This window comes from Pseudophryne corroboree, chromosome 8 (assembly GCF_028390025.1).
Source record: "Pseudophryne corroboree isolate aPseCor3 chromosome 8, aPseCor3.hap2, whole genome shotgun sequence".
NCBI classification, from domain to species: Eukaryota; Metazoa; Chordata; class Amphibia; order Anura; family Myobatrachidae; genus Pseudophryne; species Pseudophryne corroboree.
Window position 1 is genome coordinate 466,684,880 of NC_086451.1, and position 144,179 is coordinate 466,829,058.

The following is a 144,179-nucleotide window of genomic DNA, read 5'->3' on the forward strand; positions in this document are numbered from 1 at the left end:
TTTATGTTACCGGGTAACTCCTTTTTCCATCCATATTCTGGGAAAAAGTTCTCCATTAGGTACCATTTAACTTGTGAGAGTACATATATAATTTACCAACTAATTTGCCCATGTGGTCTCTCATACGTGGGGAAAACTATTAGGAAGTTCAAGGAGCGAATGACTTTACATCCCTCAGTGATCAGGGCAGCATTGGCTGGGGGAAGTAGAGAACTACCGGTGGCAAGGCATTTTGCAGAAGCAAAGCATAGCCTTGCCAGTCTGAAGTACCGGATGATTGACCATGTCCCACCCCTACGCAGAGGTGGTGATCGTGGCAAATTGCTCCTTAGTAAAGAATCTTTTTGGATTAATAAATTGGATGCTTTGGCACCCAGGGGGCTGAATGAAATACTTCGGCTTTCGTGTTTCAACTAGAGATAATTAATAGATCTCTATATTTATGTATATCAGGGACTAAAAATGATGGATATATATCTTATTGGTAGGGGGATGTATTGCTCATTCTCCATGATTGCATTTAGATATTTGGTATTAGACCACGGAATTTCTGCTGTGCTAGATATTACTGCGCTGTATACATTTATATAGAGTTCCATAGGTTTACTTTGATCATAAGCTTTGAAACCGCTATTGATTGGCTTTTTGTGTATCTTATTCCCAGCTTGTGTTGTCACTGTCGTGTTGCTGTTGCCCTGGTAACGTCCACACGTTAGTGCGATGACGTCATCTTTGGGCGCCGAGCTCCGGAAGCTGCATGCGGCGCCGGTGAGCGGGTTTTCTCCTCGTGTGTGGTGGTGGGTATATAGGTGAGTCACTCTGGCTTATTTTTATCTCTGTATCCTGATGACAAACCAATAAAGGTTTGAAACGTTGATCTACACCTCGTTGTCACCATGCCTGTGTTACACAGCTGTGAGGGCACCGGATCAAATTACGCGTTTCTATGGGAGTGCCGAGTTCTGTGGACTTTATATATATATATATATATATCTTCAGGGGCACCTAATTATACATACAAATTTTGTTGGTAACCAATTGACTTCAATTCAAATGGTATCTTCATACAACTACTGACCTTGCAAACAATTTATTTAATACATAATTATAAAAACGTTAAAACATTCAAAATGTTTTTTCAGTCCATACAGTACCTTAGCAGAATGTTTTCCTTAGTGGACAGTCTAACTTGTTGATCCAAATTTTCTTGTTAACACCGGATATAGCAACCCGCATACCAGCCAACGCGTTTCGTCAATGCTGACTTCATCAGGGATGTCTGCTCTCTGAATCCAACTGTTCTTACTGTGTATTCACGTGCGTACTAATTTCTCTAGGCCCATGGACCGATTAAGTTGTTCTTAAACAATCTAAGGAAAAATTATTTTGTGCCTTTCCAAATTGTCCTCTTGATATATTAAAGAATAAAATAAACTGTGCTCTTGTGCCAGTCTGTATTAACTGTAGCTCCGAATCTTATAACAAGCTCTTCTCTCCCGTTCTTTCCCTCCAGCAGTCCAAATGGCAATCTATATAGGGGCAATATATATATATATATATATATATATATATATATATATATAGCGGTTGGTCGGCGGCACTCTTAGGACTTTAAATCATAGATTCTCTGGAGACCAGATAGAGCAACGTTTCGATTTAATAAAAATCGTCGTCAGGCATAAAGAACAAACAAATGAAACATACCTTTATAGAGTAAGAACACCCCGTGCATAAGTGTTGGCCATCAGGCCGCTGAGTACTTCCGCCACGTCATCAGACCAGATCCCTACAGTTGATTGACGTGAGGCGTGTAAAGAGTGAGACAGGACAGAGCCCGTTACCAAGGAAACCCTACCGGCAGGAAAAAGAAACATAACAATAATAGAGTAAATGAACACAGTGTCCATATTCAGAAATTAGTAACAGTATCTCCGAATAAAGTTACTTTGTTATCAATACATTAAATAGCTAGAAAGGAACAAAAGGTACCTATTGTTATAAAGGACACTGTGCAAAGATAACATTCCAATAAGTAGTTATAAAGAGCTGAAACGTAAACTGGCATTAGACTAATATCCGCAATAATCTATAATACACTGAAATTGTATTAAATATAGAATGTAGTAATTATGATTGTTACGTAAAACAATTAAGAGTCAGGAGTTCATTAAGGCCGTACGGGGCTACGGTATTCAGTCGATGTATCCAACGTGCTTCTATTTAGGGGGGCAATAATGGGGTGGTATTCATGTGACCGGCGGTCGGGAGACCGACGGTCACATGACCTCCTCCAGCATCGCAATCCCTCACTATCCCGATGGTCGGCATGCCGACCAACAGGGACTATTTCCACTTGTGGGTGTCCATGACACCCATAGAGTGGGAATAGAACCCGTGGCGACCGCAGGTGGCCACCGAGCCCGCAAGGGGCTTGCCGCGCTCGCCCCTCCCCCCCGGGATCCCGGCGTCTGTATGTTGCCGGGATCCCAGCGTCGGTATGCTGACCGGCGGTCAGGAGACCGCCGGTCAGCCATACTACACCCCAATAATGTTGTGCCTAGAGGCGGTCTGATGCCTAAATCTGCCTCTGTGTCTCAGGATCAGTAAATATGCTTTAATGCTTCCTTTGTAAATGATTCCCAATGCTTTCTGCATTCCCCAAAGTACTATCGCTCAAATTTGGGGGGGGGGGGGGGGGGGGGGGGAACTGAAGGGAAAAAAAATCTAAGTATCAAAGCAATAAGACCTAAAACACAGATTTTATGTTGTTAATAATAATAATAATAATAATAATAATATTATTTGATATATTCTTTTCCTTTGCAGACTCACATTATTCACTGTGGCCCCTGAGGGGTTACGGATTGGCACGGTAACGTGTGACATATTAAGGCTGAATATCCTGCTGCTTCTTACCCGGCGATGTATCTGACACGTGAAATGAATGCCGTGCTTCCTGTACCTGTGGCTTTCTCTGTCGTCGTTGGCAGAGCCGCGGGGAATGCTGAATTGTTACATACTGAACGCACGGGCCATTAGTTTTGCCAGGCACTTTTTTGCACCCCCCTCTCCTTGGTAATAATGGCAGTAGTCAATTTACTGAAATCCTTCAAACAATTATTAATACTATAGCAAGAGGATGTTTAACCCGTGGCTGCCCGCGTCTCGTCTCTGAAGCACAAAGAGTGATGACGCAAACGGTGATTTCAGGAGAATACTTGAAAATGACAATTGCAGCGTGTTCAGAATGGAGAAAGCAATGCATATAATAGAGGACAATTTACATTTCAGTGCACTATTCCTCACATCTGTGCCGACGCTTGTGGGATCTCAGTGGCTGAAGACTTTACTGTGCTAACGCTGCAAGCACTAGCTCCAGAGACACTCGCAGATCTGAATTTACAAATATTATTTCCAGGCGTGCTGCGACATCTAGGCAGGTCATAAGCGCAGGCTTAGTTCAACATTGATGGAAGACAATACCCATTTTCTTATACTGTATCTATAAACCGAATATAGGCCCTCATTCCGAGTTGTTCACTCGCTAGCTGCTTTTAGCAGCTTTGCACACGCTAAGCCGCCGCCTACTGGGAGTGAATCTTAGCTTATCAAAATTGCGAACGAAAGATTCTCAAAATTGCGAATAGAAATTTCTTTGCAGTTTCTGAGTAGCTCGAGACTTACTCTTCCAGTGCGATCAGTTCAGTGCTTGTCGTTCCTGGTTTGACGTCACAAACACACCCAGCGTTCGCCCAGACACTCCCCCGTTTCTCCAGCCACTCCCGCGTTTTTCCCAGAAACGGCAGCGTTTTTTCACACACACCCATAAAACGGCCAGTTTCCGCCCAGAAACACCCACTTCCTGTCAATCACATTACGATCACCAGAACGATGAAAAAACCTCGTAATGCCGTGAGTAAAATACTAAACTTCTTAGCAAATTTACTTGGCGCAGTCGCAGTGCGAACATTGCGCATGCGCAATTAGCGGAAAATCGCCGCGATGCGAAGAAAATTACAGAGCGAACAACTCAGAATGAGGGACATAGGGCCTAATTCAGACCTGATCGATCTCGGGCAATTATCGAACGACTTCGCTTGCGTACGGATCGTAATGCGCAGGAGCGAGTCCAAACTGTGTAAAAATCCTGCGTCTTTTTGGATCGCTAGGCGAACGCAGGTTGAGTGACAGGAAGAGGACATTTGGGGGAGGTAACTGGCCATTTTCTGGGAGTGTTAGGGAAAATGCAGGCGTTCCCAAGCGTTTTCAGGGAGGGAAGTGACGTCAGTTCCGGCCCCGATCAGCCTGTATGTATCGCACTATAGGAGTAAGTCCTGGGCTGCGCACAGACTGCACAGACTGGAAACATCATTAGATGGTGAGTGAGTTGCAAACAGATTTCCAAATGACCGGCGTTTGCAAAGCTTTTAGCATGTTGTACGCAGACCTGCACGGAGCGGTGACTATCCGATCGCAAACCTCTGCAAATTTGCAGAGGAGCGATCAGGTTTGAATTAGGCCCAGAGATATAAAGTAGGGGCCTGTGTAATAGTCTGCGAGATGCAGGGACTGGAGCCTTTACATATTTTTAAAACGGCAACAATTTAAAAGTCAAAACCAGGTTGATTTTCCGTTTAATTATTGCCACTTTAAAATGATGGTCTAACTTCCCAGAATCGCCCCCCGTGACTGCGTCTCTCAGGTTATTACATAAGGCCTGTAATGTTCTATTTCTGTATTGTATACTTGATACTCATACTTACTTATTATGAATTTATTTATGAATTATATACACGGTATCAGTAGCAATGTACTATACAGGTATTTTGGGGTCTATTCATTATGCAGTGTTGGCAGGTAGGTTATATGGGCCATTGGCTGGATATTCAGGATCATGCTGTGATTACTTCCGCTGGTGCTGTAAGGTGCACCTTTAGGGGGTCATTCCAAGTTGATCGCTCGCTAGCTAGTTTTAGCAGCCGTGCAAACGCTATGCCGCCGCCCACTGGGGAGTGTATTTTAGCTTAGAAGAAGTGCGAACGCATGTGCAGCCGAGCTCTGCAAAAACAGTTTGTGCAGTTTCAGAGTAGCTCTGAACCTACTCAGCGCTTGCAATCACTTCAGCCTATTCGTGTCCGGATTTGACGTCATACACCCGCCCAGCGAACGCCTGCGTTTTTGCAAACACTCCCTGAAAACGGTCAGTTGACACCCAGAAACGCCCCCTTCCTGTCAATCTTCTTGCAGCCGTCAGTGCGACTGAAAACTTCGCTAGACCCTGTGCAAAACAACAACGGGCTTTGTACCCGTACGACACGCGTGCGCATTGCGGTGCATACGCATGCCCAGAAAAGCAATTTTTTAGCCTGATCGCTGCGCTGCGAACAATGGCAGGTAGCGATCAACTCAGAATGACCCCCTTAGTGCACAATCAACCACGGGTATACAATACATAAGGTAAAGATTTAATGAATAAATAAACCAGCACAACTCAAGCAGGTAACAAAAGGGAACACGTGACGAGAAAGTAACAGACAAAGACAGAGAAAGAAGACAGGATTACGGTTGACGGGAGAGCAGTCTACATCTTACTATATGGGACGCTGTAAAAGGCAGGCGTAGTGACACAATATACAGTCACAGAATCCAGGTATTACTTACGGGTCAGAAGAGGCAATACAGCGAGAGCTGGAGTCAGCAATCCAGACACAGAAGTTTCCAGCAGCGTAGACTTCTGCTCAGACAGGAGAAGCTCAGGAGTGATAGGAATTTACACCAGGACGCAGTCTCCAGGGCGTACCATAGCCTGACAATTACTGATTGTGCGTGAGCCTCTATTCTCTGCCAGAGCGCCAGGGTCTTTGTACGGGTTCAGTATGATTCACCGACGGACACAATACCGACTCATAATCCCGACAGCCATTGACTGACAGTCAAAATACCGACACATCAAAATACCAACATTCATTATTCCGACATAATCAATTGCCAACATAATCGGAATACCAACAATTTAAATGCCGACATTTCAAAATACTGACATGAGTTTTTCTGGGGGGTTTTTGGTGTCAATGTGGACATAGGTCGACACAGACACCGTGTAAGTGTAGCGTGTCCCCGGGCACGGTGCCTCACTGCGCTCGGGGCACTATTATATTCCCCCTCCACATCCTCTGGCATGGTAAAGTATGAACAAGTCTGTTTTGGGGCAAAAATTCCTTAAACACGCATGTTGGCATTTTGACATGTTGGCATTTTGAATGTCTGTTTTCTGACTATGTCGGCATTTTGAACGTGTCTGTATAGTGGATGTCGGTATTGTGACTGTCAGAAAATCAACTGCGACCCCTATGTACCTCTTTGTAACTGTTTCTAACTGCTGCTATATACACTGCTCAAAAAAATAAATGGAACACTAAAATAATACATCCTAGATCTGAATGAATGAAATATTCTTATTAAATACTTTGTTCTTTACATAGTTGAATGTGCTGACAACAAAATCACACAAAAATTATCAATGGAATTATTAACCCATGGAGGTCTGGATTTGGAGTCACACTCAAAATTAAAGTGGAAAAACACACTACAGGCTGATCCAACTTTGATGTAATGTCCTTAAAACAAGTAAAAATGAGGCTCAGTAGTGTGTGTGGCCTCCACGTGCCTGTATGACCTCCCTACAACGCCTGGGCATGCTCCTGATGAGGTGGCGGATGGTCTCCTGAGGGATCTCCTCCCAGACCTGGACTAAAGCATCCGCCAACTCCTGGACAGTCTGTGGTGCAACGTGGCGTTGGTGGATGGAGCGAGACATGATGTCCCAGATGTGCTCAACTGGATTCAGGTCTGGGGAACGGGCGGGACAGTCCATAGCATCAATGCCTTCGTCTTGCAGAAACTGCTGACACACTCCAGCCACATGAGGTCTAGCATTGTCTTGCATTAGGAGGAACCCATGGTCTCACAAGGGGTCTGAGGATCTCATCTCGGTACCTAATGGCAGTCAGGCTACCTCTGGCGAGCACATGGAGGGCTGTGCGGCCCCCAAAGAAATGCCACCCCACACCATTACTGACCCACTGCCAAACCGGTCATGCTGGAGGATGTTGCAGGCAGCAGAACGTTCTCCTTGGCGTCTCCAGACTCTGTCACGTCTGTCACATATGCTCAGTGAGAACCTGCTTTCATCTGTGAAGAGCACAGGGCACCAGTGGCGAATTTGCCAATCTTGGTGTTCTCTGGCAAATGCCAAACGTCCTGCACGGTGTTGGGCTCTAAGCACAACCCCCACCTCATGGAGTCTGTTTCTGATCGTTTGAGTAGACACATGCACATTTGTGGCTTGCTGGAGGTCATTTTGCAGGGCTCTGGCAGTGCTCCTCCTGTTCCTTCTTGCACAAAGGCGGAGGTAGCGGTCCTGCTGCTGGGTTGTTGCCCTGCTACGGCCTCCTCCATGTCTCCTGATGTACTGGCCTGTCTCCTGGTAGCACCTCCATGCTCTGGACACTACGCTGACAGACACAGCAAACCTTCTTGCCACAGCTCGCATTGATGTGCCATCCTGGATGAGCTGCACTACCTGAGCCACTTGTGTGGGTTGTAGACTCCGTCTCATGCTACCACTAGAGTGAAAGCACCGCCAGCTTTCAAAAGTGACCAAAACATCAGCCAGAAAGCATAGGAGCTGAGAAGTGGTCTGTGGTCACCACCTGCAGAACAACTCCTTTATTGGGGGTGTCTTGCTAATTGCCTATAATTTCCACCTGTTGTCTATTCCATTTGCACAACAGCATGTGAAATTGATTGTTAATCAGTGTTGCTTCCTAAGTGGACAGTTTGATTTCACAGAAGTGTGACTGACTTGGAGTTACATTGTGTTGTTAAGTGTTCCCTTTGTTTTTTTGAGCAGTGTATATAACATACTTGCCTACCCTTCCGGAATGCCCGGGAGGCTCCCGAAAATCGGATGACCCTCCCGGCCCCCCCCCCCCGGAAAGGTGGGCAAGCCTCCCGCTTTCCCCCTCATCCGCCCGCAGCAGAAAACAAGTGGGCGGCCCGAGGGGGTCCGATGACGCGATTCGCGCTGAATCGCGTCATCGTAGCTCCGCCCCCGCTATGCAGTGCCTCGTTTCTCGGCACAGCACAGCGGGGGGTGGAGTCACGATGACGCGACCCTGATGCAACGCCCCCGGACCGCCCATCCTGCTGCTGGCCACGCCCCTGAACCGCCCGTCCTGCTGCCGGCCATGCCCCTATGCACCTACAACGCTGCCTCCTCCCGGAGGAGGAGGCAGCAAAGTAGGCAAGTATGGTATATAGCATATCATCTAACAACTTAAACATAGGGGGAGATTCAATTGTTTGTAAAGTCAGTTGGGTGTCTGTTTTTTCCTATCTAACAGACAGGAAAAAACAGACACCCAACCGACTTTTCAAACATTTGAATTCCCCCCATAGAGTCACCAGTAGATGACTGTGACACCTCCCTTGCGGAAAATACAGTAAGATAAGTCTCCGGTCATATCTTTTCTACACAATTTTCCATAATATGTATTTCATGTTTTTGAACCTACCACAAACACATGAAAATGCAAGTAATACACAATGGGGGTCATTCCGAGTTGATCACTCGCTAGCAACTTTTTGCAGCGCTGCGATCACGTCAAAACTCGGCAAAACTGTGCATGCGTATGCACCGCAATGCACAGGCGCATCGTACGGGTACAAAGAGGATTGGTGCTGGGCGATGGATTTAACGAAGAATCCATTTGCACAGCCGAACGCAAGGTGATTGACAGAAAGAGGGCGTTTGTGGGTGTCAACTGACCGTTTTCTGGGAGTGTTTGGAAAAACGCAGGCGTGTCCAAGCGTTTGCAGGACGGGTGTCTGACGTCAATTCCGGGCCCGGACAGGCTGAAGTGCTCGCAGCGGCTAAGTAAGTCCAGAGCTACTCAGAAACGACAAAAAACTTTTTTGTGGCACTCGGCTGCACATGCGTTCGCACACTTGCAAAGCGAAAATACACTCCCCCATAGGCGGCGACTATGTGATCGCATCGCTGCAAAAAGTTGCTAGCGAGCGATCAACTCGGAATGAACCCCAATGTACTGTATTACAACTACAGACTGTGCAGAATGTAGAAAGTGTCTATCCTATGAAGCTGGATGAAATGTAAGGTGACTTGGTCCATTAACCCCAGATTATTATGCCGCAAAATTCTGATTTCCTCAAATCTCACTTCACCTCCCCCCCCGCCCAACGTTATATGACTTGAAGCAGTTCCGACTTCATCTCCTGCAAGAGACTGAAGGCAAGTCTTGGGTAGAATGGTTGGTATAGTGGTTAGCATTGCTGATTCAAAGCACATAGATCATCTGCTCAATTCCTACCAATGCCCTATTTGTGTGGAGTTTGTATGTTCTTCTCATGCTTGCGTGTGCCTCCTCTATGTGCTTCAGGAGTTCCTCCCACACTTCACAAACAAATTGAAAGGTTAATTGAATTCTGAGAAGAAAATTATCCCTATTGGTTGGTTACGTGTCCCTATGATAGGGGATATAGGGGGTAATTCCAAGTTGATCGCAGCAGGAAATTTGTTAGCAGTTGGGCAAAACCATGTGCAGTGCAGGTGGGGCAGATATAACATGTGCAGAGAGAGTTAGATTTGGGTGGGTTATTTTGTTTCTGTGCAGGGTAAATGCTGGCTGCTTTATTTTTACACTGCATTTTAGTTTTCAGATTTAACTCACCACACCCAAATCTAACTCTCTCTGCACATGTTATATCTGCCTCCCCTGCAGTGCACATGGTTTTGCCCAACTGCTAAAAAATTTCCTGCTGCGATCAACTTGGAATTACCCCCATAGAGGGATGATTCAGACCTGATTGCTGGGCTGCTAACTTTGCTGTCCTGCGTTCAGATAGTCGCCTCCCCAGGGAGAGTGTAAATTTGCCGTGCAAGTGTGCGATCGCATGTGTACGCCGAGCTAAAATTGCCCCTCAGTCAGCGGACAGCTGCAAAACCGTTCGCACCTCACTCACCATCGAATGATTTTACCAGTCTGTGCAGTCTGTGCCTAGCCCAGGACTGACTCCTACAGTGCGATGAGAACAGGCTGATCGGGTCTGGAGCTGACGTCATACACCCTCCCTGAAAACGCTTGGGAACGTCTGCGTTTTCCCTGACACGCCCAGAAAATAGTCAGTTACCACCCACAAACGGCCTCTTCCTGTCAATCAACTTGAGAATGGCTGAGCGATTTAAATTGTAATTTGCTCTTATACATTACCAGATTTTTGTTCCAACCAGAAAGATTGGACAGATAATCTTATAGTGTGTATCCAGCTTTAGGGATCTTGGTCACAGCTGCTTCTCGGAACGGCTGTCCCCACGCCGGAGCGATCTTCAGTTGCTCTGGTCATACGGTATCTAACGCCACAATTCACCACAAGTCGGATACCAAGGTACTGGGGCGCGTTACGGGCATATCGATGAATATGCCCCTCAGACTTTATAGCGGAAAGGGGTCAACATTGATCATGACTGCTGCATTGCAGCTCTCTCAGCCCTTTAATGTTTACTATCAGCCGCCCTCCAAACACTTCCAAAATAGCGCTCCCCCCCCCCCCCCCTCCCGAACTCTCTAACTTGGACAGATTTATGGCTGACTCCTATGGCGACTCTCTTGCTTTAGAGATGTATTATTTATTTAATATGATGGGGGTGGAGGGGGGTAAAATATGTTTTACAGTATCTACTGCTCTATTAAGCGAAATGAAAAAAACAGTCATCAAATAAAAATATATTTTAGTCAATGGAGTGTGATAAAGGCTGCCCTGTAGTGGCCGTAATTTAGTTACAGCGCCAATCCCACTACACAACACCACCGGCCATGAGAAATGCAGAAATGCTCTGATGCCCAGTGCACGCCATAAAATGATGACTTTTATTTGTCTAGCTTGCGCAGGAGAATAAAGCTAATATTCCATTGGTGGATATGAGTCATTGCACATCTGTTTCTGTCATGCTATCTCTCTCCCTTAAAGTGTTTGCATTTGAAGCCTTTTGCAGTGATATTATTCTTGCTGAGTGGACACTGAAATGTAATGTTGTGTTGTGCGGGTGCCAAGCAGATTGCATTCCTGTAATTTCTCACAAATCACTATTTCATTTGTTTAGATATAATCTAAACATTTTCTTGGAATGAAATCAGCTGTAGCAGGGGTGAGGAGCGGGTCACGGCGCAGAGTCTACCCGCACCCGGCCCAGCGCAGGACAGAATTGATGCTTGTACTGTATGTATCTTACCTCCAGCATTAATACAAGAGGCAGGGGGATAGCACCCGGCTGGGATAATATAACACTGCGGTGTAGCTGTAGCAGGGATGAGGAGCAGGTCACGGCGCAGAGTCTACCCGCAGCCAGCCCAGCGCAGGACAGAATTGATGCTTGTACTGTATGTATCTTACCTCAGCATTAATACAAGAGGCAGGGGGGGAGCACCCGGCCGGGATAATATAACACTGTGGTGTAGCTGTAGCAGGGGTGAGGAGTGGGTCACAACGCAGAGTCTACCCGCAGCCAGCCCAGCGCAGGAAAGAATTGATGTTTGTACTGTATGTATCTTACCTCCAGCATTAATACAAGAGGCAGGGGGAGAGCACCCAGCTGGGATAATATAACACTGCGGTGTAGCTGTAGCAGTGGTGAGGAGCAGGTCACAGTGCAGAGTCTATCCACAGCTAGCCCAGCGCAGGAAAGAATTGATGTTTGTACTGTATGTATCTTACCTCCAGCATTAATACAAGAGAAAGGGGGAGAGCACCTGGCTGAGATAATATAACACTGCTGTGTAGCTGTAGCAGGGGTGAGGAGCGGGTCACAATGCAGAGTCTACCCGCAGCCGGACCAGCGCAGGAAAGAATTGATGCCTGTACTGTATGTATCTTACTGCCAGCATTAATACAAGAGGCAGGGGGAGAGCACCCGGCTGGGATAATATGACACTGCGGTGTAGCTGTAGCAGGGGTGAAGAGCGGGTCACAATGCAAAGTCTACCTGCAGCCGGACCAGCGCAGGAAAGAATTGATGCCTGTACTGTATGTATCTTACTGCCAGCATTAATACAAGAGGAAGGGGCAGAGCACCCGGCTGGGATAATATGACACTGCGGTGTAGCTGTAGCAGGGGTGAAGAGCGAGTCACAATGCAGAGTCTACCCGCAGCCGGACCAGCGCAGGACAGAATTGATGCTTGTACTGTATGTATCTTACCTCCAGCATCAATACAAGAGGCAGGGGGAGAGCACCCGGCTGGGATAATATGACACTGCGGTGTAGCTGTAGCAGGGGTGAAGAGCGGGTCACAATGCAAAGTCTACCTGCAGCCGGCCCAGCACAGGACAGAATTGATGCTTGTACTGTATGTATCTTACCTCCAGCATCAATACAAGAGGCAGGGGCAGAGCACCCGGCTGAGATAATATAGCACTGCGGTGTAGCTGTAGCAGGGGTGAAGAGCGAGTCACAATGCAGAGTCTACCCGCAGCCGGACCAGCGCAGGACAGAATTGATGCTTGTACTGTATGTATCTTACTGCCAGCATTAATACAAGAGGAAGGGGCAGAGCACCCGGCCGGGATAATATAGCACTGCGGTGCAGCTGTAGCAGTTACTATGGTGCTGCTATAACACAGAATTACAGTTTGTCACATTGTGGATCATTTGCAAAAGTTAAATCGGATTGCAGATGAATGAGCAGATGCAATAATACCCTTTGCATTTGCAGAGCTTCTTTGTTTCTGTGCGATATTCTGTGCAATTATTAGGCTCTGTGGGCTTAATTCAGATAGATACTCAAACCTAATGATTTGTGGACATTTCTGATGGCGGTACGTCTGCGCACATGAGCATAATGGGTCTTGCGTCGTTGCTTGCAGTGCCCCTTGAGCCACTGGCTGGTTGACAGGCTGCGGCAGTTAGCAGTGGTGCAAGTAGAAAACATTTCTTAGTTGTACTGTGTGCACCATCCAAGGCGCACATGTGCCCCAAAAAATGGGTGTGGCCTCATGCCACATGGGGCGTGGAGAATGAAAATGGGGGCGTGATACACATATGGGGGGCCGTGATACACGTATGACACCAATTGTGCAGTGCCAGATACACATATGCCCCCAATAGCACCAGATATGCCCCCAATAGTGCAGTGCCAGATACACATGTGCCCCCAATAGTGCCAGATACACATATGCCTCTAGGAGTGCAGTGCCAGATACACATATGCCCCCACAGTGCCAGATACACATACTGTATGCCCCCAGTAGTGTAGTGCCAGATACACATATGCCCCCAATAGTGCCAGATACACATATGCCCCCAGTGGTGTAGTGCCAGATACACATATGCCCCCAATAGTGCCAGATACACATATACCCCCAGAAGTGCAACTCTCCGTTGCTGCTGCTGTCTGGGGCTGGCTCTGCAGTGTCATTATGTCAGGGAGAGGACAGCACAGCAGATGCCTCTCCTGCCCTCAGTCCTGTCTCCTGCGGCGGCGGCGGTGTGTATCTCAAATCAGGCGCCGGTCTGTGAGCCAATCAGAGCTTGCCATCCGGCAGTGGCAGCTCCTAATTAGCTGCTGGTCCACGGGCTCTGATTGGCTCATGAACCGGCATTTGATTGTGATACGCGCCGCCGACGCTGCCGCCAGAGGAAGAGAGACCGGACTGACTGGGCAGGAGTGGGGCAGAAGAGGAAAGGCACATGCTGCGCTCTCCTCTCCCTGACACAGTGGATGCAAGGTGGCGGCCTGGCAATACTGCGTACCGGCTGACAATTTCTTACCGGTACCCAGTACCACCCTGTACCGCCATATTTGCAGCACTGGCCATTAGAGGGCAGGGAGGGGGGAGGGGGGGTTATTGCCTCCATTCCAGTGCTGGGTCTTTACTTACCTACAATCCTGGAAGTTGCGGGAGACTCTAGATTTTTCAGGTAGTCACCCACACTGCCAGGACAGTGGGTACACCTCCCGCATCCCATCCGTTTCCTAGCCTGCAAGATAGGTAAATAAATCCGGGAATCGTGGGTAAAAATGAAGTGGGAGGGGCTAAAATGGCTCAAATTAACATTTTGTCCCCGCCCATTCCTCAAGGAATCGCGATTTGCGGGATTTACCATCATGGGGGAATGGCCCCGCCTCCCAAAGATCCCAGCTGCTTCTCTCGAAGAGGAGTATTAATTTGTAGGCAAGTATGGCCGGGTCTGCGTCTTCCCGTCCTCAGCTATGGAGCTGTGAGGGCCAGTCTGAGTTTCCATGGTTGCTCAGATGGCTGCTGGTCTCGCAGGTGATCTAATGCTGTGTCTTAGAACGCAGCGCTCGCATATACGCAATGCAGGGAGGAGGTGTCTCTTTCCTTCAGACTTCTCCTGCGCCAGTAGCATATTTTCCCATTGCTGCTGCGCCAAAAGATGCGGCAGTGATGTGATCTGCGCCCATATCTGAATCAGGCCCTGTACTGGATGGGGCATTGTGTTGTGACTTCCCCGGCTTTGTGCTTCGGTAGGGGTAGGACTGATGACACTTAAGAACAGGTTCTGCAAAACGTGAAATTTCGCAGCAAAATAAGAAATATTTCACGGGACAATTTAGCATATTTTTGTCACCTTCACTGAAACCCTGTCCTTCATTTGTATTGTAAACCAGAAAGCAAACTAGCAGCACGACCGCAATGATGTCATACGTCCATATTCATTAACTATTCTTATCAATGCATATCGCAACGATAATAAGAATTTACTTACCGATAATTCTATTTCTCGTAGTCCGTAGTGGATGCTGGGGACTCCGTAAGGACCATGGGGAATAGCGGCTCTGCAGGAGACTGGGCACAAAAGTAAAGCTTTAGAACTACCTGGTGTGCACTGGCTCCTCCCCCTATGACCCTCCTCCAAGCCTCAGTTAGGATACTGTGCCCGGACGAGCGTACACAATAAGGAAGGATTTTGAATCCCGGGTAAGACTCATACCAGCCACACCAATCACACCATATAACTTGTGATCTAAACCCAGTTAACAGCATGATAACAGAGGAGCCTCTGGAAAAGATGGCTCACTACAGCAATAACCCGATTTTTTGGTAACAATAACTATGTACCAGTATTGCAGACAATCCGCACTTGGGATGGGCGCCCAGCATCCACTACGGACTACGAGAAATAGAATTATCGGTAAGTAAATTCTTATTTTCTCTAACGTCCTAAGTGGATGCTGGGGACTCCGTAAGGACCATGGGGATTATACCAAAGCTCCCAAACGGGCGGGAGAGTGCGGATGACTCTGAAGCACCAAATGAGAGAACTCCCGGTCCTCCTCAGCCAGGGTATCAAATTTGTAGAATTTTACAAACGTATTTTCTCCTGACCAAGTAGCTGCTCGGCAAAGTTGTAAAGCCGAGACCCCTCGGGCAGCCGCCCAAGATGAGCCCACCTTCCTTGTGGAATGGGCTTTTACAGATTTTGGCTGTGGCAGGCCTGCCACAGAATGTGCAAGCTGAATTGTACTACAAATCCAACGAGCAATAGTCTGCTTAGCAGCAGGAGCACCCAGCTTGTTGGGTGCATACAGAATAAACAACGAGTCAGATTTTCTGACTCCAGCCGTCCTGGAAACCTATATTTCCAGGGCTCTGACAACGTCTAGCAACTTGGAGTCCTCCAAGTCCCTAGTAGCCGCAGGCACCACAATAGGTTGATTCAGGTGAAACGCTGAAAACCACCTTAGGGAGAAACTGAGGACAAGTCCTCAATTCCGCCCTGTCCGAATGGAAAATCAGATGAGGGCTTTTACAGGATAAAGCCGCCAATTCTGACACGCACCTGGCCCAGGCCAGGGCCAACAGCATGACCACTTTCCATGTGAGATATTTTAACTCCACATATTTAAGTGGTTCAAACCAATGTGACTTTTGGAACCCAAAAACTGCATTTAGATCCCAAGGTGCCACTGGAGGCACAAAAGGAGGCTGTATATACAGTACCCCTTTCACAAACGTCTGAACTTCAGGGACTGAAGCTAGTTCTTTTTGGAAGAAAATTGACAGGGCCGAAATTTGAACCTTAATGGACCCCCATTTCAGGCCCATAGACACTCCTGTTTGCAGGAAATGTAGGAATCGACCTAGTTGAAAATTCCTCCGTCGGGGCCTTACTGGCCTCGCACCACGCAACATATTTTCGCCAAATGCGGTGATAATGTTTTGCGGTTATATCTTTCCTGGCTTTGATCAGGATAGGGATGACTTCATCCGGAATGCCTTTTTCCTTCAGGATCCGGCGTTCAACCGCCCTGCCGTTAAACGCAGCCGCGGTAAGTCTTGGAACAGACAGGGTCCTTGCTGGAGCAGGTCCCTTCTTAGAGGTAGAGGCCACGGATCCTCCGTGAGCATCTCTTGAAGTTCCGGTTACCAAGTCCTTCTTGGCCAATCCGGAGCCACGAATATAGTGCTTACTCCTCTCCATCTCATAATTCTCAGTACCTTGGTTATGAGAGGCAGAGGAGGGAACACATACACTGACTGGTACACCCACTGTGTTACCAGAGCGTCTACAGCTATTGCCTGAGGGTCCCTTGACCTGGCGCAATACTTGTCGAGTTTTATAAACATGTGGAAGACTTCTGGGTGAAGTCCCCACTCTCCCGGGTGGAGGTCGTGTCTGCTGAGGAAGTCTGCTTCCCAGTTGTCCACTCCCGGAATGAATACTGCTGACAGTGCTATCACATGATTTTCCGCCCAGCGAAGAATCCTTGCAGCTTCTGCCATTGCCCTTCTGCTTCTTGTGTCACCCTGTCTGTTTACGTGGGTGACTGCCGTGATGTTGTCCGAATGGATCAACTCCGGGTGACCTTGAAGCAGAGGTCTTGCTGAGCTTAGAGCATTGTAAATGGCCCTTAGCTTCAGGATATTTATGTGAAGTGATGTCTCCAGGCTTGACCATAAGCTCTGGAAATTCCTTCCCTGTGTGACTGCTCCCCAGCCTCGCAGGCTGGCATCCGTAGTCACCAGGACCCAGTCCTGAATGTGCGGCCCTCTAGAAGATGAGCACTCTGCAACCACCACAGGAGAGACACCCTTGTGCTTGGTGACAGGGTTATCCGCTGATGCATCTGAAGATGCGACCCAGACCATTTGTCCAGCAGGTCCCACTGGAAAGTTCTTGCGTGGAATCTGCCGCATGGGATTGCTTCATAGGAAGCCACCATTTTTTTCAGAACCATCTCATTGATGTACTGAGACTTGGCTCGGTTATAGGAGGTTCCCGACTAGCTCGGATAACTCCCTGACTTTCTCCTCCGGGAGAAACACCTTTTTCTGAACTGTGTCCAGGATCATCCCTAAGAACAGAAGACGAGTCGTCGGAATCAGCTGCGATTTTGGAATATTGAGAATCCAATCGTGCTGCCGCAACACTACCTGAGATAGTGCTACACCGACCTCCAACTGTTCCCTGGATCTTACCCTTATCAGGGAATCGTCCAAGTAAGGGATAACTAAAATCCCCTTCCTTCGAAGGAGTATCATCATTTCGGCCATTACCTTGGTAAAGACCCGGGGTGCCGTGGACCATCCCTACGGCAGCGTCTGAAACTGATAGTGACAGTTCTGTACCATAAACCTGAGGTACCCTTGGTGAGAAGGGTAAATTGGGACATGAAGGTAAGCATCCTTGATGTACCGAGACATCATGTAGTCCTCTTCTTCCAGGTTCGCAATCACTGCTCTGAGTGACTCAATCTTGAATTTGAACCTCTGTATGTAAGTGTTCAAAGATTTTAGATTTAGAATCGGTCTCACCGAGCCGTCCGGCTTCGGTACCACAACAGTGTGGAATAATACCCCGTTCCCTGTTGCAGGAGGGGTACCTTGATTATCACCTGCTGGGAATACAGCTTGTGAATGGCTTCCAAAACTGTCTCCCTGTCAGAAGGAGACATCAGTAAAGCCGACTTTAGGAAACGGCGAGGGGGAGACGTCTCGAATTCCAATTTGTACCCCTGAGATATCACCTTAAGGATCCAGGGGTCTACTTGCGAGTGATCCCACTGCGCGCTGAAATTCATTGAGACGGGCCCCCACCGTGCCTGATTCTGCTTGTAAAGCCCCAGCGTCATACTGAGGGCTTGGCAGAGGCGGGAGAGGGTTTCTGTTCCTGGGAACTGGCTGATTTCTGCAGCCTTTTTCCTCTCCCTCTGTCACGGGGCAGAAATGAGGAACCTTTTGCCCGCTTGCCCACGAAAAGACTGCGCCTGATAGTACGGCGTCTTCTCATGTTGAGAGGCGACCTGGGGTACAAACGTGGATTTCCCAGCTGTTGCCGTGGCCACCAGGTCTGAAAGACCGACCCCAAATAACTCCTCCCCTTAATAAGGCAATACTTCCAAATGCCGTTTGGAATCCGCATCACCTGACCACTGTCATGTCCATAACCCTCTACTGGTAGAAATGGACAATGCACTTTGACTTGATGCCAGTCGGCAAATATTCCGCTGTGCATCACGCATATATAGAAATGCATCTTTTAAATGCTCTATAGGCAATAATATACTGTCCCTATCTAGGGTATCAATATTTTCAGTCAGGGAATCCGACCACGCCAACCCAGCACTGCACATCCAGGCTGAGGCGATTGCTGGTCGCAGTATAACACCAGTATGTGTGTAAATACCTTTTAGGATGCCCTCCTGCTTTCTATCAGCAGGATCCTTAAGGGCGTCCATCTCAGGAGAGGGTAGAGCCCTTGTTCTTACAAGCGTGTGAGCGCTTTATCCACCCTAGGGGGTGTTTCCCAACGCACCCTAACCTCTGGCGGGAAAGGATATAATGCCAATAACATTTTAGAAATTATCAGTTGTTATCGGGGGAAAACCACGCATCATCACACACCTCATTTAATTTCTCAGATTCAGGAAAACTACAGGTAGTTTTTCCTCACCGAACATAATACCCCTTTTTGGTGGTACTCGTATTATCAGAAATGTGTAAAACATTTTTCATTGCCTCAATCATGTAACGTGTGGCCCCACTGGAAGTCACATTTGTCTCTTCACCGTCGACACTGGAGTCAGTATCCGTGTCGGCGTCTATATCTGCCATCTGAGGTAACGGGCGCTTTAGAGCCCCTGACGGCCTATGAGACGTCTGGACAGGCACAAGCTGAGTAGCCGGCTGTCTCATGTCAACCACTGTCTTTTATACAGAGCTGACACTGTTACGTAATTCTTCCAACAGTTCATCCACTCAGGTGTCGACCCCCTAGGGGGTGACATCACTATTACAGGCAATCTGCTCCGTCTCCACATCATTTTTCTCCTCATACATGTCGACACAAACGTACCGACATACAGCACACACACAGGGAATGCTCTGATAGAGGACAGGACCCCACTAGCCCTTTGGGGAGACAGAGGGAGAGTTTGCCAGCACACACCAGAGCGCTATATATATACAGGGATAACCTTATATAAGTGTTTTTCCCCTTATAGCTGCTGTATCTTTAATACTGCGCGTAATTAGTGCCCCCCTTCTCTTTTTTAACCCTTTCTGTAGTGTAGTGACTGCAGGGGAGAGCCAGGGAGCTTCCCTCCAACGGAGCTGTGAGGGAAAATGGCGCCAGTGTGCTGAGGAGATAGGCTCCGCCCCCTTCTCGGCGGCCTTATCTCCCGTTTTTCTATGTATTCTGGCAGGGGTTAAATTCATCCATATAGCCCAGGAGCTATATGTGATGCATTTTTTTTCATCCAAGGTGTTTTTATTGCGTCTCAGGGCGCTCCCCCCCAGCGCCCTGCACCCTCAGTGACCGGAGTGTGAAGTGTGCTGAGAGCAATGGCGCACAGCTGCAGTGCTGTGCGCTACCTTGTTGAAGACAGGACGTCTTCTGCCGCCGATTTTCCGGACCTCTTCTGTCTTCTGGCTCTGTAAGGGGGCCGGCGGCGCGGCTCTGGGACCCATCCATGGCTGGGCCTGTGATCGTCCCTCTGGAGCTAATGTCCAGTAGCCTAAGAAGCCCAATCCACTCTGCACGCAGGTGAGTTCGCTTCTTCTCCCCTTAGTCCCTCGATGCAGTGAGCCTGTTGCCAGCAGGTCTCACTGAAAATAAAAAACCTAAAACTAAACTTTTCACTAAGCAGCTCAGGAGAGCCACCTAGTGTGCACCCTTCTCGTTCGGGCACAAAAATCTAACTGAGGCTTGGAGGAGGGTCATAGGGGGAGGAGCCAGTGCACACCAGGTAGTTCTAAAGCTTTACTTTTGTGCCCAGTCTCCTGCGGAGCCGCTATTCCCCATGGTCCTTACGGAGTCCCCAGCATCCACTTAGGACGTTAGAGAAAAGGAATTGTTTTTTGTAGCTATTTATCAAGCCGCTGCAGCTCCAGGGCAGCGTGTCATTTATATTTATACAACATGTGTGTGCCTAATTCAGACCTGATCCCTCGCTAGGGTTTTTTTTGCAGCACTGCGATCAGATAGTCGCCGCCTACAGGGGAGTGTATTTTCACTTTGCAAGTGTGCGATCGCATGTGTAGCAGAGCTGTACAAACAGATCTTGTGCCGTCTCTACACAGCCCAGAATTTACTCAGCCGCTGCGATCACATCAGCCTGTCCGGGACCAGAATTGACGTCAGGAACCCTCCCTGCAAACGCTTGGACACGCCTGCGTTTTTCCAGACACTCCCAGAAAACGGTCAGTTGCCACCCACAAACGCCTTCTTCCTGTCACTCTCCTTGCGATCGCCCGTGCGAACGGATCCGTCGCACAAACCCATCGCTGAGTGGCGATCCGCTTTGTACCCATCCGACGCGCCTACGCATTGCGGTGCATATGCATGCGCAGTTCTGACCTAATCGCAGCGCTGCAAAAAACACTAGCGAGCGATCAGGTCTGAATTATTACCCCCAGTGTCAAGCAAGGTACACACTAGACAACTTACCGATGCAGATCAGAACGATATATATCGGGTACATCGTCTACTGTGTACCCATGATATGCGCACTCCCACAGGTCGCTAGCGACATCCCCCGTCGGACACAGTATTGGCGAGTGTATATGTACTTCCCGTATGTTTGGCTGAGTACCCATCATCTAGTGTTCACCCAGACTTAGAAAGCAGAGGAAGAAGAGGGTTCCACCCCTTCTCATTAATTCCAGCAGACTCCTAGGTAACCCCTTTCCTATTATCACTTATCATGATATGACCCCTCTCACCTTCCGTACAACACAAAGCACTGTCCTCCACTCTCCATCACACCAGCATCTGATTCCCAAACTCTCTTATCTCTGTGTTTATACAGAACATATCTAAGTGACGGCTCCATACATGATTACATTCCAGCTATGGGCAGTGCATCATTAATATCCTAGTACTGAACATTTCAGACATGCACAGCACGGGCGCTCTGACCGGTGTACGGCTACGCAGCCTGTACGTAGCAAGCTGAGATGCTCGGTGTGTTCTGACCCCTGTCATAGCCGGCATTAACTCTTTGATCAATGTGTGCTACATCAGCTCTTCTGTGGGATAGGAGCCTCCGCTCTCCACACATAATACACGAATGTGGGGGACCCATGACCCTATTGGTGGTTCACTGCTTGTCCTTCCTTGTGCTATGGTACTTTTGGTAGGTACTAACCACTGCATGCTGGGAACACCCCACAAGATCTGCCGGTTTGGGATAGAGTTAGGGGTTAGGCTACAGTTAGGCTGCAGTTAAGCTGTGGTTAGAGATAGAACTAGGGGGTTAGGCGGCATTTCTGGATACAGATAGGAGCTGGGCTGTGGTTATGGATAGAGCTAAGGGTCTGGCTGCAGTTACAGATATAGGGCCTAATTCAGACCTGATCGTAGCCCTGCAAAAATTTGCAGGGCTACGGTCAGGCACACAGACATGCGGGGGGACGCAAAGCACAGGGCTAGTCCACCCCACATGTCAGGCCCTACCCCGCAAAAGTACAGAAGCATCACACAGCGGCAATGCTTTTGTACTTCAGGAGTAGCTCCTGGCCAGCGCGCTGGGAGTTACTCGTCGATGCCCTGGTCGCAGTGGCTGCATGTGATGTCACGCAGCCGCTGCAGCCCACCCCTGGCACGGTCCGGCCACGACTAAGTTGGCTGGACTGCACCCACAAAACGGTGGCCAAACACCGGCGTGCCACCCCCTCCTGCTCAGCGACTGCCTCTGCCTGTCAATCAGGCAAAAGGCGATCACTAGGCTACAACAGCCGTCGGCTGTCAGCCATGCGCCGGCGCACTGTGGCGCATTTGCACTTCAGACCCGATCGCTGCTGTGCGAAAACGCACTGCAGCGATCTGGTCTAAATAACCCCCATAGATAGGGGTTAGCCTGCGGTTAACTGCAGTTAGGGCTAGAGCTAGTAGTTAGGCTGCGGTTAGGGATAGAGCTAGTGGTTAGGCTGCGGTTAGGGATAGAGCTAGTGGTTAGGCTGCGGTTAGGGATAGAGCTAGTGGTTAGGCTGCGGTTAGGGGTAGAGCTAGTGGTTAGGCTGCAGTTAGGGATAGAGCTAGTGGTTAGGCTGCAGTTAGGGATAGAGCTAGTGGTTAGGCTGCAGTTAAGAATAGAGCTAGTGGTTAGGCTGCAATTAGGGATAGAGCTAGTGGTTAGGCGGCAGTAAGGGATAGAGCTAGTGGTTAGGCTGCAGTTAGGGATAGAGCTAATGGTTAGGTGGCAGTTAGGGATAGAGCTAGTTGTGTGGCTGCAGTTAGGGATAGAGCTAGTGGTTAGGTGGCAGTTAGGGATAGAGCTAGTTGTTAGGCTGCAGTTAGGGATAGAGCTAGTGGTTAGGCTGCAGTTAGGGATAGAGCTAGTGATTAGGCTGCAGTTAGGGATAGAGCTAGTGGTTAGGCTGCAGTTAGGGATAGAGCTAGTGGTTAGGTGGCAGTTAGGGATAGAGCTAGTTGTTAGGCTGCAGTTAGGGATAGAGCTAGTGGTTAGGCTGCAGTTAGGGATAGAGCTAGTGATTAGGCTGCAGTTAGGGATAGAGCTAGTGGTTAGGCTGCAGTTAGGGATAGAGCTAGTGATTAGGCTGCAGTTAGGGATAGAGCTAGTGGTTTGGCTGCAGTTAGGGATAGAGCTAGTGGTGGCTGCAGTTATGGATAGAGCTAGTGGGTAGGCTGCAGTTAGGGAAAGAGCTAGTGGTTAGGCTGCAGTTAGGGATAGAGCTAGTGGTTAGGTGGCAGTTAGGGATAGAGCTAGTGGTTAGGCTGCAGTTAGGGATAGAGCTAGTTGTTAGGCTGCAGTTAGGGATAGAGCTAGTGGTTAGGCTGCAGTTAGGGATAGAGCTAGTGATTAGGCTGCAGTTAGGGATAGAGCTAGTGGTTAAGCTGCAGTTAAGAATAGAGCTAGTGGTTAGGCTGCAGTTAGGGATAGAGCTAGTGGTGGCTGCAGTTATGGATAGAGCTAGTGGTTAGGCTGCAGTTAGGGAAAGAGCTAGTGGTTAGGCTGCAGTTAGGGATAGAGCTAGTGGTTAGGTTGCGGTTAGGGATAGGGCTAGTGGTTAGGCGGCAGTTAGGGGTAGAGCTAGTGGTTAGGCTGCGGTTAGGGATAGAGCTAGTGGTTAGGCTGCGGTTAGGGGTAGAGCTAGTGGTTAGGCTGCAGTTAGGGATAGAGCTAGTGGTTAGGCTGCAGTTAGGGATAGAGCTAGTGGTTAGGCTGCGGTTAGGGATAGAGCTAGTGGTTAGGCTGCGGTTAGGGATAGAGCTAGTGGTTAGGCTGCGGTTAGGGGTAGAGCTAGTGGTTAGGCTGCAGTTAGGGATAGAGCTAGTGGTTAGGCTGCAGTTAGGGATAGAGCTAGTGGTTAGGCTGCAGTTAAGAATAGAGCTAGTGGTTAGGCTGCAATTAGGGATAGAGCTAGTGGTTAGGCGGCAGTAAGGGATAGAGCTAGTGGTTAGGCTGCAGTTAGGGATAGAGCTAATGGTTAGGTGGCAGTTAGGGATAGAGCTAGTTGTGTGGCTGCAGTTAGGGATAGAGCTAGTGGTTAGGTGGCAGTTAGGGATAGAGCTAGTTGTTAGGCTGCAGTTAGGGATAGAGCTAGTGGTTAGGCTGCAGTTAGGGATAGAGCTAGTGATTAGGCTGCAGTTAGGGATAGAGCTAGTGGTTAGGCTGCAGTTAGGGATAGAGCTAGTGGTTAGGTGGCAGTTAGGGATAGAGCTAGTTGTTAGGCTGCAGTTAGGGATAGAGCTAGTGGTTAGGCTGCAGTTAGGGATAGAGCTAGTGATTAGGCTGCAGTTAGGGATAGAGCTAGTGGTTAGGCTGCAGTTAGGGATAGAGCTAGTGATTAGGCTGCAGTTAGGGATAGAGCTAGTGGTTTGGCTGCAGTTAGGGATAGAGCTAGTGGTGGCTGCAGTTATGGATAGAGCTAGTGGGTAGGCTGCAGTTAGGGAAAGAGCTAGTGGTTAGGCTGCAGTTAGGGATAGAGCTAGTGGTTAGGTGGCAGTTAGGGATAGAGCTAGTGGTTAGGCTGCAGTTAGGGATAGAGCTAGTTGTTAGGCTGCAGTTAGGGATAGAGCTAGTGGTTAGGCTGCAGTTAGGGATAGAGCTAGTGATTAGGCTGCAGTTAGGGATAGAGCTAGTGGTTAAGCTGCAGTTAAGAATAGAGCTAGTGGTTAGGCTGCAGTTAGGGATAGAGCTAGTGGTGGCTGCAGTTATGGATAGAGCTAGTGGTTAGGCTGCAGTTAGGGAAAGAGCTAGTGGTTAGGCTGCAGTTAGGGATAGAGCTAGTGGTTAGGTTGCGGTTAGGGATAGGGCTAGTGGTTAGGCGGCAGTTAGGGATAGAGCTAGTGGTAAGGCTGCAGTTAGGGATAGAGCTAGTGGTTAGGCTGCAGTTAGGGATATAGCTAGTGGTTAGGCGGCAGTTAGGGATAGAGCTAGTGGTTAGGCTGCAGTTAGGGATAGAGCTAGTGGTTAGGCGGCAGTTAGGGATAGAGCTAGTGGTTAGGCTGCAGTTAGGGATAGAGCTAGTGGTTAGGCGGCAGTTAGGGATAGAGCTAGTGGTTAGGCGGCAGTTAGGGATAGAGCTAGTGGTTAGGCTGCAGTTAGGGATAGAGCTCGTGGTTAGGCTGCAGTTAGGGATAGAGCTAGTTGTTAGGCTGCAGTTAGGGAAAGAGCTAGTGGTTAGGCTGCAGTTAGGGATAGAGCTAATGGTTAGGCTGCAGTTAGGGATAGAGCTAGTGGTTAGGCTGCAGTTAGTGATAGAGCTAGTGGTTAGGCGGCAGTTAGAGATAGAGCTAGTGGTTAGGCGGCAGTTATGGATAGAGCTAGTGGTTAGGCGGCAGTTAAGGATAGAGCTAGTGGTTATGCGGCAGTTAGGGATAGAGCTAGTGGTTATGCTGCAGTTAGGGATAGAGCTAGTGGTTAGGCTGCAGTTAGGTATAGAGGTAGTGGTTAGGCTGCAGTTAGGGATAGAGCTAGTGGTTTGGCAACAGTTAGGGATAGAGCTAGTGGTTAGGCGGCAGTTAGGGATAGAGTTAGTGGTTAGGCGGCAGTTAGGGATTGAGCTAGTGGTTAGGCGGCAGTTAGGGATAGAGCTAGTGGTTAGGCGACAGTTAGGGATAGAGCTAGTGGTTATGCTGCAGTTAGGGATAAAGCTAGTGGTTAGGCTGCAGTTAGGGATAGAGCTAGTGGTCATGCTGCAGTTAGGGATAGAGCTAGTGGTTAGGCGGCAGTTATGGATAGAGCTAGTGGTTAGGCGGCAGTTAGGGATAGAGCTAGTGGTTATGCTGCAGTTAGGGATAGAGCTAGTGGTTAGGCTGTAGTTAGGGATAGAGCTAGTGGTTAGGCTGCAGTTAGGGATAGAGCTAGTGATTAGGCTGCAGTTAGGGATAGAGCTAGTGGTTAGGCTGCAGTTAGGGATAGAGCTAGTGGTTAGGCTGCAGTTAAGAATAGAGCTAGTGGTTAGGCTGCAGTTAGGGATAGAGCTAGTGGTTAGGTTGCGGTTAGGGATAGGGCTAGTGGTTAGGCGGCAGTTAGGGGTAGAGCTAGTGGTTAGGCTGCGGTTAGGGATAGAGCTAGTGGTTAGGCTGCGGTTAGGGGTAGAGCTAGTGGTTAGGCTGCAGTTAGGGATAGAGCTAGTGGTTAGGCTGCAGTTAGGGATAGAGCTAGTGGTTAGGCTGCGGTTAGGGATAGAGCTAGTGGTTAGGCTGCGGTTAGGGATAGAGCTAGTGGTTAGGCTGCGGTTAGGGGTAGAGCTAGTGGTTAGGCTGCAGTTAGGGATAGAGCTAGTGGTTAGGCTGCAGTTAGGGATAGAGCTAGTGGTTAGGCTGCAGTTAAGAATAGAGCTAGTGGTTAGGCTGCAATTAGGGATAGAGCTAGTGGTTAGGCGGCAGTAAGGGATAGAGCTAGTGGTTAGGCTGCAGTTAGGGATAGAGCTAATGGTTAGGTGGCAGTTAGGGATAGAGCTAGTTGTGTGGCTGCAGTTAGGGATAGAGCTAGTGGTTAGGTGGCAGTTAGGGATAGAGCTAGTTGTTAGGCTGCAGTTAGGGATAGAGCTAGTGGTTAGGCTGCAGTTAGGGATAGAGCTAGTGATTAGGCTGCAGTTAGGGATAGAGCTAGTGGTTAGGCTGCAGTTAGGGATAGAGCTAGTGGTTAGGTGGCAGTTAGGGATAGAGCTAGTTGTTAGGCTGCAGTTAGGGATAGAGCTAGTGGTTAGGCTGCAGTTAGGGATAGAGCTAGTGATTAGGCTGCAGTTAGGGATAGAGCTAGTGGTTAGGCTGCAGTTAGGGATAGAGCTAGTGATTAGGCTGCAGTTAGGGATAGAGCTAGTGGTTTGGCTGCAGTTAGGGATAGAGCTAGTGGTGGCTGCAGTTATGGATAGAGCTAGTGGGTAGGCTGCAGTTAGGGAAAGAGCTAGTGGTTAGGCTGCAGTTAGGGATAGAGCTAGTGGTTAGGTGGCAGTTAGGGATAGAGCTAGTGGTTAGGCTGCAGTTAGGGATAGAGCTAGTTGTTAGGCTGCAGTTAGGGATAGAGCTAGTGGTTAGGCTGCAGTTAGGGATAGAGCTAGTGATTAGGCTGCAGTTAGGGATAGAGCTAGTGGTTAAGCTGCAGTTAAGAATAGAGCTAGTGGTTAGGCTGCAGTTAGGGATAGAGCTAGTGGTGGCTGCAGTTATGGATAGAGCTAGTGGTTAGGCTGCAGTTAGGGAAAGAGCTAGTGGTTAGGCTGCAGTTAGGGATAGAGCTAGTGGTTAGGTTGCGGTTAGGGATAGGGCTAGTGGTTAGGCGGCAGTTAGGGATAGAGCTAGTGGTAAGGCTGCAGTTAGGGATAGAGCTAGTGGTTAGGCTGCAGTTAGGGATATAGCTAGTGGTTAGGCGGCAGTTAGGGATAGAGCTAGTGGTTAGGCTGCAGTTAGGGATAGAGCTAGTGGTTAGGCGGCAGTTAGGGATAGAGCTAGTGGTTAGGCTGCAGTTAGGGATAGAGCTAGTGGTTAGGCGGCAGTTAGGGATAGAGCTAGTGGTTAGGCGGCAGTTAGGGATAGAGCTAGTGGTTAGGCTGCAGTTAGGGATAGAGCTCGTGGTTAGGCTGCAGTTAGGGATAGAGCTAGTTGTTAGGCTGCAGTTAGGGAAAGAGCTAGTGGTTAGGCTGCAGTTAGGGATAGAGCTAATGGTTAGGCTGCAGTTAGGGATAGAGCTAGTGGTTAGGCTGCAGTTAGTGATAGAGCTAGTGGTTAGGCGGCAGTTAGAGATAGAGCTAGTGGTTAGGCGGCAGTTATGGATAGAGCTAGTGGTTAGGCGGCAGTTAAGGATAGAGCTAGTGGTTATGCGGCAGTTAGGGATAGAGCTAGTGGTTATGCTGCAGTTAGGGATAGAGCTAGTGGTTAGGCTGCAGTTAGGTATAGAGGTAGTGGTTAGGCTGCAGTTAGGGATAGAGCTAGTGGTTTGGCAACAGTTAGGGATAGAGCTAGTGGTTAGGCGGCAGTTAGGGATAGAGTTAGTGGTTAGGCGGCAGTTAGGGATTGAGCTAGTGGTTAGGCGGCAGTTAGGGATAGAGCTAGTGGTTAGGCGACAGTTAGGGATAGAGCTAGTGGTTATGCTGCAGTTAGGGATAAAGCTAGTGGTTAGGCTGCAGTTAGGGATAGAGCTAGTGGTCATGCTGCAGTTAGGGATAGAGCTAGTGGTTAGGCGGCAGTTATGGATAGAGCTAGTGGTTAGGCGGCAGTTAGGGATAGAGCTAGTGGTTATGCTGCAGTTAGGGATAGAGCTAGTGGTTAGGCTGTAGTTAGGGATAGAGCTAGTGGTTAGGCTGCAGTTAGGGATAGAGCTAGTGATTAGGCTGCAGTTAGGGATAGAGCTAGTGGTTAGGCTGCAGTTAGGGATAGAGCTAGTGATTAGGCTGCAGTTAGGGATAGAGCTAGTGGTTTGGCTGCAGTTAGGGATAGAGCTAGTGGTGGCTGCAGTTATGGATAGAGCTAGTGGGTAGGCTGCAGTTAGGGAAAGAGCTAGTGGTTAGGCTGCAGTTAGGGATAGAGCTAGTGGTTAGGTGGCAGTTAGGGATAGAGCTAGTGGTTAGGCTGCAGTTAGGGATAGAGCTAGTTGTTAGGCTGCAGTTAGGGATAGAGCTAGTGGTTAGGCTGCAGTTAGGGATAGAGCTAGTGATTAGGCTGCAGTTAGAGATAGAGCTAGTGGTTAGGCTGCAGTTAAGAATAGAGCTAGTGGTTAGGCTGCAGTTAGGGATAGAGCTAGTGGTGGCTGCAGTTATGGATAGAGCTAGTGGTTAGGCTGCAGTTAGGGAAAGAGCTAGTGGTTAGGCTGCAGTTAGGGATAGAGCTAGTGGTTAGGTTGCGGTTAGGGATAGGGCTAGTGGTTAGGCGGCAGTTAGGGATAGAGCTAGTGGTAAGGCTGCAGTTAGGGATAGAGCTAGTGGTTAGGCTGCAGTTAGGGATATAGCTAGTGGTTAGGCGGCAGTTAGGGATAGAGCTAGTGGTTAGGCTGCAGTTAGGGATAGAGCTAGTGGTTAGGCGGCAGTTAGGGATAGAGCTAGTGGTTAGGCTGCAGTTAGGGATAGAGCTAGTGGTTAGGCGGCAGTTAGGGATAGAGCTAGTGGTTAGGCGGCAGTTAGGGATAGAGCTAGTGGTTAGGCTGCAGTTAGGGATAGAGCTCGTGGTTAGGCTGCAGTTAGGGATAGAGCTAGTTGTTAGGCTGCAGTTAGGGAAAGAGCTAGTGGTTAGGCTGCAGTTAGGGATAGAGCTAATGGTTAGGCTGCAGTTAGGGATAGAGCTAGTGGTTAGGCTGCAGTTAGTGATAGAGCTAGTGGTTAGGCGGCAGTTAGAGATAGAGCTAGTGGTTAGGTGGCAGTTATGGATAGAGCTAGTGGTTAGGCGGCAGTTAAGGATAGAGCTAGTGGTTATGCGGCAGTTAGGGATAGAGCTAGTGGTTATGCTGCAGTTAGGGATAGAGCTAGTGGTTAGGCTGCAGTTAGGTATAGAGGTAGTGGTTAGGCTGCAGTTAGGGATAGAGCTAGTGGTTTGGCAACAGTTAGGGATAGAGCTAGTGGTTAGGCGGCAGTTAGGGATAGAGTTAGTGGTTAGGCGGCAGTTAGGGATTGAGCTAGTGGTTAGGCGGCAGTTAGGGATAGAGCTAGTGGTTAGGCGACAGTTAGGGATAGAGCTAGTGGTTATGCTGCAGTTAGGGATAAAGCTAGTGGTTAGGCTGCAGTTAGGGATAGAGCTAGTGGTCATGCTGCAGTTAGGGATAGAGCTAGTGGTTAGGCGGCAGTTATGGATAGAGCTAGTGGTTAGGCGGCAGTTAGGGATAGAGCTAGTGGTTATGCTGCAGTTAGGGATAGAGCTAGTGGTTAGGCGACAGTTAGGGATTGAGCTAGTGGTTAGGCGGCAGTTAGGGATAGAGCTAGTGGTTAGGCGACAGTTAGGGATAGAGCTAGTGGTTATGCTGCAGTTAGGGATAAAGCTAGTGGTTAGGCTGCAGTTAGGGATAGAGCTAGTGGTCATGCTGCAGTTAGGGATAGAGCTAGTGGTTAGGCGGCAGTTATGGATAGAGCTAGTGGTTAGGCGGCAGTTAGGGATAGAGCTAGTGGTTATGCTGCAGTTAGGGATAGAGCTAGTGGTTAGGCGACAGTTAGGGATAGAGCTAGTGGTTAGGCGACAGTTAGGGATTGAGCTAGTGGTTATGCTGCAGTTAGGGATAGAGCTAGTGGTTATGCGGCAGTTAGGGATAGAGCTAGTGGTTATGCTGCAGTTAGGGATAGAGCTAGTGGTTAGGCTGCAGTTAGGTATAGAGGTAGTGGTTAGGCGGCAGTTAGGGATAGAGCTAGTGGTTTGGCAACAGTAAGGGATAGAGCTAGTGGTTAGGCGGCAGTTAGGAATAGAGCTAGTGGTTAGGCGGCAGTTAGGGATTGAGCTAGTGGTTAGGCGGCAGTTAGGGATAGAGCTAGTGGTTAGGCGACAGTTAGGGATTGAGCTAGTGGTTAGGCGGCAGTTAGGGATAGAGCTAGTGGTTAGGCTGCAGTTAGGGATAGAGCTCGTGGTTAGGCTGCAGTTAGGGATAGAGCTAGTGGTTAGGCGACAGTTAGGGATTGAGCTAGTGGTTAGGCGGCAGTTAGGGATAGAGCTAGTGGTTAGGCGACAGTTAGGGATAGAGCTAGTGGTTATGCTGCAGTTAGGGATAAAGCTAGTGGTTAGGCTGCAGTTAGGGATAGAGCTAGTGGTCATGCTGCAGTTAGGGATAGAGCTAGTGGTTAGGCGGCAGTTATGGATAGAGCTAATGGTTAGGCGGCAGTTAGGGATAGAGCTAGTGGTTATGCTGCAGTTAGGGATAGAGCTAGTGGTTAGGCGACAGTTAGGGATAGAGCTAGTGGTTAGGCGACAGTTAGAGATTGAGCTAGTGGTTATGCTGCAGTTAGGGATAGAGCTAGTGGTTATGCGGCAGTTAGGGATAGAGCTAGTGGTTATGCTGCAGTTAGGGATAGAGCTAGTGGTTAGGCTGCAGTTAGGTATAGAGGTAGTGGTTAGGCGGCAGTTAGGGATAGAGCTAGTGGTTTGGCAACAGTAAGGGATAGAGCTAGTGGTTAGGCGGCAGTTAGGGATAGAGCTAGTGGTTAGGCGGCAGTTAGGGATTGAGCTAGTGGTTAGGCGGCAGTTAGGGATAGAGCTAGTGGTTAGGCGACAGTTAGGGATAGAGCTAGTGGTTATGCTGCAGTTAGGGATAAAGCTAGTGGTTAGGCTGCAGTTAGGGATAGAGCTAGTGGTCATGCTGCAGTTAGGGATAGAGCTAGTGGTTAGGCGGCAGTTATGGATAGAGCTAGTGGTTAGGCGGCAGTTAGGGATAGAGCTAGTGGTTATGCTGCAGTTAGAGATAGAGCTAGTGGTTAGGCGACAGTTAGGGATAGAGCTAGTGGTTAGGCGACAGTTAGGGATTGAGCTAGTGGTTATGCTGCAGTTAGGGATATAGCTAGTGGTTAGGAGACAGTTAGGGATAGAGCTAGTGGTTATGCTGCAGTTAGGGATAAAGCTAGTGGTTAGGCTGCAGTTAGGGATAGAGCTAGTGGTCATGCTGCAGTTAAGGATAGAGCTAGTGGTTACTGGTTAGGCGGCAGTTATGGATAGAGCTAGTGGTTAGGCGGCAGTTAGGGATAGAGCTAGTGGTTATGCTGCAGTTAGGGATAGAGCTAGTGGTTAGGCGACAGTTAGGGATAAAGCTAGTGGTTAGGCTGCAGTTAGGGATAGAGCTAGTGGTCATGCTGCAGTTAGGGATAGAGCTAGTGGTTAGGCGGCAGTTATGGATAGAGCTAGTGGTTAGGCGGCAGTTAGGGATAGAGCTAGTGGTTATGCTGCAGTTAGGGATAGAGCTAGTGGTTAGGCGACAGTTAGGGATAGAGCTAGTGGTTAGGCGACAGTTAGGGATTGAGCTAGTGGTTATGCTGCAGTTAGGGATAGAGCTAGTGGTTAGGTGACAGTTAGGGATAGAGCTAGTGGTTATGCTGCAGTTAGGGATAAAGCTAGTGGTTAGGCTGCAGTTAGGGATAGAGCTAGTGGTCATGCTGCAGTTAGGGATAGAGCTAGTGGTTACTGGTTAGGCGGCAGTTATGGATAGAGCTAGTGGTTAGGCAGCAGTTAGGGATAGAGCTAGTGGTTATGCTGCAGTTAGGGATAGAGCTAGTGGTTAGGCGACAGTTAGGGATAGAGCTAGTGGTTTGGCGACAGTTAGGGATTGAGCTAGTGGTTATGCTGCAGTTAGGGATAGAGCTAGTGGTTAGGTGACAGTTAGGGATAGAGCTAGTGGTTAGGCGACAGTTAGGGATAGAGCTAGTGGTTAGGCGGCAGTTAGGGATAGAGCTAGTGGTTAGGCGGCAGTTAGGGATAGAGCTAGTGGTTAGGCGACAGTTAGGGATAGAGCTAGTGGTTAGGCGGCAGTTAGGGATAGAGCTAGTGGTTACTGGTTAGGCGGCAGTTATGGATAGAGCTAGTGGTTAGGCAGCAGTTAGGGATAGAGCTAGTGGTTATGCTGCAGTTAGGGATAGAGCTAGTGGTTAGGCGACAGTTAGGGATAGAGCTAGTGGTTTGGCGACAGTTAGGGATTGAGCTAGTGGTTATGCTGCAGTTAGGGATAGAGCTAGTGGTTAGGTGACAGTTAGGGATAGAGCTAGTGGTTAGGCGACAGTTAGGGATAGAGCTAGTGGTTAGGCGGCAGTTAGGGATAGAGCTAGTGGTTAGGCGGCAGTTAGGGATAGAGCTAGTGGTTAGGCGACAGTTAGGGATAGAGCTAGTGGTTAGGCGACAGTTAGGGATAGAGCTAGTGGTTAGGCGACAGTTAGGGATAGAGCTAGTGGTTAGGCGACAGTTAGGGATAGAGCTAGTGGTTAGGCGGCAGTTAGGGATAGAGCTAGTGGTTAGGCGGCAGTTAGGGATAGAGCTAGTGGTTAGGCGGCAGTTAGGGATAGAGCTAGTGGTTAGGCTGCAGTTAGGGATAGAGCTAGTGGTTAGGCGGCAGTTAGGGATAGAGCTAGTGGTTTGGCGACAGTTAGGGATAGAGCTAGTGGTTAGGCGGCAGTTAGGGATTGAGCTAGTGGTTAGGCGGCAGTTAGGGATTGAGCTAGTGGTTATGCTGCAGTTAGGGATAGAGCTAGTGGTTAGGCGACAGTTAGGGATAGAGCTAGTGGTTAGGCGACAGTTAGGGATAGAGCTGGTGGTTAGGCGGCAGTTAGGGATAGAGCTAGTGGTTAGGCGGCAGTTAGGGATAGAGCTAGTGGTTAGGCGGCAGTTAGGGATAGAGCTAGTGGTTAGGCGACAGTTAGGGATAGAGCTAGTGGTTAGGCGACAGTTAGGGATAGAGCTAGTGGTTAGGCGGCAGTTAGGGATAGAGCTAGTGGTTAGGCGGCAGTTAAGGATAGAGCTAGTGGTTAGGCGGCAGTTAGGGGTTGAGCTAGTGGTTAGGCGGCAGTTAGGGATAGAGCTAGTGGTTAGGCGTCAGTTAGGGATAGAGCTAGTGGTTATGCTGCAGTTAGGGATAAAGCTAGTGGTTAGGCTGCAGTTAGGGATAGAGCTAGTGGTCATGCTGCAGTTAGGGATAGAGCTAGTGGTTAGGCGGCAGTTATGGAGAGAGCTAGTGGTTAGGCGGCAGTTAGGGATTGAGCTAGTGGTTATGCTGCAGTTAGGGATAGAGCTAGTGGTTAGGCGACAGTTAGGGATAGAGCTAGTGGTTAGGCGACAGTTAGGGATAGAGCTGGTGGTTAGGCGGCAGTTAGGGATAGAGCTAGTGGTTAGGCGGCAGTTAGGGATAGAGCTAGTGGTTAGGCGGCAGTTAGGGATAGAGCTAGTGGTTAGGCGGCAGTTAGGGATAGAGCTAGTGGTTAGGCGGCAGTTAGGGATAGAGCTAGTGGTTAGGCGGCAGTTAGGGATAGAGCTAGTGGTTAGGCGGCAGTTAAGGATAGAGCTAGTGGTTAGGCTGCAGTTAGGGATTGAGCTAGTGGTTAGGCGGCAGTTAGGGATAGAGCTAGTGGTTAGGCGTCAGTTAGGGATAGAGCTAGTGGTTATGCTGCAGTTAGGGATAAAGCTAGTGGTTAGGCTGCAGTTAGGGATAGAGCTAGTGGTCATGCTGCAGTTAGGGATAGAGCTAGTGGTTAGGCGGCAGTTATGGATAGAGCTAGTGGTTATGCTGCAGTTAGGGATAGAACTAGTGGTTAGGCGACAGTTAGGGATAGAGCTAGTGGTTAGGCGACAGTTAGGGATTGAGCTAGTGGTTATGCTGCAGTTAGGGATAGAGCTAGTGGTTAGGTGACAGTTAGGGATAGAGCTAGTGGTTAGGCGACAGTTAGGGATAGAGCTAGTGGTTAGGCGGCAGTTAGGGATAGAGCTAGTGGTTAGGCGGCAGTTAGGGATAGAGCTAGTGGTTAGGCGACAGTTAGGGATAGAGCTAGTGGTTAGGCGACAGTTAGGGATAGAGCTAGTGGTTAGGCGACAGTTAGGGATAGAGCTAGTGGTTAGGCGGCAGTTAGGGATAGAGCAAGTGGTTAGGCGGCAGATAGGGATAGAGCTAGTGGTCATGCTGCAGTTAGGGATAAAGCTAGTGGTCATGCTGCAGTTAGGGATAGAGCTAGTGGTTAGGCGGCAGTTATGGATAGAGCTAGTGGTTAGGCGGCAGTTAGGGATAGAGCTAGTGGTTATGCTGCAGTTAGAGATAGAGCTAGTGGTTAGGCGACAGTTAGGGATAGAGCTAGTGGTTAGGCGACAGTTAGGGATTGAGCTAGTGGTTATGCTGCAGTTAGGGATATAGCTAGTGGTTAGGAGACAGTTAGGGATAGAGCTAGTGGTTATGCTGCAGTTAGGGATAAAGCTAGTGGTTAGGCTGCAGTTAGGGATAGAGCTAGTGGTCATGCTGCAGTTAAGGATAGAGCTAGTGGTTACTGGTTAGGCGGCAGTTATGGATAGAGCTAGTGGTTAGGCGGCAGTTAGGGATAGAGCTAGTGGTTATGCTGCAGTTAGGGATAGAGCTAGTGGTTAGGCGACAGTTAGGGATAAAGCTAGTGGTTAGGCTGCAGTTAGGGATAGAGCTAGTGGTCATGCTGCAGTTAGAGATAGAGCTAGTGGTTAGGCGACAGTTAGGGATAGAGCTAGTGGTTAGGCGACAGTTAGGGATTGAGCTAGTGGTTATGCTGCAGTTAGGGATATAGCTAGTGGTTAGGAGACAGTTAGGGATAGAGCTAGTGGTTATGCTGCAGTTAGGGATAAAGCTAGTGGTTAGGCGGCAGTTAGGGATAGAGCTAGTGGTTAGGCGGCAGTTAGGGATAGAGCTAGTGGTTAGGCGACAGTTAGGGATAGAGCTAGTGGTTAGGCGACAGTTAGGGATAGAGCTAGTGGTTAGGCGACAGTTAGGGATAGAGCTAGTGGTTAGGCGGCAGTTAGGGATAGAGCAAGTGGTTAGGCGGCAGATAGGGATAGAGCTAGTGGTCATGCTGCAGTTAGGGATAAAGCTAGTGGTCATGCTGCAGTTAGGGATAGAGCTAGTGGTTAGGCGGCAGTTATGGATAGAGCTAGTGGTTAGGCGGCAGTTAGGGATAGAGCTAGTGGTTAGGCGACAGTTAGGGATAGAGCTAGTGGTTAGGCGACAGTTAGGGATTGAGCTAGTGGTTATGCTGCAGTTAGGGATATAGCTAGTGGTTAGGAGACAGTTAGGGATAGAGCTAGTGGTTATGCTGCAGTTAGGGATAAAGCTAGTGGTTAGGCTGCAGTTAGGGATAGAGCTAGTGGTCATGCTGCAGTTAAGGATAGAGCTAGTGGTTACTGGTTAGGCGGCAGTTATGGATAGAGCTAGTGGTTAGGCGGCAGTTAGGGATAGAGCTAGTGGTTATGCTGCAGTTAGGGATAGAGCTAGTGGTTAGGCGACAGTTAGGGATAAAGCTAGTGGTTAGGCTGCAGTTAGGGATAGAGCTAGTGGTCATGCTGCAGTTAGAGATAGAGCTAGTGGTTAGGCGACAGTTAGGGATAGAGCTAGTGGTTAGGCGACAGTTAGGGATTGAGCTAGTGGTTATGCTGCAGTTAGGGATATAGCTAGTGGTTAGGAGACAGTTAGGGATAGAGCTAGTGGTTATGCTGCAGTTAGGGATAAAGCTAGTGGTTAGGCTGCAGTTAGGGATAGAGCTAGTGGTCATGCTGCAGTTAAGGATAGAGCTAATGGTTACTGGTTAGGCGGCAGTTAGGGATAGAGCTAGTGGTTATGCTGCAGTTAGGGATAGAGCTAGTGGTTAGGCGACAGTTAGGGATAAAGCTAGTGGTTAGGCGGCAGTTAGGGATAGAGCTAGTGGTTATGCTGCAGTTAGAGATAGAGCTAGTGGTTAGGCGACAGTTAGGGATAGAGCTAGTGGTTAGGCGACAGTTAGGGATTGAGCTAGTGGTTATGCTGCAGTTAGGGATATAGCTAGTGGTTAGGAGACAGTTAGGGATAGAGCTAGTGGTTATGCTGCAGTTAGGGATAAAGCTAGTGGTTAGGCTGCAGTTAGGGATAGAGCTAGTGGTCATGCTGCAGTTAAGGATAGAGCTAGTGGTTACTGGTTAGGCGGCAGCTATGGATAGAGCTAGTGGTTAGGCGGCAGTTAGGGATAGAGCTAGTGGTTATGCTGCAGTTAGGGATAGAGCTAGTGGTTAGGCGACAGTTAGGGATAAAGCTAGTGGTTAGGCTGCAGTTAGGGATAGAGCTAGTGGTCATGCTGCAGTTAGGGATAGAGCTAGTGGTTAGGCGGCAGTTATGGATAGAGCTAGTGGTTAGGCGGCAGTTAGGGATAGAGCTAGTGGTTATGCTGCAGTTAGGGATAGAGCTAGTGGTTAGGCGACAATTAGGGATAGAGCTAGTGGTTAGGCGACAGTTAGGGATTGAGCTAGTGGTTATGCTGCAGTTAGGGATAGAGCTAGTGGTTAGGTGACAGTTAGGGATAGAGCTAGTGGTTATGCTGCAGTTAGGGATAAAGCTAGTGGTTAGGCTGCAGTTAGGGATAGAGCTAGTGGTCATGCTGCAGTTAGGGATAGAGCTAGTGGTTACTGGTTAGGCGGCAGTTATGGATAGAGCTAGTGGTTAGGCAGCAGTTAGGGATAGAGCTAGTGGTTATGCTGCAGTTAGGGATAGAGCTAGTGGTTAGGCGACAGTTAGGGATAGAGCTAGTGGTTTGGCGACAGTTAGGGATTGAGCTAGTGGTTATGCTGCAGTTAGGGATAGAGCTAGTGGTTAGGTGACAGTTAGGGATAGAGCTAGTGGTTAGGCGACAGTTAGGGATAGAGCTAGTGGTTAGGCGGCAGTTAGGGATAGAGCTAGTGGTTAGGCGGCAGTTAGGGATAGAGCTAGTGGTTAAGCGACAGTTAGGGATAGAGCTAGTGGTTAGGCGACAGTTAGGGATAGAGCTAGTGGTTAGGCGACAGTTAGGGATAGAGCTAGTGGTTAGGCGACAGTTAGGGATAGAGCTAGTGGTTAGGCGGCAGTTAGGGATAGAGCTAGTGGTTAGGCGGCAGTTAGGGATAGAGCTAGTGGTTAGGCGGCAGTTAGGGATAGAGCTAGTGGTTAGGCTGCAGTTAGGGATAGAGCTAGTGGTTAGGCGGCAGTTAGGGATAGAGCTAGTGGTTTGGCGACAGTTAGGGATAGAGCTAGTGGTTAGGCGGCAGTTAGGGATTGAGCTAGTGGTTAGGCGGCAGTTAGGGATTGAGCTAGTGGTTATGCTGCAGTTAGGGATAGAGCTAGTGGTTAGGCGACAGTTAGGGATAGAGCTAGTGGTTAGGCGACAGTTAGGGATAGAGCTGGTGGTTAGGCGGCAGTTAGGGATAGAGCTAGTGGTTAGGCGGCAGTTAGGGATAGAGCTAGTGGTTAGGCGGCAGTTAGGGATAGAGCTAGTGATTAGGCGACAGTTAGGGATAGAGCTAGTGGTTAGGCGACAGTTAGGGATAGAGCTAGTGGTTAGGCGGCAGTTAGGGATAGAGCTAGTGGTTAGGCGGCAGTTAAGGATAGAGCTAGTGGTTAGGCGGCAGTTAGGGGTTGAGCTAGTGGTTAGGCGGCAGTTAGGGATAGAGCTAGTGGTTAGGCGTCAGTTAGGGATAGAGCTAGTGGTTATGCTGCAGTTAGGGATAAAGCTAGTGGTTAGGCTGCAGTTAGGGATAGAGCTAGTGGTCATGCTGCAGTTAGGGATAGAGCTAGTGGTTAGGCGGCAGTTATGGATAGAGCTAGTGGTTAGGCGGCAGTTAGGGATAGAGCTAGTGGTTAGGCGGCAGTTAGGGATTGAGCTAGTGGTTATGCTGCAGTTAGGGATAGAGCTAGTGGTTAGGCGACAGTTAGGGATAGAGCTAGTGGTTAGGCGACAGTTAGGGATAGAGCTGGTGGTTAGGCGGCAGTTAGGGATAGAGCTAGTGGTTAGGCGGCAGTTAGGGATAGAGCTAGTGGTTAGGCGGCAGTTAGGGATAGAGCTAGTGGTTAGGCGACAGTTAGGGATAGAGCTAGTGGTTAGGCGACAGTTAGGGATAGAGCTAGTGGTTAGGCGGCAGTTAGGGATAGAGCTAGTGGTTAGGCGGCAGTTAAGGATAGAGCTAGTGGTTAGGCTGCAGTTAGGGATTGAGCTAGTGGTTAGGCGGCAGTTAGGGATAGAGCTAGTGGTTAGGCGTCAGTTAGGGATAGAGCTAGTGGTTATGCTGCAGTTAGGGATAAAGCTAGTGGTTAGGCTGCAGTTAGGGATAGAGCTAGTGGTCATGCTGCAGTTAGGGATAGAGCTAGTGGTTAGGCGGCAGTTATGGATAGAGCTAGTGGTTATGCTGCAGTTAGGGATAGAACTAGTGGTTAAGCGACAGTTAGGGATAGAGCTAGTGGTTAGGCGACAGTTAGGGATTGAGCTAGTGGTTATGCTGCAGTTAGGGATAGAGCTAGTGGTTAGGTGACAGTTAGGGATAGAGCTAGTGGTTAGGCGACAGTTAGGGATAGAGCTAGTGGTTAGGCTGCAGTTAGGGATAGAGCTAGTGGTTAGGCGGCAGTTAGGGATAGAGCTAGTGGTTAGGCGACAGTTAGGGATAGAGCTAGTGGTTAGGCGACAGTTAGGGATAGAGCTAGTGGTTAGGCGACAGTTAGGGATAGAGCTAGTGGTTAGGCGGCAGTTAGGGATAGAGCTAGTGGTTAGGCGGCAGATAGGGATAGAGCTAGTGGTTAAGCGGCAGGTAGGGATAGAGCTAGTGGTTAGGCGGCAGTTAGGGATAGAGCTAGTGGTTATGCTGCAGTTAGGGATAGAGCTAGTGGTTAGGCGACAGTTAGGGATAGAGCTAGTGGTTAGGCGACAGTTAGGGATAGAGCTAGTGGTTAGGCGGCAGTTAGGGATAGAGCTAGTGGTTAGGCGGCAGTTAGGGATAGAGCTAGTGGTTAGGCGGCAGTTAGGGATAGAGCTAGTGGTTAGGCGACAGTTAGGGATAGAGCTAGTGGTTAGGCGACAGTTAGGGATAGAGCTAGTGGTTAGGCGGCAGTTAGGGATAGAGCTAGTGGTAAGGCGGCAGTTAGGGATAGAGCTAGTGGTTAGGCGGCAGGTAGGGATAGAGCTAGTGGTTAGGCGGCAGTTAGGGATAGAGCTAGTGGTTAGGCGGCAGTTAGGGATTGAGCTAGTGGTTAGGCGGCAGTTAGGGATAGAGCTAGTGGTTAGGCGGCAGTTAGGGATAGAGCTAGTGGTTAGGCGACAGTTAGGGATAGAGCTAGTGGTTAGGCGGCAGTTAGGGATAGAGCTAGTGGTTAGGCGACAGTTAGGGATAGAGCTACTGTAGTTGTGACAATTCACAATGCCACAAATTCTGGTGCTGTTGACATATGATATGTTAGCATAATGGCCCTCATTCCGAGTTGTTCGCTCGCTAGCCGCTTTTCGCAGCAGTACACACGCTAAGCCGCCGCCCTCTGGGAGTGAATCTTAGCTTAGCAGAATTGTGAACGAAGTATTCGCAATATTGCAAAAAGATTTTTCTTTGCAGTTTCTGAGTAGCTCGAGACTTTCTCTGCCAGTGTGATCAGTTCAGTGCTTGTCGTTCCTGGTTTGACGTCACAAACACACCCAGCGTTCGCCCAGACACTCCCCCGTTTCTCCAGCCACTCCTGCGTTTTTCCCAGAAACGGCAGCGTTTTTCCAAACACTCCCATAAAACGGCCAGTTTCCGCCCAGAAACACCCACTTCCTGTCAATCACACTACGATCACCAGAACGAAGAAAAAACCTCGTAATGCCGTGAGTAAAATACCAAACTTCTTAGCAAATTTTCTTGGCGCAGCCGCAGTGCGAACATTGCGCATGCGCAGTTAGCGGAAAATCGCACCGATGCGAAGGAAAAGAACGAGCGCACAACTCGGAATGAGGGCCAATGTCCACGTCCACATTCTGAATGTTGACGTTTTGTACCACCCCCGTTTCATATAAAGGCTCCGGCAGTTTCAGATGACTGAGATGATGCTCGCTCCCTGCGTTTGTATTACGTGTATCTCCTTTTAGCTTATGTGTTGCTTTACGCATCAGTTCCAATCTGTGATAAAGTGTGTCTCTCTAATGTCAGCAATACAGTATGTGTCGACAGCCAGGATCAGAGTTTGTGGAGCTGCAGCTCTGATGGCACCGGGATCGGTACAGTACAGTAATCTATCCATAATGTATAACACCTGCAGACTCTCAGGTCACTGATGTGAAACATCTGGGGATAACCCTGCGGAAATGTGCCGAATTGTTCTACCCCGACCTCATCCCAGAGACAGTGCTGGGAGGGGAGCATGACTGCACTCACCCCAGATAATATATCACATCAAAGCAATGCTCCAATACTACACAAGCCCAGAGATGAATAATATCAGGAGGAAATGAATGTAAGCATTTTACCTGGGTCTTTTATGATTATAATGTAATAAACTGAGTTTATGATCTGATTCTGTATTACATCTAGATACAGTTTGTTCTGTATATAGATACACATGGACAGTCTGCTATTGATATTATAGTCATATATTATAAATGGAATAATGGAACCCCTTTTTTCATTGTAAATGATAAGATCACTAGATAAAAGCCTGTCAAAATGACGGACACCAGGGCTGGATTATATTAGGAGTGTGTGTGTAGCATTAGCCTTTTATAAATATATATACTGTATATGTGTAATGGGCAGACTATAATGATGCTGCACTATATACACCAGTACTGGCACGTGTCAGCTCACCAGTCCCCGCACAGCTCTCGGCCATTTGGGGGGTAGAGGACACCAGTGGCCACCAGCAGCAGTCTGGGGGGGACTTGGCATGGCCTGTGTGGGTGTGGGAGGGGTGAGTACAGGACCCCGCCCCTCCATTGGTGCACAGTATATATACATTGGCTCACAGTATATATAAAGCAGCTGGGCCGGTTATCTTCCCCCTCCTCACCCGCATCATCTGCAGCCCCAGCACGACCCCTCCTCCTCCCGGTCACCGCACTGCTCACCCCACACAGGATCTCACCCCTTCCTGCTGGACTGATTCACCTTCTCCTCCTGCCGGTAAGTGGCCACACATGTCCCTGACGCCTCCGCTCTGAGCGCTGCGGGATCATCTGGTGGTTCCTGCATCCGTTTCCTGGTTACTGCCGCTACTTGTTGTTGAGTCCCAGGATGGAGAGTAACCTGCAGCATAGTATATGGAGGAGGGGGTGCAGAGTAAGTGCTATATGGCGGGAGCAGTATATGGAGGAGGGGATGCCCTGTATACCGGGGCCCTTTATGGAGGGTTATGGGGGTGCAGTGTGTATATAGGGGCAGTATATGGTGGGGAGTGCAGAATATGGAAGAAGATGGTTGTGCAGTGTATATAGAGGCAGTATTTGGTGGGGGTGCAGTGTACATGGGGAGTGTGTGTGTGTGTGTGTGTGTGTGTGTGTGTGTGTGTGTGTGTGTGTGTGTGTGTGTGTGTGTGTGTGTGTGTGCGTGTGTGTGTCAGGGACGTGCGGTGAGCTAAATAGCTCAGGAGGCACTGGCTAGCACCAGAGTCAGATTTACATGAGCCAAAGGGTACATATGGGCATTATACACAGGTGCAGCGGTATATACATCTGGGCATTATACACAGGTGCAGCAGTATAAACTCCTGAAAATTTGGTGAGTTTTGATCAGAGATGTGCAGAAAAGATAGGAGTGGGAAGGGCACTGCCTCACCTGCCATAGACTTTTTACTCCAGAGTTTTAGCTATAAAAATTATTAGAATAATGCAAAGAAGATATTTCAATTCAAACATATTCTTTGTTTTTTTCATATACTTTATACAGTCAAACCTCTGGCACAAACGTTAGTATGACAGGAAAGGCTCTGCCTCACCCCACCACACGTCACTGGTGGGGGGGTGTGTGTGTGTGTGTGTGTGTGTGTGTGTGTGTGTGTGTGTGTGTGTGTGTGTGTGTGTGTGTGTGTGTGTGTGTGTGTGTGTGTGTGTGTGTGTGTGTGTGTGTGTGTGTGTGTGTGTGTGTGTGTGTCACGCAGGGGTGACTATATTGTAGAGATGTGCACTTGAAATTTTTTTCGGGTTTTGTGTTTTGGTTTTGGGTTCGGTTCCGCGGCCGTGTTTTGGGTTCGACCGCGTTTTGGCAAAACCTCACCGAATTTTTTTTGTCGGATTCGGGTGTGTTTTGGATTCGGGTGTTTTTTTTAAAAAACACTAAAAAACAGCTTAAATCATAGAATTTGGGGGTCATTTTGATCCCAAAGTATTATTTATTAACCTCAAAAACCATAATTTCCACTCATTTTCAGTCTATTCTGAATACCTCACACCTCACAATATTATTTTTAGTCCTAAAATTTGCACCGAGGTCGCTGGATGACTAAGCTAAGCGACCCTAGTGGCCGACACAAACACCGGGCCCATCTAGGAGTGGCACTGCAGTGTCACGCAGGATGGCCCTTCCAAAAAACACTCCCCAAACAGCACATGACGCAAAGAAAAAAAGAGGCGCAATGAGGTAGCTGTGTGAGTAAGATAAGCGACCCAAGTGGCCGACACAAACACCGGGCCCATCTAGGAGTGGCACTGCAGTGTCACGCAGGATGGCCCTTCCAAAAAACACTCCCCAAACAGCACATGACGCAAAGAAAAAAAGAGGCGCAATGAGGTAGCTGTGTGAGTAAGCTAAGCGACCCTAGTGGCCGACACAAACACCTGGCCCATCTAGGAGTGTCACTGCAGTGTCACGCAGGATGGCCCTTCCAAAAAACACTCCCCAAACAGCACATGACGCAAAGAAAAAAAGAGGCGCAATGAGGTAGCTGTGTGAGTAAGATAAGCGACCCTAGTGGCCGACACAAACACCGGGCCCATCTAGGAGTGGCACTGCAGTGTCACGCAGGATGGCCCTTCCAAAAAACACTCCCCAAACAGCACATGACGCAAAGAAAAATTAAAGAAAAAAGAGGTGCAAGATGGAATTGTCCTTGGGCCCTCCCACCCACCCTTATGTTGTATAAACAGGACATGCACACTTTAACCAACCCATCATTTCAGTGACAGGGTCTGCCACACGACTGTGACTGAAATGACGGGTTGGTTTGGACCCCCACCAAAAAAGAAGCAATTAATCTCTCCTTGCACAAACTAGCTCTACAGAGGCAAGATGTCCACCTCATCATCATCCTCCGATATATCACCGTGTACATCCCCCTCCTCACAGATTATCAATTCGTCCCCACTGGAATCCACCATCTCAGCTCCCTGTGTACTTTGTGGAGGCAATTGCTGCTGGTCAATGTCTCCACGGAGGAATTGATTATAATTCATTTTAATGAACATCATCTTCTCCACATTTTCTGGAAGTAACCTCGTACGCCGATTGCTGACAAGGTGAGCAGCGGCACTAAACACTCTTTCGGAGTACACACTTGTGGGAGGGCAACTTAGGTAGAATAAAGCCAGTTTGTGCAAGGGCCTCCAAATTGCCTCTTTTTCCTGCCAGTATAAGTACGGACTGTGTGACGTGCCTACTTGGATGCGGTCACTCATATAATCCTCCACCATTCTTTCAATGGGGAGAGAATCATATGCAGTGACAGTAGACGACATGTCCGTAATCGTTGACAGGTCCTTCAGTCCGGACCAGATGTCAGCATCAGCAGTCGCTCCAGACTGCCCTGCATCACCGCCAGCGGGTGGGCTCGGAATTCTGAGCCTTTTCCTCGCACCCCCAGTTGCGGGAGAATGTGAAGGAGGAGATGTTGACAGGTCGCGTTCCGCTTGACTTGACAATTTTCTCACCAGCAGGTCTTTGAACCCCAGCAGACTTGTGTCTGCCGGAAAGAGAGATCCAAGGTAGGTTTTAAATCTAGGATCGAGCACGGTGGCCAAAATGTAGTGCTCTGATTTCAACAGATTGACCACCCGTGAATCCTTGTTAAGCGAATTAAGGGCTCCATCCACAAGTCCCACATGCCTAGCGGAATCGCTCCGTGTTAGCTCCTCCTTCAATGTCTCCAGCTTCTTCTGCAAAAGCCTAATGAGGGGAATGACCTGACTCAGGCTGGCAGTGTCTGAACTGACTTCACGTGTGGCAAGTTCAAAGGGCAGCAGAACCTTGCACAACGTTGAAATCATTCTCCACTGCGCTTGAGACAGGTGCATTCCACCTCCTATATCGTGCTGAATTGTATAGGCTTGAATGGCTTTTTGCTGCTCCTCCAACCTCTGAAGCATATATAGGGTTGAATTCCACCTCGTTACCACTTCTTGCTTCAGATGATGGCAGGGCAGGTTCAGGCGTTTTTGGTGTTGCTCCAGTCTTCTGTACGTGGTGCCTGTACGCCGAAAGTGTCCCGCAATTCTTCTGGCCACCGACAGCATCTCTTGCACGCCCCTGTCGTTTTTTTAAAAATTCTGCACCACCAAATTCAAGGTATGTGCAAAACATGGGACGTGCTGGAATTTGCCCAGATTTAATGCACACACAATATTGCTGGCGTTGTCCGATGCCACAAATCCACAGGAGAGTCCAATTGGGGTAAGCCATTCCGCGATGATCTTCCTCAGTTGCCGTAAGAGGTTTTCAGCTGTGTGCGTATTCTGGAAACCGGTGATACAAAGCGTAGCCTGCCTAGGAACGAGTTGGCGTTTGTGAGATGCTGCTACTGGTGCCGCCGATGCTGTTCTTGCGGCGGGAGTCCATACATCTACCCAGTGGGCTGTCACAGTCATATAGTCCTGACCCTGCCCTGCTCCACTTGTCCACATGTCCGTGGTTAAGTGGACATTGGGTACAGCTGCATTTTTTAGGACACTGGTGACTTTTTTTCTGAGGTCTGTGTACATTTTCGGTATCGCCTGCCTAGAGAAATGGAACCTAGATGGTATTTGGTACCGGGGACACAGTACCTCCAACAAGTCTCTAGTTGGCTCTGCAGTAATGATGGATACCGGAACCACGTTTCTCACCACCCAGGATGCCAAGGCCTCAGTTATCCGCTTTGCAGCAGGATGACTGCTGTGATATTTCATCTTCCTCGCAAAGGACTGTTGGACAGTCAATTGCTTGGTGGAAGTAGTAAAAGTGGTCTTACGATTTCCCCTCTGGGATGACCATCGACTCCCAGCAGCAACAACAGCAGCGCCAATAGCAGTAGGCGTTACACGCAAGGATGCATCGGAGGAATCCCAGGTAGGAGAGGAATCGTCAGAATTGCCAGTGACATGGCCTGCAGGACTATTGGCATTCCTGGGGAAGGAGGAAATTGACACTGAGGGAGTTGGTGGGGTGGTTTGCGTGAGCTTGGTTACAAGAGGAAGGGATTTACTGGTCAGTGGACTGCTTCCGCTGTCGCCCAAAGTTTTTGAACTTGTCACTGACTTATTATGAATGAGCTGCAGGTGACGTATAAGGGAGGATGTTCCGAGGTGGTTAACGTCCTTACCCCTACTTATTACAGCTTGACAAAGGCAACACACGGCTTGACAAATGTTGTCCGCATTTCTGTTGAAATACTTCCACACCGAAGAGCTGATTTTTTTGGTATTTTCACCAGGCATGTCAACGGCCATATTCCTCCCACGGACAACAGGTGTCTCCCCGGGTGCCTGACTTAAACAAACCACCTCACCATCAGAATCCTCCTTGTCAATTTCCTCCCCAGCGCCAGCAACACCCATATCCTCCTCATCCTGGTGTACTTCAACACTGACATCTTCAATCTGACTATCAGGAACTGAACTGCGGGTGCTCCTTCCAGCACTTGCAGGGGGCGTGCAAATGGTGGAAGGCGCATGCTCTTCACGTCCAGTGTTGGGAAGGTCAGGCATCGCAACCGACACAATTGGACTCTCCTTGTGGATTTGGGATTTCGAAGAACGCACAGTTCTTTGCGGTGCTTTTGCCAGCTTGAGTCTTTTCATTTTTCTAGCGAGAGGCTGAGTGCTTCCATCCTCATGTGAAGCTGAACCACTAGCCATGAACATAGGCCAGGGCCTCAGCCGTTCCTTGCCACTCCGTGTGGTAAATGGCATATTGGCAAGTTTACGCTTCTCCTCCGACAATTTTATTTTAGATTTTGGAGTCCTTTTTTTACTGATATTTGGTGTTTTGGATTTTACATGCTCTGTACTATGACATTGGGCATCGGCCTTGGCAGACGACGTTGCTGGCATTTCATCGTCTCGGCCATGACTAGTGGCAGCAGCTTCAGCACGAGGTGGAAATGGATCTTGATCTTTCCCTAATTTTGGAACCTCAACATTTTTGTTCTCCATATTTTAATAGGCACAACTAAAAGGCACCTCAGGTAAACAATGGAGATGGATGGATACTAGTATACTTATGGATGGACGAGCGACTGCCGACACAGAGGTAGCTACAGCCGTGGACTACCGTACTGTGTCTGCTGCTAATATAGACTGGATGATAATGAGATGAAATCAATATATATATATATATATATATATATAATATCACTAGTACTGCAGCCGGACAGGTATATATATTTATTATGTAATGACTGATGACGGACCTGCTGGACACTGTCAGCTCAGCAGCACCGCAGACTGCTACAGTAAGCTACTATAGTAGTATGTATAAAGAAGAAAGAAAAAAAAAAACCACGGGTAGGTGGTATACAATTATGGATGGACGAGCGACTGCCGACACAGAGGTAGCTACAGCCGTGGACTACCATACTGTGTCTGCTGCTAATATAGACTGGATGATAATGAGATGAAATCAATATATATATATATATATATATATATAATATCACACTAGTACTGCAGCCGGACAGGTAGATATATTTATTATGTAATGACTGATGACGGACCTGCTGGACACTGTCAGCTCAGCAGCACCGCAGACTGCTACAGTAAGCTACTATAGTAGTATGTATAAAGAAGAAAGAAAAAAAAAAAACCACGGGTAGGTGGTATACAATTATGGATGGACGAGCGACTGCCGACACAGAGGTAACTACAGCCGTGGACTACCGTACTGTGTCTGCTGCTAATATAGACTGGATGATAATGAGATGAAATCAATATATATATATATATATATATAATATCACACTAGTACTGCAGCCGGACAGGTAGATATATTTATTATGTAATGACTGATGACGGACCTGCTGGACACTGTCAGCTCAGCAGCACCGCAGACTGCTACAGTAAGCTACTATAGTAGTATGTATAAAGAAGAAAGAAAAAAAAAACCACGGGTAGGTGGTATACAATTATGGATGGACGAGCGACTGCCGACACCGAGGTAGCTTCAGCCGTGGACTACCGTACTGTGTCTGCTGCTAATATAGACTGGATGATAATGAGATGAAATCAATATATATATATATATAATATCACACTAGTACTGCAGCCGGACAGGTAGATATATTTATTATGTAATGACTGATGACGGACCTGCTGGACACTGTCAGCTCAGCAGCACCGCAGACTGCTACAGTAAGCTACTATAGTAGTATGTATAAAGAAGAAAGAAAAAAAAAAAACCACGGGTAGGTGGTATACAATTATGGATGGACGAGCGACTGCCGACACAGAGGTAGCTACAGCCGTGGACTACCGTACTGTGTCTGCTGCTAATATAGACTGGATGATAATGAGATGAAATCAATATATATATATATATATAATATCACTAGTACTGCAGCCGGACAGGTATATATATTTATTATGTAATGACTGATGACGGACCTGCTGGACACTGTCAGCTCAGCAGCACCGCAGACTGCTACAGTAAGCCACTATAGTAGTATGTATAAAGAAGAAGAAAGAAAAAAAAAACGGGTAGGTGGTATACAATATTATATATATATTATATACAATTATATATATATATATATATATATTAAACTGGTGGTGATTATTAAACTGGTGGTCAGGTCACTGGTCACACTATCAGCAACTTGCAAGTAGTACTCCTAAGCAGACAATCACAATATATATTATACTGGTGGTCAGTGTGGTCACAATGGCAGTGTGGCACTCTGGCAGCAAAAGTGTGCACTGTACGTTATATGTACTCCTGAGTCCTGCTCTCAGACTCTAACTGCTCCCCACTGTCAGTGTCTCCCCCACAAGTCAGATATACATTATACAGTCACACTATCTATCTATCACTTCAGCAAGTAGTAGTACTCCTCCTAATGCTCCCCAAAATTACTACTGTGTCTCTCTCTACTCTAGTCTCACTCTCTTCTCTATAAACGGAGAGGACGCCAGCCACGTCCTCTCCCTATGAATCTCAATGCACGTGTGAAAATGGCGGCGACGCGCGGCTCCTTATATAGAATCCGAGTCTCGCGATAGAATCCGAGCCTCGCGAGAATCCGACAGCGGGATGATGACTTTCGGGCGCGCTCGGGTTAACCGAGCAAGGCGGGAAGATCCGAGTCGCTCGGCCCCGTGTAAAAAAAAATGAAGTTCGGGCGGGTTCGGATTCCGAGGAACCGAACCCGCTCATCTCTACTATATTGCCCCTACCACTCCAGTCTCCCCAGTCCTTTTTTAGCCCATCCCCTCCCTCCCCCCCATGTCCTATCGGTCCCTACTCCCCCCCCCCCCTCAGTCCCTATCTGCCTAAGCCTCCTGTCCTCTTTCTCCCCCCTCAGTCCCTATCTGCCCCTACCTCCTCTCTCCGTATACAGCAGGTGTAAAACAATCAGATTAGTAATATTAATATTAGCAGCAGCAGGATAGGAGACTGTAACATCTCCCTGCAGTATCACTTTCAGGTTCAGCTGTGTCAGCTGACAGAGGTGAGGAGCAGACGTGGCTTTTATTATACAGCATTAGGAGATTTTGAGGAGTCTCTGTGGTGTCTTATAAATTAATATCTGTAATATGGGCAGTATGGGGGGGTTAAACTTTGTTTGTAATACACATTTTTCTAATTAAAATTTAAGTTATCATATTCAGACTCACTGGTTACTTAGATTATTATATAGTGATGAGCGGGTTCGGATCCTCGGGATCCGAACCCGCCCGAACTTCACCTTTTTTTTCACGGGTCCGAGCGAATCGGATCCTCCCGCCTTGTTCGGTTAACCCGAGCGCGCCCGAACGTCATCATCCCGCTGTCGGATTCTCGCGAGATTCGGATTCTATATAAGGAGCCGCGCGTCGCCGCCATTTTCACACGTGCATTGAGATTGATAGGGAGAGGACGTGGCTGGCGTCCTCTCCGTTATAGTAGAAAAGACTGAGTGACTTAGTTATAATTGTGGGGAGGATTGGGGACGGGGAGCAGCTGTTAGGGAGTACAGTGCAGGGTTTTGATTATACCACCAGTGAGTTTAATCCGTTGTTTCTCTGCCTGAAAAAAAACGCTCCGACCACCATATCTGTGCTCACTCAGTGTGCTGCACTGCTGCATGATATATCTGTGCTGAGTGCACTGCTCTGCTCACACTGCCTAATTGTGGGGACTGGGAAGCAGTTATAGCAGGAGTACAGTGCAAAGTTTTGCTGACAGTGACCACCAGTCCAGTATACGTTTGTCTGCCTGAAAAACACTCCTGTGGTGGCTTTTTTTTTCTTCATACGAGTTTAGCAGTCTGCTGACAGTGTCCACCAGGTCCGTTATTATTATACAGTATATTATATATATATATATAGCAGTACGGTAGGCCACGGCTGTACCTACCTCTGTGTCGTCAGTGCACTCGTCGTCCATAAGTAATATAATACTATACTATAGTATCCATCCATCTACATTGTATACCTGTGGTGGCTTTTTTTCTCTTCATACTAGTTTAGCAGTCTGCTGACAGTGTCCACCAGGTCCGTTATTATTATTATACAGTATATTATATTTATATATATATATATATATATATATATATAGCAGTACGGTAGGCCACGGCTGTACCTACCTCTGTGTCATCAGTGCACTCGTCGTACATAAGTAATATAATACTATACTATCCATCCATCTACATTGTATACCTGTGGTGGGTTTTTTTTTCTTCATACTAGTTTAGCAGTCTGCTGACAGTGTCCACCAGGTCCGTTATTATTATTATACAGTATATTATATATATATATATATAGCAGTACGGTAGGCCACGGCTGTACCTACCTCTGTGTCGTCAGTGCACTCGTCGTCCATAAGTAATATAATACTATAGTATCCATCCATCTACATTGTATACCTGTGGTGGCTTTTAGTTGTGCGCATTAAAATATGGAGAACAAAAATGTGGAGGTTAAAAAAATAGGGAAAGATCAAGATCCACTTCCACCTCGTGCTGAAGCTGCTGCCACTAGTCATGGCCGAGACGATGAAATGCCATCAACATCGTCTGCCAAGGCCGATGCCCAATGTCATAGTACAGAGCATGTAAAATCCAAAACACAAAAGATCAGTAAAATGACCCAAAAATCAAAATTAAAAGCGTCTGAGGAGAAGCGTAAACTTGCCAATATGCCATTTACGACACGGAGTGGCAAGGAACGGCTGAGGCCCTGGCCTATGTTCATGGCTAGTGGTTCAGCTTCACATGAGGATGGAAGCACTCATCCTCTCGCTATAAAAAAGAAAAGACTTAAGCTGGCAAAAGCACAGCAAAGAACTGTGCGTTCTTCGAAATCACAAATCCCCAAGGAGAGTCCAATTGTGTCGGTTGCGATGCCTGACCTTCCCAACACTGGACGGGAAGAGCTTGCGCCTTCCACCATTTGCACGCCCCCTGCAAGTGCTGGAAGGAGCACCCGCAGTCCAGTTCCTGATAGTCAAATTGAAGCTGTCAGTGTTGAAGTACACCAGGATGAGGATATGGGTGTTGCTGGCGCTGGGGAGGAAATTGACAAGGAGGATTCTGATGGTGAGGTGGTTTGTTTAAGTCAGGCACCCGGGGAGACACCTGTTGTCCGTGGGAGGAATATGGCCATTGACATGCCTGGTCAAAATACAAAAAAAATCAGCTCTTCAGTGTGGAATTATTTCAACAGAAATGCGGACAACTGGTGTCAAGCCGTGTGTTGCCTTTGTCAAGCTGTAATAAGTAGGGGTAAGGACGTTAACCACCTCGGAACATCCTCCGTTATACGTCACCTGCAGCGCATTCATAATAAGTCAGTGACAAGTTCAAAAACTTTGGGCGACAGCGGAAGCAGTCCACTGACCAGTAAATCCCTTCCTCTTGTAACCAAGCTCCCGCAAACCACACCACCAACTCCCTCAGTGTCAATTTCCTCCTTACCCAGGAAAGCCAATAGTCCTGCAGGCCATGTCACTGGCAAGTCTGACGAGTCCTCTCCTGCCTGGGATTCCTCCGATGCATCCTTGAGTGTAACGCCTACTGCTGCTGGCGCTGCTGTTGTTGCTGCTGGGAGTCGATCGTCATCCCAGAGGGGAAGTCGGAAGACCACTTGTACTACTTCCAGTAAGCAATTGACTGTCCAACAGTCCTTTGCGAGGAAGATGAAATATCACAGCAGTCATCCTGTTGCAAAGCGGATAACTCAGGCCTTGACAACTATGTTGGTGTTAGACGTGCGTCCAGTATCCGCCGTTAGTTTACGGGGAACTAGAGAATTGCTTGAGGTAGTGTGCCCCCGTTACCAAATACCATCTAGGTTCCACTTCTCTAGGCAGGCGATACCGAGAATGTACACAGACGTCAGAAAAAGAGTCACCAGTGTCCTAAAAAATGCAGTTGTACCCAATGTCCACTTAACCACGGACATGTGGACAAGTGGACAAGTGGAGCAGGGCAGACTCAGGACTATATGACTGTGACAGCCCACTGGGTAGATGTATTGCCTCCCGCTGCAAGAACAGCAGCGGCGGCACCAGTAGCAGCATCTCGCAAATGCCAACTCGTTCCTAGGCAGGCTACGCTTTGTATCACCGCTTTCCAGAATACGCACACAGCTGAAAACCTCTTACGGCAACTGAGGAAGATCATCGCAGAATGGCTTACCCCAATTGGACTCTCCTGGGGATTTGTGGCATCGGACAACGCCAGCAATATTGTGCGTGCATTACATCTGGGCAAATTCCAGCATGTCCCATGTTTTGCACATACCTTGAATTTGGTGGTGCAGAATTATTTAAAAAACGACAGGGGCGTGCAAGAGATGCTGTCGGTGGCCAGAAGAATTGCGGGCCACTTTCGGCGTACAGGCACCGCGTATAGAAGACTGGAGCACCACCAAAAACACCTGAACCTGCCCTGCCATCATCTGAAGCAAGAAGTGGTGACGAGGTGGAATTCAACCCTCTATATGCTTCAGAGGATGGAGGAGCAGCAAAAGGCCATTCAAGCCTATACATCTGGCCACAATATAGGCAAAGGAGGTGGAATGCACCTGTCTCAAGCGCAGTGGAGAATGATTTCAACGTTGTGCAAGGTTCTGCAACCTTTTGAACTTGCCACACGTGAAGTCAGTTCAGACACTGCCAGCCTGAGTCAGGTCATTCCCCTCATCAGGCTTTTGCAGAAGAAGCTGGAGGCATTGAAGGAGGAGCTAAAACAGAGCAATTCCGCTAGGCATGTGGGACTTGTGGATGGAGCCCTTCATTCACTTAACCAGGATTCACGGGTGGTCAATCTGTTGAAATCAGAGCACTACATTTTGGCCACCGTGCTCGATCCTGGATTTAAAACCTACGTTGGATCTCTCTTTCCGGCAGACACAAGTCTGCAGAGGTTCAAAGACCTGCTGGTGAGAAAATTGTCAAGTCAAGTGGAACGCGACCCGTCAACATCTCCTCCTTCACATTCTCCCGCAACTGGGGGTGCGAGGAAAAGGCTACGAATTCCGAGCCCACCCGCTGGCGGTGATGCAGGGCAGTCTGGAGCGACTGCTGATGCTGACATCTGGTCCGGACTGAAGGACCTGCCAATGATTACTGACATGTCGTCTACTGTCACTGCATATGATTCTCTCACCATTGAAAGAATGGTGGAGGATTATATGAGTGACCGCATCCAAGTAGGCACGTCAGACAGTCCGTACGTATACTGGCAGGAAAAAGAGGCAATTTGGAGGCCCTTGCAGAAACTGGCTTTATTCTACCTAAGTTGCCCTCCCTCCAGTGTGTACTCCGAAAGAGTGTTTAGTGCCGCCGCTCACCTTGTCAGCAATCGGCGTACGAGGTTACTTCCAGAAAATGTGGAGAAGATGATGTTCATTAAAATGAATTATAATCAATTCCTCCATGGAGACATTCACCAGCAGCAATTGCCTCCAGAAAGTACATGGGGACCTGAGATGGTGGATTCCAGTGGGGACGAATTAATAATCTGTGAGGAGGGGGATGTACACAGTGAAAGGGGTGATGAATCGGACGATGATGATGAGGTGGACATCTTGCCTCTGTAGAGCCAGTTTGTGCAAGGAGAGATTGATTGCTTCTTTTTTGGTGGGGGCCCAAACCAACCCGTCATTTCAGTCACAGTCGTGTGGCAGACCCTGTCGCTGAAATGATGGGTTCGTTAAAGTGTGCATGTCCTGTTTATACAACATAAGGGTGGGTGGGAGGGCCCAAGGACAATTCCATCTTGCACCTCTTTTTTCTTTCATTTTTCTTTGCGTCATGTGCTGTTTGGGGAGTATTTTTTTGAAGGGCCATCCTGCGTGACACTGCAGTGCCACTCCTAGATGGGCCAGGTGTTTGTGTCGGCCACTAGGGTCGCTTAGCTTAGTCACACAGCTACCTCATTGCGCCTCTTTTTTTCTTTGCGTCATGTGCTGTTTGGGGAGTATTTTTTTGAAGGGCCATCCTGCGTGACACTGCAGTGCCACTCCTAGATGGGCCAGGTGTTTGTGTCGGCCACTAGGGTCGCTTAGCTTAGTCACACAGCTACCTCATTGCGCCTCTTTTTTTCTTTGCGTCATGTGCTGTTTGGGGAGTATTTTTTTGAAGGGCCATCCTGCGTGACACTGCAGTGCCACTCCTAGATGGGCCAGGTGTTTGTGTCGCCCACTAGGGTCGCTTAGCTTAGTCACACAGCTACCTCATTGCGCCTCTTTTTTTCTTTGCGTCATGTGCTGTTTGGGGAGTATTTTTTTGAAGGGCCATCCTGCGTGACACTGCAGTGCCACTCCTAGATGGGCCAGGTGTTTGTGTCGGCCACTTGGGTCGCTTAGCTTAGTCACACAGCTACCTCATTGCGCCTCTTTTTTATGTTGCGTCATGTGCTGTTTGGGGAGTATTTTTTTGAAGGGCCATCCTGTCTGACACTGCAGTGCCACTCCTAGATGGGCCAGGTGTTTGTGTCGGCCACTTGGGTCGCTTAGCTTAGTCACACAGCTACCTCATTGCGCCTCTTTTTTTCTTTGCGTCATGTGCTGTTTGGGGAGTGTTTTTTGGAAGAGCCATCCTGCGTGACACTGCAGTGCCACTCCTAGATGGGCCAGGTGTTTGTGTCGGCCACTTGGGTCGCTTAGCTTAGTCACACAGCTACCTCATTGCACCTCTTTTTTTCTTTGCATCATGTGCTGTTTGGGGAGTATTTTTTTGAAGGGCCATCCTGCGTGACACTGCAGTGCCACTCCTAGATGGGCCAGGTGTTTGTGTCGGCCACTTGGGTCGCTTATCTTAGCCATCCAGCAACCTCGGTGCAAATTTTAGGACTAAAAATAATATTGTGAGGTGTTCAGAATAGACTGGAAATGAGTGGAAATTATGGTTATTGAGGTTAATAATACTATGGGATCAAAATGACCCCCAAATTCTATGATTTAAGCTGTTTTTTAGGGTTTTTTGAAAAAAACACCCGAATCCAAAACACACCCGAATCCGACAAAAAAAATTCGGTGAGGTTTTGCCAAAACGCGTTCGAACCCAAAACACGGCCGCGGAACCGAACCCAAAACCAAAACACAAAACCCGAAAAATTTCCGGTGCACATCACTATTATTATATACAGAATTTTCTACATATAACAATTGTTTATTATATTAATACTTTTACGGATGTTTATCCTTATGCTATCAAGACACCTAGTATTTTTGTGTGTACATTATGATCTATGTAACGGCAGATTATTTCACAGCGGTCACTGGATCATGGTGGTCATTCCGAGTTGTTCGCTCGCTAGCAGTTTTTAGCAGCTGTGCAAACGCTATGCCGCCTCCCACTGGGAGTGTATTTTAGCTTAGCAGAAGTGCGAATGAAAGGATCGCAGAGCGGCGGCATGATTTTTTTGTGCAGTTTTAGAGTAGCTCAATACCCACTCAGCGCTTGCGATGACTGCAGTCTGTTCAGTTCCTGTTTTGACGTCACAAACACGCCCTGCGTTCGCCCAGCCATGCCTGCGTTTTTTCGAACACTCCCTGAAAAGGGTCAGTTGACACCCAGAAATGCCCACTTCATGTCAATCACTCTGCGGCCAGCAGTACGACTGAAAAGCTTCGCTAGACCTTGTGTTGTAATATTACTTTGCGCGTGCGCATTGCTCTGCATACGCATGCCAGAAGTGCCTTTTTTTGCCTCATTGCGGCACAGCGAACGAAAGCAGCTAGCGATCAACTCAGAATGACCCCCTATATTCAGTGAGAATTTTTGGGTTCCTCTGCCCTAAGATGATATAGGGGGTAATTCTGAGTTGATCGCAGCAGTAAGTTTGTTAGCAGTTGGGCAAAACCATGTGCACTGCAGGGGGGGGGGGGGCAGATATAACATTTGCAGAGAGAGTTAGATTTGGGTGGGTTATTTTGTTTCTGTGCAGGGTAAATACTGGCTGCTTTATTTTTACACTGCAATTTAGATTGCAGATTGAACACACCCCACCCAAATCTAACTCTCTCTGCACATGTTACATCTGCCCCCACATGCAGTGCACATGGTTTTGCCCAACTGCTAACAAAATTCCTGCTGCGATCAACTCAGAATTACCCCCATAATGTTATGTGTTCCTTGTCCTGTTGTTCTGCTTCTGTTGTGTGTCCATCTATCTCAGGGTACTGTAACTGTATCACAGATTCCATTACTATTGACATCTTGGATATAAGAAGTGCAGAAATCACCAATTATTTGCCGTCCACTCCCACGTGGGGTCACACACAGTTTACGGCAGAATTATTGATTGATTTGAGAGCCTTAATGAGTATAAAGTAGTGGGAGTGGACAGATAGTAATTAGCAGCGCAGATCAGCCGTAATGTAGAGACGTAAATCAGGTCACATCGCCTTTTCCTAATCTTGTGTTACAACAGACGCCCTCAATTCATTCCCATAACTCTACCTGTAGTTAGCAGATTCAATTTGCCAATTAGACTGCCTGTCTACAATGAGATTAAAGAAAACTCTATTAATTTCCATACGCTGTACCATCTAGCAACATAGATACACCAGTAACGAGCAGTAACAAGACACAGACTGCTGTAACGCAGAGAACTCTAATAACCACTTTACTGAAGTGCAGAGGTTAAAGGCCAGTACTCACCAGCCGATGTCAGAGAGATGTGTGCTGAGCGTGCGGGGGGAGACGGGGGGGCCGCTCACTTCACCCAGCGGGTGAAGTGAGCGACCCGCTAGATTGGCCTGCATGCAGGCCAATATATCACCAGCGATAATCGTGCTTAAAATCCTTGCAATCTAGTCAGATTGCTTAGATTTTAAGCAGCGATCGCTCCGTGAGTACCCCCCTTAAGAGTTGTCTGCTGGAAAAGGGATAGAGTGTTCTTGTATCTGGTATCTAAATACTTCACTATGGCCCTCATTCCGAGTTCTTCGCTCGCTAGCTGCTTTTAGCAGCATTGCACACGCTAAGCCGTCGCCCTCTGGGAGTGAATCTTAGCTTTGCAGAATTGCGAACGAAAGATTAGCAGAATTGCGAATAGAAATTTCTTAGCAGTTTCTGAGTAGCTCGAGACTTACTCTGCCACTGCGATCAGTTCAGTCAGTTTCGTTCCTGGTTTGACGTCACAAACACACCCAGCGTTCGCCCAGACACTCCCCCGTTTCTTCAGACACTCCCGCGTTTTTTCCAGAAACGGCTGCGTTTTTTCGCACACACCCATAAAACGGCCAGTTTCCGCCCAGAAACACCCACTTCCTGTCAATCACACTACGATCACCAGAACGATGAAATTTCTTCGTTAAGCCGTGAATAAAATACCAAACTTTTTAGCTAATTTACTTGGCGCAGGCGCACTGCGAACGTTGCGCATGCGCAGTTTGCGATTAATCGCTCCGTTGCGAAAAAAACTTACGAGCGAACAACTCGGAATGAGGGCCTATATCCAGGCTCTAGGGAATTCCAAGTCAATTGCAAACAGCGGCGTGGGCGGTTGCGGCAGTCTTCGCCTCTTACATCAGTGCATTGTTTTATGGATGACACATGCTGCCACGCGCCTTTTGTTTGTGAGCGTGGAAACGGACAAGGGCCCTCATTCCGAGTTGATCGCTCGCTAGCTACTTTTAGCAGCCGTGCAAACGCATAGTCGCCATCCACGGCGGAGTGTATTTTCACTTTGCAAGTGTGTGATCGCATGTGCAGCCGAGCTCTGCAAAAACAGTTTGTGCAGTTTCTGAGTAGCTCAGAACTTACTCAGCCGCTGCGATCACTTCAGTCTTTTTGGTGCCGGAATTGACGTCAGACACCCGCCCTGCAAACACTTGGACACGCCTGCGTTTTCCCAAACACTCCCAGAAAATGGTCAGTTGACACCCACAAACGCCTTCTTTCTGTCAATCTCCTTGCGATCGGCTGTGCGAATGGATTCTTCGTTAAATCCATCACTCAGCAATGATCCGCCTTGAAGCCGTACGACGCGTCTGCGCATTGCGATGCATACGCAGGCGCAGTTTTGACGAGTTTTGAACTGATCGCTGCGCGGTGAAAAAACCTAGCGTGCGATCAGGTCGGAATAACCCCCACGGTGAGAATAGTAAGGGTGAGGAAAAGTGCATCACCGTCATCACTGGCCATAGGTAAACTTTGGTAGGGTCCAATTTGTTTATTTATATTAAAGCCTTGCTCTCTTTTGAGTATGGTTGGCCATCGGAATCTGGGGTGTTGGCAACCATCGATGTTCCCAATTCGATGTAAATGTTTTCTGTATTCAAAGTATTGCCAGGTTCTGCTGCTCCACTGTGTCCAACATCACTGCTGCATTCAACACAGACCATTGAGTGGTTTCTCTATTATGGCTACATGCCATTGCAATGAGTATGTAATAACACTACTTATAGACGGCCATCCCTACGTGATCCGACACATGCAGCAGTGGGAAATTGCAGGGCCAGCTTAATGTATAGGCACACTCGGCAGATGCCCAGGGCCCCACAATTCTAGGGACCTCTCGGCAGGGTCAGAGTACAGCTCCTGTTGTACTGGTCGTTATTATTCAGTTAAGCTTAGATAAATCAGTGGCGTCACAAGCCGGGTGTGTTGGGGGGGGGGGGGGGGCAGCCCGCACCCGGGTGTCACCATCGGAAGGGGTCCCACCAAAGTGCCGGCTCTTCTACAGTGACAGGAGCCGGGTGCTGCAGAGTGATATTCTGCTGCATCACTCGGCTCTTGCCACAGATGAAGAGCCGGCACACACACAGCCCAGTCTCCGGGGGCAACAGGCATCTCCTAGGATGATGGACACGCTCCCGGAGTGACGATCCCGCGAGGACATGCCCCTTTTATTAGGCCACGTCCCTTTTGGGTGGACGCGCCTCTGGCACGCCTTCGGATAAGTTAGTGCTGTTGTAAGTCATGACGTCTCTCTCATTGTGCTAGAGAGCTGGGCACCAGGAGGATCATAGCAGCCGGACGTGGGAGCGGGGTTTGGTAAGTATGGTATGTTTATTTATTTTAAACATGTGTGACTACTACTGGGGGCATAACTACAGGGGGCATTACTACTGGGTGCTAAACTGCAAGGGGGCATACTACAAGGGGGCTAAACTACGGGGGGCATTACTACTGGGTGCTAAACTGCAAGGGTGCAAACTACACGGGGCTAAACTACAGGGAGCATTACTACTGGGTGCTAAACTGCAAGGGGGCATACTACAAGGGGGCTAAACTACAGGGGGCATTACTACTTGGGGCAAACTACACGGGGCTAAACTACAGGGGCTAACTACAAGGGGGAAGCTACTGGGGGCATTACTACTTGGGGCATTACTACTGGGGGCAAACAACATGGGGATAAACTACAGGGGTGCATTACTACTGGGGACATAACTACAGGGGCTAAACTACTGGGGGCATTACTACTGGGGGCATAACTACAGGGGCATTACTACTGGGGGCATTACTACTGGGGGCATAACTACAGGGGCTAAACTACTGGGGGCATTACTACAGGGGCTAAACTACTGGGGGCATTACTACAGGGGTGCATTACTACTGGGGACATAACTACAGGGGCAGTACTACTGGGGGCATAACTACAGGGGCGCATTACTACTAGGGCATAACTACAGGGGCGCATTACTACTGGGGGTATGACTACAGGGGCAGTGCTACTGGGGCATTACTACTGGGGGCATAACTACAGGGGCGCATTACTACTGGGGGTATAACTACAGGGGCACATTACTACTTGGGTCATAACTACAGGGTCATTTATACTGGGGCATTACTACTGGGGGCATAACTACAGGGGCTAAACTACGGAGGGCATTACTACTTGGGGCAAACTACATGGGGCTAAACTACAGTGGCTAAATGACTGGGGGCATTACTACAGGCAACATTACTACTGGGGGCAATACTACACAGGGGCATTACCATTAAGGGCATTACAAATGGGGGCACTACTAATGAGGGCATTGTAAAGGGGGCACTTCATAAGGGGCATTACTCCTGGGGAAATAAGGGGCACTACTACTGGGGGCATTGCATAAGGGGCACCACTACTATGGGCTTTATATAAGGCAGTGGCGTAACTACTGCCCCCGCAGCCCTCGCGGTGGCCATAGGGGCTGCGGGGGCGCCGCCACTGATTTAGCGCAGATTGACATGCGGACGAGCGTCCGCATGTCAATCTGTGGTCTCGTCTCCCTCCTCTGCTGTGTTGGAGGGACACGGAGGGCACAGCGCGCGCCTCTCCTGTGTCCCTCCTGGGTGTCCGGCGGGTCTAATAAATGAAGTGCCGTTCGTGAGCTCTGATTGGCTCACGAACTGGCACTTCCTTTAACAGACCCTCCAGACACCCAGGAGGGACACAGGAGAGGCGCGCGCTGTGCCCTTCGTGTCCCTCCATCACAAAACAGCAAGGTAGCGCGGGGGGGGGGGCACTGGGGGAGCATATGCGGCACAGGGGGAGGGGGGCATATGTGGCACTGAGGGTGCATATGTGGCACTGGGGGGGTGTATGTGTACCTGGCACATGGGGGGGCTATATTTGGCACTGGGGGCATGTGAGTAACTGGCACTGTGGGGGAATATCTGGCACTGGGGGCATATGTGGCACTGGGGGGGTATATGTGTACCTGGCACATGGGGGGGCTATATTTGGCACTGGGGGCATGTGAGTACCTGGCAATGTGGGGGAATATCTGGCACTGGGGGCATATGTGGCACTGAGGGGGTATATGTGTACCTGGCACATAGGGGGGGGGCTATATTTGGCACTGGGGGCATGTGAGTACCTGGCACTGTGGAGTAATATATGGCACTGGGGGCATATGTGGCACTGGGAGCACAGCCCTAGCAACAAGCACTATCCCCTAGCAACGAGCATGACACCCAGTGCATGAAACCCCTGGCAACGAGCATGACACCCAGTGCATGAAACCCCTGGCAACGAGCATGACACCTGAGCATGAAAACCCCTGGCACCGTGCATGGAACCAAGAGCATGAAACCCCTGGCAACGAGCAGGAAATTTAAAAGTAACTAGAAGCCTTACTGTAGGACTTAATGTGTAATGGGCATTACGGTGTGTGGCATAATGTATCACAGACATTGCGGTGTGTGTCATAATGTGTCACAGGCATTACGGTGTGTGGCATACTCTATCACGGGCATTGTGGTATGTGGCATAATGTATAACGGGCATTGTGGTGTGTGGCATAGGGTATAACGGGCATTGCGGTATGTGTCACAGGCATTAGGGTGTATGGTATACTATATCACGGGCATTGTGATATGTGGTATAATGTCTCAGGGTCATTGCAGTGTGTGGCATAATGTATCACGGACATTGCGGTGTGTGTCATAATGTGTCAGGCATTACGGTGTGTTGTATACTATATCACGGGCATTGTGGTATGTGGTATAATGTCTCAGGGTCATTGCAGTGTGTGTCATAATGTGTCAGGCATTACGGTGTGTGGCATACTATATCACGGGCATTGTGGTATGTGGTATAATGTCTCAGGGGCGTTGCAGTGTGGCATAATGTATAACGGGCATTGCGGTGTGTGGCATAGGGTATAACGGGCATTGCGGTATGTGTCACAGGCTTTACGGTGTGTGGTATACTATATCACTGGCATTGTGGTATGTGGTATAATGTCTCAGGGTCATTGCGGTGTGTGTCATAATGTGTCACAGACATTGTATGTGCTATGATGTATCAGGGGCATTGCAGTGTGTAGCATAATGTATAACGGGCATTGCGAAGAATATTTTGGCTTGGGGGAGAAAAATTTCTAGTTACGCCACTGATATAAGGGGCACCACTACTATGGGGTCTATATAAGGGGCACCACTACTATGGGCTCTATATAAGGGACACTACCACTGTGGCCACTACCAGTACAGTGGACATTGCATAAGGAGCACTACTATGGGCATGGTATAAGGGGTGTTACTGCTGTCGGCATTATGTGTATTAGGGGTGCTACTACTCTGGGCATTATTACTATTGTGTGACCATGCCCCTTTCTTTTTGAGACCACGCCTCTTTTTGGGGGGCGCACGCAATGCCTTTATTGCATGGGCGCCGGGGGGGAGGGGGGTGGGGGGGAGTTCCACCACCTCTCTTGGACCACTTTAAGCACTGGCGGTTACACCCCTTACAGATATACAAGATACGTGATCAGATAAATGTAAATAAACAACAACAGGAGTTGGCTGAAAAATGACTGGGAACAGGCCACAGCAATAACTGGAGCCGAGATGACAATGGTATAGTTCCATTATTGTTCTGACTGTAATAAAATGCAACAATGACAGGAGAATTCCTTGCAGAAATGACAGAAGGAGTCCCATGCAGAATACTTAAGATACAAATTCCGCTGAGATAACATACAAAATTCTCCAACCAGGGGGGTCATTCCGAGTTGTTCGCTCGTTATTTTTTTCTCGCAACGGAGCGATTAGTCGCTAATGCGCATGCGCATTGTCCGCAGTGCGACTGCGCCAAGTAAATTTGCTATGCAGTTAGGTATTTTACTCACGGCATTACGAGGTTTTTTCTTCGTTCTGCTGATCGGAGTGTGATTGACAGGAAGTGGGTGTTTCTGGGCGGAAACTGGCCGTTTTATGGGTGTGTGTGAAAAAACGCTGCCGTTTCTGGGAAAAATGCGGGAGTGGCTGGAGAAACGGAGGAGTGTCTGGGCGAACGCTGGGTGTGTTTGTGACGTCAAACCAGGAACGACAAGCACTGAACTGATCGCACTGGAAGAGTAAGTCTCGAGCTGCACAGAAACTGCACAGAGAAGTCTTTTCCCAATATTGCTAATCTTTCGTTCGCAATTTTGATAAGCTAAGATTCACTCCCAGTAGGCGGCGGCTTAGCGTGTGCAAAAACAACTCGGAATGAGGGCCATCATACGGCAAGTTCAGGATCATTATCATACTGGTCTGAATATTATTTTTGGTTAATTGCCCGGTTCCCTGCTGAATAGATTGGGTTTTTACAGAATGTAATGAAAGGGGTATCACAATGGGCTTGATTGTGATTTGGAAGTAAATCAAAACAGCAAGTAACTATGTATCTGGAACACACCACGTTGCAATGCAAGGGAAGCAAACACATTTATATTTTTTCTGTGCAGGGTCAATACTGGCTGCTTTTGTATGTAGCCCACAAAGACCCTCATTCAGATGTGGATGGAGGTGCTATCACCACTACTTACACAGAAGGAGCAGCAATAGCACTAATATGGTAATGGAGCCTCATACTGTATCACTGACCCGGGCCGTATACTAAGACGCAGTATCGGATCAGCTGTGACACCATCGGCCGGCTGTGGGACCCTTGGGGTCGAGCTTGCCGGCCATGACACTCGCTACCTAGAGGCCAGAAAATCTCCATCCCCTGAAGGAGATCCTGGCCTATTCCCTCCCCCACGACGGCGGCAACATGCCTCCATTTGGAGAAACGGGAGCTGTCGCCCCCTAATCACCGCCCCAAATGCCATCAGAGTGTCAATTACTTAGAGTCTGATGCCCCAGTGCTACTGTTGCCGCAGGACACATTTATGCATGCACAGAATAGTTCCTGCACATGCACAAGTACTTATAATCGACGCACAATGCAACTCCGGCCACTTCTAAATGACCCCCCAAGTGTTAGACAGCTTTATTCTTACACTGCAATTTAGGTTTCCGTATGGACACACCCCACCCAAATGTAAGTATGGGTACACAGTCTACACACCAGGACGATTTGGCCTCCAATCACCTGATTTTGACGCATCGTACGATTGATTTTATGGACAAAGTGCAGAATCGTACCTGTTTTGACAACAATTCCGATCCGATGCGCACCCCCAACGCTCGTATGTCGGATTGGAGATTTTACCTACTGCAGTAAAGATTCGGCAATCCGACCTCCAATTGGGTGCCTATCGTGTGCAGATCGCGTGTGTGTTTGCATCTCCAATCCACCGTTAGACCATTGTGCGAACCGCCGATTTGAGTAGCATTTCCCCATTATTTAAATTTCAAAGGCCAATCTGCAAGACGATCGCATGGTGTACTGTGCAACACACAATGCACCAGACCCGGCCGTCTAACGACCATCGGAAACAGATTGTGATCGTTTGACAAACGTTTGGCACAAATGCACCATTTTTAACCCATCGTGAGCCTGGGACTGCCCGGGAGCTCCCGAGAAGTTCAAGGGAAATCATTTCACGATTGTCGCACGCTTGTGGTCGTTCTGGTGTGTACTAGAGATGAGCGGGTTCGGTTCCTCGGAATCCGAACCCGCCCGAACTTCAGCTTTTTTTACACGGATCCGAGCGACTCGGATCTTCCCGCCTTGCTCGGTTAACCCGAGCGCGCCCGAACGTCATCATGACGCTGTCGGATTCTCGCGAGGCTCGGATTCTATCGCGAGACTCGGATTCTATATAAGGAGCTGCGCGTCGCCGCCATTTTACACGTGCATTGAGATTGATAGTGAGAGGACGTGGCTGGCGTCCTCTCCGTTTAGAGAAGAAATAGATAGGAGAGTGAGAGTGAGACAGTGACACTTCATTTACTGGAGCTTAGGAGGAGTACTCAGACAGAGAGTGCAGAATTTTGCTGATAGTATTAGTTAGTTATACTAGTGACAGAGTGAGACAGTGACACTTCATTTACTGGAGCTTAGGAGGAGTACTCACTACTCAGACAGAGAGTGCAGAATTTTGCTGATAGTATTAGTTAGTTATACTAGTGACTGACCAGTGACCACCAGTGCAGTTTTATATTATTTAATATAATCCGTTCTCTGCCTGAAAAAACGATACACAGTGACTCAGTCACATACCATATCTGTGCTCAGCCCAGTGTGCTGCTGCATCATCTATGTATAATATCTGACTGTGCTCACACAGCTTAATTGTGGGGGAGACTGGGGAGCAGTTAGGTTATAGCAGGAGCCAGGAGTACATATTAAAAAATTAAACAGTGCACACTTTTTTTCTGCAGGAGTGCCACTGCCAGTGTGACTGACCAGTGACCTGACCACCAGTATATAGTATACTATATTGTATTGTGAATGTCTGCCTGTAAAAGTTAAACACACGTCGTGTGACTTGTGTGGTGTTTTTTTATTCTATAAAATAAAAAACTCATTCTGCTGACAGACAGTGTCCAGCAGGTCCGTCATTATATAATATATACCTGTCCGGCTGCAGTAGTGATATATATATATATTTTATATCATTATTTATCATCCAGTCGCAGCAGACACAGTACGGTAGTTCATGGCTGTAGCTACCTCTGTGTCGGCACTCGGCAGTCCATCCATAATTGTATACCACCTACCCGTGGTTTTTTTTTTCTTTCTTCTTTATACATACTACATCTCATTATCATCCAGTCTATATTAGCAGCAGACACAGTACAGTACGGTAGTCCACGGCTGTAGCTACCTCTGTGTCGGCACTCGGCAGTCCGTCCATAATTGTATACCACCTACCCGTGGTTTTTTTTTTCTTTCTTCTTTATACATACTACATCTCATTATCAACCAGTCTATATTAGCAGCAGACACAGTACGGTAGTCCACGGCTGTAGCTACCTCTGTGTCGGCACTCGGCAGTCCGTCCATAATTGTATACCACCTACCCGTGGTTTTTTTTTCTTTCTTCTTTATACATACTACATCTCATTATCATCCAGTCTATATTAGCAGCAGACACAGTACAGTACGGTAGTCCACGGCTGTAGCTACCTCTGTGTCGGCACTCGGCAGTCCGTCCATAATTGTATACCACCTACCCGTGGTTTTTTTTTCCTTTCTTCTTTATACATACTACATCTCATTATCAACCAGTCTATATTAGCAGCAGACACAGTACGGTAGTCCACGGCTGTAGCTACCTCTGTGTCGGCACTCGGCAGTCCATCCATAATTGTATACCACCTACCCGAGGGTTTTTTTTCTTTCTTCTTTATACATACTACATCTCATTATCATCCAGTCTATATTAGCAGCAGACACAGTACAGTACGGTAGTCCACGGCTGTAGCTACCTCTGTGTCGGCACTCGGCAGTCCGTCCATAATTGTATACCACCTACCCGTGGTTTTTTTTTTCTTTCTTCTTTATACATACTACATCTCATTATCATCCAGTCTATATTAGCAGCAGACACAGTACAGTACGGTAGTCCACGGCTGTAGCTACCTCTGTGTCGGCACTCGGCAGTCCATCCATAATTGTATACCACCTACCCTTGTTTTTTTTTCTTTCTTCTTTATACATACTACATCTCATTATCATCCAGTCTATATTAGCAGCAGACACAGTACAGTACAATAGTCCACGGCTGTAGCTACCTCTGTGTCGGCACTCGGCAGTCCGTCCATAATTGTATACCACCTACCCGTGGTTTTTTTTTCTTTCTTCTTTATACATACTACATCTCATTATCATCCAGTCTATATTAGCAGCAGACACAGTACAGTACGGTAGTCCACGGCTGTAGCTACCTCTGTGTCGGCACTCGGCAGTCCGTCCATAATTGTATACCACCTACCCGTGGTTTTTTTTTTCTTTCTTCTTTATACATACTACATCTCATTATCAACCAGTCTATATTAGCAGCAGACACAGTACGGTAGTCCACGGCTGTAGCTACCTCTGTGTCGGCACTCTGCAGTCCATCCATAATTGTATACCACCTACCCGTGGTTTTTTTTTCTTTCTTCTTTATACATACATACTACATCTCATTATCATCCAGTCTATATTAGCAGCAGACACAGTACAGTACAATAGTCCACGGCTGTAGCTACCTCTGTGTCGGCACTCGGCAGTCCATCCATAATTGTATACTAGTATCCATCCATCTCCATTGTTTACCTGAGGTGCCTTTTAGTTGTGCCTATTAAAATATGGAGAACAAAAATGTTGAGGTTCCAAAATTAGGGAAAGATCAAGATCCACTTCCACCTCGTGCTGAAGCTGCTGCCACTAGTCATGGCCGAGACGATGAAATGCCAGCAACGTCGTCTGCCAAGGCCGATGCCTAATGTCATAGTACAGAGCATGTCAAATCCAAAACACCAAATATCAGTAAAAAAAGGACTCCAAAACCTAAAATAAAATTGTCGAGGAGAAGCGTAAACTTGCCAATATGCCATTTACCACACGGAGTGGCAAGGAACGGCTGAGGCCCTGGCCTATGTTCATGGCTAGTGGTTCAGCTTCACATGAGGATGGAAGCACTCAGCCTCTCGCTAGAAAACTGAAAAGACTCAAGCTGGCAAAAGCACAGCAAAGAACTGTGCGTTCTTCGAAATCCCAAATCCACAAGGAGAGTCCAATTGTGTCGGTTGCGATGCCTGACCTTCCCCAACACTGGACGTGAAGAGCATGCGCCTTCCACCATTTGCACGCCCCCTGCAAGTGCTGGAAGGAGCACCCGCAGTCCAGTTCCTGATAGTCAGATTGAAGATGAAGATGTTGAAGTACACCAGGATGAGGAGGATATGGGTGTTGCTGGCGCTGGGGAGGAAATTGACCAGGAGGATTCTGATGGTGAGGTGGTTTGTTTAAGTCAGGCACCCGGGGAGACACCTGTTGTCTGTGGGAGGAATATGGCCGTTGACATGCCTGGTGAAAATACCAAAAAAATCAGCTCTTCAGTGTGGAGGTATTTCAACAGAAAAGCGGACAACAGGTGTCAAGCCGTGTGTTGCCTTTGTCAAGCTGTAATAAGTAGGGGTAAGGACGTTAACCACCTCGGAACATCCTCCCTTATACGTCACCTGCAGCGCATTCATAATAAGTCAGTGACAAGTTCAAAAACTTTGGGCGACAGCGGAAGCAGTCCACTGACCAGTAAATCCCTTCCTCTTGTAACCAAGCTCACGCAAACCACCCCACCAACTCCCTCAGTGTCAATTTCCTCCTTCCCCATGAATGCCAATAGTCCTGCAGGCCATGTCACTGGCAATTCTGACGAGTCCTCTCCTGCCTGGGATTCCTCCGATGCATCCTTGCGTGTAACGCCTACTGCTGCTGGCGCTGCTGTTGTTGCTGCTGGGAGTCGATGGTCATCCCAGAGGGGAAGTCGTAAGCCCACTTGTACTACTTCCAGTAAGCAATTGACTGTCCAACAGTCCTTTGCGAGGAAGATGAAATATCACAGCAGTCATCCTGCTGCAAAGCGGATAACTGAGGCCTTGACAACTATGTTGGTGTTAGACGTGCGTCCGGTATCCGCCGTTAGTTCACAGGGAACTAGACAATTTATTGAGGCAGTGTGCCCCCGTTACCAAATACCATCTAGGTTCCACTTCTCTAGGCAGGCGATACCGAGAATGTACACGGACGTCAGAAAAAGACTCACCAGTGTCCTAAAAAATGCAGTTGTACCCAATGTCCACTTAACCACGGACATGTGGACAAGTGGAGCAGGGCAGGGTCAGGACTATATGACTGTGACAGCCCACTGGGTAGATGTATGGACTCCCGCCGCAAGAACAGCAGCGGCGGCACCAGTAGCAGCATCTCGCAAACGCCAACTCTTTCCTAGGCAGGCTACGCTTTGTATCACCGCTTTCCAGAATACGCACACAGCTGAAAACCTCTTACGGCAACTGAGGAAGATCATCGCGGAATGGCTTACCCCAATTGGACTCTCCTGTGGATTTGTGGCATCGGACAACGCCAGCAATATTGTGTGTGCATTAAATATGGGCAAATTCCAGCACGTCCCATGTTTTGCACATACCTTGAATTTGGTGGTGCAGAATTTTTTAAAAAACGACAGGGGCGTGCAAGAGATGCTGTCGGTGGCCAGAAGAATTGCGGGACACTTTCGGCGTACAGGCACCACGTACAGAAAATTGGAGCACCACCAAAAACTACTGAACCTGCCCTGCCATCATCTGAAGCAAGAAGTGGTAACGAGGTGGAATTCAACCCTCTATATGCTTCAGAGGTTGGAGGAGCAGCAAAAGGCCATTCAAGCCTATATAATTGAGCACGATATAGGAGGTGGAATGCACCTGTCTCAAGCGCAGTGGAGAATGATTTCAACGTTGTGCAAGGTTCTGATGCCCTTTGAACTTGCCACACGTGAAGTCAGTTCAGACACTGCCAGCCTGAGTCAGGTCATTCCCCTCATCAGGCTTTTGCAGAAGAAGCTGGAGACATTGAAGGAGGAGCTAACACGGAGCGATTCCGCTAGGCATGTGGGACTTGTGGATGGAGCCCTTAATTCGCTTAAGAAGGTTTCACGGGTGGTCAATCTGTTGAAATCAGAGCACTACATTTTGGCCACCGTGCTCGATCCTAGATTTAAAGCCTACCTTGGATCTCTCTTTCCGGCAGACACAAGTCTGCTGGGGTTGAAAGACCTGCTGGTGTGAAAATTGTCAAGTCAAGCGGAACGCGACCTGTCAACATCTCCTCCTTCACATTCTCCCGCAACTGGGGGTGCGAGGAAAAGGCTCAGAATTCCGAGCCCACCCGCTGGCGGTGATGCAGGGCAGTCTGGAGCGACTGCTGATGCTGACATCTGGTCCGGACTGAAGGACCTGACAACGATTACGGACATGTCGTCTACTGTCACTGCATATGATTCTCTCACCATTGAAAGAATGGTGGAGGATTATATGAGTGACCGCATCCAAGTAGGCACGTCACACAGTCCGTACTTATACTGGCAGGAAAAAGAGGCAATTTGGAGGCCCTTGCACAAACTGGCTTTATTCTACCTAAGTTGCCCTCCCACAAGTGTGTACTCCGAAAGAGTGTTTAGTGCCGCCGCTCACCTTGTCAGCAATCGGCGTACGAGGTTACATCCAGAAAATGTGGAGAAGATGATGTTCATTAAAATGAATTATAATCAATTCCTCCGTGGAGACATTGACCAGCAGCAATTGCCTCCACAAAGTACACAGGGAGCTGAGATGGTGGATTCCAGTGGGGACGAATTGATAATCTGTGAGGAGGGGGATGTACACGGTGATATATCGGAGGATGATGATGAGGTGGACATCTTGCCTCTGTAGAGCCAGTTTGTGCAAGGAGAGATTAATTGCTTCTTTTTTGGTGGGGGTCCAAACCAACCCGTCATTTCAGTCACAGTCGTGTGGCAGACCCTGTCACTGAAATGATGGGTTGGTTAAAGTGTGCATGTCCTGTTTATACAACATAAGGGTGGGTGGGAGGGCCCAAGGACAATTCCATCTTGCACCTCTTTTTTCTTTAATTTTTCTTTGCGTCATGTGCTGTTTGGGGAGGGTTTTTTGGAAGGGACATCCTGCGTGACACTGCAGTGCCACTCCTAGATGGGCCCGGTGTTTGTGTCGGCCACTAGGGTCGCTTATCTTACTCACACAGCTACCTCATTGCGCCTCTTTTTTTCTTTGCGTCATGTGCTGTTTGGGGAGGGTTTTTTGGAAGGGCCATCCTGCGTGACACTGCAGTGCCACTCCTAGATGGGCCCGGTGTTTGTGTCGGCCACTAGGGTCGCTTATCTTACTCACACAGTCAGCTACCTCATTGCGCCTCTTTTTTTCTTTGCGTCATGTGCTGTTTGGGGAGGGTTTTTTGGAAGGGCCATCCTGCGTGACACTGCAGTGCCACTCCTAGATGGGCCCGGTGTTTGTGTCGGCCACTAGGGTCGCTTATCTTACTCACACAGTCAGCTACCTCATTGCGCCTCTTTTTTTCTTTGCGTCATGTGCTGTTTGGGGAGGGTTTTTTGGAAGGGCCATCCTGCGTGACACTGCAGTGCCACTCCTAGATGGGCCCGGTGTTTGTGTCGGCTACTAGGGTCGCTTATCTTACTCACACAGTCAGCTACCTCATTGCGCCTCTTTTTTTCTTTGCGTCATGTGCTGTTTGGGGAGGGTTTTTTGGAAGGGCCATCCTGCGTGACACTGCAGTGCCACTCCTAGATGGGCCCGGTGTTTGTGTCGGCCACTAGGGTCGCTTATCTTACTCACACAGTCAGCTACCTCATTGCGCCTCTTTTTTTCTTTGCGTCATGTGCTGTTTGGGGAGGGTTTTTTGGAAGGGCCATCCTGCGTGACACTGCAGTGACACTCCTAGATGGGCCAGGTGTTTGTGTCGGCCACTAGGGTCGCTTATCTTACTCACACAGTCAGCTACCTCATTGCGCCTCTTTTTTTCTTTGCGTCATGTGCTGCTTGGGGAGGGTTTTTTGGAAGGGCCATCCTGCGTGACACTGCAGTGCCACTCCTAGATGGGCCCGGTGTTTGTGTCGGCCACTAGGGTCGCTTATCTTACTCACACAGTCAGCTACCTCATTGCGCCTCTTTTTTTCTTTGCGTCATGTGCTGTTTGGGGAGGGTTTTTTGGAAGGGCCATCCTGCGTGACACTGCAGTGCCACTCCTAGATGGGCCCGGTGTTTGTGTCGGCCACTAGGGTCGCTTATCTTACTCACACAGTCAGCTACCTCATTGCGCCTCTTTTTTTCTTTGCGTCATGTGCTGTTTGGGGAGGGTTTTTTGGAAGGGCCATCCTGCGTGACACTGCAGTGCCACTCCTAGATGGGCCCGGTGTTTGTGTCGGCCACTAGGGTCGCTTATCTTACTCACACAGTCAGCTACCTCATTGCGCCTCTTTTTTTCTTTGCGTCATGTGCTGTTTGGGGAGGGTTTTTTGGAAGGGCCATCCTGCGTGACACTGCAGTGCCACTCCTAGATGGGCCCGGTGTTTGTGTCGGCCACTAGGGTCGCTTATCTTACTCACACAGCGACCTCGGTGCAAATTTTAGGACTAAAAATAATATTGTGAGGTGTGAGGTATTCAGAATAGACTGAAAATGAGTGTAAATTATGGTTTTTGAGGTTAATAATACTTTGGGATCAAAATGACCCCCAAATTCTATGATTTAAGCTGTTTTTTAGGGTTTTTTGAAAAAAACACCCGAATCCAAAACACACCCGAATCCGACAAAAAAAATTCGGTGAGGTCTTGCCAAAACGCGGTCGAACCCAAAACACGGCCGCGGAACCGAACCCAAAACCAAAACACAAAACCCGAAAAATTTCCGGCGCTCATCTCTAGTGTGTACCCAACCCAAACTCTCTGCACAATACATCTAACCCTCTCCCCGCAGTGCAGCATGGTTTTTCCACAAATACTTGCTTTTTTTGCTTTACTTCCAAATCCGAATCAGGCCTTATGTCTGGTTTTTCCGTGCCGTTTGGCCTCAACTCCTTAAATACAGAGTTTGTTTGCAAACCACTAAAGAAACAGCATTCTAGTAACCCCCATTCCCCCCTCAGATGTTTTATCTTTGCTATAACACAATCCGTTGCAAGTGAATACTCAGGTCATGATCCAACAGTAACAGGTAGCACTGGGGCAAAGGTTGATGGGAGTCATTCCGAGTTGTTTGCTCGTTGCTGATTTTCGCAACGGAGCGATTAAGGCGAAAATGTGCATGCGCATGGTACGCAGTGCGCATGCGCTAAGTATTTTAGCACAAAACTTAGTAGATTTACTCAGGTCCGAATTAAGATTTTTCATTGTTAAAGTGATCGTAGTGTGATTGACAGGAAGTGGGTGTTTCTGGGCGGAAACTGACTGTTTTCTGGGAGTGTGCGGAAAAACGCAGGCGTGCCAGGCTAAAATGCGGGAGTGTCTGTGGAAACGGGGCAGTGGCTGGCCGAACGCAGGGCGTGTTTGTGACGCCAAACCAGGAGCGAAACGGGCTGAGCTGATCGCAATCTAGGAGTAAGTCTGGAGCTACTCAGAAACTGCTAAGAATTATTTATTCGCAATTCTGCTAATCTTTCGTTCGCTGTTCTGCTAAGTTAAGATACACTCCCAGAGGGCGGCGGCCTAGCATGTGCAATGCTGCTAAAAGCAGCTAGCGAGCGAACAACTCGGAATGAGGGCCGATGTGCTATGTTATAGGCTGCAGGTTGCTCTAGTTCTGTTAGAATCCTAATATTCTGATTGGCTGCAGGTTGGTCTAGTCCGGTATCCGGACTCTGGGTTGACACCACTTAGGTCGACACCCATAAGATCGACATCCATTGGTCGACAGTGACTAGGTCGACACTAGAAGAAGGTCAACACGACCATTAGGTTCGACATAAACAAGGTCGACATGAGTTGTTGGGTTTTTTAAAATATTGTTTTTGAACTGTTTCAGACTTTACGATCCACGTGAACTACTATTGGGAATGGTAACCTGAGCCGAGCGCAGCGGTAGCGTTGCCAGGCACCTTGCCCTAAGCATGGCAAGCGAAGCAAGCCATGCGAGGGGACACGGTGCACTAATTGGGGTTCCCCGTCACTTTACGAAGAAAACGACACCAAAAAAACATTAAAAACTCATGTCGACATGTTTTCATGTCGACCTTGTTTAGGTCGACCAGATGGTCGTGTCGACCTATTTCTAGTGTCGACCTAGCCACTGTTGACCAATAGGTGTTGACCTAATGGGTGTCGACCTAGACACTGTCGACCCTGAGTCCCATACCCGTCTAGCCCATACCCCTTTCACACATGCGACCAGTGAATGTGCCGTATCTAGCGAGACAGCAATTTCCCGGGTCTCAGCCCAACCCCGGGTTGTTTCCATTCACACATACCAAAATCCTGGGCTGATGCGCGTTCACGTACAAATACCCAGGGTTTTAATGTAAGTATGAAAGGGGTATTAGTAGTGTCCTAATACTCTGAGAGGCAGCAGGTTGCATCTTGTCCAACTCACCGCAAAGTTGATTATAGTTGGGCATCACTGAAAAAATGTTAGTGCATCATACAATGTGCACTTAATATAAGATCATTTGGAAACATCCAAACCACATTCCCTATAATTATACAATACTATCTCCAGAGCCAGGAATTGCGATTCATTTTTGAACAAAAATACTATTTATTATTATTATTTTCCATCATTTTTATGGCACCACAAGGGTTCCGCAGCGCCCAATTACAGAGTACATATGCACATAATGAAAACAGGAAAACAGTGACTGACAGTTGAAGACAATATAGGACAAGTACAGGATAGCTAAGGATAACTACATCAGCAGATGACATTGATATAAGTATCAAGGTGGCCAAGAACTGCGGGATTTGGGCAGTTGAGGATTATTAAAGTAAGAAAGGATAAGCACATGAGGGAAGAGGGCCCTGCTCATGAGAGCTTACATTCTAAGGGGAGGGGCAGACAGACAGGGGTGACACATATGGGGTAGACCAAGCATGGGACAGTGGGTTAGGATGAGATTTGGCTGGGTTTGGTAAAGAAATGGGTCTTAAGAGCCCGTTTGAAGTTTTGTAGAGAGGTGGAGAGTCTGAGGGGGAGAGGTAAAGAATTCCAGAGAAAGGGAGCAGCATGTGAAAAATCTTGGAGATAGGAGTGGGAGGAAGTAACCAGAAGACAGGAGAGTCGGCATGCATTAGCAGAGTGAAGAGGACGGGTGGGAGAGTAAAGGGAGATAAGGTCAGAGATGTAAATGGGAGAGGAGTGGGTGAGGGCTTTGTAAGTGAGTGTGAGAAGTTTGAATTGCATTCTGAAAGGGAAGGGGAGCCAGTGAAGGGCTTGTAGGAGAGGGTAGGTGGATGTAGTGCATTTGGTGAGGAAGATGAGCCGGGCAACAGCATTAAGGATAGCTTGGAGTGGAGAGAGGTAATTGTCAGAAAGGCCAGTTGGGAGGAGATTACAGTAGTCCAGTCTGGAAATGATCAGTGAGTGGATAATGGTCTTGGTGGCATCCTGGGTGAGAAAGGGTCTGATCCTGGAAATGTTTTTGAGATGAAAGTGACAGGTTTTTGTGAGAGGTGCTGAATGTGTGGTTTGTAGAAGAGGGAGGAGTCAAAGGTTTACACAAAGACAGCGTACTTGGGGGCTAGAGGAGATAGTAGTGCCATCAATGGATAAAGAGATTGTGGGAGGTGAGGTTGTGTGGGAGGGTGGGAAGATGATCAGCTCAGTCTTGGACATGTTGAGTTTAAGAAAGCGCTGGGACATCCAGGAAAAGATAGCAGAAAGACAGTTGGAGGAACGAGTGAGGAGAGCGGGGGAGAGATCAGGGGAGGAAAGGTAGATTTGATTGTCATCAGCATAGATGTGATATTGGAAGTTAAAAGAACTAAAGAGGACGCATAGAAAGAGAAAAGGAGAGGACCAAGAACAGAATCTCGGGAAACACCAACAGTTAGTGGAAGTGGGGGGGGAGGTAGCGTCATGAGAGGAGACAGAAGGAACGATCAGAGAGGTAGGAAGACAGCCAGAAGAGGGCAGTATCATGCAGACCAAGAGAGTGAAGGATTTGCAGAAGGAGAGGGTGGCCCACCGTATCAAAAGCAGCAGAGAGGTCAAGAAGAATAATCATAGAGTAGTGGCTCTTCGATTTGGCAGCATGGAGGTCATTGCAGACTTTTGTGAGGGCAGTTTCAGTTGAGTGCTGAGGACGGAAACCAGACTGGAATGTGTTAAGCAGTGAGTGAGAGGAAAGAAAGGCAGTGAGGCGATTATAGACAATACGCTCAAGAAGTTTGGATCAAAAGAGAGGAAAGAAATGGGTAGATAGTTGGAGAGGGTGTTTGGATCAAGGGAAGGTTTTTTAAGAATAGGGACACAAGTGCATGCTTGAAGGCAGAGGGGACAGTGCCTGATGAGTGGGAGAGTTTGAGAAGGTGGGCAAGATGGGAACAGGCAAAAGGAGAGAGGTAGCAGAGGAGGTGGGAGGGGACAGGATCAGGTGTGGGAGGGATGAGGGCCATGACTTCCTCACCAGATACATGGGAGAAAGATGTCAGAGTTGGTGAGAGGGAGGGGGAGGGGAGGCAAGGGATGGGTGGTGGCTGGTTGCTGGTCTGGTGGGATGTGATGTCCTGACGTATGGAGTCAATCTTGGATGTAAAATAAGTGACAAAGTCAAGAGCAGACAATGAGGAAGGGAGAGGAGGTGGTGGTGGGCAGAGGAGGGAGTTCACAGTGGCAAAGAGGCGCCGGGGGTTGGAAGACTGGGTAGAGATGAGGATTTTGAAGTATGACTGTTTAGCGAGGGAAAGGGCAGCACTGAAGGATGAGAGCATGAATTTGAAATGGAGGAAGTCTGCCTTAGAGCGTGATTTCCTCCACTGTCACTTGGCAGTACGTGAGCATTTTGGCAGATATCTGGTGCATTTGGTGTGCCAGGGTTGAGGTGTTCATCTGCGAGAGTGAATAGTGGTTGGTGGGGCGACAGAGTCAAGAGCAGAGGTAAGAGATGCATTGTATAGGGATGTGGCTTGTTCAGGGCATGTGAGAGAGAAGAGGAGAGAGAAGGGAGTCAAACAGGGAGGATAGGGATGAGGTCAGGGCAGGATTAAGGCTTCAGGGGGCCCGGGGTACTTTAGACAAGGGGGGCCCCAGAGGACTAAATATGGTGTATATAGGAAGGGGATGTACCTTACACGTGTGTGCGCGTGTGTATATATATATGTATATATATATATATATAGGATAGATAAAAGTATAAGAAGACAGCTGTTAGAGGCAGTAACAACATATAGCACATATTATTCAACAGAAAATTAGCGTATGTATACACTGTAGAAAAACAATATGATATCACACTGTAGTGTTCAGCTAGACTCAGAGGATTGGACGTTGTGGCTAGTCTGCGAGGCACAGGGTCACCGCAAACCTGTCACACAGTAGGTGGTGATAGTATTATGTGGGGTCATGATCTGCTTGCGTCTAGGGATAGGCAAGCTGATGGTTACAACAGTGCAGGATTGTATAATCTGCCTGTCACAAAATGAAGTATATCAACTAATCCTAAACCCTATAGTACTACAAGAAGAAAACTGTTAACATACACACACAGTATACCTACATCCACACAGCATACATCCACACAAAACATCCACACACATACAGTACATACATACACACACACCATACCTACATAAACACACATAGCATGCATACAGTACATACACACACACTACACACCTACAAAAACACACACACACACACCTACATAAACACATAGCATGCATACAGTACATACACACACACACAATCAGCATGCATACACACACACACACACACTACACACACATCATACCTACATAAACACACACAGCATGCATACAGTACATACACACACAATCAGCATGCACACACACACACACACACACACACACACACACCATACCTACATAAACACACATAGCATACATACAGTACAAACACACACACACACACACACACACACACACACACACAATCAGCATGCATACACACCTACAAAGACACACACACCCACACTACATACCTACAAATAAACAGCATATCTACAGAAACACACACACACAGCACTAACCAATTTAAGAGAAGGAGATTTTGACGGAGTTAGTTTAAGCACAGGAGCTGCTGCTGCTGCACATGCTCAGCAGCTACTTCCCCTGTGACTCATGTGTCCACTGCCCAGTACAGAGAGCTCTGCTGATCAGAGCTCTCTGTGAGGAGAGTTCTCGGCAGCTCGTTAGTGCCCGTGGGTGGTCCCGCCGAGTGCAGAGACGGAGATAAGACTGTCTCCGTCTCTGAAACAGTTTGAACTTCATTAAAAAAAAAAAAACATGCAAAACTGCCAGTGCTTCACGGCAGGCACAGGGGGCCCTTCAATTTGGGGGGCCCAGGGTAATGTGTCCCCTTGGCTACCCCCTTAATCCGGCTCTGAATGAGGTGTCAATAGCTTCAGTGTTACGCTTAGTGATAGTAGCCTTAGGAGGGAGAGATGGGGAAGCGGAGATAGGTAAGTTGAAAGAGAGCAGGTGGTGGTCTGAGAGGGGAAAAGGGCAATTGGAGAAATCAGAAAGATCACAGCGGTGAGTGAAAACCAGATCCAGTGAGCTCCCGTTCACATGGGAGGGTGAGGTGGTCCACTGTTAGAGACCAAGTGAAGAGGTGAGGTTAAGGAGTTTAGAGGAAGGGGATTTTGTGGGGTTATTGATAGGGATGTTGAAATCACCTAAGATAATGGAGGGAATGTCAGAAGAGAGGAAGTGAGGTAGACAGGAAGCAAAGTTGTTGAGGAATATGGAGGAAGTGCCAGGTGGACGGTAGATGACAGCAACACAAAGATCAGTAAGTTTGTACTATGCAGTCTGTGATGCATGGAACCTTTTCCGATCGGAGATTTTTCCCAATCAGCGGCATCTCCCATTCTACATGCCCACAACGTATTCCCGTTCAACGTTTGGAATTTTCCCTCTGACTAACGTCAATGCACTATGCAGATTATGCACCAGCTGCAAAGGATTCTGGGTACCTGCTCTCATAACTGGGTTAAAGCTGACATCAAAGGAAGCTTGTGCTTAAGCAATGGCTCTGCCATTTTGTCAGCCATGAGAAATTCTACCTCAAACCTTCTAAGAGTCTGACACCTCTGATGAGAAATATTATTCTCTAATCTCCGCCGTAACATACCCAATGAACTGATGTGTATTAAGTGCAGCAGTTTATACCCTGCAGACACATGTAAATGAGGCACAGGACAGATCCCTTCGCCCCTCTGATGTGTCAAGCAGGCTTATTTAATATTTATACGCTGAAACCATGTTTGCAGTAAATCTATCACATTTGTGCTTTAAATAGGTCCCATTTTTGCCTAATTACAGTGAATAAGAACAATGCTGCAGTCTCCTCCAGCTGCCGCACTTTGCATTGCTCATAATCGTTGTGAATGATGAAACTTGTTGCGTCTGATAAATGGTCCTCCAGCCAATCAGCTCCTGTCATGTGTTCCGCTCCTTTCATGCATTTCAATAAAAATGACAGTTGGAAGCCGATTGGCTGGAGCACCCTTTATCATATGCCGCGAGTTTTATCAATCACAACACGTTTTATTACTCGTTGATAATCATTTCTAACTTTGCTTTCAGCAAAATGTGGTAAATCTAGTTTCAGAAATACAAAATACAACTTTTTGGGGGGGAGGAGCTAAGATGTGGAAAAGAAAACACCTGAAGGAGACTCGCTCGTATATATTTTTTATTGTTTAGAATATTTCATTTAAGTGCTGAATTTGTCATCGGCAGAATATACATTGTTACAAGAATACATGCAGTACGGATAGGACTTAGGGGTCTAGTTATTACATTTTTTTTTACTAAAATAATGTGAAAAGGGTGTGAAAAGTGAAAACACCCTTTTTCACATTATTTTAGTATCACCTTTTTCATGAAAAACTGCTCCAAACCCTTTTTTCACTTTTTTTTTTTTTACTTATAATGGGAAATGTGATGTGGCCAGATTTTCTTTAAAAAAATGTGTAAAAAATACCGCAGTGTGCCCTGTGATAAACTCTCCAGCTCAGGCTGGCGAGTTCACAGGGCAGCACTGCGATGTGCACCCTTTTGCCCAGCTTTCTTTGCCCCTGGCAGAGAAAGCTGAGTGGGGACCGGGCTCCAGTGATCAGCTATGGGTGTCCGATGGACACACAAGCTGATCAATGTGTAAAAAGAAAAACAAAACAAAAAAAAAACCCATACTCACCTGTCCAGGGAGCCGGTGTCCGCTGCTCCGGTGAGCGCTGCCGGGCGCCGGGACCCCCATATGTTGCAATGTGACCCCGGTGCAGTAAAGTGGCGCTGCAAAGCGGCAGCGCACTTTACAGCACCGGGGGTCACCGCTGTGCACAGGAATCGGCGCCCGGCAGCCCAACAGGAACAGCGCGGACCGACTCCCTGGACTGGTGAGTATATTGATCTTCTGGGGGGCGGGTCCACGGTCCGCGGGGGTAGTCACGACGGGAGGTCAACTGGGCGGCGGCGGTAGCGGCAATGTCAGCGGGGGCGGCGCATGCACAGCAAGACATCAGCAGGACTGCGGAGTATCATCGCAGGGACAGAGCTTGACCACAAGCTCTGTCCCTGCATGCGATAATTGATACATCCCTGAGATGTAATCAATTATCGCAGTGCGAGTTGGTGCGATTTTATCGCCTGTCATCAGCATCCTGGATGCGGATGGTGATAAAGGCCCCTTAATGAGTAGTACATACAATCACAAACCATCCGATATAAGGATACAATAATATGTGAGTCACAGACTGTAAGTAACAAAACAATATAAAATCTCTTCATCACATTGTGGGGAAATTATACTTTGTGTCTCTTCTGTCACTGTAGATATCATCAAATCCCCAATGGCGTTTTAAAATCGTGCAACCGTTCTGCTAAATTGTGAAGGTGTCTTTCACTGCCTAAAGTTGTGAATAATATTTACTGTGCCACCTGTATACCTCTCTGTTCTACAGTGGCTGCCTGCAGCACATGTCACGGAGAAACATCAAGTTCCTCCGGACAATGAAAGGGTTACTCTCCGGGAAAATGACTTGTGTCTCCTGCTATCTCCAGTAATGCTGGGGCAACACTGAGTAGCTGAGGGACATAATTACTTTTCCAACCTGCTTATTTTTAGAAGCCAGGTCTTCAAGTAGGATCCTCTGATAGACCAGAGATTGCGGTCTTGTAAAAAAATAAAAATAAAATAAAACCATGGCCTGTGGGGTTCACTGTGCCATCTTCTTGTTGTAATGATAGCAATGCCACCTGAGGAAGGGCAACACTCCTATAAGCTATTATTTTTGCAAATTAAAATTTCCGTGGTCTCTTATCAGCACTCTCCATTTGCCATTGCACCATTATGAGCCCTAGGGGGACATTTACTAAGCAGTGATAAGTGCGGAGAAGTGAGCCAGTGGAGAAGTTGCCCATGGCAACCAATCAGCATTGAAGTAACATTTATAATTTGCCTACTATAAAATGATACAGAGCTGCTGATTGGTTGATGGGGAAAATTCTCCACTGGCTCACTTCTCTGCTCTTATCACTGCTTAGTAAATGTCCCCCATAATCAGATATGGACATTGCTGTGTCTGCTGTAGCACCAATATAGGGGAAGGGGGCGCAATAATATGTAAATGCTGGTTTCAGCCGTCACCAGTATGTGCAAGCCTTGAGGCAGGGGCGTAGCTACCATAGGTGCAGAGAGTGCAGCTGCTATGGGGCCCAGAGCTGAGACGAGCCACCTTCCCTGTCACAGTTACATGTGTTATATACAGGGTGTAGCTACTATAGGTGCAGGCAGTGCACCTGCTATGGGGCCAGAGCTGAGAGGGGCCACCTTCCCTGTCACAGTTACATGTGTTATATGCAGGGTGTAGCTACCATAGGTGCAGGGAGTGCAGCTGCTATGGGGCCCAGAGCTGAGAGGGGCCACCTTCCCTGTCACAGTTACATGCGTTATATACAGGGTGTAGCTACCATAGGTGCAGGGAGTGCAGCTGCTATGGGGCCCAGAGCTGAGAGGAGCCACCTTCCCTGTCACAGTTACATGTGTTATATACAGGGTGTAGTTACCATAGGTGCAGGGAGTGCAGCTGCTATGGGGCCCAGAGCTGAGAGGGGCCACCTTCCCTGTCACAGTTACATGTGTTATATACAGGGTGTACCTACCATAGGTGTAGGGAGTGCAGCTGCTATGGGGCACAGAGCTAAGAGGAGCCACCTTCCCTGTCACAGTAACATGTGTTATATACAGGGTGTAGCTACCATAGGTGCAGGGAGTGCAGCTGCTATGGGGCCCAGAGCTGAGAGGGGCCACCTTCCCTGTCACAGTTACATGTGTTATATACAGGGTGTAGCTACCATAGGTGCAGGGAGTGCAGCTGCTATGGGGCCGAGAGCTGAGAGGGGCCACCTTCGCTGTCACAGTTACATGTGTTATACACAGGGTATAGCTACCATAGGTGCAGGGAGTGCAGCTGCTATGGGGCCAGAGCTGAGAGGAGCCACCTTCACTGTCACAGTTACATGTGTTATACACAGGGTGTAGCTACCATAGGTGCAGGGAGAGCAGCTGCTATGGGGCCCAGAGCTGAGAGGAGCCACCTTCACTGTCACAGTTACATGTGTTATATACAGGGTGTAGCTACCATAGGTGCAGGGAGTGCAGCTGCTATGGGGCCCAGAGCTGAGAGGGGCCACCTTCCCTGTCAGTTACATGTGTTATATACAGGGTGTAGCTACCATAGGTGCAGGGAGTGCAGCTGCTATGGGGCCCAGAGCTGAGAGGGGCCACCTTCCCTGTCACAGTTACATGTGTTATATAGAGGGGTGTAGCTACCATAGGTGCAGGCAGTGCAGCTGCTATGGGGCCCAGAGCTGAGAGGGGCCACCTTCCCTGTCACAGTTACATGTGTTATATAGAGGGTGTAGCTACCATAGGTGCAGGGAGTGCAGCTGCTATGGGGCCGAGAGCTGAGAGGGGCCACCTTCGCTGTCACAGTTACATGTGTTATATACAGGGGTGTAGCTACCATAGGTGCAGGGAGTGCAGCTGCTATGGGGCCCAGAGCTGAGAGGAGCCACCTTCCCTGTCACAGTTACATGTGTTATATACAGGGTGTAACTACCATAGGTGCAGGCAGTGCAGCTGCTATGGGGCCAGAGCTGAGAGGGGCCACCTTCGCTGTCACAGTTACATGTGTTATATACAGGGGTGTAGCTACCATAGGTGCAGGGAGTGCAGCTGCTATGGGGACAAGAGCTGAGAGGGGCCACCTTCCCTGTCACAGTTACATGTGTTATATACATTGTGTAGCTACCATAGGTGCAGGGAGTGCAGCTGCTATGGGGCCCAGAGCTGAGAGGGGCCACCTTCCCTGTCACAGTTACATGTGTTATATACAGGGGGTAGCTACCATAGGTGCAGGGAGTGCAGCTGCTATGGGGCACAGAGCTGAGAGGGGCCACCTTCCCTGTCACAGTTACATGTGTTATATACAGGGTGTAGCTACCATAGGTGCAGGGAGTGCAGCTGCTATGGGGCCCAGAGCTGAGAGGGGCCACTTTCCCTGTCACAGTTACATGTGTTATATACAGGGGTGTAGCTATCATAGGTGCAGGCAGTGCAGCTGCTATAGGGACCAGAGCTGAGAGGAGCCACATTCCCTGTCACAGTTACATGTGTTATATACAGGGTGTACCTACCATAGGTGTAGGGAGTGCAGCTGCTATGGGGCCCAGAGCTGAGAGGAGAAACCTTCCCTGTCACAGTTACATGTGTTATATACAGGGTGTAGCTACCATAGGTGCAGGGAGAGCAGCTGCTATGGGGCCCAGAGCTGAGAGGAGCCACCTTCACTGTCACAGTTACATGTGTTATATACAGGGTGTAGCTACCATAGGTGCAGGGAGTGCAGCTGCTATGGGGCCCAGAGCTGAGAGGAGCCACCTTCCCTGTCACAGTTACATGTGTTATATACAGGGTGTAGCTACCATAGGTGCAGGGAGTGCAGCTGCTATGGGGACCAGAGCTGAGAGGGGCCACCTTCCCTGTCACAGTTACATGTGTTATATACAAGGGTGTAGCTACCATAGGTGCAGGGAGTGCAGCTGCTATGTGGCACAGAGCTGAGAGGGGCCACCTTCCCTGTCACAGTTACATGTGTTATATACAGGGTGTAGCCAGCGGCGGCGCCACCATTAGTCAGCTTTAGGCAGCTGCCTACGGGCGGCAGCCACTGGAGGGCGGCACTAAACACTGGCGATCAGTGGATGCTGTCTTTATCATTATACAGTTACTCTGGCCTCAGCTCAGTCAGCCAAGCTCCACCTTTTTAAAAAAAAAGACGAGGAGCAGCCAGGGATGTCATCATCGTCAAGCTGCCGCTGAGTCTGTGTAATGTGAGTGAATGCATTGTGAACACTGACTCGGCTGTCTTGGCATCTTGCCGCCCCGCGCTTTGACAGCACCTGCTGTCGAATAGGCAGACCACCGCATGTACATCCCCCCACGATTGGGCTCCTGGCCTCCCATATATTACCCAATCCCACCTCCATTATTGGGCTCCCGCACGCTGCATCATTATGTCACCCCCCCCCCCCCCCCCCGAGATGGAGCTCCCGGACTCCCGTATGTCCCTACTCCCCCCTCAGTAATTGGGCTCCCGCATGGCGCTTCTTGTCACACGCATCTTGTAACCCGCTCACTCCTCTCCCCCCCACGACTCTGCTCCCGCTGCCTGTTACCCGCACCCACTGTGCTCCTCATCTTGTAACCCGCACTCCTTTCGCCCCCCTCCCACGACTCTGCTCCCGCTGCCTGTTACCCGCACCCACTGTGCTCCTCATCTTGTAACCCGCACTCCTCTCGCCCCCCCCAGCGACTCTGCTCCCGCTGACTGTTACCCGCTCCCACTGTGCTCCTCATCTTGTAACCCGCACTCCTCTCGCCCCCCCAGCGACTTTGCTCCCGCTGACTGTTACCCGCTCCCACTGTGCTCCTCATCTTGTAACCCGCACTCCTCTCGCCCCCCCGTGACTCTGCTCCCGCTGACTGTTACCCGCTCCCACTGTGCTCCTCATCTTGTAACCCGCACTCCTCTCGCCCCCCCCCCCAGCGACTCTGTTCCCACTGACTGTTACCCGCTCCCAATGTGCTCCTCATCTTGTAACCCGCACTCCTCTCGCCCCCCCCCCACCGCGACTCTGCTCCCGCTGACTGTTACCCGCTCCCATTGTGCTCCTCATGTTGTAACCCGCACTCCTCTCGCCCCCCCGTGACTCTGCTCCCGCTGACTGTTACCCGCTCCCAATGTGCTCCTCATCTTGTAACCCGCACTCCTCTCGCCCCCCCCCCCCCCCCCCGCGACTCTGCTCCCGCTGACTGTTACCCGCTCCCACTGTGCTCCTCATCTTGTAACCCGCACTCCTCTCGCCCCCCCCCCCCCCGCGACTCTGCTCCCGCTGACTGTTACCCGCTCCCACTGTGCTCCTCATCTTGTAACCCGCACTCCTCTCGCCCCCCCCCAGCGCTCCCGCTGCCTGTTACCCGCTCCCAATGTGCTCCTCATCTTGTAACCCGCACTCCTCTCGCCCCCCCCCCGTGACTCTGATCCCGCTCACTGTTACCCGCTCCCACTCTGCTCCTCATCTTGTAACCCGCACTCCTTTCGCCCCCCCCCAGCGACTCTGCTCCCGCTGACTGTTACCCGCCCCCACTGTGCTCCTCATCCTGTATCCCGCACTCCTCTCGCCCCCCCGCGACTCAGCTCCCGCTGACTGTTACCCGCTCCCACTGTGCTCCTCATCTTGTAACCCGCACTCCTCTCGCCCCCCCCCCCCCCGACTCTGCTCCTGCTGACTGTTACCCGCTCCCACTGTGCTCCTCACCTTGTAACCCGCACTCCTCTCGCCCCCCCCCCACCGCGACTCTGCTCCCGCTGACTGTTACCCGCTCCCATTGTGCTCCTCATGTTGTAACCCGCACTCCTCTCGCCCCCCCCGTGACTCTGCTCCCGCTGACTGTTACCCGCTCCCAATGTGCTCCTCATCTTGTAACCCGCACTCCTCTCGCCCCCCCCCAGCGCTCCCGCTGCCTGTTACCCGCTCCCAATGTGCTCCTCATCTTGTAACCCGCACTCCTCTCGCCCCCCCCCCCCCGTGACTCTGATCCCGCTCACTGTTACCCGCTCCCATTCTGCTCCTCATCTTGTAACCCGCACTCATCTCGCCCCCCCCAGCGACTCTGCTCCCGCTGACTGTTACCCGCCCCCACTGTGCTCCTCATCCTGTATCCCGCACTCCTCTCGCCCCCCCGCGACTCAGCTCCCGCTGACTGTTACCCGCTCCCACTGTGCTCCTCATCTTGTAACCCGCACTCCTCTCGCCCCCCCCCACCCCCGCGACTCTGCTCCTGCTGACTGTTACCCGCTCCCACTGTGCTCCTCACCTTGTAACCCGCACTCCTCTCGCCCCCCCCCCCCAGCGACTCTGCTCCCGCTGCCTGTTACCCGCTCCCAATGTGCTCCTTATGTTGTAACCCGCACTCCTCTCGCCCCCCCCCCCCCCCGCGATTCTACTCCCGCTGACTGTTACCCGCTCCCACTCTGCTCCTCATCTTGTAACCCGCTCTCCTCTCGCCCCCCCCCAACGACTCTGCTCCCGCTGCCTGTTACCCGCTCCCAATGTGCTCCTCATCTTGTAACCCGCACTCCTCTCGCCCCCCCCCCCCCGCGACTCTGCACCCGCTGCCTGTTACCCGCTCCCAATGTGCTTCTCATGTTGTAACTAGAGATGAGCGCCTGAAATTTTTCGGGTTTTGTGTTTTGGTTTTGGGTTCGGTTCCGCGGCCGTGTTTTGGGTTCGACCGCGTTTTGGCAAAACCTCACCGAATTTTTTTTGTCGGATTCGGGTGTGTTTTGGATTCGGGTGTTTTTTTCAAAAAACACTAAAAAACAGCTTAAATCATAGAATTTGGGGGTCATTTTGATCCCAAAGTATTATTAACCTCAAAAACCATAATTTACACTCATTTTCAGTCTATTCTGAATACCTCACACCTCACAATATTATTTTTAGTCCTAAAATTTGCACCGAGGTCGCTGTGTGAGTAAGATAAGCGACCCTAGTGGCCGACACAAACACCGGGCCCATCTAGGAGTGGCACTGCAGTGTCACGCAGGATGTCCCTTCCAAAAAACCCTCCCCAAACAGCACATGACGCAAAGAAAAAAAGAGGCGCAATGAGGTAGCTGTGTGAGTAAGATTAGCGACCCTAGTGGCCGACACAAACACCGGGCCCATCTAGGAGTGGCACTGCAGTGTCACGCAGGATGGCCCTTCCAAAAAACCCTCCCCAAACAGCACATGACGCAAAGAAAAAAAGAGGCGCAATGAGGTAGCTGTGTGAGTAAGATTAGCAACCCTAGTGGCCGACACAAACACCGGGCCCATCTAGGAGTGGCACTGCAGTGTCACGCCGGATGGCCCTTCCAAAAAACCCTCCCCAAACAGCACATGACGCAAAGAAAAAAAGAGGCGCAATGAGGTAGCTGTGTGAGTAAGATTAGCGACCCTAGTGGCCGACACAAACACCGGGCCCATCTAGGAGTGGCACTGCAGTGTCACGCAGGATGTCCCTTCCAAAAAACCCTCCCCAAACAGCACATGACGCAAAGAAAAAATGAGGCGCAATGAGGTAGCTGTGTGAGTAAGATTAGCGACCCTAGTGGCCGACACAAACACCGGGCCCATCTAGGAGTGGCACTGCAGTGTCACGCAGGATGTCCTTTCCAAAAAACCCTCCCCAAACAGCACATGACGCAAAGAAAAAAAGAGGCGCAATGAGGTAGCTGTGTGAGTAAGATTAGCGACCCTAGTGGCCGACACAAACACCGGGCCCATCTAGGAGTGGCACTGCAGTGTCACGCAGGATGTCCCTTCCAAAAAACCCTCCCCAAACAGCACATGACGCAAAGAAAAAAAGAGGCGCAATGAGGTAGCTGACTGTGTGAGTAAGATTAGCGACCCTAGTGGCCGACACAAACACCGGGCCCATCTAGGAGTGGCACTGCAGTGTCACGCAGGATGTCCCTTCCAAAAAAAACCTCCCCAATCAGCACATGATGCAAAGAAAAAGAAAAGAAAAAAGAGGTGCAAGATGGAATTGTCCTTGGGCCCTCCCACCCACCCTTATGTTGTATAAACAAAACAGGACATGCACACTTTAACCAACCCATCATTTCAGTGACAGGGTCTGCCACACGACTGTGACTGATATGACGGGTTGGTTTGGACCCCCCCCAAAAAAGAAGCAATTAATCTCTCCTTGCACAAACTGGCTCTACAGAGGCAAGATGTCCACCTCATCTTCACCCTCCGATATATCACCGTGTACATCCCCCTCCTCACAGATTATCAATTCGTCCCCACTGGAATCCACCATCTCAGCTCCCTGTGTACTTTGTGGAGGCAATTGCTGCTGGTCAATGTCTCCGCGGAGGAATTGATTATAATTCATTTTAATGAACATCATCTTCTCCACATTTTCTGGATGTAACCTCGTACGCCGATTGCTGACAAGGTGAGCGGCGGCACTAAACACTCTTTCGGAGTACACACTTGTGGGAGGGCAACTTAGGTAGAATAAAGCCAGTTTGTGCAAGGGCCTCCAAATTGCCTCTTTTTCCTGCCAGTATAAGTACGGACTGTGTGACGTGCCTACTTGGATGCGGTCACTCATATAATCCTCCACCATTCTATCAATGTTGAGAGAATCATATGCAGTGACAGTAGACGACATGTCCGTAATCGTTGTCAGGTCCTTCAGTCCGGACCAGATGTCAGCATCAGCAGTCGCTCCAGACTGCCCTGCATCACCGCCAGCGGGTGGGCTCGGAATTCTGAGCCTTTTCCTCGCACCCCCAGTTGCGGGAGAATGTGAAGGAGGAGATGTTGACAGGTCGCGTTCCGCTTGACTTGACAATTTTGTCACCAGCAGGTCTTTCAACCCCAGCAGACCTGTGTCTGCCGGAAAGAGAGATCCAAGGTAGGCTTTAAATCTAGGATCGAGCACGGTGGCCAAAATGTAGTGCTCTGATTTCAACAGATTGACCACCCGTGAATCCTTGTTAAGCGAATTAAGGGCTGCATCCACAAGTCCCACATACCTAGCGGAATCGCTCCCTTTTAGCTCCTTCTTCAATGCCTCCAGCTTCTTCTGCAAAAGCCTGATGAGGGGAATGACCTGACTCAGGCTGGCAGTGTCTGAACTGACTTCACGTGTGGCAAGTTCAAAGGGCATCAGAACCTTGCACAACGTTGAAATCATTCTCCACTGCACTTGAGACAGGTGCATTCCATCTCCTATATCGTGCTCAATTGTATAGGCTTGAATGGCCTTTTGCTGCTCCTCCAACCTCTGAAGCATATAGAGGGTTGAATTCCACCTCGTTACCACTTCTTGCTTCAGATGATGGCAGGGCAGGTTCAGTAGTTTTTGGTGGTGCTCCAGTCTTCTGTACGTGGTGCCTGTACGCCGAAAGTGTCCCGCAATTTTTCTGGCCACCGACAGCATCTCTTGCACGCCCCTGTCGTTTTTTAAAAAATTCTGCACCACCAAATTCAAGGTATGTGCAAAACATGGGACGTGCTGGAATTTGCCCATATTTAATGCACACACAATATTGCTGGCGTTGTCCGATGCCACAAATCCACAGGAGAGTCCAATTGGGGTAAGCCATTCCGCGATGATCTTCCTCAGTTGCCGTAAGAGGTTTTCAGCTGTGTGCGTATTCTGGAAAGCGGTGATACAAAGCGTAGCCTGCCTAGGAAAGAGTTGGCGTTTGCGAGATGCTGCTACTGGTGCCGCCGATGCTGTTCTTGCGGCGGGAGTCCATACATCTACCCAGTGGGCTGTCACAGTCATATAGTCCTGACCCTGCCCTGCTCCACTTGTCCACATATCCGTGGTTAAGTGGACATTGGGTACAACTGCATTTTTTAGGAGACTGGTGAGTCTTTTTCTGACGTCCGTGTACATTCTCGGTATCGCCTGCCTAGAGAAGTGGAACCTAGATGGTATTTGGTAACGGGGGCACACTGCCTCAATAAATTGTCTAGTTCCCTGTGAACTAACGGCGGATACCGGACGCACGTCTAACACCAACATAGTTGTCAAGGACTCAGTTATCCGCTTTGCAGTAGGATGACTGCTGTGATATTTCATCTTCCTCGCAAAGGACTGTTGAACAGTCAATTGCTTACTGGAAGTAGTACAAGTGGGCTTACGACTTCCCCTCTGGGATGACCATCGACTCCCAGCGGCAACAACAGCAGCGCCAGCAGCAGTAGGCGTTACACGCAAGGATGCATCGGAGGAATCCCAGGCAGGAGAGGACTCGTCAGACTTGCCAGTGACATGGCCTGCAGGACTATTGGCATTCCTGGGGAAGGAGGAAATTGACACTGAGGGAGTTGGTGGGGTGGTTTGCGTGAGCTTGGTTACAAGAGGAAGGGATTTACTGGTCAGTGGACTGCTTCCGCTGTCACCCAAAGTTTTTGAACTTGTCACTGACTTATTATGAATGCGCTGCAGGTGACGTATAAGGGAGGATGTTCCGAGGTGGTTAACGTCCTTACCCCTACTTATTACAGCTTGACAAAGGGAACACACGGCTTGACACCTGTTGTCCGCATTTCTGGTGAAATACCTCCACACCGAAGAGCTGATTTTTTGGGTATTTTCACCTGGCATGTCAACGGCCATATTCCTCCCACGGACAACAGGTGTCTCCCCGGGTGCCTGACTTAAACAAACCACCTCACCATCAGAATCCTCCTGGTCAATTTCCTCCCCAGCGCTAGCAACACCCATATCCTCCTCATCCTGGTGTACTTCAACACTGACATCTTCAATCTGACTATCAGGAACTGGACTGCGGGTGCTCCTTCCAGCACTTGCAGGGGGCGTGCAAATGGTGGAAGGCGCATGCTCTTCACGTCCAGTGTTGGGAAGGTCAGTGTTATGATTCCTGTACTCCAGACCGGAGGAGATCTTATGACAGGGATCTGAGTACAGGAAAATAAGCTGGTTGTGGGAGCTGGATAGCCTAGTAACCCCTGGCGCCCTAACTCCGTTGTCTCGCCCGTGTTATCAGAAATCCCCTGCGAGACTATGGTTGCTTGAGCCCATGGCAGCCGCGTTCGAAGGGCGGATTATGTCTGCCCAACCCCGATGCCCCCGCAGGTCTTAATGGGAGACAAGGGGAAGTCCGAGACAGGGTGATAACAAGGGGCCCTCTGACTAAGCAACCAGGCCAGGGGTTACAAGCTAACTAACTAAATCAAAAGGTATGTGCGGACTAGCCGCCAGGGAAAAGGACAACCAAAGATCCACTGATCCGACACTCCTATCCGGCACCGCTGGACACCAGAGTGGATAGTGGAAGCGGAATCCTCCGCAAAGCTCCAGAACACAATAAAACAAAATAATAAACAGAAGCGGACAAGCCGCAACACACGGCTGCGCCGCGACTCACGAACACCACCAGATGTTAAAGGTGCTCGGTCAGACTCCAGGAACAGATGGTAACTTCCGAGTACAGGATCTCTGAGAACAGGAACAACCGAATAGACCGGGACTGGGAACTCTCTGCAGCAGACACAGGCAAACAGGAAGCTATCACCGGCGTCTGTAAGCAGTCTTGAGGGTGCCTTTATTCAGGCACCCTCCAATCAAGATCCAGACAGGCCAATCAATAGAAATGCCGTGCAGCTTGCATGCTGCACGGCCAGCACATAATCAGGGTAATGAGCAAGAAGACCCAGCAACGGGGAACGCGGCTGAACGTGGCGTCCCCGTTGCTAAGGTCAGAGCGGCTCCGTGCGCCCGGCGTCTTAGCGTTGCCAGGGAGCCGGCGGCTGAACGCGCCCGGCGTCCCTGGTTGCTAGGCGCCGGGCCGCACGGCCGAGCGGACCCCGGCGCCTAACAGTACCCCCCCCTTGAGGAGGGGTCAAGGAACCCCTAAAGCCAGGTTTCCGAGGAAATTCACGAAAAAATGCCCTTTTGAGCTTTGGGGCATGAAGGTCTTCATCCAGGACCCACGACCTTTCCTCTGGCCCATAACCTCTCCAATGCACCAAAAAATAAAGCCGACCCCGGGACAATTTGGAATCGAGAACCTTCTCAACCAAGAACTCTTGCTGACCCTGTACATTAACTGGTATCTCCCCTGAGATTTTTTACGAGGAAATCTGCTGGACGAAACATATGGTTTAAGCAATGAGCAATGGAAGGTATTTCCGATCCGTAAAGTTTTTGGTAAACGTAAGCGGAAAGCAACTGGATTGACTTTTTTGATAATGAGAAATGGTCCAATAAATCTAGGACCCAATCTGGCTGAGGTCTGTCGAAGTTTGATGTTGCGAGTCGACAACCACACCCTGTCTCCTACTTTAAAAGTGCACGGCCGCCGGAGCCTGTCAGTAAATTTTTTTTCCCGGAAAGCTGCTTTTCTGAGAGCCAGGTGCACTTTTTTCCAAATAAGTTTAAGATGAGAGGTCAGGGCCAGAGAGGAGACAGAGGAATGTTGAAAAAATGAATTGGCTCTGGGGTGGAAACCAAAAACTGCAAAAAATGGAGACACATTGGTGGAGGAATGACAGGCATTATTATAAGCAAACTCCGCCAATGGAAGAAACTCAGACCAGTCATTTTGGAGTTTGGCCGAGTACAAACGCAAATATTGTTTTAGAGATTGGTTAACTCGCTCAGTCTGTCCGTTGGATTGTGGATGATAGCCGGAGGTTAATGATAATTTCATCTTTAACGAAGCACAAAAAGACTTCCAAAATTGTGCAATGAATTGTGGACCCCTGTCAGAAACAATATCGGAGGGTAACCCATGGAGTCTGAAAACATGACGGAGGAACAAGACTGCCAATCCCTGGGCAGATGGCAATCGGGGAAGAGCAATAAAATGGGCCATCTTGCTAAAACGGTCCACTACCACCCATATGACTCGGCATCCGGCCGACAGAGGGAGATCCACCACAAAATCCATGGAGATATGCGACCATGGCCTAAGAGGAACCTTCAAGGGCATAAGTTGACCAATAGGCAAAGAACGGGGAACTTTATGCTGTGCACAGACCTGACACGAAAAAACAAACTCTTTAATGTCTTTGGAAAGACCAGGCCACCATACTGAGCGGGATACCAATTCCAAAGTCTTAGCGATTCCCGGATGCCCTGCAACTTTGCTATCATGAAATTCCGCCAAAACAGTTGCTCTCAAAAACTCAGGAACAAAAAGACGACCAGCAGGAGTATTTCCCGGAGCTTGATGTTGAAGCAGCTTTAATTGGGAAAATACATCCTGTGTGAGACCTGCCTGAATGACTGAAGGCGGAAGTATGGGAGTAACAGGAGTGTTGTCTTGAACCGGAAGGAAACTGCGTGACAGGGCATCTGCCTTGGTATTCTTGGAACCTGGTCTGAAGGTGATAATGAATTTGAAACGAGTAAAAAATAAAGCCCAACGAGCCTGTCGGGCATTCAGTCGCTTAGCCGATTCAATGTATTGAAGATTTTTGTGATCAGTCAAAACTGAAATGGTATGGGTCGCTCCTTCCAGCCAATGTCTCCACTCCTCGAAAGCCCATTTAATAGCCAGCAATTCCCGGTTACCAACATCGTAGTTGGATTCTGCAGATGAGAATTTCCTGGACATAAAGGCACAAGGATGTAATTCAAGGGAATCTGGATCCTTCTGAGAAAGGATAGCCCCTACTCCAACCTCCGAGGCATCCACCTCAACAATGAAAGGTAATTCTGGGTTGGGATGTCTAAGGACAGGGGCTGAGACAAAGGCTTGTTTTAAGGCCTGAAAAGATAACTCAGCTTCACATGACCAATTGGTAGGATCTGCTCCCTTCTTAGTGAGTGCCACAATGGGAGCAACTAGGTCAGAGAAAGAGTGAATAAATCTTCTATAGTAGTTTGCAAACCCTAAAAAGCGCTGAATTGCTTTTAAATTGGTGGGTTGCGCCCAACTAAGTATGGCTTGGAGCTTTTTTGGTTCCATTCGGAATCCCCGAGGGGAAATAATGTACCCTAAAAAGGATACCTCCGTGACATGAAATTCACACTTCTCCAGCTTGGCATATAGGTGATTTTCACGTAATTTCTTTAGCACCTGACGCACCTGGGTAACATGTTGTTCTACGGAGTCAGAATATATCAAAATATCGTCTAAATAGACCACGACGAATGTTCCCAGAAACTCACGGAGCACATCATTAATGAGATCCTGGAAAACTGCCGGAGCGTTAGATAGGCCGAATGGCATGACCAGATACTCATAGTGGCCTGACTGAGTACTAAATGCCGTTTTCCACTCATCCCCTGACCTGATTCTGATGAGGTTATATGCTCCTCTCAGATCAATCTTAGAAAAAATAACAGCCGAACGTAGCTGATCAAAGAGGACAGAGATCAGAGGCAGAGGGTAAGTATTCTTTACTGAGCTTTTATTCAAAGCTCTAAAGTCAATACAGGGTCTGAGTGAACCATCCTTCTTCTCTACGAAGAAGAAACCTGCACTTAAAGGGGATTTAGATGGCCTGATAAACCCTTTTCCAAGGCTTTCTTTCACATACTCATTCATGGCCACAGTTTCAGGACCAGACAATGCATATAACCTTCCTTTAGGCAACGTGGCACCAGGAATTAACTCAATGGCACAATCATAAGGCCTATGAGGAGGCAAAATATCCGCATTGCCCTTGGAAAACACATCAACAAAATCTTGGTATTCCCCAGGAATATGTGCGGAACTGGCGGCAGCTACTCGGATTGGAAGCGTAATACATTCTTTATCACAGATGGTACCCCATTGTAGGATCTCCCCAGACTGCCAATCTATGATGGGATTATGAAAGGCCAGCCAAGGGTGACCCAGAACCACAGGAACTGCTGGACAATGGGTAAGGAAAAACTCAATCTTTTCAGAATGTAGAGCTCCCACCGAGAGCAAAACAGGAGGTGTACATAGAGAAATAACCCCATTGGATAAAGGACTCCCATCTAAACCATGCATGGTGATACACCTACCCAAGGTTAGCTGAGGAATACCTAAGGCCTTGGCCCATGTAAAATCCATAAAGTTTCCTGCAGCTCCACTGTCCACAAAAGCAGAGACCGAGGAACAGAGGCTGCCATAGGAAACTTTAGCAGGAACCAACAGTGAATTATTTGAGGAGATGAGCTGCAGACCAAAGTGAACCCCCTCACAACTCACTTGGTCAGGAAGTTTCCCGACTTGTTTGGACAACTACGGGCAAAATGTCCCTTACCTCCGCAATATAAACATAGACCAGAATTTTGCCTCCTGGTTCTTTCTTCCGGAGACAATTTGGAGAGACCAATCTGCATAGGCTCCTCTAAGTCTACAGGAATGGAGGGAACCCAGGGAGAGGACCCGACAGATGCCCCTTTTTCAGCCCTCCGCTCTCTGAGCCGACGATCTATTTTAATCGAGAGCTCCATGAGGTTATCGAGGGTCTCAGGAGCGGGATACTGGAGGAGACTGTCCTTAATAGATTCAGATAAGCCGAGGCGAAACTGACTGCGCAGGGCTGGGTCATTCCAGCCACAGTCGTTCGACCAACGGCGAAACTCCGTACAATAATTCTCTGCGGGATTCCTACCCTGTCTAAGAGCACGCAACTGACTTTCTGAAGATGCCTCTCTATCAGGGTCGTCATACAATAGCCCCAAAGATTTTAAAAAGGCGTCTACAGACGATAAGGCCGGATCGTCCGTCTTTAAACCAAAAGCCCAGGTCTGAGGATCCCCCTGAAGCAGAGAAATAATAATCCCAACCCGCTGAGCCTCTGTACCCGAGGTAACTGGTCTTAAACGAAAATACAGTTTGCAAGATTCTTTAAAATTAAAAAACTGTTTTCTATCCCCAGAAAAACGGTCAGGCAGATGCATTTTTGGTTCAGGGATGACCCTCGGGGAAGTCCGTAACAGATCTTCCTGTGACCTCACCCGGAGGGACAGATCCTGAACCATCTGAGTAAGTTCCTGAATCTGACTAACAAGAAGCTGGCCATGATTTGGCCCAACACCGGCGGGATTCATAAGGCCGACAAATTCTCCCAACTAAAAAGTGAAAAAATTTACTGTAAGTTAAATCTTTTCTTTTGTGGCCGGTGATAATGTTATGATTCCTGTACTCCAGACCGGAGGAGATCTTATGACAGGGATCTGAGTACAGGAAAATAAGCTGGTTGTGGGAGCTGGATAGCCTAGTAACCCCTGGCGCCCTAACTCCGTTGTCTCGCCCGTGTTATCAGAAATCCCCTGCGAGACTATGGTTGCTTGAGCCCATGGCAGCCGCGTTCGAAGGGCGGATTATGTCTGCCCAACCCCGATGCCCCCGCAGGTCTTAATGGGAGACAAGGGGAAGTCCGAGACAGGGTGATAACAAGGGGCCCTCTGACTAAGCAACCAGGCCAGGGGTTACAAGCTAACTAACTAAATCAAAAGGTATGTGCGGACTAGCCGCCAGGGAAAAGGACAACCAAAGATCCACTGATCCGACACTCCTATCCGGCACCGCTGGACACCAGAGTGGATAGTGGAAGCGGAATCCTCCGCAAAGCTCCAGAACACAATAAAACAAAATAATAAACAGAAGCGGACAAGCCGCAACACACGGCTGCGCCGCGACTCACGAACACCACCAGATGTTAAAGGTGCTCGGTCAGACTCCAGGAACAGATGGTAACTTCCGAGTACAGGATCTCTGAGAACAGGAACAACCGAATAGACCGGGACTGGGAACTCTCTGCAGCAGACACAGGCAAACAGGAAGCTATCACCGGCGTCTGTAAGCAGTCCTGAGGGTGCCTTTATTCAGGCACCCTCCAATCAAGATCCAGACAGGCCAATCAATAGAAATGCCGTGCAGCTTGCATGCTGCACGGCCAGCACATAATCAGGGTAATGAGCAAGAAGACCCAGCAACGGGGAACGCGGCTGAACGTGGCGTCCCCGTTGCTAAGGTCAGAGCGGCTCCGTGCGCCCGGCGTCTTAGCGTTGCCAGGGAGCCGGCGGCTGAACGCGCCCGGCGTCCCTGGTTGCTAGGCGCCGGGCCGCACGGCCGAGCGGACCCCGGCGCCTAACAGTACCCCCCCCTTGAGGAGGGGTCAAGGAACCCCTAAAGCCAGGTTTCCGAGGAAATTCACGAAAAAATGCCCTTTTGAGCTTTGGGGCATGAAGGTCTTCATCCAGGACCCACGACCTTTCCTCTGGCCCATAACCTCTCCAATGCACCAAAAAATAAAGCCGACCCCGGGACAATTTGGAATCGAGAACCTTCTCAACCAAGAACTCTTGCTGAACGCGCCCGGCGTCCCTGGTTGCTAGGCGCCGGGCCGCACGGCCGAGCGGACCCCGGCGCCTAACAGTCAGGCATCGCAACCGACACAATTGGACTCTCCTTGTGGATTTGGGATTTCAAAGAACGCACAGTTCTTTGCGGTGCTTTTGCCAGCTTGAGTCTTTTCAGTTTTCTAGCGAGAGGCTGAGTGCTTCCATCCTCATGTGAAGCTGAACCACTAGCCATGAACATAGGCCAGGGCCTCAGCCGTTCCTTGCCACTCCGTGTGGTAAATGGCATATTGGCAAGTTTACGCTTCTCCTCCGACAATTTTATTTTAGGTTTTGGAGTCCTTTTTTTACTGATATTTGGTGTTTTGGTTTTGACATGCTCTGTACTATGCCATTGGGCATCGGCCTTGGCAGACGACGTTGCTGGCATTTCATCATCTCGGCCATGACTAGTGGCAGCAGCTTCAGCACGAGGTGGAAGTGGATCTTGATCTTTCCCTAATTTTGGAACCTCAACATTTTTGTTCTCCATATTTTAATAGGCACAACTAAAAGGCACCTCAGGTAAACAATGGAGATGGATGGATTGGATACTAGTATACAATTATGGACGGGCTGCCGAGTGCCGACACAGAGGTAGCCACAGCCGTGAACTACCGCACTGTACTGTGTCTGCTGCTAATATATAGACTGGTTGATAAAGAGATAGTATACTCGTAACTAGTATGTATGTATAAAGAAAGAAAAAAAAACCACGGTTAGGTGGTATATACAATTATGGACGGGCTGCCGAGTGCCGACACAGAGGTAGCCACAGCCGTGAACTACCGCACTGTACTGTGTCTGCTGCTAATATATAGACTGGTTGATAAAGAGATAGTATACTCGTAACTAGTATGTATGTATAAAGAAAGAAAAAAAAACCACGGTTAGGTGGTATATACAATTATGGACGGGCTGCCGAGTGCCGACACAGAGGTAGCCACAGCCGTGAACTACCGCACTGTACTGTGTCTGCTGCTAATATAGACTGGTTGATAAAGAGATAGTATACTACTAATATTATATACTGGTGGTCAGGTCACTGGTCACTAGTCACACTGGCAGTGGCACTCCTGCAGCAAAAGTGTGCACTGTTTAATTTTAATATAATATTATGTACTCCTGGCTCCTGCTATAACCTATAACTGGCACTGCAGTAGTGCTCCCCAGTCTCCCCCACAATTATAAGCTGTGTGAGCTGAGCAGTCAGACAGATATATAATATATATATAGATGATGCAGCACACTGGCCTGAGCCTGAGCAGTGCACACAGATATGGTATGTGACTGACTGAGTCACTGTGTGTATCGCTTTTTTCAGGCAGAGAACGGATATATTAAATAAACTGCACTGTGTGTCTGGTGGTCACTCACTATATAATATATTATGTACTCCTGGCTCCTGCTATAACCTATAACTGGCACTGCAGTAGTGCTCCCCAGTCTCCCCCACAATTATAAGCTGTGTGAGCTGAGCAGTCAGACAGATATATATAATATTATATATAGATAATAGATGATGCAGCACACTGGCCTGAGCCTGAGCAGTGCACACAGATATGGTATGTGACTGAGTCACTGTGTGCTGTGTATCGCTTTTTTCAGGCAGAGAACGGATTATAAATAAAAGTGGTGGTCACTGGTCACTATCAGCAAAACTCTGCACTGTACACTACTGAGTACTCCTAATGCTCCCCAAAATTAGTAAATCAAGTGTCTCTCTAATCTATTCTAATTCTAAACGGAGAGGACGCCAGCCACGTCCTCTCCCTATCAATCTCAATGCACGTGTGAAAATGGCGGCGACGCGGGCTCCTTATATAGAATCCGAGTCTCGCGATAGAATCCGAGCCTCGCGAGAATCCGACAGCGTCATGATGACGTTCGGGCGCGCTCGGGTTAACCGAGCAAGGCGGGAAGATCCGAGTCGCTCGGACCCGTGAAAAAAAACATGAAGTTCTGGCGGGTTCGGATTCAGAGAAACCGAACCCGCTCATCTCTAGTTGTAACCCGCACTACTCTCGTCCCCCCCCAGCGACTCTTCTCCCGCTGACTGTTACCCGCTCCCACTGTGCTCCTCATCTTGTAACCCGCACTCCTCTCGCCCCCCCCCCCGCGACTCTGCTCCTGCTGACTGTTACCCGCTCCCACTGTGCTCCTCATCTTGTAACCCGCACTCCTCTCGCCCCCCCCCAGCGACTCTGCTCCCGCTGACTGTTACCCGCTCCCACTGTGCTCCTCATCTTGTAACCCGCACTCCTATCGCCCCCCCCAACGACTCTGCTCCCGCTGCCTGTTACCCGCTCCCAATGTGCTCCTCATGTTGTAACCCACACTCCTTTCGCCCCCCCCCCCAGCGACTCTTCTCCCGCTGACTGTTACCCGCTCCCACTGTGCTCCTCATCTTGTAACCCGCACTCCTCTCGCCCCCCCCAGCGACTCTGCTCCCGCTGCCTGTTACCCGCACCCACTGTGCTCCTCATCTTGTAACCCGCACTCCTCTCGCCCCCCCCCGCGACTCTGCTCCTGCTGACTGTTACCCGCTCCCACTGTGCTCCTCATCTTGTAACCCGCACTCCTCTCGCCCCCCCCCCCAGCGACTCTGCTCCCGCTGCCTGTTACCCGCTCCCACTGTGCTCCTCATCTTGTAACCCGCACTCCTATCGCCCCCCCCAACGACTCTGCTCCCGCTGCCTGTTACCCGCTCCCAATGTGCTCCTCATCTTGTAACCCACACTCCTCTCGCCCCCCCCCAGCGACTCTGCTCCCGCTGCCTGTTACCCGCTCCCACTGTGCTCCTCATCTTGTAACCCGCACTCCTATCGCCCCCCCCAACGACTCTGCTCCCGCTGCCTGTTACCCGCTCCCAATGTGCTCCTCATCTTGTAACCCACACTCCTCTCGCCCCCCCCAGCGACTCTGCTCCCGCTGACTGTTACCCGCACTCACTGTGCTCCTCATCTTGTAACCCGCACTCCTCTCGCCCCCCCCAGCGACTCTGCTCCCGCTGACTGTTACCCGCTCCCACTGTGCTCCTCATCTTGTAACCCGCACTCTCCCCCCCCCTTTCCGATTCTGCTCCCGCTGACTGCTACCAGCACACCCACTTGGCTCCCACTGTGCTCCACATCTTGTAACCCGCACTCCCCTCCCGCCCCTCCCCCCCTCTCTGTCCTGTGCATGGGTCATCACGGCCTGTCTATCCCATCAATAAAGCAAAAGACAGGCTGTATTATTTTTTGTTCTCCTTTTACCAATTCAATATAAATATTAGGCTCTGGGTTTATATTTATATATATATATATATATATATATATATACGTACAGTGCTCGAAGTGGGCCGGTATACACCGGTATGGCATACCGGCACTTCTTCGAGCACTGAGGGCGGTATGTACTAAGCGACGCTACTATTACAAATCTGCCGCGGAGCGGCCGCGCTGGGAGTTCGGGGGGAACCAGTTACCCAGCTGCGGCACAATGTACGTCCCATGTACTCGGGGTGGCGGGGGGCGATCTGACCATGCCGGAGCTGGGCGCCTGTAGCTGGATGCAGGGTGAAGCTGTGCCTGTAATACGCCGGACATTGCCCAGCTACCTCTACCCTGCTGCCCCTGCCTGGGTGAGAGTAGCATGAGGGCTCCTGGCAGGGTGCTGCTGATTTTATGTAGTGTGTGTCATTTCCTGTGCATTTTACTGTGTCATCTTTTATATTGTGTGTGTCACTGCATAGGTTACTTTGTGTGGGTGTCACTGTATAGGTTACTCAGTGTGCTACAATGTGAATTTTGGCTCATTCAGTGTGCTACAATGTGAATTTTGGCTCATTCTGTGTGCTACAATGTGAATTTCGGCTCATTCAGTGTGCTACAATGTGAATTTCGGCTCATTCAGTGTGCTATAATGTGAATTTCGGCTCATTCAGTGTGCTACAATGTGAATTTCGGCAATTTCAGTGTACTACAATGTGAATTTTGGCTCATTCAGTGTGCTATAATGTGAATTTTGGCTCATTCTGTGTGCTACAATGTAAATTTTGGCTCATTTAGTGTGCTATAATGTGAATTTTGGCTCATTCAGTGTGCAATAATGTGAATTTTGGCTCATTCTGTGTGCTACAATGTGAATTTCGGCTCATTCAGTGTGCTATAATGTGAATTTCGGCTCATTCAGTGTGCTACAATGTGAATTTCAGCTCATTCAGTTTGCTACAATGTGAATTTCAGCTCATTCTATGTGCTACAATGTGAATTTCGGCTCATTCAGTGAGCTACAATGTGAATTTCAGCTCATACAGTGTGCTACAATGTGAATTTCGGCTCATTCAGTGTGCTATAATGTGAATTTTGGCTCATTCAGTGTGCTACAATGTGAATTTCGGCAATTTCTGTGTACTACAATGTGAATTTTGGCTCATTCAGTGTGCTATAATGTGAATTTTGGCTCATTCTGTGTGCTACAATGTGAATTTTGGCTCATTCAGTGTGCTATAATGTGAATTTTGGCTCATTCAGTGTGCAATAATGTGACTTTTGGCTCATTCTGTGTGCTACAATGTGAATTTCGGCTCATTCAGTGTGCTATAATGTGAATTTCGGCTCATTCAGTATGCTACAATGTGAATTTCAGCTCATTCAGTTTGCTACAATGTGAATTTCAGCTCATTCTATGTGCTACAATGTGATTTTCGGTTCATTCAGTGTGCTACAATGTGAATTTCGGCTCATTCAGTGTGCTACAATGTGAATTTCAGCTCATTCTGTGTGCTATAATGTGAATTTCGGCTCATTCAGTGTGCTACAATGTGAATTTCGGCTCATTCAGTGTGCTACAATGTGAATTTCGGCTCATTCAGTGTGCTACAATGTGAATTTCGGCTCATTCAGTGTGCTATAATGTGAATTTTGGCTCATTCAGTGTGCTATAATGTGAATTTCGGCTCATTCTGTGTGCTACAATGTGAATTTCGGCTCATTCAGTGTGCTACAATGTGAATGTCGGCTCATTCCGTGTGCTACATTGTGAATTTCGGCTCATTCAGTGTGCTATAATGTGAATTTCGGCTCATTCAGTGTGCTACAATGTGAATTTCGGCTCATTCAGTGTGCTACAATGTGAATTTCGGCTCATTCAGTTTGCTACAATGTGAATTTCGGCTCATTCAGTGTGCTACAATGTGAATTTCGGCTCATTCAGTGTGCTACAATGTGAATTTCGGCTTATTCAGTGTGCTACAATGTGAATGTCGGCTCATTCAGTGTGCTACAATGTGAATTTCGGCTCATTCAGTGTGCTACAATGTGAATTTCGGCTCATTCAGTGTGCTACAATGTGAATTTCAGCTCATTCTGTGTGCTATAATGTGAATTTCGGCTCATTCAGTGTGCTACAATGTGAATTTCGGCTCATTCTGTGTGCTACAATGTGAATTTCAGCTCATTCTGTGTGCTACAATGTGAATTTCGGCTTATTCAGTGTGCTACAATGTGAATGTCGGCTCATTCAGTGTGCTACAATGTGAATTTCGGCTCATTCAGTGTGCTACAATGTGAATTTCGGCTCATTCAGTGTGCTACAATGTGAATTTCAGCTCATTCTGTGTGCTATAATGTGAATTTCGGCTCATTCAGTGTGCTACAATGTGAATTTCGGCTCATTCAGTGTGCTATAATGTGAATTTCGGCTCATTCAGTGTGCTACAATGTGAATTTCGTCTCACTCGGTGTGCTATAATGTGAATTTTGGCTCATTCAGTGTGCTATAATGTGAATTTCGGCTCATTCAGTGTGCTACAATGTGAATTACGGCTCATTCAGTGTGCTACAATGTGAATTTCGGCAAATTCAGTGTACTACAATGTGAATTTTGGCTCATTCAGTGTGCTATAATGTGAATTTTGGCTCATTCTGTGTGCTACAATGTGAATTTTGGCTCATTCAGTGTGCTATAATGTGAATTTTGGCTCATTCAGTGTGCTATAATGTGAATTTTGGCTCATTCTGTGTGCTACAATGTGAATTTCGGCTCATTCAGTGTGCTATAATGTGAATTTCGGCTCATTCAGTGTGCTACAATGTGAATTTCAGCTCATTCAGTTTGCTACAATGTGAATTTCAGCTCACTCTATGTGCTACAATGTGAATTTCGGCTCATTCAGTGTGCTACAATGTGAATTTCGGCTCATTCAGTGTGCTACAATGTGAATTTCAGCTCATTCTGTGTGCTATAATGTGAATTTTGGCTCATTCAGTGTGGTACAAGGTGAATTTCAGCTCATTCAGTGTGGTACAAGGTGAATTTCAGCTCATTCAGTGTGCTACAAGGTGAATTTCGGCTCATTCAGTGTGCTACAAGGTGAATTTTGGCTCATTCTGTGTGCTACAAGGTGAATTTCGGCTCATTCAGTGTGCCTCAATGTGAATTTCGGCTCATTCAGTGTGCTACAATGTGAATGTCGGCTCATTCAGTGTGCTACAATGTGAATTTCGGCTCATTCAGTGTGCTACAATGTGAATTTCGGCTCATTCAGTGTGCTACAATGTGAATTTCGGCTCATTCAGTGTGCTACAAGGTGAATTTTGGCTCTTTCTGTGTGCTATAATGTGAATTTCAGCTCATTCTGTGTGCTATAATGTGAATTTCGGCTCATTCAGTGTGCTACAATGTGAATTTCGGCTCATTCAGTGTGCTACAATGTGAATTTCGGCTCATTCAGTGTGCTACAATGTGAATTTCGGCTCATTCAGTGTGCTACAAGGTGAATTTTGGCTCATTCTGTGTGCTATTATGTGAATTTCAGCTCATGCTGTGTGCTATAATGTGAAAGGGTCACCAGTACTAGATACTATGAGGGGTCCTACTATTGTGATGCATAATGTGTATAAGGGGTACCCTACACTCAAGGACATGCCCCCTTTTGAGTGGCCACGTCCCCTTCCCAGAGCACACGCGCGCTCTATTACAACCTTCACTTTTCCATACCCCCACTTCAAAATTTCCACTTCGACCACTGTGTGTATATGTGTATATATACTGTGTAGTTAGATAGATAGATGGATAGATGGATACAGATATGGATATATAAATTACATGTGTGTATATATATATATAGATTCAGAGTGGGGACAGCATTGAGGACAGCAGCAGATTACAGCTACTAGTGGACAAAGAATCAGAACAGTCCTGTATGCTGTCCATATGAAATTTGGATTGTCTTGCACTGAATGCTATATCGAGTTAAATACTGAGACTTTTAATTGATTTATAGGGACTCCATCCCAACTTCTACTTCTCTTCAGTCAGAGAGTTTTTGTTCTTACATATAAAAAGTTTGAGACCGTAAACACAGACGTGTCCACTACATCCAGGAGTCCACTGCCAGAAGCGGGGAACGGTTTTGATTTCTGAGAAACGTTGATTAAAAGTGGTTATGAGACCACTTTACACGGTACACCTCTAATTTTAGGGTGTTTCTTGGTGGAGGTATATCATACTGTCTATATTGCACTAGGGGCGCCTCTCTCATTTGTTTTTTAGTATATATATATATATATATATATATATATATATACTCATCAACACAGTATATATAGCTGGGAGCAGGGCCGGATTATATGAAGCGCAAATGGGGTGGTTGCAGTGGTGGTGGGGGGGGGGTTATGGCTGAAGTTTTGCCTAGGGTGCCAAAAAACCTTGCACTGGCCCTGGGTGTAGCTACCATAGGTGCAGAGAGTGCAGCTGCTATGGGCCCAGAGCTGAGAGGGGCCACCTTCCCTGTCACAGTTACATGTGTTATATACAGGGTGTAGCTACCATAGGTGCAGGGAGTGCAGCTGCTATGGGGCTTAGAGCTGAGAGGGGCCCACCTTCCCTGTCACATTTACATGTGTTATATACAGGGTGTAGCTACCATAGGTGCAGGGAGAGCAGCTGCTATGGGGCCCAGAGCTGAGAGGGGCCAACTTCCCTGTCACAGTTACATGTGTTATATACAGGGTGTAGCTACCATAGGTGCAGGGAGTGCAGCTGCTATGGGACCAGAGCTGAGAGGGGCCACCTTCCCTGTCACAGTTACATGTGTTATATACGGGGTGTAGCTACCATAGGTGCAGGGAGTGCAGCTGCTATGGGGCCCAGAGCTGAGAGGGGCCACCTTCCCTGTCACAGTTACATGTGTTATATACAGGGTGTAGCTACCATAGGTGCAGGGAGTGCAGCTGCTATGGGGCCCAGAGCTGAGAGGGGCCACTTTCCCTGTCACAGTTACATGTGTTATATACAGGGGTGTAGCTATCATAGGTGCAGGCAGTGCAGCTGCTATAGGGACCAGAGCTGAGAGGAGCCACATTCCCTGTCACAGTTACATGTGTTATATACAGGGTGTACCTACCATAGGTGTAGGGAGTGCAGCTGCTATGGGGCCCAGAGCTGAGAGGAGAAACCTTCCCTGTCACAGTTACATGTGTTATATACAGGGTGTAGCTACCATAGGTGCAGGGAGAGCAGCTGCTATGGGGCCCAGAGCTGAGAGGAACCACATTCACTGTCACAGTTACATGTGTTATATACAGGGTGTAGCTACCATAGGTGCAGGCAGTGCAGCTGCTATGGGGCCAGAGCTGAGAGGGGCCACCTTCGCTGTCACAGTTACATGTGTTATATACAGGGGTGTAGCTACCATAGGTGCAGGGAGTGCAGCTGCTATGGCGCCAGAGCTGAGAGGGGCCACCTTCCCTGTCACAGTTACATGTGTTATATACAGGGTATAGCTACCATAGGTGCAGGGAGTGCAGCTGCTATGGGGCCCAGAGCTGAGAGGAGCCACCTTCCCTGTCACAGTTACATGTGTTATATACAGGGTGTAGCTACCATAGGTGCAGGGAGTGCAGCTGCTATGGGGACCAGAGCTGAGAGGGGCCACCTTCCCTGTCACAGTTACATGTGTTATATACAGGGGCGTAGCTACCATAGGTGCAGGGAGTGCAGCTGCTATGGGGCCCAGAGCCGAGAGGGGCCACCTTCCTTGTCACAGTTACATGTGTTATATACAGGGTGTAGCTACCATAGGTGCAGGGAGTGCAGCTGCTATGTGGCACAGAGCTGAGAGGGGCCACCTTCCCTGTCACAGTTACATGTGTTATATACAGGGTGTAGCCAGGGCCGGCGCCACCATTAGTCAGCTTTAGGCAGCTGCCTATGGGCGGCAGCCACTGGAGGGCGGCACTAAACACTGGCGATGAGTGGATGCTGTCTTTATCATTATACTCTGGCCTCAGCTCAGTCAGCCAAGCTCCACCTTTTTTAAAAAAAAAGACAAGGAGCAGCCAGGGATGTCATCATCGCCAAGCTGCCGCTGAGTCTGTGTAATGTGAGTGAATGCATTGTGAACACTGACTCGGCTGTCTTGGCATCTTGCCGCCCCGTGCTTTGACAGCACCTGCTGTCGAATAGGCAGACTACCGCATGTACATCCCCCCACGATTGGGCTCCTGGCCTCCCATATATTGCCCAATCCCACCTCCGTTATTGGGCTCCCGCACGCTGCATCATTATGTCACCCCCCCCGAGATGGAGCTCCCGGACTCCCGTATGTCCCCACTCCCCCCTCAGTAATTGGGCTCCCGCATGGCGCTTCTTGTCACACGCATCTTATAACCCACTCACTCCTCTCCCCCCCGCGACTCTTCTCCCGCTGCCTGTTACCCGCACCCACTGTGCTCCTCATCTTGTAACCCGCACTCCTCTCGCCCCCCCCCCCCCCCCCCGCGACTCTGCTCCCGCTGACTGTTACCGGCTCCCACTGTGCTCCTCATCTTGTAACCCGCACTCCTCTCGCCCCCCCCCGCGACTCTGCTCCCGCTGACTGTTACCCGCTCCCACTGTGCTCCTCATCTTGTAACCCGCACCCCCCCCTTGCGACTCTGCTCCCGCTGACTGTTACCCGCACCCACTGTGCTCCTCATCTTGTAACCCGCACTCCTCTCGCCCCCCCCCCCCCGCGACTCTGCTCCCGCTGACTGTTACCCGCTCCCACTGTGCTCCTCATCTTGTAACCCGCACTCCTCTCGCCCCCCCCCCGCGACTCTGCTCCCGCTGACTGTTACCCGCTCCCACTGTGCTCCTCATCTTGTAACCCGCACTCCTCTCGCCCCCACCCCCGCGACTCTGCTCCCGCTGACTGTTACCCGCTCCCACTGTGCTCCTCATCTTGTAACCCGCACTCCTCTCGCCCCCCCCCGCGACTCTGTTCCCGCTGACTGTTACCCGCTCCCAATGTGCTCCTCATCTTGTAACCCGCACTCCTCTCGCCCGCCCCCCCGCGACTCTGCTCCCGCTGACTGTTACCTGCTCCCACTGTGCTCCTCATCTTGTAACCTGCACTCCTCTCGCCCCCCCCCGCGACTCTGCTCCCGCTGACTGTTACCCGCTCCCACTGTGCTCCTCATCTTGTAACCCGCACTCCTCTCGCCCCCCCCCGCGACTCTGTTCCCGCTGACTGTTACCCGCTCCCAATGTGCTCCTCATATTGTAACCCGCACTCCTCTCGCCCCCCCCCCGCGACTCTGTTCCCGCTGACTGTTACCCGCTCCCAATGTGCTCCTCATATTGTAACCCGCACTCCTCTCGCCCCCCCCCCGCGACTCTGCTCCCGCTGACTGTTACCCGCTCCCACTGTGCTCCTCATCTTGTAACCCGCACTCCTCTCGCCCCCCCCCCGCGCGACTCTGTTCCCGCTGACTGTTACCCGCTCCCAATGTGCTCCTCATCTTGTAACCCGCACTCCTCTCGCCCCCCCCCCCGCGACTCTGCTCCCGCTGACTGTTACCTGCTCCCACTGTGCTCCTCATCTTGTAACCTGCACTCCTCTCACCCCCCCCCCGCGACTCTGCTCCCGCTGACTGTTACCCGCTCCCACTGTGCTCCTCATCTTGTAACCCGCACTCCTCTCGCCCCCCCCCCCGCGACTCTGCTCCCGCTGACTGTTACCCGCTCCCACTGTGCTCCTCATCTTGTAACCCGCACTCCTCTCACCCCCCCCCGCGACTCTGCTCCCGCTGACTATTACCCGCTCCCACTGTGCTCCTCATCTTGTAACCCGCACTCCTCTCGCCCCCCCCCCGCGACGCTGCTCCCGCTGACTGTTACCTGCTCCCACTGTGCTCCTCATCTTGTAACCTGCACTCCTCTCGCCCCACCCCCGCGACTCTGCTCCCGCTGACTGTTACCCGCTCCCACTGTGCTCCTCATCTTGTAACCCGCACTCCTCTCGCCCCCCCCCCCCGCGACTCTGTTCCCGCTGACTGTTACCCGTTCCCAATGTGCTCCTCATCTTGTAACCCGCACTCCTCTCGCCCCCCCCCCCGCGACTCTGTTCCCGCTGACTGTTACCCGCTCCCAATGTGCTCCTCATCTTGTAACCCGCACTCCTCTCGCCCCCCCCCGCGACTCTGCTCCCGCTGACTGTTACCCGCTCCCACTGTGCTCCTCATCTTGTAACCCGCACTCCTCTCGCCCCCCCCCCCCGCGACTCTGTTCCCGCTGACTGTTACCCGCTCCCAATGTGCTCCTCATCTTGTAACCCGCACTCCTCTCGCCCCCCCCCCGCGACTCTGTTCCCGCTGACTGTTACCCGCTCCCAATGTGCTCCTCATCTTGTAACCCGCACTCCTCTCGCCCCCCCCCAGCGACTCTGCTCCCGCTGACTATTACCCGCTCCCACTGTGCTCCTCATCTTGTAACCCGCACTCCTCTCGCCCCCCCCCCCCCCCGTGACTCTGCTCCCGCTGACTGTTACCCGCTCCCAATGTGCTCCTCATCTTGTAACCCGCACTCCTCTCGCCCCCCCCGCGACTCTACTCCCGCTGACTGTTACCCGCTCCCAATGTGCTCCTCATCTTGTAACCCGCACTCCTCTCGCCCCCCCCCCCGTGACTCTGCTCCCGCTGACTGTTACCCGCTCCCAATGTGCTCCTCATCTTGTAACCCGCACTCCTCTCGCCCCCCGCGACTCTGCTCCCGCTGACTGTTACCCGCTCCCACTGTGCTCCTCATCTTGTAACCCGCACTCCTCTCGCCCCCCCCCGTGACTCTGCTCCCGCTGACTGTTACCTGCTCCCACTGTGCTCCTCATCTTGTAACCCGCACTCCTCTCGCCCCCCCCCTGCGATTCTGCTCCCGCTGACTGTTACCCGCTCCCAATGTGCTCCTCATCTTGTAACCCGCACTCCTCTCGCCCCCCCCCGCGACTCTTCTCCCGCTGCCTGTTACCCGCTCCCACTGTGCTCCTCATCTTGTAACCCGCACTCCTCTCGCCCCCCCCCCCAGTGACTCTGTTCCCACTGACTGTTACCCGCTCCCAATGTGCTCCTCATCTTGTAACCCGCACTCCTCTCGCCCCCCCCCGCGCGACTCTGCTCCCGCTGACTGTTACCCGCTCCCACTGTGCTCCTCATCTTGTAACCCGCACTCCTCTCGCCCCCCCCCCGCGACTCTGCTCCCGCTGACTGTTACCCGCTACCACTGTGCTCCTCATCTTGTAACCCACACTCCTCTCGCCCCCCCCCCGCGACTCTGCTCCCGCTGACTGTTACCCGCTCCCACTGTGCTCCTCATCTTGTAACCCGCACTCCTCTCGCCCCCACCCCCGCGACTCTGCTCCCACTGCCTGACACCCGCACCCATTTGGCTCCCACTGTGCTCATCTTGTAACCCGCACTCCCCGCCCCCGCGACTCTGCTTCCGCTACCTGTTACCCGCTCCCACTGTGCTCCTCATCTTGTAACCCGCACTCCTCTCGCCCCCCCCCCCCCGCGACTCTGTTCCCACTGACTGTTACCCGCTCCCACTGTGCTCCTCATCTTGTAACCCGCACTCCTCTTGCCCCCCCGCGTGACTCTGCTCCTGCTGACTGTTACCCGCTCCCACTGTGCTCCTCATCTTGTAACCCGCACTCCTCTCGCCCCCCCGCGCGACTCTGTTCCCACTGACTGTTACCCGCCCCCACTGTGCTCCACATCTTGTAACCCACACTCCTTTCGCCCCCCCCCCCCCGCGCGACTCAGCTCCCGCTGACTGTTACCCGCTCCCACTGTGCTCCTCATCTTGTAACCCGCACTCCTCTCCCGCCCCTCCCCCCCTCTCTGTCCTGTGCATGTCATCACGGCCTGTCTATCCCATCAATAAAGCAAAAGACAGGCTGTATTATTTTTTGTTCTCCTTTTACCAATTCAATATAAATATTAGGCTCTGGGTTTATATATATATATATATATATATATATATATACGTACAGTGCTCGAAGTGGGCCGGTATACACCGGTATGGCATACCGGCACTTCTTCGAGCACTGAGGGCGGTATGTACTAAGTGAAGCTACTATTACAAATCTGCCGCGGAGCGGCCGCGCTGGGAGTTCGGGGGGAACCAGTTACCCAGCTGCGGCACAATGTACGTCCCATGTACTCGGGGTGGCGGGGGGCGATCTGACCATGCCGGAGCTGGGCGTCTGTAGCTGGATGCAGGGTGAAGCTGTGCCTGTAATACGCCGGACATTGCCCAGCTACCTCTACCCTGCTGCCCCTGCCTGGGTGAGAGTAGCATGAGGGCTCCTGGCAGGGTGCTGCTGATTTTATGTAGTGTGTGTCATTTCCTGTGCATTTTACTGTGTCATCTTTTATATTGTGTGTGTCACTGCATAGGTTACTTTGTGTGGGTGTCACTGTATAGGTTACTCTGTGTGCTACAATGTGAATTTCGGCTCATTCAGTGTGCTCCAATGTGAATTTTGGCTCATTCAGTGTGCTATAATGTGAATTTTGGCTCATTCAGTGTGCTATAATGTGAATTTTGGCTCATTCTGTGTGCTACAATGTGAATTTCGGCTCATTCAGTGTGCTATAATGTGAATTTCGGCTCATTCAGTGTGCTACAATGTGAATTTCAGCTCATTCAGTGTGCTACAATGTGAATTTCAGCTCATTCAGTGTGCTACAATGTGAATTTTGGCTCATTCAGTGTGCTACAATGTGAATTTCGGCTCATTCAGTGTGGTACAAGGTGAATTTCAGCTCATTCAGTGTGGTACAAGGTGAATTTCGGCTCATTCAGTGTGCTATAATGTGAATTTCGGCTCATTCAGTGTGCTACAAGGTGAATTTGGGCTCATTTAGTGTGCTACAATGTGAGTTTCGGCTCATTCAGTGTGGTACAAGGTGAATTTCGGCTCATTCAGTGTGCTACAATGTGAATTTTGGCTCATTCAGTGTGCTACAATGTGAATGTCGGCTCATTCCATGTGCTACAATGTGAATTTCGGCTCATTCAGTGTGCTATAATGTGAATTTCGGCTCATTCAGTGTGCTACAATGTGAATTTCGGCTCATTCAGTGTGCTACAATGTGAATTTCAGCTCATTCAGTGTGCTACAATGTGAATTTCGGCTCATTCAGTGTGCTACAATGTGAATTTCGGCTCATTCAGTGTGGTACAAGGTGAATTTCAGCTCATTCAGTGTGGTACAAGGTGAATTTCGGCTCATTCAGTGTGCTATAATGTGAATTTCGACTCATTCAGTGTGCTACAAGGTGAATTTGGGCTAATTCAGTGTGCTACAATGTGAGTTTCGGCTCATTCAGTGTGGTACAAGGTGAATTTCGGCTCATTCAGTGTGCTACAATGTGAATTTCGGCTCATTCAGTGTGCTACAATGTGAATGTCGGCTCATTCCGTGTGCTACAATGTGAATTTCGGCTCATTCAGTGTGCTATAATGTGAATTTCGGCTCATTCAGTGTGCTACAATGTGAATTTCGGATCATTCAGTGTGCTACAATGTGAATTTGGGCTCATTCAGTGTGCTACAATGTGAGTTTCGGATCATTCAGTGTGCTACAATGTGAATTTTGGCTCATTCCGTGTGCTACAATGTGAATTTCGGCTCATTCAGTGTGCTACAATGTGAATGTCGGCTCATTCCGTGTGCTACAATGTGAATTTCGGCTCATTCAGTGTGCTATAATGTGAATTTCGGCTCATTCAGTGTGCTACAATGTGAATTTCGGATCATTCAGTGTGCTACAATGTGAATTTTGGCTCATTCCGTGTGCTACAATGTGAATTTCGGCTCATTCAGTGTGCTACAATGTGAATGTCGGCTCATTCCGTGTGCTACATTGTGAATTTTGGCTCATTCTGTGTGCTACAATGTGAATTTTGGCTCATTCCGTGTGCTACAATGTGAGTTTCGGATCATTCCGTGTGCTACAATGTGAATTTTGGCTCATTCCGTGTGCTACAATTTGAATTTCGGCTCATTCAGTGTGCTACAATGTGAATTTCGGCTCATTCAGTGTGCTACAATGTGAATTTCGGCTCATTCAGTGTGCTACAATGTGAATTTCGGCTTATTCAGTGTGCTACAATGTGAATGTCGGCTCATTCAGTGTGCTACAATGTGAATTTCGGCTCATTCAGTGTGCTACAATGTGAATTTCGGCTCATTCAGTGTGCTACAATGTGAATTTCGGCTCATTCAGTGTACTACAATGTGAATTTTGGCTCATTCAGTGTGCTATAATGTGAATTTTGGCTCATTCTGTGTGCTACAATGTGAATTTTGGCTCATTCAGTGTGCTATAATGTGAATTTCGGCTCATTCAGTGTGCTGTAATGTGAATTTTGGCTCATTCAGTGTGGTACTAGGTGAATTTCGGCTCATTCAGTGTGCTACAATGTGAATGTCGGCTCATTCCGTGTGCTACATTGTGAATTTCGGCTCATTCAGTGTGCTATAATGTGAATTTCGGCTCATTCAGTGTGCTACAATGTGAATTTCGGCTCATTCAGTGTGCTACAATGTGAATTTCGGCTCATTCAGTGTGCTACAATGTGAATTTCGGCTCATTCAGTGTGCTACAATGTGAATTTCGGCTTATTCAGTGTGCTACAACGTGAATGTCGGCTCATTCAGTGTGCTACAATGTGAATTTCGGCTCATTCAGTGTGATACAATGTGAATTTCGGCTCATTCAGTGTGCTACAATGTGAATTTCGGCTCATTCAGTGTGCTACAATGTGAATTTCGGCTCATTCAGTGTACTACAATGTGAATTTTGGCTCATTCAGTGTGCTATAATGTGAATTTTGGCTCATTCAGTGTGCTACAATGTGAATTTTGGCTCATTCAGTGTGCTATAATGTGAATTTTGGCTCATTCAGTGTGCTATAATGTGAATTTTGGCTCATTCTGTGTGCTACAATGTGAATTTCGGCTCATTCAGTGTGCTATAATGTGAATTTCGGCTCATTCAGTGTGCTACAATGTGAATTTCGGCTCATTCAGTGTGCTACAATGTGAATTTTAGCTCATTCAGTGTGGTACAAGGTGAATTTCGGCTCATTCAGTGTGCTATAATGTGAATTTTGGCTCATTCAGTGTGCTATAATGTGAATTTTGGCTCATTCTGTGTGCTACAATGTGAATTTCGGCTCATTCAGTGTGCTACAATGTGAATTTCGGCTCATTCAGTGTGCTACAATGTGAATTTTGGCTCATTCAGTGTGGTACAAGGTGAATTTCAGCTCATTCAGTGTGGTACAAGGTGAATTTCGGCTCATTCAGTGTGCTATAATGTGAATTTCGGCTCATTCAGTGTGCTACAAGGTGAATTTGGGCTCATTCAGTGTGCTACAATGTGAATTTTGTCTCATTCCGTGTGCTACAATGTGAATTTCGGCTCATTCAGTGTGCTACAATGTGAATGTCGGCTCATTCCGTGTGCTACAATGTGAATTTCGGCTCATTCAGTGTGCTATAATGTGAATTTCGGCTCATTCAGTGTGCTACAATGTGAATTTCGGATCATTCAGTGTGCTACAATGTGAATTTTGGCTCATTCCGTGTGCTACAATGTGAATTTCGGCTCATTCAGTGTGCTACAATGTGAATGTCGGCTCATTCCGTGTGCTACATTGTGAATTTCGGCTCATTCAGTGTGCTATAATGTGAATTTCGGCTCATTCAGTGTGCTACAATGTGAATTTCGGCTCATTCAGTGTGCTACAATGTGAATTTCTGCTCATTCAGTGTGCTACAATGTGAATTTCGGCTCATTCAGTGTGCTACAATGTGAATTTCGGCTTATTCAGTGTGCTACAATGTGAATGTCGGCTCATTCAGTGTGCTACAATGTGAATTTCGGCTCATTCAGTGTGCTACAATGTGAATTTCGGCTCATTCAGTGTGCTACAATGTGAATTTCGGCTCATTCAGTGTGCTACAATGTGAATTTCGGCTCATTCAGTGTACTACAATGTGAATTTTGGCTCATTCAGTGTGCTATAATGTGAATTTTGGCTCATTCTGTGTGCTACAATGTGAATTTTGGCTCATTCAGTGTGCTATAATGTGAATTTTGGCTCATTCAGTGTGCTATAATGTGAATTTTGGCTCATTCTGTGTGCTACAATGTGAATTTCGGCTCATTCAGTGTGCTATAATGTGAATTTCGGCTCATTCAGTGTGCTACAATGTGAATTTCGGCTCATTCAGTGTGCTACAATGTGAATTTCAGTTAATTCAGTGTGCTACAATGTGAATTTCGGCTCATTCAGTGTGCTACAATGTGAATTTCGGCTCATTCAGTGTGGTACAAGGTGAATTTCAGCTCATTCAGTGTGGTACAAGGTGAATTTCAGCTCATTCAGTGTGCTATAATGTGAATTTCGGCTCATTCAGTGTGCTACAAGGTGAATTTGGGCTCATTCAGTGTGCTACAATGTGAGCTTCGGCTCATTCAGTGTGGTACAAGGTGAATTTCGGCTCATTCAGTGTGCTACAATGTGAATTTCGGCTCATTCAGTGTGCTACAATGTGAATGTCGGCTCATTCCGTGTGCTACAATGTGAATTTCGGCTCATTCAGTGTGCTATAATGTGAATTTCGGCTCATTCAGTGTGCTACAATGTGAATTTCGGCTCATTCAGTGTGCTACAATGTGAATTTCGGCTCATTCAGTGTGCTACAATGTGAATTTCGGCTCATTCAGTGTGGTACAAGGTGAATTTCAGCTCATTCAGTGTGGTACAAGGTGAATTTCGGCTCATTCAGTGTGCTATAATGTGAATTTCGGCTCATTCAGTGTGCTACAAGGTGAATTTCGGCTCATTCAGTGTGCTACAATGTGAGTTTCGGCTCATTCAGTGTGGTACAAGGTGAATTTCGGCTCATTCAGTGTGCTACAATGTGAATTTCGGCTCATTCAGTGTGCTACAATGTGAATGTCGGCTCATTCAGTGTGCTATAATGTGAATTTGGGCTCATTCAGTGTGCTACAATGTGAATTTCGGATCATTCAGTGTGCTACAATGTGAATTTCGGCTCATTCAGTGTGCTACAATGTGAGTTTCGGATCATTCAGTGTGCTACAATGTGAATTTTGGCTCATTCCGTGTGCTACAATGTGATTTTCGGCTCATACAGTGTGCTACAACGTGAATGTCGGCTCATTCCGTGTGCTACAATGTGAATTTCGGCTCATTCCGTGTGCTACAATGTGAATTTCGGCTCATTCTGTGTGCTACAATGTGAATTTCGGCTCATTCAGTGTGCTACAATGTGAATTTTGGTTCATTCCGTGTGCTACAATGTGAATTTCGGCTCATTCAGTGTGCTACAATGTGAATGTCGGCTCATTCCGTGTGCTACAATGTGAATTTCGGCTCATTCAGTGTACTACAATGTGAATTTTGGCTCATTCAGTGTGCTATAATGTGAATTTTGGCTCATTCTGTGTGCTACAATGTGAATTTTGGCTCATTCAGTGTGCTATAATGTGAATTTTGGCTCATTCAGTGTGCTATAATGTGAATTTTGGCTCATTCTGTGTGCTACAATGTGAATTTCGGCTCATTCAGTGTGCTATAATGTGAATTTCGGCTCTTTCAGTGTGCTACAATGTGAATTTCGGCTCATTCAGTGTGCTACAATGTGAATTTCAGCTCATTCAGTGTGCTACAATGTGAATTTCGGCTCATTCAGTGTGCTACAATGTGAATTTCGGCTCATTCAGTGTGGTACAAGGTGAATTTCAGCTCATTCATTGTGGTACAAGGTGAATTTCGGCTCATTCAGTGTGCTATAATGTGAATTTTGGCTCATTCAGTGTGCTACAAGGTGAATTTGGGCTCATTCAGTGTGCTACAATGTGAGTTTCGGATCATTCAGTGTGCTACAATGTGAATTTTGGCTCATTCCATGTGCTACAATGTGAATTTCGGCTCATTCAGTGTGCTACAATGTGAATGTCGGCTCATTCCGTGTGCTACAATGTGAATTTCGGCTCATTCAGTGTGCTATAATGTGAATTTGGGCTCATTCAGTGTGCTACAATGTGAATTTCGGATCATTCAGTGTGCTACAATGTGAATTTGGGCTCATTCAGTGTGCTACAATGTGAGTTTCGGATCATTCAGTGTGCTACAATGTGAATTTTGGCTCATTCCGTGTGCTACAATGTGAATTTCGGCTCATTCAGTGTGCTACAACGTGAATGTCGGCTCATTCCGTGTGCTACAATGTGAATTTCGGCTCATTCCGTGTGCTACAATGTGAATTTCGGCTCATTCAGTGTGCTACAATGTGAATTTCGGATCATTCAGTGTGCTACAATGTGAATTTTGGCTCATTCCGTGTGCTACAATGTGAATTTCGGCTCATTCAGTGTGCTACAATGTGAATGTCGGCTCATTCCGTGTGCTACAATGTGAATTTCGGCTCATTCAGTGTACTACAATGTGAATTTTGGCTCATTCAGTGTGCTATAATGTGAATTTTGTCTCATTCTGTGTGCTACAATGTGAATTTTGGCTCATTCAGTGTGCTATAATGTGAATTTTGGCTCATTCAGTGTGCTACAATGTGAATTTTGGCTCATTCAGTGTGCTATAATGTGAATTTTGGCTCATTCAGTGTGCTATAATGTGAATTTCGGCTCATTCCGTGTGCTACATTGTGAATTTCGGCTCATTCAGTGTGCTATAATGTGAATTTCGGATCATTCAGTGTGCTACAATGTGAATTTTGGCTCATTCCGTGTGCTACAATGTGAATTTCGGCTCATTCAGTGTGCTACAATGTGAATGTCGGCTCATTCCGTGTGCTACATTGTGAATTTCGGCTCATTCAGTGTGCTATAATGTGAATTTCGGCTCATTCAGTGTGCTACAATGTGAATTTCGGCTCATTCAGTGTGCTACAATGTGAATTTCTGCTCATTCAGTGTGCTACAATGTGAATTTCGGCTCATTCAGTGTGCTACAATGTGAATTTCGGCTTATTCAGTGTGCTACAATGTGAATGTCGGCTCATTCAGTGTGCTACAATGTGAATTTCGGCTCATTCAGTGTGCTACAATGTGAATTTCGGCTCATTCAGTGTGCTACAATGTGAATTTCGGCTCATTCAGTGTGCTACAATGTGAATTTCGGCTCATTCAGTGTACTACAATGTGAATTTTGGCTCATTCAGTGTGCTATAATGTGAATTTTGGCTCATTCTGTGTGCTACAATGTGAATTTTGGCTCATTCAGTGTGCTATAATGTGAATTTTGGCTCATTCAGTGTGCTATAATGTGAATTTTGGCTCATTCTGTGTGCTACAATGTGAATTTCGGCTCATTCAGTGTGCTATAATGTGAATTTCGGCTCATTCAGTGTGCTACAATGTGAATTTCGGCTCATTCAGTGTGCTACAATGTGAATTTCAGCTCATTCAGTGTGCTACAATGTGAATTTCGGCTCATTCAGTGTGCTACAATGTGAATTTCGGCTCATTCAGTGTGGTACAATGTGAATTTCAGCTCATTCAGTGTGCTACAATGTGAATTTCGGCTCATTCAGTGTGCTACAATGTGAATTTCGGCTCATTCAGTGTGGTACAAGGTGAATTTCAGCTCATTCAGTGTGGTACAAGGTGAATTTCAGCTCATTCAGTGTGCTATAATGTGAATTTCGGCTCATTCAGTGTGCTACAAGGTGAATTTGGGCTCATTCAGTGTGCTACAATGTGAGCTTCGGCTCATTCAGTGTGGTACAAGGTGAATTTCGGCTCATTCAGTGTGCTACAATGTGAATTTCGGCTCATTCAGTGTGCTACAATGTGAATGTCGGCTCATTCCGTGTGCTACAATGTGAATTTCGGCTCATTCAGTGTGCTATAATGTGAATTTCGGCTCATTCAGTGTGCTACAATGTGAATTTCGGCTCATTCAGTGTGCTACAATGTGAATTTCGGCTCATTCAGTGTGCTACAATGTGAATTTCGGCTCATTCAGTGTGGTACAAGGTGAATTTCAGCTCATTCAGTGTGGTACAAGGTGAATTTCGGCTCATTCAGTGTGCTATAATGTGAATTTCGGCTCATTCAGTGTGCTACAATGTGAATTTCGGCTCATTCAGTGTGCTACAATGTGAGTTTCGGCTCATTCAGTGTGGTACAAGGTGAATTTCGGCTCATTCAGTGTGCTACAATGTGAATTTCGGCTCATTCAGTGTGCTACAATGTGAATGTCGGCTCATTCGGTGTGCTATAATGTGAATTTGGGCTCATTCAGTGTGCTACAATGTGAATTTCGGATCATTCAGTGTGCTACAATGTGAATTTCGGCTCATTCAGTGTGCTACAATGTGAGTTTCGGATCATTCAGTGTGCTACAATGTGAATTTTGGCTCATTCCGTGTGCTTCAATGTGAATTTCGGCTCATTCAGTGTGCTACAACGTGAATGTCGGCTCATTCCGTGTGCTACAATGTGAATTTCGGCTCATTCCGTGTGCTACAATGTGAATTTCGGCTCATTCAGTGTGCTACAATGTGAATTTCGGATCATTCAGTGTGCTACAATGTGAATTTTGGCTCATTCCGTGTGCTACAATGTGAATTTCGGCTCATTCAGTGTGCTACAATGTGAATGTCGGCTCATTCCGTGTGCTACAATGTGAATTTCGGCTCATTCAGTGTACTACAATGTGAATTTTGGCTCATTCAGTGTACTATAATGTGAATTTTGGCTCATTCTGTGTGCTACAATGTGAATTTTGGCTCATTCAGTGTGCTATAATGTGAATTTTGGCTCATTCAGTGTGCTATAATGTGAATTTTGGCTCATTCTGTGTGCTACAATGTGAATTTCGGCTCATTCAGTGTGCTATAATGTGAATTTCGGCTCTTTCAGTGTGCTACAATGTGAATTTCGGCTCATTCAGTGTGCTACAATGTGAATTTCAGCTCATTCAGTGTGCTACAATGTGAATTTCGGCTCATTCAGTGTGCTACAATGTGAATTTCGGCTCATTCAGTGTGGTACAAGGTGAATTTCAGCTCATTCATTGTGGTACAAGGTGAATTTCGGCTCATTCAGTGTGCTATAATGTGAATTTTGGCTCATTCAGTGTGCTACAAGGTGAATTTGGGCTCATTCAGTGTGCTACAATGTGAGTTTCGGATCATTCAGTGTGCTACAATGTGAATTTTGGCTCATTCCATGTGCTACAATGTGAATTTCGGCTCATTCAGTGTGCTACAATGTGAATGTCGGCTCATTCCGTGTGCTACAATGTGAATTTCGGCTCATTCAGTGTGCTATAATGTGAATTTGGGCTCATTCAGTGTGCTACAATGTGAATTTCGGATCATTCAGTGTGCTACAATGTGAATTTGGGCTCATTCAGTGTGCTACAATGTGAGTTTCGGATCATTCAGTGTGCTACAATGTGAATTTTGGCTCATTCCGTGTGCTACAATGTGAATTTCGGCTCATTCAGTGTGCTACAACGTGAATGTCGGCTCATTCCGTGTGCTACAATGTGAATTTCGGCTCATTCCGTGTGCTACAATGTGAATTTCGGCTCATTCAGTGTGCTACAATGTGAATTTCGGATCATTCAGTGTGCTACAATGTGAATTTTGGCTCATTCCGTGTGCTACAATGTGAATTTCGGCTCATTCAGTGTGCTACAATGTGAATGTCGGCTCATTCCGTGTGCTACAATGTGAATTTCGGCTCATTCAGTGTACTACAATGTGAATTTTGGCTCATTCAGTGTGCTATAATGTGAATTTTGTCTCATTCTGTGTGCTACAATGTGAATTTTGGCTCATTCAGTGTGCTATAATGTGAATTTTGGCTCATTCAGTGTGCTACAATGTGAATTTTGGCTCATTCAGTGTGCTATAATGTGAATTTTGGCTCATTCAGTGTGCTATAATGTGAATTTCGGCTCATTCCGTGTGCTACATTGTGAATTTCGGCTCATTCAGTGTGCTATAATGTGAATTTCGGCTCATTCAGTGTGCTACAATGTGAATTTCGGCTCATTCAGTGTGCTACAATGTGAATTTCGGCTCATTCAGTTTGCTACAATGTGAATTTCGGCTCATTCAGTGTGCTACAATGTGAATTTCGGCTCATTCAGTGTGCTACAATGTGAATTTCGGCTTATTCAGTGTGCTACAATGTGAATGTCGGCTCATTCAGTGTGCTACAATGTGAATTTCGGCTCATTCAGTGTGCTACAATGTGAATTTCGGCTCATTCAGTGTGCTACAATGTGAATTTCGGCTCATTCAGTGTGCTACAATGTGAATTTCGGCTCAATCAGTGTACTACAATGTGAATTTTGGCTCATTCAGTGTGCTATAATGTGAATTTTGGCTCATTCTGTGTGCTACAATGTGAATTTTGGCTCATTCAGTGTGCTATAATGTGAATGTCGGCTCATTCAGTGTGCTATAATGTGAATTTTGGCTCATTCTGTGTGCTACAATGTGAATTTCGGCTCATTCAGTGTGCTATAATGTGAATTTCGGCTTATTCAGTGTGCTACAATGTGAATTTCGGCTCATTCAGTGTGCTACAATGTGAATTTCGGCTCATTCAGTGTGCTACAATGTGAATTTCGGCTCATTCAGTGTGCTATAATGTGAATTTCGGCTCATTCAGTGTGCTACAATGTGAATTTCGGATCATTCAGTGTGCTACAATGTGAATTTTGGCTCATTCCGTGTGCTACAATGTGAATTTCGGCTCATTCAGTGTGCTACAATGTGAATGTCGGCTCATTCCGTGTGCTACATTGTGAATTTCGGCTCATTCAGTGTGCTATAATGTGAATTTCGGCTCATTCAGTGTGCTACAATGTGAATTTCGGCTCATTCAGTGTGCTACAATGTGAATTTCTGCTCATTCAGTGTGCTACAATGTGAATTTCGGCTCATTCAGTGTGCTACAATGTGAATGTCGGCTCATTCAGTGTGCTACAATGCGAATTTCGGCTCATTCAGTGTGCTACAATGTGAATTTCGGCTCATTCAGTGTGCTACAATGTGAATTTCGGCTCATTCAGTGTGCTACAATGTGAATTTTGGCTCATTCAGTGTACTACAATGTGAATTTTGGCTCATTCAGTGTGCTATAATGTGAATTTTGGCTCATTCTGTGTGCTACAATGTGAATTTTGGCTCATTCAGTGTGCTATAATGTGAATTTTGGCTCATTCAGTGTGCTATAATGTGAATTTTGGCTCATTCTGTGTGCTACAATGTGAATTTCGGCTCATTCAGTGTGCTATAATGTGAATTTCGGCTCATTCAGTGTGCTACAATGTGAATTTCGGCTCATTCAGTGTGCTACAATGTGAATTTCAGCTCATTCAGTGTGCTACAATGTGAATTTCGGCTCATTCAGTGTGCTACAATGTGAATTTCGGCTCATTCAGTGTGGTACAAGGTGAATTTCAGCTCATTCAGTGTGGTACAAGGTGAATTTCAGCTCATTCAGTGTGCTATAATGTGAATTTCGGCTCATTCAGTGTGCTACAAGGTGAATTTGGGCTCATTCAGTGTGCTACAATGTGAGCTTCGGCTCATTCAATGTGGTACAAGGTGAATTTCGGCTCATTCAGTGTGCTACAATGTGAATTTCGGCTCATTCAGTGTGCTACAATGTGAATGTCGGCTCATTCCGTGTGCTACAATGTGAATTTCGGCTCATTCAGTGTGCTATAATGTGAATTTCGGCTCATTCAGTGTGCTACAATGTGAATTTCGGCTCATTCAGTGTGCTACAATGTGAATTTCGGCTCATTCAGTGTGCTACAATGTGAATTTCGGCTCATTCAGTGTGGTACAACGTGAATTTCAGCTCATTCAGTGTGGTACAAGGTGAATTTCGGCTCATTCAGTGTGCTATAATGTGAATTTCGGCTCATTCAGTGTGCTACAAGGTGAATTTCGGCTCATTCAGTGTGCTACAATGTGAGTTTCGGCTCATTCAGTGTGGTACAAGGTGAATTTCGGCTCATTCAGTGTGCTACAATGTGAATTTCGGCTCATTCAGTGTGCTACAATGTGAATGTCGGCTCATTCTGTGTGCTACAATGTGAATTTCGGCTCATTCAGTGTGCTATAATGTGAATTTGGGCTCATTCAGTGTGCTACAATGTGAATTTCGGATCATTCAGTGTGCTACAATGTGAATTTTGGCTCATTCCGTGTGCTACAATGTGAATTTCGGCTCATTCAGTGTGCTACAACGTGAATGTCGGCTCATTATGTGTGCTACAATGTGAATTTCGGCTCATTCCGTGTGCTACAATGTGAATTTCGGCTCATTCAGTGTGCTACAATGTGAATTTCGGATCATTCAGTGTGCTACAATGTGAATTTTGGCTCATTTCGTGTGCTACAATGTGAATTTCGGCTCTTTCAGTGTGCTACAATGTGAATGTCGGCTCATTCCGTGTGCTACAATGTGAATTTCGGCTCATTCAGTGTACTACAATGTGAATTTTGGCTCATTCAGTGTGCTATAATGTGAATTTTGGCTCATTCTGTGTGCTACAATGTGAATTTTGGCTCATTCAGTGTGCTATAATGTGAATTTTGGCTCATTCAGTGTGCTATAATGTGAATTTTGGCTCATTCTGTGTGCTACAATGTGAATTTCGGCTCATTCAGTGTGCTATAATGTGAATTTCGGCTCTTTCAGTGTGCTACAATGTGAATTTCGGCTCATTCAGTGTGCTACAATGTGAATTTCAGCTCATTCAGTGTGCTACAATGTGAATTTCGGCTCATTCAGTGTGCTACAATGTGAATTTCGGCTCATTCAGTGTGGTACAAGGTGAATTTCAGCTCATTCAGTGTGGTACAAGGTGAATTTCGGCTCATTCAGTGTGCTATAATGTGAATTTCGGCTCATTCAGTGTGCTACAAGGTGAATTTGGGCTCATTCAGTGTGCTACAATGTGAGTTTCGGATCATTCAGTGTGCTACAATGTGAATTTTGGCTCATTCCATGTGCTACAATGTGAATTTCGGCTCATTCAGTGTGCTACAATGTGAATGTCGGCTCATTCCGTGTGCTACAATGTGAATTTCGGCTCATTCAGTGTGCTATAATGTGAATTTGGGCTCATTCAGTGTGCTACAATGTGAATTTCGGATCATTCAGTGTGCTACAATGTGAATTTGGGCTCATTCAGTGTGCTACAATGTGAGTTTCGGATCATTCAGTGTGCTACAATGTGAATTTTGGCTCATTCCGTGTGCTACAATGTGAATTTCGGCTCATTCAGTGTGCTACAACGTGAATGTCGGCTCATTCCGTGTGCTACAATGTGAATTTCGGCTCATTCCGTGTGCTACAATGTGAATTTCGGCTCGTTCAGTGTGCTACAATGTGAATTTCGGATCATTCAGTGTGCTACAATGTGAATTTTGGCTCATTCCGTGTGCTACAATGTGAATTTCGGCTCATTCAGTGTGCTACAATGTGAATGTCGGCTCATTCCGTGTGCTACAATGTGAATTTCGGCTCATTCAGTGTACTACAATGTGAATTTTGGCTCATTCAGTGTGCTATAATGTGAATTTTGGCTCATTCTGTGTGCTACAATGTGAATTTTGGCTCATTCAGTGTGCTATAATGTGAATTTTGGCTCATTCAGTGTGCTACAATGTGAATTTTGGCTCATTCAGTGTGCTATAATGTGAATTTTGGCTCATTCAGTGTGCTATAATGTGAATTTCGGCTCATTCCGTGTGCTACATTGTGAATTTCGGCTCATTCAGTGTGCTATAATGTGAATTTCGGCTCATTCAGTGTGCTACAATGTGAATTTCGGCTCATTCAGTGTGCTACAATGTGAATTTCGGCTCATTCAGTTTGCTACAATGTGAATTTCGGCTCATTCAGTGTGCTACAATGTGAATTTCGGCTCATTCAGTGTGCTACAATGTGAATTTCGGCTTATTCAGTGTGCTACAATGTGAATGTCGGCTCATTCAGTGTGCTACAATGTGAATTTTGGCTCATTCAGTGTGCTACAATGTGAATTTCGGCTCATTCAGTGTGCTACAATGTGAATTTCGGCTCATTCAGTTTGCTACAATGTGAATTTCGGCTCATTCAGTGTACTACAATGTGAATTTTGGCTCATTCAGTGTGCTATAATGTGAATTTGGGCTCATTCTGTGTGCTACAATGTGAATTTTGGCTCATTCAGTGTGCTATAATGTGAATGTCGGCTCATTCAGTGTGCTATAATGTGAATTTTGGCTCATTCTGTGTGCTACAATGTGAATTTCGGCTCATTCAGTGTGCTATAATGTGAATTTCGGCTCATTCAGTGTGCTACAATGTGAATTTCGGCTCATTCAGTGTGCTACAATGTGAATTTCAGCTCATTCAGTGTGCTACAATGTGAATTTCGGCTCATTCAGTGTGCTACAATGTGAATTTCGGCTCATTCAGTGTGGTACAATGTGAATTTCAGCTCATTCAGTGTGGTACAAGGTGAATTTCGGCTCATTCAGTGTGCTATAATGTGAATTTCGGCTCATTCAGTATGCTACAATGTGAATTTCGGCTCATTCAGTGTGCTACAATGTGAATTTCAGCTCATTCAGTGTGCTACAATGTGAATTTCGGCTCATTCAGTGTGCTACAATGTGAATTTCGGCTCATTCAGTGTGGTACAAGGTGAATTTCAGCTCATTCAGTGTGGTACAAGGTGAATTTTGGCTCATTCAGTGTGCTATAATGTGAATTTCGGCTCATTCAGTGTGCTACAAGTTGAATTTGGGCTCATTCAGTGTGCTGCAATGTGAGTTTCGGATCATTCAGTGTGCTACAATGTGAGTTTCGGCTCATTCAGTGTGCTGCAATGTGAGTTTCGGATCATTCAGTGTGCTACAATGTGAATTTTGGCTCATTCCATGTGCTACAATGTGAATTTCGGCTCATTCAGTGTGCTACAATGTGAATTTCGGCTTATTCAGTGTGCTACAATGTGAATGTCGGCTCATTCAGTGTGCTACAATGTGAATTTCGGCTCATTCAGTGTGCTACAATGTGAATTTCGGCTCATTCAGTGTGCTACAATGTGAATTTCGGCTCATTCAGTGTGCTACAATGTGAATTTCAGCTCATTCAGTGTACTACAATGTGAATTTTGGCTCATTCAGTGTGCTATAATGTGAATTTTGGCTCATTCTGTGTGCTACAATGTGAATTTTGGCTCATTCAGTGTGCTATAATGTGAATTTTGGCTCATTCTGCGTGCTGTAATGTGAATTTTGGCTCATTCAGTGTGCTAAAATGTGAATGTCGGCTCATTCAGTGTGCTATAATGTGAATTTTGGCTCATTCTGTGTGCTACAATGTGAATTTCGGCTCATTCAGTGTGCTATAATGTGAATTTTGTCTCATTCAGTGTGCTACAATGTGAATTTCAGCTCATTCAGTGTGCTACAATGTGAATTTCGGCTCATTCAGTGTGCTACAATGTGAATTTCGGCTCATTTAGTGTGGTACAAGGTGAATTTCAGCTCATTCAGTGTGGTACAAGGTGAATTTCGGATCATTCAGTGTGCTATAATGTGAATTTCGGCTCATTCAGTGTGCTACAAGGTGAATTTGGGCTCATTCAGTGTGCTACAAATGTTAGGTTCCTGGTGCTCAGGACAAGGGAGATGTTATGAAGTGAGTCCAGAGCACCAGGACGTAATGCTGGGAAAGGGGAATGGAAAGGCAATAGCCCCTGGCGCCCTATCTCCGTTGTCTCGCCCGTGCTGTCAGTACACTCTTGCAAAACTATGGTTGCTTGAGCCCATGGCAGCCGCGTTTGAAGGGCGGATTACGTCTGCCCAACTTCGATGCCCCCTCAGGTCTTAATGAGAGACAAAGAGTGTACCGAAAAATGTACCATATAAAAATATATTACAAGGAAGCGCATATATATATTTAATTAAAAATTGTAGATATTTTTTATTTATTTAATAGACAATTTTCTTAATAATGCATAGCATAATAAAGCCTTAAAACACACCAAATCTGCAGTGCAAACCAAGTCCAGAAACCGTGACTATTACCGTCCAGATAACCATATACCGCTGGAGCTCCAATGAGGATATTCTTTAAGCATACAAAATGCTATTTCTGTAACTCCCCGGTGAAGAGCTGGTTATTATTAAAAAGATGTATGTTGTTTACTTTGTATCCACAAGCCAGAACATTATACTTTTGTAGAGACTGCAAGTGTTCACAACGTGCCTGCCGCACAGCTGCTAGTGTTCCCTTTTCTCTCCCCACCGCCAATGATTTTTTGCTCACCACAGCCGTACGTTGAAGCCTCAGCGCGGCTAGATCTTAAACGGTCAGTGCCGAAGTTCTCCAGCGGGAGCGGCGGTGACAGCAGCGTCCACGGGGGAAGGGTGCACACTTCCAAGGTTGGTTTCAAGTGATTCTTTCAAAGTATCCTCTGGCATAGAGGGATTCTGGACAGCCTGCCGGTGTTTAAAAATGGATCCTTAACGCGTTTCTCCGTGCTTCCAATCTCACGGTTTCATCAGAAGGTATTGAGGTGCATTAGATTGTCCGTATTTAAATACCAGGTACCCAATCAATGGAGAGCATTAATTGATTAAGCTTTTACAGGTGCATTGATATTCTAAACCTGTCTTTCATCTCTCATTATTTTACACATTTAAGAACTATAATAAACTATAACAAAAGGCAACAACCTAATTATATTCATTGCACAGATATAAAAAACTATTTTATTTATAATATATACTACGTATTATTTCTTTATTTATTTTACACAAGAGACATAGGAGTTAGTTCATTTTAAATCTCTTTACAAATGATAGATATATTTTCGTATAGCCCAAACCAATATGAAGCCATGTGGCTCAAGAGGCTACGGCCTCCACCTGCAACCAGGCAGACCCGGGTTCGAATCACCCTCTCAGCTCCGGAAAAAAAAAAAGATTTTCCATTTACTTCAAATTCATTAGATTTTTATTTTATTAATGTTTTTCTCATATTAATTATATTTACTAAATTTATCGAAACCAGACGCAACTTGATTCTAAAAGATCTTCTAAATATATACACTCTCTTAATATGATTATATTCCAAATCTCATAAGGATGAAATGATTTAAAATAATGCATGTAGAAATCTTTATACAAACATAATTATCATATGACATCTAGACATATTATTCGGAAAGGAGTCCGGCCTATCCTACCATAACATAGTTTTATAGGATTAATATACCCCTGATATATTTGTAGTATAAGCCCTTATATACTTTTAATCTATATATATATATACACATATCACACATCTATTTTATCTTTCCCATATGTTTGTATATATGTGTGTATGTATATACACATAAATACCTCACACTCTCATGTTCTTAGATATTATTTTTGATCCTTCAAAGAGTGTAGACCCGACAATATTCCCCAGGAGTCACTTATCTTTTCACATTGTGCAATCAAAAGTCATATCACTCATTGAGATATCCTATATATTGTTCATCTCAATTGAATCGTACAAACCATTCGGAAATAATGTGCCCAGGGAAAAGATCCAAAACGCTTCGCGTTTACAAAGGAGATTGAATCTATCCCGCCTCTTGTTGTACTTTTGACATGTTCTACTCCTTGTATCTTGATCACTGAAACATTGCTATGATGTTTATATTTCACATGTCGCACTAAACTATGTGTACTGACCCCCCGTCTTATATTGTTTTTATGTTCTAAACATCTGATGTGTAGCATTCTAGTCGTGCGGCCTACATATTGTATGCCACATACACACGTAATTACATATATAACATATGTGGTGCGGCAGTTAATATGTTGTTGTATATCAAACATGGTCCCATTTGAATGGGATGTAATGGTTGTACTTTTATCTAGCATAGTGCTGCATGTGGAGCATCTTAATTTTCTACATCTATAGTTCCCTTTTTCCGTATGGAGCTTCTGTAACCATGTACTTTTGTTATTTGGAACATTATTTGTGGATTCATAGTGACTCGGTGCCAAAAAGTTTTTCAAACTAGAAGCCTTTTTGAAGATAACTTGTGGTTTATCTATTAATTCTTTTGATAAGATCTTATCAGTTTTTAGAATAGGATAATTCTTCTGAATGATACGTTTAATCTCTTTTGAACAAGCATTATATTTTGTTATAAATCTAGGTTGACCATCATTAATGGAATCTTGCACATCTTCCTTCTTTTTGTAAGTAAGAATGGACTCTCCGTCACATTTCAAAGCCTCATCAAACGCATACTCAATGATATCTATAGGGTAATTTTGTTCTTTAAATGCTTGGGTTAATTCTAAAGCTTGAACTTCAAATTGTTCAATTGTTGAACAATTTCTACGGAGTCTAAGATACTGACTTTTTGGTATATTATTGAGCCAGGGGCGGTGGTGACAACTATGATAATTTAGGAAATTATTGGTATCAACCTCTTTTTTAAAAGTAGAGGTGCTGATACAATTATTTTCTATTTTGAGGGCGATATCCAAGAAAGTGATTGAAGATTCATGTATTGTGCTCGTGAAAGATAACCCAAATTCGTTGTCATTAAGATGTGTCAAAAATTCCCCTATCTGATGCACATCCCCATCCCAAATAAAAACATGTCATCAATATATCTTCCATATAGCACCAGGTTCGCCCCGAATGGGCCACCCCAGACGTACTTATCTTCTAGGTGACACATATAGATGTTAGCTAAATTCGGGGCGAACCTGGTGCCCATTGCCACACCTAGTATCTGTAAATAAAATTTGGTATTAAATGTGAAATAGTTGTGAGTCATAATAAATTTAACCGCCTCCAAAATAAACCGTCTTTTACCTATATGTAATGATTTATCCATACTCAACGTGATTTCAAGTGCCTCAAGCCCCGATTTGTGAGGTATATTGGAGTACAATGACTCCACATCACAAGTCATAAATAAATAACTCTTTTTCCATTTTATATCTTTAATTAAATTGATAAAGTGGGTGGAATCTCTAATATATGATCTGAGACTTATAACATGTGGCTGTAAATAATAATCAGCAAAAGCAGATAAATTAGAAGTGAGGGACCCTATACCAGATATTATGGGACGCCCAGGAGGTGCATGCAGTGACTTGTGAATTTTAGGGAGGTGATAATAGGTGGGAATAACAGGGTGTGTAATAAATAAAAAAGAATACTCAGACTTGGATATCGCCCCCTCATCTAACGCCACATCCAGGAACTCTTTTAGTTCTTTCTGATATCTGGAGGTGGGGTCAGATTCAAGTGTTTTATAGAACAATGTACTGTTCAATTGTCTATACGCCTCCTTCAAATAGTCCTCAGTGTTTTGTACCACCGTCCCCCCGCCCTTATCTGCAACCCTAATTGTAAGTGATTTATCTTTAAACTATTCATAGCCCTCCTTTCTTGGGGATGTAGATTGTCTCGCTTCTTCATTAGTGTCTTTGAATTTTGACACAGTAATCTCATGTCATTTAAAGTCATATTAAAAAAGGTCTCAATTCCTCCACTAAGTTGAGTAGTGGGATAGAATTCTGATTTATTTTTGAAAGGGCCTTTCTTGTTTTTATCAGCTTCATACAAAGGTACCTCACTCATCTGACTATTATTTTCTTGTTTTAACTCAATAAGAATATTTAAAGGCAATAAATCCGCATCATCCAAAATTATAGGATGTCCCTCTTCGCCTTGTTTATTCGAAATTGGTACCCATCTAAGGAGTTATTTTTAGTGCGCTTGATTGTTACACAGGCTTGACAGTTTAAACCATTAGTGGTTGGACAGTCAAAACTGTGTGGTTTTGTTTAAAGAGTGTACCGAGACAGGGTGATAACAAGGGGCCCTCTTACTGAAACAACCAAAGCCAGGGGCTACTAACTAGCCTAAAACTAAATGTATGTGTGGCTTGCCGCCAAAGGAAAAGAACAACAAAGGAAATGCTGACCACACGCCGACACAATACTTTTGTGTACCGGCGGTGACAGCATAAGCAGAACCCTCTGCAAAACACCAGTGACAGAAATAATAATGGAATACAGCGGCCTAGGCCGACGGACGCGGCAGAGCCGCTACTCACGGAACCGGTACGAATACTGGCAAACGGACAGGAACTCCCAATGCTGCTGACACAGACTCTCAGAACTGGATGACAGGCAGAATCCCAAACGACAGACCGGTGGACACCAAGAAGCCAGAAACTTGACCAGGCACAGGCAAAGCCACTGGACCTCAGGACAGGAATGCCTAACGGCAGGACACGGGATCAGACACAGGAATCGACACAGGGACTGACACAGGAATCGACACAGGAAGCAGCTCGACTGACACTGCTACACATGAGCTCAGGAACTAGCAGGTACAAGCTCAGAACTCAAGCAGACTGGAAACCTAGAAATATCACCAGCATCTGTGAATTGCACTGAGCCAGCATATAACAGAGAGGCCTAATTAATAATCTCATGCAGCTGCCCTGTTGCATGACTCCAAACTGACAAGATGCAATTAGCAGCCAGGTGAGGCTGAACACATGGGAACAAGCTGCAATTACACAGACTCACCAGCGGCAGCAACCAAGAGTACTCTTAAACAGAGCAACGGGAAATCCTGGCCTGCGAAACAACTTATAAACATAAAATACCTAACTGACATGCAAAACAGGAATGAGCCACAGCCGTGGCTCATAACAACAAGGTGAATTTCGGCTCATTCAGTGTGCTACAAGGTGAATTTGGGCTCATTCTGTGTGCTACAAGGTGAATTTCGGCTCATTCAGTGTGCTACAAGGTGAATTTTGGCTCATTCTGTGTGCTACAAGGTGAATTTCGGCTCATTCAGTGTGCTACAATGTGAATTTTGGCTCATTCAGTGTGCTACAATGTGAATTTCGGCTCATTCAGTGTGCTACAATGTGAATTTCGGCTCATTCAGTGTGCTACAAGGTGAATTTTGGCTCATTCAGTGTGCTACAATGTGAATTTCGGCTCATTCAGTGTGCTACAATGTGAATTTCGGCTCATTCAGTGTGCTACAAGGTGAATTTCCACTCATTCAGTGTGCTACAATGTGAATTTCGACTCATTCAGTGTGCTACAATGTGAATTTCGGCTCATTCAGTGTGCTATAATGTGAATTTCGGCTCATTCAGTGTGCTACAATGTGAATTTCGGCTCATTCAGTGTGCTACAATGTGAATTTCAGCTCATACTGTGTGCTGTAATGTGAAAGGGTCACCAGTACTAGATAGTATGAGGGGTCCTACTATTGTGATGCATAATGTGTATAAGGGGTATATGGTGTGGTACCCTACACTGAAGGACATGCCCCCTTTTGAGTGGCCACGTCCCCTTCCCAGAGCACACGCGCGCTCTATTACAACCTTCACTTTTCTATACCCCCACTTCAAAATTTCCACTTCGACCACTGTGTGTATATGTGTATATATACTGTGTAGTTAGATAGATAGATGGATAGATGGATATAGATATGGATATATAAATTACATGTGTGTATATATATATATATATATATATATACTCATCAACACAGTATATATAGCTGGGAGCAGGGCCGGATTATATGAAGCGCAAATGGGGTGGTTGCAGTGGTGGTGGTGGTGGTGGTGGGGGGGGGTTGTGGCTGAAGTTTTGCCTAGGGTGCCAAAAAACCTTGCACTGGCCCTGGGTGTAGCTACCAAAGGTGCAGGGAGTGCAGCTGCTATGGGCCCAGAGCTGAGAGGGGCCACCTTCCCTGTCACAGTTACATGTGTTATATACAGGGTGCAGCTACCATAGGTGCAGGGAGTGCAGCTGCTATGGGTCCCAGAGCTGAGAGGGGCCACCTTCCCTGTCACAGTTACATGTGTTATATACAGGGTGTAGCTACCATAGGTGCAGGGAGTGCAGCTGCTATGGGCCCAGAGCTGAGAGGGGCCACCTTCCCTGTCACAGTTACATGTGTTATATACAGGGTGTAGCTACCATAGGTGCAGGCAGTGCAGCTGCTATGGGGCCAGAGCTGAGAGGAGCCACCTTCCCTGTCACAGTTACATGTGTTATATACAGCGTGTAGCTACCATAGGTGAAGGGAGTGCAGCTGCTATGGGACCCAGAGCTGAGAGGGGCCACCTTCCCTGTCACAGTTACATGTATTATATACAGGGTGTATCTACCATAGGTGCAGGGAGTGCAGCTGCTATGGGGCCCAGAGGTGAGAGGGGCCACTTTCCCTGTCACAGTTACATGTGTTATATACATGGTGTCGCTACCATAGGTGCAGGGAGTGCAGCTGCTATGGGGCCCAGAGCTGAGAGGGGCCACCTTCCCTGTCACAGTTACATAAGTTATATATATTTTTCACCATTGTGAGCACATATAGGCCTTTACAAATGTTTTCTTTGTGGCCTCTACTATATCTTGTTATGCCCGTGTACCTGCTCATTGTAATGTGGTATATAAATGAACAGAAGGGCATTATAATGTTACATACTTTAATATGAACTGGGGCACTGTAATATGACATAAACTGGGAACACTGTCATAATGTAAATTGGGGTACTCTGTTGCGTAATGTGTTCTAGCAGCCCTACAATCTCACATAACGTGAGCTAGGGCACTATTATGATTTATAAAATAAACTAGGGCACTTTTATGGGGAATACAATTAACAACTGCTGCAGAGTGGTGTCTCTCTAGAAGCACTGGGATAGGGGTCCTTCAAATGTTGCTATGGGGCCCACAAAGTTCTGGCTATGCCCCTGCCTTGAGGTGCACACTTTCTGCACCCTGAGCACCAGCGGTGGTTCTACACAGGCCACCATGGGCACTCCACCTCGTCCATTATCAACACTTGCTCCTGCATATGGCACTCACACCTAAGCTTCTGCTACTAATTAATGTAACACTTTTTAACACTCATGGGTATATCCTATAAGCACAGCAGTGGAACTTTACAGCTGCTAATAGGTTCGCGTGGGGTTATCTTATTAGCCCTGACGCTGGCATCCTTATCCCCCAATGCTGGCATTTAGCAGGTATTATGGTTCGCGTGCCGCATAATCGCCGATGAGGAGTCATCAGAGACGTGATAACACACGGGACTGGGAATTTACCCTGGATCCCATGTGTTTTTCGTGCGATCACCAGTCCTTTTTCGGCCATTAAAAATGGAGTCTAATTTGATATCACAATAATGACCATCGGTCATAAATCCCAATATCTGGCTGTTTTTATTGTCCAAAAATACATTGAGGCTAATTGGATACCCCCCTTATACTGCTACCTCTTCCTAGTGTGATGCCTTGGGGCGGTTGGGCTGTGCTGACCGGCAGGGTCCGGTTTTCTTAACTTGAACCTTAGGAATGTTAGGGACCCACCTGATGAGGTCACCTGGCTGTGGTAGGTGGGCCCATATTTTTGGCCAAAAACTTTGCTAAGAACATCAATTTTACCCTATGTTAAATTGTAGAGTTTATTATAATTGTTCTGATTTACCAGTGTTCTTATTTTGACATGTCTGGCTTAGAGTGTGCACCTGCATTTTTCTTTTTTCTTTTCTTTCTGGGTGGCACTATAATTCTCGGCATGGTAGCACCTCTTACTATGTTTTGAATTAAGGTGTGCATTACTTGTACTTGCCTATGCCATGTCCAGCAACACGCAGTGGACATCCTTACTGCAGCTTGGGACTAAGCGCTCCTAGCTGCAGTCATGCTCCTTGCCAAGGACTATTACATGTACCACTGTCTCGTCATCACTGAAAGGTCCGTTAAAAATGGCGCAGCAGCGCGAGGGTTAACCCCTCTAACTGCCATGGCCGCCATCTTGGCCATGTGGTCCGGGTTTCCAGCCGCATCACTATTTTGTTTTTCCCACATACTGTAGCTGTTTTTGTGTTTAGTCTTGTGGGCATGACACAGTGGGGCTCTCCTTGGCCGACCCCAAGTGGGCAATCACACATCGATTACCCGGTGAGGTACTGTATATTCCTAAAATGTACAGTACAGTACGTTGGAGAGTAAAAGAGCAGGCGAATATTTATCTCCCTCTCTCCTGCGCCCTCTGGAATGCCAGATCTGTCTTTAATAAACTGGTCCCCACCCATGACCTTTTCATCTCAAATTCCTTGCATCTCCTAGCCATCACTGAAACTGGGATTCCCCCCCCCCCCTCGACACAGTTTCTCCTGCTGCCCTCTCTGCAGGGGGTCTCACATTTTCACACCCCCTCCCCCTGACCTGGGGGTCATCATGGTGGTAGTGTTGGGCTCCTACTACCCTCTAGCTCAGGCCTGGCCAACCTGTGGCTCTCCAGCTGTTGTGAAACTACACATCCCAGCATGCCCTGCCACAGTTTTGCTATTAGGGAAAGTTAAAACTATGGCAGGGCATGCTGGGAAATGTAGTTTCACAACAGCTGGAGAGCCACAGGTTGACCAGGCCTGCTCTAGCTACTCATACCAACTCATACCACCAGAACCATCCCTTACATTCTCTACATTTGAGATCCATGCCATACGCCTCTTCCAACCTGTTCATCTTCAAGTAGCTGTCATTTACCGCCCCCCTGGCTTTCCCTCCAAATTCCTTGACAACTTTGCTTCTTGGCTTCCTCACTTCCTCTCTTCTGACATTCCCTCCATTATGCCGGAGGAAGAGAGATGCATCTGCAAACTATCTTCCTCCAGCATAGTATTAGAAGCCTCAGCATGATAGCAGCTCTTGATATCTTTAGTAATAGGATGTGCAGTCCAGGTCCCCCCCCCCCCCCTCTTTCCACTATATTTGTGTATATATTGTACACTGGAAGACAAGGCTTCCTTCCTCTGGTATTAGCACTCCTCCCATTCACTCTCAGGTGTTTTAATTAGCTGGGCTCCTGCATTTCAGATCACACATTGATAAGGCCCTATTTAGAGGTAAGTCCTGAATAAATTTATAGAATGTGACAGTATTAGGAATGTTAGGGACCCATGTGATGAAGTCACCTGGCCGCGGTACATGGGCCCGCATATTTGCGCAAATGTGTGCTAAGAACTTCAATTATACTCCATGTTAATTGTGAGGGTTTATTTAAATTATTTTTACTATTAGTGTTCTTAGTGCTAGGAGTGTGCATCTTCATCTCTCTTCCTCCAGCATAGTATTTGAAGCCTCAGCATGATAGCACCTCTTGATATCTTTAGTAATAGGATGTGCAGTCCAGGCCCCCTTTATTCCCTCCATTATCCTAGGCGATTTCAAAATCCCTATTGATAATCCCACAAAATCACCTGCCTCTAAACTCCTTAACCTCACCTCTTCTCTTGGTCTCTCCCAGTGGACCTCCTCCCCCTCCCATGTGAGTGGAAGCTCACTGGATCTGCTTTTCACTCACCGCTGTGATCTTTCTGATTTCTCTAACTCCCTGTTCCCCCTCTCTGCCATCACCTGCTCACTATTAAACCTATCTCTATCTGCTTCTCCATCTTTACCCCCTAAGACTACCATCACTAAGCGTAACATTGAGGCTATTGACACCACTTCCCTATCTTCCCTGTTTGACTCACTGCTCTCTCCTATTCTCTCTCTTTCCTGCCCTGAGCAAGCTACTTCCCTTTACAATGCATCCCTTACCTCTGCTCTTGACTCTGTCGCCCACCAACCACTATTAACCCTCGCAGATCGACACCTCAACCCTGGCACACCAAATGCACCAGATATCTGCAAAAATGCTCACGTACCACTGAGCGTCAGTGGAGGAAATCACGCAATAAGGCCAACTTCCTCCACTACAAATTTATGCTCTCATCCTAGTTTGCTGCCCTTACCTTCTCAAAACAATGTTACTTCAAAAACCTCATCTCCTCCCAATCCTCAAAGCCCAGGCGCCTCTAGGCCACTGTCAACTCGCTCCTCTGCCCACCCCCACCTCAACTCCCCTCTTCGCTTTCTGCTCTTGACTTTGCCACCTACTTCACATCCAAAATTGACTCTATTCGTCAGGACATAACATCTCACCAGAACCTGAGCAACCCCCCTCCTCCATTTCTCAACCCCGCCTCTCCTTCCCTCCTACCAACTCTGACATCTTTCTTCCCTGTATCTAGAGAGGAAGTCATGGTCCTCATCCAGTCCTCACCCTCCTCCACCTCCCCACTTGACCCTATTCCCTCTCGCCTTCTCCGCTTTCTCTCTTCTTCTGCCTGTTTCCATCTTGCCCATCTACTCACTCTCTCACTCTCATCAGGCACTGTCCCTTGTGCTTTCAAGCATGCACTTGTCTCCCCTATTCTTAAAAAACCTACCTTTGATCCAACCAATCTCTCCAACTACCGACCCTTCTCTCTTCTCCCTTTTGCCTCCAAACTCCTTGAGTGTATTGTCTACAACCGCATCACTGTCTTTCTTTCCTCCCACTCACTGCTTGACCCTTTCCAGTCTGGTTTCCGTCCTCAGCACTCCACTGAAACTGCCCTCACAAAAGCCTGCAATGACCTCCGTGCTGCTAAATCCAGGGGCCACTACTCTCTGCTTATTCTCCTTGACCTCTCTGCTGCTTTTGACACTGTAGACCACCCTCTCCTCCTGAAAATTCTTTACTCCCTTGGTTTGCATGATACTGCTCTCTCCTGGCTGTCCTCCTACCTTTCTGACCATTCCTTCTCTGTCTCCTCTCATGACTCCACCTCCCCCCTTCTTCCTCTACCAGTAGGCGTCCCCCAAGGTTCTGTTCTTGGGCCTCTCCTTTTCTCTCTCTACACATCCTCATTAGGTTAGCTCATTAGCTCTTTTGACTTAAAATATCATCTCTATGTTGACGATACTCAAATCTACCTTTCCTCCCCTGACCTCTCCCCTGCTCTCCTCACTCGTATCTCCAACTCTCTCTCTACTATCTCCTCCTGCATGTACCAGCGCTTTCTTAAACTTAACATGTCTAAGGCTGAGCTGATCATCTTCCCTCCCTCCCGTATAACCTCACCTCCCACACTTTCATTATCCATTGATGGCACAACTATCTCCTCTAGCCCACAAATGCGATGTCTTGGAGTAATCCTTGACTCCTCCCTCCTTGAAACCACACATTTAGTACCTCTCAAAAACCTGCCATTTCCATCTCAAAAACATCTTCAAGGTCAGACACTTTCTCACCCAGGATACTACTAAGACCCTCATCCACTCACTGGTCATCTCCAGATTGGACTACTCCTATCTGGCCTCCCTCAAAAATGTCTCTCCACACTTCAATCTATCCTCAATGCTGCTGCCCATCTCATCTTCCTCACCAAACATACTACATCCACATCCCATCTCTAACAGGACCTTTACTGGCTTCCCTTCACATTCAGAATCCAAATCAAGCTTCTCACACTCACCTACAAAACCCTCACCCACTCTTCTCCCTTACATCTCTGACCTTATCTCTCTTTACATTCCCACCCGTCCTCTTCGCTCCGCTAATGCACACCGTCTCTCCTGCCAACTGATTACCTCCTCCCAGTCCTACCTACAACATTTTGCACGTGCTGCTCCCTATCTCTGGAATGCTCTACCTCTCCCCATCCGACTCTCCACCTCTCTACAAAACTTCAAACGGGCTCTCAAGACCCACTTCTTCACCAAACTCAGCCAACTCTCCTCCTAACCCTCTTGTCTATGCTCACTGTCTACCCCTTCTGTGTCACCCCGGTCTGTTAGCCCCTCACCTTTTAGATTGTAAACTTGCAAGAGCAGGGACTTCTTTCCTCATGTTCCTTTCCTTTTCTCACTTACACTATCTTATACTCCATACTCCCTTTGATGGCACCTGACCCCGGGTTTTCTATACCTGTCCTATTTTGTCATGTACTGTAAGTGCGGTTTTCTTGTTTGCTCATTTTATTATGTACTGTGTAATGGGCGCTGAGGATCCCTTGTGGCGCCATATAAACAAAGGATAATAATAATAATAATAATAATAATAATAATTCCCCACCTTACACCCCCTGGGTATTACCAGTACAGCAGTCACAGCTTTTATTAAACTTATTACTACCCATACAAGGCATCTTTAGGGTTATGATTATTTATGCAATGACATCAAGTGGAATACAGAAAAAGGAAGATTATTACAAAGAACAAAACATTTTGTCTGTCTGTTTCACCCCTCCATTACTACCAACTATAGCCCCTACTTATCTGTAGCCATCCTGTAAGCAGGGCCGGTGCTAGGGTGTTTGGCGCCCCCCCTGCAAACCATAAATTTGCGCCCTCCCATACTTCACAAAGGGTCACGCTTGGAAAAGGGGTGTGGCCTTACAGGGAAGGGGCGTGGCCACACAATAGTACCCCCATTTCAAATTACGCCACAGTAGCACAATTTTATTCACATTACACCGCACTTAGTAGTGCTGCATATATACATAATGCCCCCAATAGTACTGCCACTTATATACATAATGCCCACAGTAGTGTCCCTTGTACATATAATGCCCACAGTAGTAGTGCCGCTAATACACATAATGTCAATACTACTAGTGCCACAAATACACAACCTGTAATAACCACAGTAGTAGCGCCGATTATACATAATGCCCACAGTATGCAGATTATACACATAATGTCCATAGTAGTAGTGCTGCTTATACACATAATGCCCCCAGTAGTAGTGCTGCCTATACACATAATGACAATACTAGTAGTGCCGATAATACACATACTGTAATACCCACAGTACTAGCACACCTTATACATAATGCCCACAGTATGCCAATTATACACATGCCAATAGTAGTAGTGCTGCTTGTACACATAATTCCCATAGTAGTAATGCCGCTTATACACATAGTAGTGCTGCTTATACACATAATGCCCATAGTAGTAGTGCCGCTTATACACATAATGCCCATAGTAGTAGTGCTGCTTATACACATAATGCCAATAGTAGTAGTGCTGCTTGTACACATAATTCCCATAGTAGTAATGCCACTTATACACATAGTAGTGCTGCTTATACACATAATGCCCATAGTAGTAGTGCCGCTTATACACATAATGCCCATAGTAGTAGTGCCGCTTATACACATAATGCCCCAGTAGTAGTGCTGCTCATACATTATGCCCATAGTAGTAGTGCCGCTTATACACATAATGCCCATAGTAGTAGTGCTGCCTATACACATAATGCCAATACTAGTAGTGCTGATAATACACATACTGTAATACCCACAGTACTAGCACACCTTATACATAATGCCCACAGTATGACAATTATACACATAATGTCAGTAGTAGTGCTGCTTATACATATAATGCCCATAGTAGTAGTGCCACTAATACACATAATGCCCATAGTAGTAGTGCCGCTTATACACATAATGCCCCAGTAGTAGTGCTGCTCATACATAATGCCCATAGTAGTAGTGCCACTTATACACATAATGCCCATAGTAGTAGTGCCGCTTATACACATAATGCCCATAGTAGTAGTGCCGCTTATACACATAATGCCCATAGTACTAGTGCTGCTCATACATAATGCCCATAGTAGTAGTGCCGCTTATACACATAATGCCCATAGTAGTAGTGCTGCTTATACACATAATGCCCATAGTAGTAGTGCCGCTTATACACATAATGCCCATAGTAGTAGTGCCGCTTATACACATAATGCCCATAGTAGTAGTGCTGCTCATACATAATGCCCATAGTAGTAGTGCCGCTTATACACATAATGCCCATAGTAGTAGTGCTGCTTATACACATAATGCCCCCAGTAGTTGTGCTGCTCATCATAATGCCCATAGTAGTAGTGTCGCTTATACACATAATGCCCATAGTAGTAGCGCCTTCCAGTAAGGATGCAGTCATTACGTCTACATGATACCACAGTGTCGATAGTTATGATGTCAACATTGTTGAACTGTTGACATGGAACTTTTTGGCATCTGCAGAATTTCAACATGTTTACAATACCAACATGTGAAATGTAGAAATTCTGCAGGCACTGGAGGGTTAGGGTAAAGCTAGGTACACACTATGCGATTTTTGTGGTCAAATCGGCAAATGGGAGAACATCTTTGCCACTGGAAGTTCCCGACATCTGCACTAGACATTAAATTATTTTTTTTATTTTCCTAGAAGTTTGCGATTTTCTGCCACACCACGCTGAAATTGTATATATCTGTCTACAAAGAGGATGAGGTAATCAGGATAAACCATAAGAACTATGGGTAGATCATGGACAATTGCCCACATGCTGCACGATATCGGGACCTTTTGGCTGATATATTCTGTCAAGGACGACTGATCGGAAAATTGAACGCCAGTTTTTCTGTCCGTATTTGAACCATTTTTTTTTTGTGTGTGTGTGTTTGGCCAAAACGCTCATTCCTACACACTACATGAGAAAACAGGCAGATCACCCGATTATTACTGGCAAATCGACACAATAATTGTATAGTCGTTACCTAGCTTTAGGCTGCGGCAGCGGAGGGTAAGGTACCAGTGGGAGGGTCAGGTTTAGGCTGCTGGAGGGGTGGTCAGGGTTGGGCCCTAGGGACAGGGTTATGCTGGCCATACACTAGGTCACGGTTCCGGTATGAATGGTCGACCATGTTATTGTCGACAGTCATTAGGTCAACCACTATTGGTCGACAGTGACATGGTCGACATGGACACATGGTCGACACATGAAAATGGTCGACACATGAAAGTTCGACATATGAAAAGGTCGACATGAGTTTTTTTACTTTTTTTGGTGTCGTTTTTTGCGTAAAGTGACTGGGAACCCCAAATAGTGCACCGCGTCCCCTCGCATGGCTCACTTCGCTCGCCATGCTTCGGGCATGGTGCCTTCGCTCCGCTACCGCTTCGCTCGGCACACTTTACCGTTCCAATCGTAGTCCATGTGGATCGTAAAGTATGGAAAAGTTCCCCAAAAGAAAAAAAAGTTAAAAAATTCATGTCGACCTTTTCACGTGTCGACCATTTTCATATGTCGACCATGTGTCCACGTCGACCATGTCAATGTCGACCAATAGTGGTCGACCTAATGACTGTCGACCATAACATGGTCGACCATGTGAACGGATACCCTAGGTCACACGTTCTCAAACTCGGTCCTCAGGACCCCACACGGTTCATGTTTTGCAGGTCACCTGTAGATTTTTAAAATGTGACAGTTGGCGATACACAGTGCAGCTGCCGGGTGACATGGAAAACGTGAACCGTGTGGGGTCCTGAGGACCGAGTTTGAGGACCACTGCACTAGGTTGATATTGTGTACAAATACACGATATTGATATTGACCTATCATTCGACCCATTGCATGCACATCGTGCATGTTAATGGGTGCGAATACGATGTGATGCTCGGTTCTGCGGGTCACACGTTGCATCAGCTGATCATATGTGCTGCACCTATGATCAGCCGATCCCGTCAACTCCCCGGCAACTGCGGAGGTACAATAGATTGTACGGTGATGAAAGACAAATGCGCTGGTTCTACCTCTTTATTTTTATTTGTCTGACATTCATTTTTTCCTTTTGTTTTCCCGAGTTTGCCTGCCTTGCATAAACATTGTTTGACCTTATGAAAACCTGTCTGGAGAGCACTTACGGTTTTATTGTACCATCACGACGGCTTGGTGAGTCTTCTCATCCTGGGGAGGGTGTGTGTGTGTTATTTTCTGTCTGTGGCGGAACAGAACAGTGGGTCTCGTCTCGTGTTCTGCTTCTTTTCCCTCCTCAGCAATGCAGGACATAAAAGAGATCATAAACGGGAGATATACTTAAGCCATAAAAACACATTGCATCCTCTGTATCATGATGCGGAGGGTCGGCTGGGACGCCGAGCAACCTTCGCCTCATGCATTCCTATGTTCTCCTTGCACTGTGGATATGAGGAAATTGAAGTGGAAATCTGGGATCGCATGAAATTATCATGAACTGCAGGGTTGGTGGGTGGTAAAGCAATTCAATGTTAGAATTCCTATTTTATTGGGCCATTTCGCACTTAAGTCATATTATGGTGAGCAGGGAAGAAGATTAGGGGCTATAATTATGCAGCTTGGGGGTTGTGGGTACAAATATATATTGGGACTTTATTAAAACAAAATGGTAATTATATTAGTGGCAGATTAATAAAGAAACATTATTGTGCATTAAAGCCTTATAAATGTTTGTGATGACGAAAAATGAAATCACTTTCTTCCATGTGAGGGTATAAAGGTCACTGCCGCCCCCGTCCAGCACTCACAGAAGAACAGGCCGATCCGCACAGCTGATCCCATCACAAGATGCAACATTTCCCAGTGATGATGACGTTCTGGCCCACATACTCTGCTTCATAGGCAAGGGTCCTGTATTTGTGCACAGGTGTCTTAATTCAGTTTACTGGAGATTGTAGACACATGATGCATTTACAGAGGAAGGATCTCCTATGCCAAAACATTGGTGTCATTCCGAGTTGATCGCTCGCTTGCAGTTTTTAGCAGCCGTGCAAACGCTATGCCGCCTCCCACTGGGAGTGTATTTTAGCTTAGCAGAAGTGCAAACAAAAGGATCGCAGAGCGGCAACAAAATAATTTTGTGCAGTTTCAGAGTAGCTTCAGACCTACTCAGCGCTTGCGATGACTTCAGACTGTTTAGTTCCTGTTTCTTTTGACGTCACGAACACGCCCTGCGTTCACCCAGCCACGCCTGCGTATTTCCTGGCACACCTGCGTTTTTTTCGAACACTCTCTGAAAACGGTCAGTTGACACCCAGAAACGCCCACTTCATGTCAATCACTCTGCGGCCAGCAGTGCGACGGAAAAGCTTTGCTAGACCTTGTGTGAAACTACAACGTTCGTTGTAATAGTACGACGCGCGTGCGCAGAAATGCCATTTTTTTGCCTGATCGCTACACAGCGAACGAAAGCAGCTAGCGATCAACTCAGAATGACCCCCATGGTGACATAGGGACTGAATATGACTCTCTGACCTGATAGCTACCATGGATATGTTGGATATGTTAAAAGTTTAGCTTTCAGTGTATTATGTGGCTGAGAAATATATTCTAAACCTATAAGGTCCATGGCAGGCATGCTGTGCTATGTAGTTCCACAATACCGAGGAGCCTCTTCTGTAACTAGCATTATCAAGCTGTCCAGGGAGCTTGAAGAATTATATTTCCATCAGAAGATATCCAATCTGAGACATAGGGACCTTTTTATTGTGTACAGACACTTTGTGGCGATATGTAACAGTTTCTTATTACCGCGTATCACAGCAATAAGAGAATATCCCTTCTGCAACATTGGGCTTTCATCTCACCGAAGGCAGAAATATTATTTTTAAAAGTTAAAGCAGAGACAGAGGGGGATATGTAATAGCAGGGGCGAAGTGGGCCACAGCGGAAAACCCCGGTTGGCCCTACTGCCTAAAGGCCCATCCCCCCTCTCTAGGTACCAGGATCCAGGTTGTGCACTTGCATTATACATTATACATATGTTACATTCTATAGTGCATTGCAGTTGCCTCTATGGTGGCTGGCCAGACCCCTAAACATGGGCTCCTAACACTGCATACCCCCCCCCCGGTGGGCCCACCATGCCTGACACTGTGTAATAGTGCAGCCATTGTGCAGATTCCAGCCAGTCTACCTGAAGTGGTAATCATTTCAAAGACAAAACCAGTCTGGTTTGGGAGCAGAGCAGAAGAGAGACAGAAACTTTGCACCTTGGTAAAACCATGCTGCGCTGCAGGTGGGGCAGATGTAAGGTGCAGAGAGAATTAGATGTTGGCATGGGCACG